Source organism: Pyrus communis, chromosome 3 (assembly GCF_963583255.1).
Source record: "Pyrus communis chromosome 3, drPyrComm1.1, whole genome shotgun sequence".
Lineage (NCBI taxonomy): Eukaryota > Viridiplantae > Streptophyta > Magnoliopsida > Rosales > Rosaceae > Pyrus > Pyrus communis.
Genome location: NC_084805.1, coordinates 26,600,038 through 26,742,238, shown reverse-complemented (window position 1 = coordinate 26,742,238; position 142,201 = coordinate 26,600,038). Strand labels below are relative to the sequence as shown.

At 36.7% G+C, this 142,201-nt stretch overlaps 15 protein-coding genes, 1 long non-coding RNA gene and 2 pseudogenes across 17 annotated transcripts; 11 read left to right on the top strand and 7 right to left on the bottom strand.

Moving 5' to 3' along the window:
• Positions 1-8,454: 8,454 nt before the first annotated feature.
• On the top strand, positions 8,455-11,410 carry LOC137729572 (calmodulin-binding receptor kinase CaMRLK-like). Its single transcript, XM_068468547.1, has 2 exons — positions 8,455-9,962; positions 10,477-11,410. Exons 1-2 carry the CDS (start codon positions 9,416-9,418, stop codon positions 11,133-11,135), a joined length of 1,206 nt encoding a protein of 401 aa, XP_068324648.1. The 5' UTR covers positions 8,455-9,415; the 3' UTR covers positions 11,136-11,410.
• Positions 11,411-14,857: 3,447 nt separating this feature from the next.
• Positions 14,858-18,775, top strand: LOC137729570 (uncharacterized). 2 transcript variants are annotated; one of them, XM_068468545.1, is made up of 7 exons: positions 14,858-15,430; positions 15,781-16,020; positions 16,884-17,085; positions 17,517-17,648; positions 17,871-17,971; positions 18,061-18,179; positions 18,391-18,775. In XM_068468545.1, the coding sequence occupies exons 1-7, from the start codon at positions 15,059-15,061 to the stop codon at positions 18,455-18,457; spliced, it is 1,233 nt and encodes a 410-aa protein (XP_068324646.1). In that variant the 5' UTR covers positions 14,858-15,058; the 3' UTR covers positions 18,458-18,775. The 2 variants fall into 2 exon arrangements, with proteins under 2 accessions (XP_068324646.1, XP_068324647.1); XM_068468546.1 differs by having other exon boundaries at positions 18,305-18,445.
• Positions 18,776-25,837: 7,062 nt separating this feature from the next.
• Positions 25,838-29,897, top strand: LOC137729567 (nucleobase-ascorbate transporter 2-like). The gene is made up of 13 exons (XM_068468542.1): positions 25,838-26,290; positions 26,392-26,489; positions 26,731-26,907; positions 27,284-27,384; positions 27,474-27,549; positions 27,674-27,733; positions 27,905-28,089; positions 28,345-28,441; positions 28,516-28,661; positions 28,731-28,822; positions 28,914-28,991; positions 29,093-29,253; positions 29,404-29,897. The coding sequence occupies exons 1-13, from the start codon at positions 26,200-26,202 to the stop codon at positions 29,614-29,616; spliced, it is 1,575 nt and encodes a 524-aa protein (XP_068324643.1). The 5' UTR covers positions 25,838-26,199; the 3' UTR covers positions 29,617-29,897.
• Positions 29,898-29,953: 56 nt separating this feature from the next.
• LOC137729574 (O-fucosyltransferase 8-like) lies at positions 29,954-33,248 on the bottom strand. Its single transcript, XM_068468550.1, has 10 exons — positions 32,395-33,248; positions 32,211-32,300; positions 32,017-32,116; positions 31,856-31,926; positions 31,662-31,750; positions 31,404-31,524; positions 31,186-31,329; positions 30,771-31,105; positions 30,428-30,668; positions 29,954-30,356 (listed from the first exon to the last, which is right to left on the bottom strand). The coding sequence occupies exons 1-10, from the start codon at positions 32,782-32,784 to the stop codon at positions 30,051-30,053; spliced, it is 1,887 nt and encodes a 628-aa protein (XP_068324651.1). The 5' UTR covers positions 32,785-33,248; the 3' UTR covers positions 29,954-30,050.
• Positions 33,249-36,603: 3,355 nt separating this feature from the next.
• On the bottom strand, positions 36,604-39,738 carry LOC137728526 (probable LRR receptor-like serine/threonine-protein kinase At3g47570; annotated as a pseudogene).
• Positions 39,739-40,420: 682 nt separating this feature from the next.
• LOC137729575 (uncharacterized) lies at positions 40,421-41,022 on the bottom strand. Its single transcript, XR_011068015.1, has 3 exons — positions 40,763-41,022; positions 40,592-40,663; positions 40,421-40,492 (listed from the first exon to the last, which is right to left on the bottom strand). It is a non-coding gene; the product is annotated as an uncharacterized lncRNA (long non-coding RNA).
• A 9,349-nt stretch (positions 41,023-50,371) lies between these two features.
• Positions 50,372-54,046, top strand: LOC137729573 (shaggy-related protein kinase eta-like). The gene is made up of 11 exons (XM_068468548.1): positions 50,372-50,637; positions 51,114-51,203; positions 51,389-51,448; positions 51,535-51,807; positions 51,884-52,015; positions 52,105-52,245; positions 52,352-52,402; positions 52,479-52,574; positions 52,800-52,883; positions 53,171-53,272; positions 53,430-54,046. Exons 1-11 carry the CDS (start codon positions 50,623-50,625, stop codon positions 53,523-53,525), a joined length of 1,140 nt encoding a protein of 379 aa, XP_068324649.1. The 5' UTR covers positions 50,372-50,622; the 3' UTR covers positions 53,526-54,046.
• Positions 54,047-55,109: 1,063 nt separating this feature from the next.
• On the top strand, positions 55,110-59,809 carry LOC137729566 (probable LRR receptor-like serine/threonine-protein kinase At5g45780). Its single transcript, XM_068468541.1, has 11 exons — positions 55,110-55,388; positions 55,502-55,634; positions 56,236-56,307; positions 56,868-57,011; positions 57,140-57,211; positions 57,300-57,359; positions 57,514-57,596; positions 57,676-57,822; positions 57,908-58,246; positions 58,607-58,998; positions 59,228-59,809. Exons 1-11 carry the CDS (start codon positions 55,274-55,276, stop codon positions 59,546-59,548), a joined length of 1,878 nt encoding a protein of 625 aa, XP_068324642.1. The 5' UTR covers positions 55,110-55,273; the 3' UTR covers positions 59,549-59,809.
• A 3,438-nt stretch (positions 59,810-63,247) lies between these two features.
• Positions 63,248-66,017, top strand: LOC137727342 (uncharacterized). The gene is made up of 2 exons (XM_068466208.1): positions 63,248-64,735; positions 65,369-66,017. The coding sequence occupies exons 1-2, from the start codon at positions 64,023-64,025 to the stop codon at positions 65,586-65,588; spliced, it is 933 nt and encodes a 310-aa protein (XP_068322309.1). The 5' UTR covers positions 63,248-64,022; the 3' UTR covers positions 65,589-66,017.
• Positions 66,018-66,867: 850 nt separating this feature from the next.
• Positions 66,868-68,767, top strand: LOC137727343 (large ribosomal subunit protein uL5z-like). Its single transcript, XM_068466209.1, has 5 exons — positions 66,868-67,014; positions 67,123-67,230; positions 67,339-67,381; positions 67,490-67,685; positions 68,377-68,767. The coding sequence occupies exons 1-5, from the start codon at positions 66,907-66,909 to the stop codon at positions 68,573-68,575; spliced, it is 654 nt and encodes a 217-aa protein (XP_068322310.1). The 5' UTR covers positions 66,868-66,906; the 3' UTR covers positions 68,576-68,767.
• A 1,336-nt stretch (positions 68,768-70,103) lies between these two features.
• Positions 70,104-73,224, top strand: LOC137730054 (pentatricopeptide repeat-containing protein DOT4, chloroplastic). Its single transcript, XM_068469120.1, has one exon. It carries the CDS (start codon positions 70,141-70,143, stop codon positions 72,778-72,780), a length of 2,640 nt encoding a protein of 879 aa, XP_068325221.1. The 5' UTR covers positions 70,104-70,140; the 3' UTR covers positions 72,781-73,224.
• Positions 73,225-74,661: 1,437 nt separating this feature from the next.
• Positions 74,662-76,011, bottom strand: LOC137727491 (receptor-like protein 51). The gene has a single exon (XM_068466343.1). It carries the CDS (start codon positions 76,009-76,011, stop codon positions 74,704-74,706), a length of 1,308 nt encoding a protein of 435 aa, XP_068322444.1. The 3' UTR covers positions 74,662-74,703.
• A 1,150-nt stretch (positions 76,012-77,161) lies between these two features.
• Positions 77,162-82,725, bottom strand: LOC137729332 (cellulose synthase A catalytic subunit 8 [UDP-forming]-like). The gene is made up of 13 exons (XM_068468252.1): positions 82,607-82,725; positions 82,010-82,086; positions 81,875-81,929; positions 81,627-81,786; positions 80,735-81,001; positions 80,278-80,623; positions 79,993-80,130; positions 79,613-79,738; positions 79,314-79,526; positions 78,937-79,201; positions 78,644-78,843; positions 78,155-78,508; positions 77,162-77,973 (listed from the first exon to the last, which is right to left on the bottom strand). Exons 2-13 carry the CDS (start codon positions 82,034-82,036, stop codon positions 77,386-77,388), a joined length of 2,739 nt encoding a protein of 912 aa, XP_068324353.1. The 5' UTR covers positions 82,037-82,086; positions 82,607-82,725; the 3' UTR covers positions 77,162-77,385.
• Positions 82,726-88,804: 6,079 nt separating this feature from the next.
• Positions 88,805-89,464, bottom strand: LOC137728525 (uncharacterized). The gene has a single exon (XM_068467289.1). The coding sequence runs from the start codon at positions 89,462-89,464 to the stop codon at positions 88,805-88,807; it is 660 nt and encodes a 219-aa protein (XP_068323390.1).
• Positions 89,465-103,085: 13,621 nt separating this feature from the next.
• LOC137728524 (homeobox protein knotted-1-like 4) lies at positions 103,086-104,738 on the top strand (annotated as a pseudogene).
• A 16,239-nt stretch (positions 104,739-120,977) lies between these two features.
• On the top strand, positions 120,978-122,233 carry LOC137727616 (uncharacterized). The gene is made up of 3 exons (XM_068466444.1): positions 120,978-121,089; positions 121,226-121,372; positions 121,536-122,233. The coding sequence occupies exons 1-3, from the start codon at positions 121,003-121,005 to the stop codon at positions 121,836-121,838; spliced, it is 537 nt and encodes a 178-aa protein (XP_068322545.1). The 5' UTR covers positions 120,978-121,002; the 3' UTR covers positions 121,839-122,233.
• Positions 122,234-130,763: 8,530 nt separating this feature from the next.
• Positions 130,764-132,676, top strand: LOC137730146 (probable WRKY transcription factor 65). The gene is made up of 3 exons (XM_068469213.1): positions 130,764-131,071; positions 131,200-131,334; positions 131,625-132,676. The coding sequence occupies exons 1-3, from the start codon at positions 130,902-130,904 to the stop codon at positions 132,127-132,129; spliced, it is 810 nt and encodes a 269-aa protein (XP_068325314.1). The 5' UTR covers positions 130,764-130,901; the 3' UTR covers positions 132,130-132,676.
• Positions 132,677-137,239: 4,563 nt separating this feature from the next.
• Positions 137,240-140,909, bottom strand: LOC137729479 (ras-related protein RIC2-like). Its single transcript, XM_068468440.1, has 2 exons — positions 140,545-140,909; positions 137,240-137,994 (listed from the first exon to the last, which is right to left on the bottom strand). The coding sequence occupies exons 1-2, from the start codon at positions 140,763-140,765 to the stop codon at positions 137,562-137,564; spliced, it is 654 nt and encodes a 217-aa protein (XP_068324541.1). The 5' UTR covers positions 140,766-140,909; the 3' UTR covers positions 137,240-137,561.
• Positions 140,910-142,201: the final 1,292 nt, after the last annotated feature.

Genomic DNA, 142,201 nt, shown 5'->3' with positions numbered 1-142,201 from the left:
GCACAAACCTGCATGCTTCTGGCTTGGAGAAACCGGATGACTGTTTCTTAAGGCGATAAAACTATCTTAGGAAAATGCTGAGGTCTCCTCTATTAGTTTTTCGTAAAAAAAGAAGAAAGAAACAGAAACAAAACTAACAAAGTATTGGGGAAACTTGATATAAGTACAATATTTTACGCCAATAGTAGGAATAGTTCAATTTATTAAAACAGTCCAATTTGTTATATTTAATTATTTAATTATCAATAGTTATCTGGTCAATGATAAGATTTATTATAAAAATCAAATTTCTTCCCAATTATCTCTTTGCTTATTTCTTTTTATTTATCTTTTTGTTATTAATTTCTCGTTCTTCTTCCTGCTTTAAACCCAATTTATAGGTTTTATTTTTAATTTTTATAATCAACCTATATCACAGGTTAATTATATTTATCTACCTATATGATAGATTTTTTTTTATTTTTATAATCAATCTGTCACAGATTAATATGTCTTGCTTGTAGGTATGTTATGTTTTTTCTACCTTTTAATTAGGTTTCATATCTCACGTATAGGTATTATTTACATTCATATATTTGTTACTTGAGTTAGGGTAGAATGTTTTGCAGATAAATTTATGTTAGTATATTGTTATAAGATATTAAATATACTTTTTTGGAGTTGAAAAATGCATAATATTAGAATATTTTAATTGATTTTTAATATTTTTAGAAAATATAAAATGAGTATAAAAGAAATAAAAACATATAATTAGATAATTGGACTCACTCCTAACAATACTCTACGTTTTTGGACCTAGATCTAAAAGCCCCCAAACTTTATAAGTCCAAACAATCAAAAGTTCATATTTTCAAACCATGTATTGCACAGTTGCACTAGTGTACAAGCCTCAATTGACTTTAAAGGGAGGTAAAAAAAACACAAGAACTTTGTGATTTCATTATTTTTAACTCAACATTTAATTACAAGATTAATTCATAATTTTTGGAAACAATTTGCTATAAATAAACTTGTAAAGGAACAAAATCGACATTAGAGTAACAACACAAACCTGGAAATCCAGTCACGCCAATAAATTATAAAATCGCCAGGCCTTGTACTGGAATAAAATTTAGAAAATTCATATTCATCCATCTCTAAATTTCTGCATGAAATAAAGGAAAAGATTTGTAACTCAATCACATATTAATACAAATTATTTAACTTCTACCAGACCAAAAACGAAGGCAAGATGCAAATATTCAACATTGTATGGTACTGGTTTTCACAGAAAGAGAAGCAAACAAATTTTAAGAGATCAGTCCTAGGATCAGCCACAATTTGGACTTTAGAGCTACGACCCTGTAAATCATAGAAGAAATACTTGGAATCGGAGGACGGCATTTTGTTCAGTATTTGCCCTAATTGAGGGGGAAAACTAAATTATTACTTAATTCGACAAAAACATATTGAAATTATCAATCGAAGTCACATATTGGGTTAGGTCAGTTGTGTGTCTGTCCTTTTTTACTATGTTTAATCTTGAATACCATCCAAGGATACTGTGATGTCCTCTCTATGCTCCCCCTTGTTGAGGCGGGCTCCAGACTCCTGTACGTACTGAACGATCGTCATCGAAGTAGAGAATTCATTGCGGTACTTATTAGGGTTTGATTTATCATTCGTCTTCTCTTGCTTGGCACCTTCTCTCCTCGCCACATTTTGAGGCCTGACGGTGGACTTCAACTCTTTGCCCTGGTGGCCTATGGTTAATTGAGAAGATTGTGGTGGCGGTGGCAGCGATGATGGCTCCTTTTCCGAAGAGAGAAGGTGTTGGGAAAGACGGTTGAGGTGGTTGATGATATATATGGTGGCGTTTCACGATGCTCTGAAGGTGGCCGAGCTCTTCCAAATCCAGCGCCAGCTCCTCTGCCATATTTCCTCTCTTTGATGCCACGAGTCAAGGTGGAAGGTTTATACAGCGGAATCGCGGATGGATTCTGATTAGGGGTTATATGTGTTGTGTGTGTGTGTGTGTATATTTGGGTAAATTTCAATTTACTAACTTCAAGTTTTGTGGTTTTCAACATTTAGTACAAGAAGTTTTTTTCGTCCCCGAGTCATGTCTAAAGTGTTAATTTTGGGACAGACTCATACATCCGTTATTCTGGCTGTTAAGTCTCCCGTTAACTGATGATGTGGCGCCTTTGTGAACAATGACTGGGCACCACATGTCATTAAGAGGTCCACGTGGAAATTAAAAATTCAAAAAAAAAATTCTTACCCAAACTTAAAATATTAAAATAATTAGTTTAAAAAAAAAAAAAAAAACCCATAACCCCTTTCGTCTTCCCTACTCGACACCCCTCCATCCCCTCCACCCCTTACCCACCGACACCTTTCCCATTCCCTAATACCCACCCCTACCACCAAGCGTTTTCTCCTTCCCCAAAAACCCAACCCCTTCCTTTCCTGCAAAACCCTAAAAAGAAGCAACATTTAAGTGTACCTGGAGCTACTACCCTTGAACTGGTGAACATGGGCATCAACCCTTTTGAAGTCTATAGTTGGATGTTCTTTGTGCAAACAAAAAAAGGGAAATCATGCACTCCTTAAAAGTATCTGTATCAAACCATGAGCACCAGACAAATCAATCAAGCCAGTCCAATCCAATCCCAGAGACAAAAAGATAGTGAAAAGAAAGATCTTGGATTCTTACAAAGCTCTGGTGAGATCATTGAGAAGCTTCTCAGAATCTTCAAAGAAAAGAGACACCACTTCAACAACAAAATTTGGGTTGCTCTCATCCTACAGTTGTTGAAGCTGCAAAAACTAACCATCCAGAAACTCATTCTTTCACCCAACCAATAAAAAAAATCCCAAAAAACAAAAACATCAGGAACAAAACAAGCAAAAACAACAAAATCAAAACAACCCCATCTGTGATTTATGCTTAAATTTCATTTTTTTTTTCTATTTCTTTTACCTCCAGGAACAAGGATTTTGTGTAGTCAACCCACTGTCTTTGCATCTGCCCCACCTCCATGTCTTTGCTTTTGTTCCTCTCCACACAGGTAGAGTAAGAGAAAAAGAGCCAGCAGACAAAAGTTTGTGCCTTGAATTGTGGATCTTGAGGAATTATTGCACAAATTACAGACTATAATGTTATAAAATTTTGGGAAAGCCAGAAAAAGGGTTTTGGTGAATTCAATGTGAAAAAACAAAATCCAAAAACTGCTTGCTTTGGGGTATTTGACCCATCTAGATGTGTGCTTGATGGTAAGGGTGTCGATGGGTAAGGGGTAGAGGGGATAAAAGGGTGGAGCCGTGGAAGGGGTGGAGGGGATGGAGGGGTGTCGGGTGGGAAAGAAGAAGGGGGTTCAGGGGTTTTTTTTTTTTCTTTTTTTTTTTTTTTTTTTTTTACAAATACTTTTATTTAATTAATTATTTAAATATTTTAAATTTGGACGAGAATTTTTTTTTGAATTTTTAATTTCCACGTGGATCATTTAATGACACATGACGTCCAATCATTGTCCACATGGGCGTCACGTTATTAGTTAATGGGAGACTTAATAGCTAGACTAACGGATGTATGAGACTGTCCCAAAATTAACATTTTAGGCATGATTCTGGGACGAAAAAAAATTCATGTACTAAATGCTGAAAACCAATAAACTTGTAATAAACTGAGATTTACCTTATATATTTTGTCACGGTCGGTTTGTGTCTGCGATTAGGGTTCAGTCGTAGTGGACGAGGAAATCGTATTTGAGGAAGAAGTATCTTGGATGGGCGGGTCGGGTGGCAAAACTCATAATTCATGAAGAAGGCCCACTTTCCACATAAAATTGTGTTGATGAACAGTCGGGTCTAAGATAAATGCGTCAACCCTCGTACCCGTGCGATTCCTCATCGAATTTCCTTATATTCAAATTCGTTATAGATTTTCCCTATCAGAAAACAGTTTCACTAGAAAAAATGTACTTGTTCAAAATTATTTTTTTGTCGGACAGTTTTCGTAATTAATTGAAGATTGTGCTTAAAAAAATTCAATAGCGATTCATGAAAAAAAAAAATTCTCTAAAACTAATTAGTATTCACTAGTCATCCAAAATATCTCACTCATTTTTTGGTTCGTTTGGAGTTGTTTTTTCAAGATTTATTTGTGTTTTTTATTAAGAATTGGTTTCAATAATATTTTCATAAAAAACGCTTTCAGTTATTATAATACATTTCTAAACAAGTTATTCATCAAATGCATTGAACCATATACTCAAATAAAAATAAAAAATAGAAATAAATGGAAGGTATTTATAATCCACGACAATCAAAATTATAATTGAATCGAATTTTTTCTATATCTATCAAAGATCTGAAGTTTTCATCCCCATCTTAGTTTCCAACAGACAATAAACTAAACTCAATATGGACAGACCGAGAGTGTCGGTTCATGAAAGCTAGTGAGGATGTATAGGTCAAAACTAGTTCAGTTCTTTCCAATGAAAATGAAAAAGATCAAAATTGTAGTGGGCTTATTGTCTTAGACAATAGAATGATCAATGATTTGCAAAGGTGTAGTTCAAATATAACTAAAGCGTTTATCCATGTACTCGAATTCACATATTTGAATCACTCCCTCTCTACTACTAGTGTTCATGCATGTTCATGTAAGTTGTAATGTCAACGTCTTTGTATGAGCTACGGGTCATACCATATTGTCCAACTTGATTAGAATTATGAATAAAGTAAAAATGTGTATATAGTTTGATGTAGGAGTATCGGTTTACCTTAATTATGTTTAAAATATTCTTAGTTATAGGAGAAATTTTTCAGCATGCCTATAACACGGCTGGGTACATCAAATGTCATAATATAATTGATTTAGAAATTTTTTTTCAAATTTTCAACCAATAGTATTATGAGATTTAGTATACATGATCATATTCCTGGCACACTAAAAAATTTCTCCAGATGTTAGTTGGTTTTTGATAATTCCAAATGTTGGGTTAGCTGTCATCCGATGGAAGTTTGGTTTGGAATTTTGTGTGGATTAGGTGATGCCTTATATGCATATAATAAACTTTACCCTCGAAATGATTCAAATGTAATCTATTTTATTCACAAAAAGAAGAAATTCCCAGCAGATCAGTGAACCAAAGATCACGTGCCAATAGAATTAGTCAGTGGATCAAGTTTGCTTTGCTCCCTTCCAAATCCATTGTCACTAATTGGTTTATGTTGTCTACTTATTATGTCTAAAAATTTGTCAGACGTAAAGGAGTGCATTGAGAGTACCAATTTCATATTGGAGAAATAAATGATCTTACATGTGCTTATAAGTAGTTGTGTTATTTTCCATATTACTAATTAATTTATGGTGTAACCCGTACTTTTGTTTGATGCGGAATTTTGCAGACTGGAATAAATATATAAGTTTGATTAATTGCACTCCACCTCTTAATTTCTAATTATTCCAAGGATCCCACCTGCAACCCTACCTTGAAACATATTTTTATTTATTCCTTTGATTAAGTTATTAAATTTTGGGTTTCAAATGGGGACATGTATTAGCTGGTGTGGATTGAAGAGCTAGTGGAATAAGTTCACATTTGCAGTAGTTTGGAATTACTACAGAGGACTCGTTGACGGCGGTCAGAGGTGGATTTGACTAGGGTTTTTGTTCGAGGTCGATGAATGGCATAATTGTGAATTGTGAGTGGATTCATATATGATCATGAAGTAAATGTGAGTTTACTATCCACACAACATTTGCATGCAAAATGTCTTCTGTCTACGAAATGATTCTATATAGGAATAAGATCATCACCAGATCCCCACCTACGGAGTAGATGGAATTAAAAATCCAGGTCATTCGAGAGAGATCAGGGCGTGAGTTTGTGTGTTGAAGAATGAACTAATGAGAACCGCATAATTTAAATTGAATGATCCGAGTTTTTAGGTCCATTTACTCTGAAAACAGAGACCTGGAGATGATCTCATTCCTAGTTTCACACCTCACATCATCAGGGTCAAGGTGGCACTATTAATATAGGTATGTTTTTCTTGGCAAAGCAAGTGGTTTTCAAAACGAATGCAATGTGGTGTTATTTCTTGTGGATTGACAACCTTGTTTGACAAACCATGCATTATATATAGTCAGGAAGGATATTAGGGTAATTCGCATGGCATATATGAGCTTATCATAGCCTTTGATGCTTGTTCGCACGTACCTGTGTGGTCACTTTAACCTTTGAAGCTTCTTGTTGGATGACGATTTTTACTCTCGCTAATTTTCTCCTTTCCCCAATGCTCATTATTTTTGTCATTTGGTTCTCTTTTATTTTTAAATTTATTCAGCGACGACTGTAAAAATCATTTTCCCCACCAATAATCAATGAGCCATTTTCCTAACAAATAATCAACTACCTAGCTAGTATTCGAAGGTCTATAATGGTGGGCATGTTTTGAACTAACTACACGTCGAGTGCTTAATTAAGCGGAGCTAGTGATCACTCGTTCGTTGCTTGTTCCAATCGTAATAAAAAGCTTCAAATTCAATTTTACACCACATACGATATTCCATTACAGCCTTCACTAGCTCTTCGCTTGGTTATACAATACAAATTTGCATGTAATTCTTGTCATGTTTTAGTAAAACATGACAAAACCACAATATATCAGCAGAATAGCCCAGCTTTGACAAGAAGCTATCTAAACCAAAACCTTCAAGAAGCCAAATATTGGGAGATGCGTGACATTTATGTTCCAACTTCCACAGCTTGAGATTTTACCACATTTGTTGAAATTGTATCCTTCTCAACGAAACAATGGACCCTCTCTCCCTCTCACTGTAACTTGTAAACCTGGAATTAGAAAGCTCCCACCAATCCTCTGTTCCCCACCTGAAACTATGTATATATATATATACAAAACCGACACTAAACGACACTAATCTTGGTCTAAGTTATATAGAGTGGTTCGTTCATTCTTGGAATATTAGGTATGATATATTTTTGTGAACATATAGATTCATAACAAGCGTCTAATTACAGTACGAACACCAGAAAGTATTCTTGTTATTACATATTAAATAATATATTTGACACAATAGAAGCCCTTTAGCGTTTGTTATACTCTCAAATTATGTATAAGTATTCGTACTTTATTTTATTTTCTGAGAAATCTGGGTGGCCAAGTCTTTTTCTTTTGACCAAAGGGTCCCCTCCCCTCCCTCCCCCTTCCTTGCTAAGAGCATTCTTAATAGGGGCTAATACATTTCAAGCCTCAATGAGAAATTTCATTCCCAGTGAACCGAAAAATAAGTCTAGATTTATCACTGGGGTTACCAAATTTCTTTATTGGGTAGCATAAAATTAAGCTACATATATCCTCAAAAAAATAGTGGGTCCCACAAAAAAAGTAATAACCCATGTGAGCAAATTTATATCACCCTCACTCCACTTGCAAATGCACTTATACTTTTTTTTTTCTTACATATTTTTCTTGCAATTTGGCTAATTAATGATTTTTTTAAATTCCGTAGGAATTAAAATTTCAAACTGATTTAACGTTCATGGGCATTGGTGGATGAAATTTTCATATAATTTTTTTTCAAAATTGTATGATACTAATTTACCAATTGGTGCTAGGTAAATTGTTATGTTGTACGTGAAAATCAAATTATTTTAGAGTGGGTTTGTATTTTTCAACGGATGAGATTGAGATAAGAGAATTTAATCCAATTAACGGTACATAAGAGATGAAATCTAACTTTGTCACAATTTTAACTTTTTTAGATTGAAAGGTTCATAAAAAAAAGTTTAAGATAGGACGTCTAAAAGTCAACTTATGAAAAGTTTAACACAAAATTTTTTTATAGCATAATCAAATTACTCATAAATAAATATATATAGCCTCAAATATAGTCTGAAAGAAAGAACCTCTTATCGAGAGAGATTCTTTTATAAAGTTACAAAAATTCCTCAAAGCTCTAAAAATAGATTATTCTCGCCACCTTTCTAACCTAATATTTTGCTGGGGGCTGACCACCTGAGGCAAAACCAATCCAACCAAACAAGAAGTGACTGAAATATTAGCATTAAATCATGAAAAAAAAAAGAAAAAAAAAAAAAGAAAGCAAAAGCTTTGATTCGCATGTAAACCTGTGTAACTTTGGAACTAAACCATGCAAATGAAACCAGTGTAATCTAAGATCCTTTCAGTGTGCCCGACATACAGTACGAAATAACAAATGTAATAATATAATTAATTATGATTCATTTTTTCTATATTTAATGTAAAACTGTGTTTCCAGTACATTAAAAAAATTTCTCTACCAAATGAACACTTCCAAACCTACCCTCACCCTACTTCACTTTCTGGTTTTTGGTCAATCACCCCACTCCACTCACTCCTCTTAACATTGACTAGCCCCCCATTTTCCTCCTACACACCATTTCATTTATTCATTATATTCTCTCACTGCCTCTCCATCCCTCTCTCACTCTCTCCATCTCTCATGGAATTTGAAAATTAAAACCCAGTTGCAGGAAAAATGGGAACCCTGTTGAGATTTTCACTTCTTCTGGTGCTGATTGCAGCAGCTGAAGCAGAATCCACCTGCAACAGCACAGACCAAGCCCAGGTCTCCAAGGCTTTCAAGTCAGTCTCCGGTTTCAACCTCCCCTGGCTCCAAAATTCAAACCGACCCAACTGCTCCAACCCACCCATCACTCAAATCAACTTTCCCTCCAGAAACCTAACCGGAATAATCTCATGGAAGTAGCTCAGAAACTTGTCAAATCTTCAATCCCTCGATCTCTCATCCAACAATCTCAAGGGCTCCGTCCCTGGATGGTTTTGGACTCTTCCGAACCTGGTCCGGGTTAATCTCTCTAAGACCCGGCTCGGAGGCAGCTTTGGACTCGAACCCGCGTCAGGAGACAGTTCAACCTCTTCGGTCCAGGAGCTCAATCTCTCATCCAACCGGTTCACCAACTCGGCCCAGCTCTCTGGCTTCCCAAAGCTTACATTTCTCGACCTTTCCCACAACGATTTGGGCACTCTGCAACCATCTGCTTTTTCCAACCTCACTAATTTGCAGCACCTCGACATCTCGAGCTGCAGAATTGCTGGGAATTTAAAACCCATCTCTGTTTTGAGAGGATTGGAGTATTTAGACGTTTCGGACAACAAAATCAACGGTTCTTTCCCTTCGGATTTTCCTCCGCTTACCGGCCTCAAATTCTTGAACATTTCGCTCAATAATTTTACCGGCCGGGTTGCACTGGGAAATTACCTGAAGTTTGGGAAAAGCGCTTTTATCCACGCCGGAAAAAACCTCACTTCTTTCGGCAGTTCCAAAACCAAAGCCCAAAGCTTTCACACTTCCAATGCAAACCCACCTCACAACACCCTCGAAAAACAAAAACCCATGACCCAAAATTCCCCCCACAAAAAACCCAAATCGCAAAAATCCCATAAAATTCTTGTTCTGAGCATATCCTGCGCATCCGCATTTGTAATCCTCTTGTCCATAAGCACTTGCGCAGCTTGCATATGCAGGAAAAAGCACTTTGCCAAAAAGCACAAATGGGCGATTTCCAAACCGGTTCAGTTAGTCCCGTTCAAGATCGAGAAGTCGGGGCCGTTCTCTTTCGAGACCGAGTCGGGGACGTCGTGGGTCGCTGACATCAAGGAGCCGACGTCGGCTCCGGTCGTGATGTTCGAGAAGCCGCTGATGAACTTGACGTTTAAGGACTTGATTGCTGCCACGTCGCACTTCGGTAAGGACTCCCAGCTTGCAGAGGGGAGGTGTGGGCCCGTCTACACCGCCGTGCTGCCCGGCGATCTCCACGTGGCAATCAAGGTGTTGGAGAACGCCAGGGACGTTGAGTACGATGATGCGGTGGAAGTGTTTGAAAATCTTTCGAGATTGAAACATCCCAACCTGCTGCCTCTCTCCGGTTACTGCATTGCAGGTACGGTGCACTTCACTCTCTCTCTCTCTCACCGGCCGGTCGGTCGTTGATAATATCACCTAACTACATAAATGCAACACACGGGTTTTAATTGCAATGTCATAAATGACAACAGTCCGTACGTACGACACTGTTTGGCACCATCGTCACGCAAAATCTAATAGAAAAACCATAAAATACGAGATACATATAGAAGCAGAGCGAGATGCGCGCATACAAAATTTTAGTTCATCCATTGAGGCCGTACATCAAACACTAAATATTTGAAGGTAACATTTGAAAGGTTCTCGGAAGACCTTCGTATGTATATTTTACAGACTCCGGATGTACATCCGCCCTATTGTAACTTAATATTTGAGAGCTAGTTTAGATGGTTTAGGGGCTAGTTCATCTCATTCTTTTTCTTCCTCATTTTCCTAATTCGGTTATTAGATCATAAGTAAGTACACATTTCACTAAATCATATTCAAAACTAACTAAACATGTCATCGAAACGTATTTATTTTCTCGACAGGGAGAGAGAAGTTGATATTGTACGAGTTCATGGCGAACGGGGACTTGCACAGATGGTTGCACGAGCTGCCCACCGGGGAGCCCAACGTGGAGGACTGGACTGGTGACATGTGGGAGCAAAGCTTTGGTTATGGAGCCCACTCGCCCGAAAAGAAAGGATGGCTCACGCGCCACCGCATTGCGGTTGGAATAGCGCGTGGGTTGGCGTACCTCCACCAGGCAGGGTCGAGGCCCGTTGTCCACGGCCACCTTGTAACTTCGAACATATTGTTGGGCGGGGATTTTGAGCCGAGAATAGCCGATTTCGGGTTGAAAAGTATTGGGAGTAGGCGGGAAATTGGCGGCGGAGGTGGTGGCAGCGGGGCGGAGACGGATGTGTATTGTTTTGGGGTGGTGTTGATGGAGCTGTTGACGGGGAGGATGGGGACGGCGGAGACGGTGGTGTGGGTGAGGAGGACGGTGAGGGAGGGGCGTGCGGTGGACGCACTGGACGAGAAATTGAGAGAGAGTGGGGAGTTGGAGAGGGAGATGGTGGAGAGCTTGCGAGTTGGGTACTTGTGTACGGCGGAGTCGCCTGGGAAAAGGCCCAGCATGCAACAAGTTCTGGGTTTGCTCAAAGACATACATCCCAGTACCACTACTACTGAGGGCTTCGGCTGACATCACTTCGTTTCACGCGAGAAATTTTTTAGTGTGGTCAGTACACATGTTGATATATCACGTGTCACTATACCAATGGTGGGATATGTGTGCTAAAAAGTTAATAGCCTAAAAAAAAAAAAAGATTTCCCACCACTTCTATTAAAACACGTGATGTACTACTTGTGTTCATGTCACAACGAAAAATTTCTTCTTTTGCGCCCCATGAAATTGCGTGCAATTGGAAAATTAGAAATGAAATTGAAATGTTTTCTTGTTTATTTTTAGTCTTTGTAGTCGATTGAAGAATTTAATAGACGAAAACAAACAAAGGTGTGAAAAAAGAAAACAAGTGTGCGGATATCATTTTCTTCGTCACTTTGCATTATTCCAATTGTACTTTTTCTACAAACGTTTATAAGAAAAAATGACTTCTGCACATTTTATTTTTCATTCTGCAGATCACTATTTATTTGAAATCGATGATTTATACAATCAAGCCTGCACATAAATATAAAGTGCAGGAGCAAAAAGAGCGTCAGAAATACTTTACTCTTATAAATGACGAAAACAAGGTACAATTTTTGCGTGCTCCAAAATCAAAAGGTGAATAAGGGGGACGAGAAATTTTACAGTGTGTTGGGAACAGACTTGGTACACTAATATTATTACCCTTAGTATAGCGGACCGTGTTTTCAGCATGTTGAAAAATCTCTCCAACGAGACCACGTTTTGTTGTCTTAAATTTAAGAAATGTATAGTATTTCTTTTACAGATTAGTGATCTAAACGCAAAAATCTTTGGAAAAAAATTAAAATAAAAATTACTTCGGAAAATGGGATGATGGTGGGAAGGGATGTTGAAGTTTAGGTGAGCAGAGAATCCCACTTATTGCTTGTCTCTTGTGAAAGGATTCTCATCATCACCACCTTTATCTTTAATATTTTAAGCTTCTTCATATTTTCTTTTTCCCCTTTCTTTTTGTTTCTACTGTGACCCTGCTTTATTCGTTCATCTTTTTGGTGATTTATTATTTTAATTTTTCAAAAGAAATAAAGAGAAATTAAGGGAGATTAATTAGATATACTTTATAGTTGGATGGAGAGATCAGATACCTCTTCCTATGCATGAAAAATGACAATTACGTGTTTGGTATTGTGGGAGAATTTTCTAGTGGGCGGAGGGATGTTTGGCCAATGCCAATTGGCTGTATGTTTAATTTGTGCATGTTTGGTATTATTCAATGATTTTGACATGACGATGTTGTTCTTGTCGTCACTGTTTTTGGCTATTTTTGTCTGCAGAATCAACTGTGTGTGTTCCTTATCCCATTCCCATATGGAAACCCTAGTTGAAATTCTCCATGCTTGAGATATTATCATGCGTTGATGAAAGTAAGTCTCGTGACTGATCAACAGCTAACAACCCTATCATGAGTCGATGAAAGTTAGTCTAGTATCTTATAAACCACTACCAACACGTTCTGCACGAGAGAGAGGAGGGGGTGGGGGAAACTGTGAGTTATTATATGCGTTCTTGGAAGTGAGTCTCGTAACTCATCAATAGCTAACAACCTATCATGTGTTGATGAAAGTTAATCTAGTAACTTATCAACAGTTAACAGCAGGGATTGTCGGTAACATAATTAGTTGAAATTCTAATATGAGTGCATTAGTAGCTTATTAATATGAGAACTTTAACGAAAAGTTTCCGGTACTATTTACTTTAACGAAAAATCATATTTTTATATTAAAAAATTAATTATGATATTATTTACTTTACCCTTTATACTTTCATTATCGTTAAAACTTAAATTTTTAAATTCTTTTTATTAATTTTTTTATTAATATTGCATGTCATCGCTAAAACAAAAATGGAACGCGTTTTCTGAGCCAGAAATAGTGCATAGGATAACAAGACGTCATCGTCCAGCTTTATTCGTTTGAAGTCATGTCCTTAAAACTCCATTACCGGAGTGGATCTCTCGCAGTCACAGCCATGTTGGTAAAAAGTAAAAAGTAAAAAGTACAAAGTAAAAAGCTGAGCTGCTGGTCCAGTACTTATCACTAATGATTTAAAACTCCAGCAGTCTGACTGTCATCCCTAAAGTCGGTTGCAACTTGGAAGACTGGAAAATCCTTGTGGGTGCATGCAACGCGTTGCCATACCTATCTGTAGAAGATAGAACCAAAGACACAAAAGCAAAAGAGAGACAGTATTTTCAAAAGCAAGACAACGATGGAGAGAAATAGAAAGCTCATCAAGAATTCCGTGCCCTTTTGGTGTCTAGTCAATGAGAACTTATATGATATAAGTACATTGTTATATCGGTGTTTTGTGTTAAGAACACAATGACATGTTTTAGATTTTCTTCAAGTATCCTTGTATCATTAATATAAAACGCTACTGTAACATGATACTTTAATAAAAGTTGATCTCTTTGCTCAGACTCATCATATCCTTTATATGTCTATTTCTTTTAAATTTTAATTGATCAAGTGGCACTCAGTTTGATGACCCTCGGTCGACAAAACACTTCCTATATACTTGGTAGAGTCCAAGGAGCCAAAAGCTTGAAAGCCGTTAATTTCGTTGTCGCATATCACATCATCGTTGCCTCAACGATAAGGCCACAACATTCTGACATGCAACCTAGACCAAGTCTACTGCATTTAGACATCACAATCTCGCATGGATTATTTTTCATGAGACAAATTTGAAGGGTGTTTGTGAAGTTTGAGTCCTATTCTTACCTTTGGATGTGAACCCTTCTCCTCCTCATGCTTGCTCCACTCAAATCATACACAATTTGTGAGCCGAAACCTGTTTTCTACTAATGACCACATTGCCTTGTGGTATTTGGTTTATTCTTTGATAAGAGATGGTCCTGAGTTTAAATATTATGGACGACATTTACAGATAAAAAATTATATTTATCACTCCAATTTTAGTATCATATATACATAAGTTTGACTTAACTAATTTGCACAACCACTAGTTTTCTTGACGTCCATGAGTATTAAAATATGATTTACTAGAATTATTAAAATTCTCGACTTGATGGATATATTCCTTACTTTCGCTATACTTTATTTATTCACTGACACTCCACGCATTGTAATAAGAGTTCATCCCATACTGCACACTCTTGGTTAGATTTATTTTCAAACTTTAATTTATTCGTACATTATACAAAAGTACTTGGCTTCGTCACCCTTTGAGTGTCAGTCATCATGCCTAGGTGTCCACATAGATATCAGGATCTAGGTGTGTCGTGTAACATCCCACACCGTTCAGGGATGAGGATCATGTAAGCCTTATATGTATATTCTCATTTCTACCTAGCACGAGGCTTTTTGGGAGCTCATTGGCTTCAGGTTCCATCAGAACTCCGAAGTTAAGTGAGTTCACGCGAGAGCAATCCCAGGATGGGTGGCCCACTGGGAAATTATCATGTGACTTCCCAGAAACAAAACCGTGAGGGTATAGTCGGGACTCAAAATGAACAATATCGTGTTACGATGGACATGTCGTATCTTCTCTCTTTCTCAATCCACGACTTCCTTCGTTGAGATTTGAATTTACATCAGAGTAGAGATCGAGTGTCATTAAACAATTTTTCCCAGCCCTACTTCTCGTCGGCCTTGATAATGAGAAAAGGCCCAATAGTATCCTTGAGGCCCAAGTAAAATTCAATCAACAAAAATCCAACCCGCCCTTTCCAATCTCTCAGGTCTCGACCCGATATTCTCCATTGCAATTTGGGTTTTCGTTTCCTTCCTCCGATCCGCAGCCACCTCCGATCGATCGTCCTCGCACTTCAATAATTCCTCAAGCATCAGAACCCCCAAATCAATTGCTAAACCAATTTCAAATAGTTAGTTAATCAATTAGCGCGAATTCAGAAACCCTAAATCCCCAATTTCTCTCCACCACCAAACCCCATGGCATCGAGGAAGAAGCAATCCGACGCCATAGCTCTCCTGCTGTCCAACTACAACGACGAGGAAGAGGACGAAGATATGGAGGACGTTGAGCAACAAAACGACATAGAAGAAGAACTTGAAGGGGATGAAGAGCGACAAGAACGGAGAGAATACGACGATTACGGTGAGCTGAGAAGAGGCTCGGGAGATGCTGCAATGGCGGATGTGGATGGAACAGTGGCTGGTGAGTCTGGGAACGACGATGGCGCACCGCCGAATGCCGGGGATAATGAGGCGCCTTCGGATGGTTTGAATAGGAGAAGAAGAAGAGGGGCGTTTACGATTGTGGACTATGGACGTGATGAAGTTGCTATGTCTCCTGAGACTGAGGTATTATCTTTCTTTTTTTGGTGGAAGTTTTTGCTTTCTGTGAAACTTGAAGAAACTGAATGAAAAATGATTTGGGTGTTCTTAATTTGATTGATTTTTTGGTGTTAGAGTCGGATTCTTGTTCCAGTTCGATTGAGAGTACACTGTTCAAGATTTTGATTGCAAAGGGTGATACTTTGAGTTTGATTATTGTCATGCTTGATATTTCCTTGCCAAATGTAGAATTTAATCTTTGATATTGGATATTTGAACGATGTTCCGTTTAGGTTCATAAATTAATTACGGGGTGAGGAAACTTTGTTATCTAGCTGACCTTATTAGTATGTTTGTTGGGTGATGCTTAATTGCAGGAGGGTGAAATAGAAGGAAGTCGTCGTGTTCCTGGTGATTTCCATGATAAGACACCTCCAGGAACAGTTCGCACTCCTCAATTATCTGAACCGTCAAACTCTGACACAATGAACGAAACTGTACTTGAATCAGAGGGTAGAGATGCCGCAGAAGCTGTTGCAGAAGAGCAAAAGGATATTGATCCATTAGATAAGTTTCTCCCGCCACCATTAAAAGCGAAGTGTTCGGAGGAGCTGCAAGTAAGTTCCTTTTAGATTCTGATTTTCAAAATTTAGGTTCCTATACGGGTTATATAAAGCATAGAACTGTTCAGCTTGGAAATAGATTCTTGTGATTGATGTTTTCAGTATCAATTGATAAAGCCTGATCTTATATTTCTTAAGTCATATCTGTTTAGCTTAGTGTTAAACTGTTATGAGACCTTTGTATTTGAATATCGGAACTCTTTTGAGGCTTTGCCCATGGCATGCATCTGATATTCGTTGTTTCACTTTGTAAAGATGAGGCGTTCCCCCCACCCCCAATTGAAGCTAAATAGAAACAAACATTTGACATGTAACCTTTTATTTGTGAACCTCTATTTGAAATCTGTCAAGCTTTTTGATCTGTTGCTAAACTGCTGCTATGAATACTATTCGAAACCTATAGCATGACAGATGATTCTCTTTGTTGACACTTTAGCACATGCATCTTTTCTGTTTGAATCTGGAGACATGGAACCCATATGGGTTGATATATAGAAGGGGATTTTGGATGGTCTAAGAAAAGGCTGGGTAAGAGAAACGTCTAGGGATGTAAAATGAGTATATTCTAGAATAGAGTTTCGAATCATCTATTTCTTGATTTGATCAGCATTGTTAATTATAGCTAACAGATAACTTTTTCAGAAGAAACACTCACAATCAAAATTCTTGATGAAATTTGTCAGAATGTGTGAGTGATGAATCATTATGAGTCCTTCAAGGATTTGTAGAAACATAATAACTATGCCTTACAGAATATGGGTCATGGGTTCTTATAGATGCCTATGTGGCTTTTCTTCCCTTGATAAGTCATTTCATGTTGTGTATATATTGAACTTTTGAGTTTCTTCTTACTGCAGAGGAAGATAAATAAGTTTCTTGAATACAAGAGAGCCGGGAAAAGCTTCAATGCAGAAGTGCGTAATAAGAAGGACTATCGGAATCCAAACTTTCTAGTGCATGCAGTGAGGTATCAAGATATTGATCAGATAGGGTCTTGCTTCAGTAAAGATGTATTTGACCCTCATGGATATGACAAAAGTGACTACTGTGATGAAATAGGTTACAATTCTTTCAGTTCTCTCTCTTTCTGTGTGTTTCCTGTCATGATTCAGTGCTCTGTTTAACTTAGAACTTATTACATAATACTAGCTTTTCATGTACACCCTCTGTCAACTTAGTTATTATGGTTAGTGATAAATTTATTTATTTATTTTTTGAAATTTACTCTGATAGACTGTTTTGTATGTGGAGAGTGGTATTCAACAAATTATAGTAAAAAACTTCTGTATTCTATAAATAAACGGATAATCTTCTGCCATTATGATTACCAAAATCATAGACTATAATGAAGAAGATAATATCTTGTTTTTCCATACTGAATTAAGTTTTGCAACTCTGTTAGTCTTATTGTGCTTTCCTTCAGCCAATCGGAGATGTTGTGTGAAATCTGGAATGCGTTCTGCTTATGTTTTGTATGTTTTGGTAAGCAGAGGCTGATATGAGGCGCGAAATGGAAAGGAAAGAGCAAGAAAGGAAGAGGAGTCAAAAGGTTGAATATGTTTCAGGAGGAACACAGCCTGGAATAGTTGGTGCTGCACCTAAAATTAACGTACCTTTTCCAGGTTTGAACAAATTTAATTTTAAACTTAGTGGGATAAGGCTTTGTTGTTGTTGTTGTTGGTAGTAAAGAGTGATTAGGCATTGCTAATTCCAAACAACTTTATTACCTGACCCAAGGCCTTTGCCGATCGCCTTAGTAGTTAATTTAATGGGTGATCCGAGCCTTTTAAGAGCTTTCTCTTTTGTTTTATTCTCGTAAGTTCTCTTATACAGTCATTCTGCAGGTGTTTCAACCATGGCTGCTACTGGGTTGAACTCCTTACCTCCTGCAGCTGATGCCATCCCTCGGGAGGGTAGACAGAATAAGAAGTCAAAATGGGATAAGGTTTCAATCTAAGGATGTGCATGTTATTTCCCTACAAATTGGGAGAGATATCAATTGACCAACTGTTTCGAATTATGTTCTTCATTCAGGTAGATGGTGATCGAAAAAATCCTCTTCCCTCGGGATTGCAGGATTCTATGTCTACTGTGGGGACTCATGCATCACTCCTATCTTCTGCTAGTGCTGGTGCTGGATACATGGCTTTTGCGTAAGTATTGTTAACATCTTTCTGTCTTATTTTGCTGAATTCCTTTACTGTTCTTGGTGTCTACTGTCAACTGAAGCAGACAGACCATGTCATGACAGTTTTTTCTTCCCTCATTTATAAATCAGTTGATTGTGAACTTGAACTTGTGTTCTCATGCTGGCAATCCTTTCCTGACTTCTCACAAGATGACCACGTTGCTCCAATTTGGCAGGCAGCAGAGACGGCGAGAGGTGGAGGAGAAACGATCTAGTGAAAGGAAGTTAGACAGAAGATCTTGAGCCCTTTCTTATCTTCCTAGCAGAGACCAAGTGACGGAGCGAGTGGGCATCATATTCACAGATTTCAAATTTTCAAGTGGATAAAATGCCCCCAGCCGACACCATTTTTTCACCTTTAGATGAACTGCAACGGGTTTGTAATTTATCGCTATCAAATTATACACATGTACATGTTTCAGAATGAAAATTCACTTGATAGCTGTTACAATTCGTCGGAATTGAAGCTCTAGTTTTCCTTCAATGGAATTGGAACCCAACAAGTACTTTAGTTTGGGCCAAGCCTCCCACATTCATGTTAGTTAAATTTTAGTATTTGGATTTCTTCCATGTGGTTGATATTTCTCTAAGAAATATTAGAAAAATCATGAAAGATATGAAATGGAAGGCATATCGGAGAAATTATTAGATTTCGTCTAAATCAGTGTTTGACATTATTTAAAGTTTTATTTTGAATTTTTATCATTTCCATTAAAAACAATTGATATCAATTGATATTTTTACGAATTTGCATGTCAATAATTTTCCGGATACTGATACTTTAAACCAAGATTAAACTAAAAAATTGACATGCAATGTAATAAAATTGTAGTTGTTACCACTGATTAAGGATGTCCCTTGGACCTTGTGTCCTCCTAGCATCCTATAATATTAGCGTACAAAAAGTTATTGTTGTCCAGCTTTCACTCCCTTTGATATGTCCCTACCCCATCCTTTTTGACCCCACTCTTATAACTAGACTATTAACCGAAATAATTTTATAAAATAATAATCAATTCAGGACTGTTTGGTTAACATACACTCTTAATCACTTTTCTAACAAATTAAGTTATTTAGTTCTCAATATTTGTTTATAAGAATTTGGATTTTTGGTTGCATGCAAGGTAAATGATCTTGATTACTTGAGTTGCAAGTCTGTATTCTTATGCATTGTCTCTAAATTCTTATGAAACAGATTTGAAGAGTTCTTTAGTAGAGTTATCAGTTGACAGATCAAGAAGTGAACAAATAAAGGGATTTGGATCCTATCCAGATCCAAATTGTGAGGATTCTAGGGCTTATCACATTTTAGTCATTTATCATGCATAGTACGATAAAAAATCATTTGATTTTTTTTTATTTGAAATTAAACACAAATAGTACCGACGAAAACTAACCACATAATATACAATAAACGACTAGGATGTGAAAATTCTTAGAATCCCCATAAAATAAATCCGGAAAAAATCCTCTTCCCAAATAAAGTAACCGATAATAGGTCATTTTATAAAGATCAAGGAAAGATTGGCTATTAGTAAAGCGATCCATTTGGATTGTCTTTTCTTGGATGCATAAATAACCTTTTTATCTATATATATATAATAAGGTTAATGTCTCCATTACATGTACATTCCATGTTCCAGCCGAAAGGAGTCCCTGATCTGCAAGAGAATGTAAAGTAAAGAAGTCAGGGATGACCATTGACGACCCTACCTCACCTCATCTCTTTCACACTCGATATAAACTCTCCTGTAATAAAAAAAAAACCATCATTGGTAAGTATTTGTTGAATGAGTGATATACTTTTTAAACATGTGACAATCATTTATTCAAAAAAAATATATTAAAATTATGCATTGGTTGCAAAAAAAGTTTCTCACCTTACGCTTAAGCCCATCATTTTGTGGTTTCTAATAATTGACATCATTTAATTTCTTGTAACTGGCATCTTACTCTCATTATTCTACAGTCGTTTTCTTTTCCTTGTATGTAAGTTGTAGTTCCATTCGTTAGTTTCCTCCACCACTAAAAAAGTTGGTCATCGTCAAAAGTAACCTGTACGTGCCTTCGACAAAATCATCCATTCTTCCACTCGTTTTTAATTTGTTCTACATCCCACATAATCATCCATGATTACACGGCCTCAACTCTCCTTGTGCAAAGGATGCTTTTGTTTGCTTTGACCAGGATAACTATTCTTTTTTTTTGAGATAAATTATCATTATGTAGGGTTCCTCTGCATGCTTTTAAACAATTAGCAACATATAACACGTACCAATTATACCACCAAACTACGAATCTAAACTATTCGTGCATAAAAGTGTTCAAAAAAGGACTTTGCATGCAGTGGCGGATGTATTAAGGGACTTAATGCCATCCGAAAGTCTGAATAAGTGGTTGTGTGAGATTTTCGAGGACCATCCAAGTTTGTGCATATGGTGGAGAATAGTTTTGTAGTGGACCGAAGGCTATAGGTTCTGCATTGTTTTTTCTTGTATTAACAACGAAACTATCATGACATGTTTTCAGTGTATGAAACCTTATCGTAGATAGTTTGTCTTTGTAGCTTATAATATTGTTTGTACAAAATTATAAATAAAATGTTGATAGTTTACTGTTTAAATTTTCAATATTATTTTCATAAGAGTTTTATATTGGGATCACTCAATAGTAGAATCTTGAATTCATCAACGCGTTTGTCCTCGTGCATTAAAGTGAAACACGTATGTACGTACTTAACACATTGGAAGCATATGCATGGACGTTAAATCAAACCGATAATGTTACGGTTTGTCCTCGTGCATTAAAGTGAAATACGCATGTACGTACTTAATACATTGGAATCATATGCATGGACGTTATGTAGAAGCATGCATTTTAATTGCAGAGTGAAGAGTATCTATCTTTATAATTAAATGTAACATCTACCATGAAGTGCAGTGCATGCATTAAGACTAATAAGTTAATGGTTTGAACCTTATGGTCCCCAAAAGAAAAAGAAAGTAGATTAAAGTTAGCTTTCTGGTGATATGCAACTTGAATGGATATATATGTCCAGGCGCCCAGCTATGAGGCGAATCGCATGGAGAGGAAGAATATCTTAATGGAAATTCTGTTGTTCTTTTCGGCCACCGCCTGGACTTTATCCTGGGATTTGGTTATTCTCCTGAGCTAATAGAGATGATCTTTCTGATCTATCATCGTAGATCGTTGGTTTTTTATCTAACGGCTATAATTATTATAACTTTAAAGGACCTCATTATTTGTAACCGTTAGATAAAAATATAATGATCCACGATGATGAATCAGAAGGATGCTCTCCATTAGCTCAAGAGAGGATCCAAATCCTTTATCCTGCAGCAATGGTAGTGGGATGGGCTTGGGGTAGATACTAGTTTTCACTTTTTATATATATTTACATGATTTATGTCATAGTCTCTGGATTCATGTTTCCTATACATATACATATATATATATATATAGTGGGATGGGTTTGGGGTAGATTCTAGTTTTTACTTTATATATATGCATATAGTGGGATGGGTTTGGGTAGATTCTAGTTTTTACTTTATATATATGCATATAGTGGGATGGGTTTGGGTAGATTCTAGTTTTCACTTTATATATATATATATATGTATATGTATGTATGTATGGTGGGATGGGTTTGGGGTAGATTCTAGTTTTCACTTTTTATATATATTTATTTACATGATTTATGTCATAGTCTCTGGATTCATGTTTCCTATGTATATATATAAGAGTTAGTACATCCATGACGAATGTAATATAATTATATATCCTTTAGATAATTCCTCGGAAGTGATGATTAAACATAAAGCTTTTGCTCTCCGTTTTGCTTTTGGAACAAATGGTTTTAACACAGAGTAATACATTACGTTGTGTAAATTATAAGATATGTGTGCTAAAAAGTTAATAATTTAAAAAATACAATTTTTTACCATTTATATAAAACATGTTATGTACCATTTATATTTCGGTTATAATGAAAAACTCCTCGTTTTAATGAAAAATCAATTTTTTACCTTTTCCTGGTACTATTTATTACACTTTTATTTGTTATTTTTCATTAAAACTAAAGTTTTTTTTGAACTTTTAGTTAGTTTTTCTTTGTAAAAATTCGCTAGTAACTGCCATACGTTGATTTTATATCCACGATACGATATAATGACGACGAATCATTTCCACAACAAAATTTCAAAATATATTTTTTAATTGTTGCTAGTTTCCCAAGAAAATATGTTCTACAATCTTCACCCTAAACCATAAGGTTTTTATGGGGCGTTTGTTTGCCCTCACTAAAGAGTACTGGACTAAACTGGACTAAGGCTTAGTCCAGTCCCACGTTTGTTCCTAACAAGGACTAGGTTTAATGAGATTAAGTCTGACTCGCTTTGACAAAAACGCTCGCTAGGGGTCTTAGCGAGACCCCCCAAAAAGGAGCGGACTGCTAGTCCCTACTTCGCCCCATCTGTGCTTCGCTTCACCCCTCCCTGCTTCGTCGTCCTTCCCTTCCTAGAAATCCCAATTGAGCTTCGCCGTATTTCCTCTCCCAGAAAAGTTAGAAACGTCTCTCAGAGAGATAAAAAAAAAAGAGAACAACGGAGTCGCCATGGCTTTGCAACGAGAAGAGCATCAAAAATCGGGTACGAGATTTCGGTTCCGTCTATGTCCCACAAATCTAACCCCAATTAAAGTCTGTTCTTATCCAGAAATTTGTAGGAAAAACGAAATCAAAATCTGTGATAAACCCAGAAAATATCAAAATTTGTGATAAACCCAAATATATATTACCTTGGGTTGCAATGCTCTTCTCCAGAAATTTGTAGGAAAAAACGAAATCAAATTTGGAGTTGTAAAACATAAATTATAGTAGAAATTTGATATGTGATTTCGAATTTACAGTGCTCTCTCTGCTTTGAGGAACAAAATGCACAGATCCTCCTTTGAGGAAGAAAATTGGGAGAAATGGGGGAGAAAAAGAGAGAGAGGAGGGAGATGGTCGGCCGGAGAAAAAAAAGAAGAAAATGAAGGAGAGGGGAGTGAGAGAGTGGGAAGAAAGAAGAAAACAATGGGCCGGAGAAAAAAAAAGGAAGAAAATGAGGGAGAGGGGAGTGAGAGAGTGGGAAGGAAGAAGAAAAAAATGGTAGAAGTTTAGGAAGAGATTTCCAAAAAGAAAAAGATAAATTAATAATATAATATATTTTTTATGAATTAAACAAATATAATATTAAAATTTATTAATTATTTTTCTTCTTAATCCGACAATTCACCAAACGCTTCACTAAATTAGTCCAACTTAGTTTAGTGTCAGTCAGTCCAACTTAGTCCCTAAAGCTAGTTCAGTCTGAAATAGTCCGGTGCAACAAATGCATCCTTATATTATTGACCAGAAAAGGGAAAACGGTGTTTGTGCTTGCAGTTATCCATGACGTCCATACCAAAGTGTAAAACTTATGAGAAAACTCAGTGTTTTGTTGTACAGTCCATGCTAATTTTTTAGAGATGCATGCTATTGCTTATGACAATCGTTCACGTATGTAGATAATTGTCATTAATTTATATGTTGTGGGATTCAAGTGAATATTCTTATAACAGTATGAGAAGTGAAGAATGTCACACGTCAGAAATCTTATGAAGAGTTAAACTTCTCTCTTTTTTATCATATCTTTTTTTGGTGACATCTCAAATTTTTTCATGATATATGACTAATTTTGCTCAACTTGACACGTGAGGAGGTGAAACCGTGAAAGTATGTCTTATATTTTCATGTATTTTGTAGGGTCCTTTCCTTTTCCTTCTGAAAGTTCATTAATGGTTGGTAGGGTTTTGGTCTGGGGAGGTGGGGAGAGATTGGTATAAACAATGAAACTTTGCTGTGCGCTACAGCAGGATAAAAGGGAAAACTCGAGCAATTCGTACTGGATATGTCGTACGTGCATCATGCACACACTGTATTATCAACACGAGATCGAGAGAGAGAGATGGCAGATTAATCAAATGGGGCTCCTATTTCCAAGCTGCTTGTCTTTCTTGTTACTTAGCGTGGTGAAATATAGACGTTGGAGATTCGAACGGAGTACTGCTCTTCGCACGTTGAGGTCTAGTCAGATTACTTATTTTTCTTTTAACACAAAAAACTAGCCAACTGCATCTTTTTTTTTTTTTTTTTTTTTCTTTCAATAAAGGATAGCGTTATATAGTAGGTTAAGTTGTTAGTTGTTAAGAAGAGATGAGTTGGTGGAGATTAAATCCATACCAAAGTGTATAAACATAATTATTTTTCGCTACTAAAGTAAAACGTCATTTGCTGCCAACTGCATCTTCACGTACAATCGTTTGTAACCGATTATTTCTAAAAGCACCCCAAAAGGATTAAACAAAACAAAAATGCTTTTAAGGGATTTGTTTACAGTTAACAAGAATATTCATATGAACTTTTATTATTACTTAGATATGTGTAGCACTTATTTCCCCTGTTGTTTGGAATAATAATATATATCAACAACGATTTCTTATTTAATTAGATTCTACAATCTATTGAAAACTTTACTTCTTTAAATATTTCCAGGGCCTTCACTACACGAGACTTAAATATAATTGTTGTTCATGTATGTGTCATCACGTACTTATAACATAAATAATGAGAAATGTAGATACAATAAAATATTTTTTGGTTACATGTTTGGTTAAATATTCTAAGAACGTGCAATCCTATACATATAGAAAATTTTCTACAACTATATGCGTGACAATCCGATGAGTCATGTGTCTTACGCTTACTATTAAGCATCACACATTATACACCATATATCTACACAAAATGAGTGAGGAAAATATATTATAACTTACCTAACAAATAAAATTGACAACGTTGATAAGGAATTAACTAGAGAAACACTAAGAGTACTTGTACATGTACTCATGTACGAATTGACAACTCTTAACAATTGAGTTAAACATTATATATAAACGATTGACCGAACTCAAAAAGTCATACTGTCACTTCTACAATCCATAGGATGCACTCATAAGAAAAATTTATCAGTTTCGCACTTGTAGGTTAATTTATGACACCATTCCCTGAGATTGAGTTCAGAACTCCTAAGCTTTCTACACTTTTTCTCCTTTTAAGGATAAAAATTAGATTTGCAAGGGTAGGATTAAGAAATTTCATTTATTAAAATAATTTAATTCTTTACCTTTTTAGGTCCAATAGGATTTTCTCTGGATTCTTTTGGTGAGAATCCAAAAGATTCGTGGAATCGTGTTCGTCCATTGTATATTAAGTGATTAATTTTTGTTAAGTACTGTTTATATTTATTTTTAAATAAAAATATTTAAAATAATTTTTGACCATATACAATAAAAAGACACGATTTACAAATTCCGGCAGACTCTTTTTTGGTAATTTAGGATTCCGAGCAATTAATAAATTAGGTTGTAAATTGTAGTGGGAACTTGGAACAGTGTGGCAGGCAACTGTAACATCCAGTTTTGGAAGTTCCCTAAAGGGTAATCTCGGAATATGAAAACTTTAACGGAAACTTGTTAAAGACCTACCAAACGCACAGAGGAGAAATATGAACTCAAAAGGCCAAGGCAAACTCACTAGTGGGCGCCAAGTGCACAATTTTTCCTCTTCACTGCTTCCCAAATCTCACACCTCAGCAGTGAACTGAACTCTCTCTCTCCTCTCTCTCTCTCTCTCTCTCTCTAGCCTTTTGCCCTCAGTCCTCCTTTGCCTCCATCATCCACTAGCTCTGTGCTTTTTTCATTGTCATTGACTCTAATCTCTCTCTCTCTCTCTCTCTCTCTAAACTGGTACAAGTGAAATCCATTTCTGCATTCATTGAACAAAACCCAGAGAGGATTTCTCTCTCAAATCAGTGTTCTTTGATTCATTTGGTGAAAACCCCTTTGGGTTTAGAGGCAAATTAAGGGTCTTGAACTGGGCAGAAGCCATGGAAGCTCCAAAACCAGAAGAGATAAGCCATCCAGCAATGGACCAACTCCAAGGCTTAGAGTACTGCATTGACTCAAATCCCTCTTGGGGTAAGTTTATTTTCCATCTTTTCTCAAACCCAAGTCTCGACTTTTTTGTTGGGTTTTAAAATTTTCCCAACTTTGGTTCTCATTTTTTGTCTTGAAAACAGCGGAAGCAATTGCTTTGGGTTTTCAGCACTACATTTTGGCCTTGGGAACTGCTGTGATGATCCCCACATTCCTTGTTCCTTTCATGGGTGGTGATGATGTGAGTTGATTTGTACACCACTTTCATTCAGCTCTTATATCTTTGTGGCCCTTGTTTTAATTGGAGATTAAATTCAACTAGATTTTGTGTATTTTTAAATCTTGCTAATTTCTTAAGAAATAATTAATTGTCAATTTCACATAGCAAAAATGGTCAAGATCGAATTTTTTTCAATGTTCGTGTACTTTATATGGACTGATATGGGTGATGAATGTGCTCCTTATTTGACTTAATTGACCAGGGTGACAAAGTGAGAGTAGTGCAGACTCTCCTTTTTATTCAAGGAATCAACACACTTCTACAAACATTGTTTGGAACCCGATTGCCAACCGTGATTGGAGGGTCTTACGCATTCATGGTCCCGATAATATCCATAATTCATGATTCCCGCTTGATGAAGATTGAGGACAATCATGCGGTAAGTTCAATTTTTATCTCATTTTATGCATTTAATTTGGTTTTTTGCAACTTGAAATGTGTTCTTTTGTTGACACTTGATAGAAACCAAGCTGAGTCTATTCTTTCCCCTGCACGAATGCGGAATAAAATGATTTAGATTTGAATCATCGTGACTGCGAGCGAGCTTCTGCATAGATGATTTACTTATGAATTTCTTATAGTTACTATGTAAATCCTTGCCCAAATTTCATTTAGATGCCAATTACTTAGTTTGAATTCCTTCATGATATTGTAGAAGAAAATTTCTCAAACCACTTTAACAATCTACCTTACTACTAATCTGGTGGTTTATGAAACCTTTGGAAAAAAACTAATGGCATTTCAAGCATCTCTAGAGATTCCTTGACACCATGAGAGCAGTCCAAGGGGCTCTGATAGTAGCTTCAAGCATACAAATTATTCTGGGATATAGTCAAATTTGGGCCATCTGTTCCAGGTACAAATTTTATCACCGAATCAACAAGCAAGTTTCGATTATCTTCTTTATTTCATATTTAATGAGGAAATCTACATTTCTCCGTATAGGTTCTTCAGCCCGCTCGGAATGGTTCCAGTTATTTCCTTGGTGGGTTTTGGTCTGTTTGATAGAGGCTTCCCCCTGGTATAGTAAAAACTATCATTGCCATACTTCTCAATTATTAATTTTCTCGAGTTTTGAAAGATGAAAGCAATTCTCTTCCCGTCTCACTTATTTCAGTTCCCTGACTTCACTCAATGCCTTTCAGGTTGGAAAGTGTGTGGAAATTGGCATTCCTATGCTTATTCTTTTTGTAGCTTTCTCTCAGGTATTACTTATGTTCCTTATGTACTAACATATGATATACTATGTTTAGCGTTTACGGAGAAAGGAAGGGCAGATGTTAGGAAAGTATCTTTGTGTAAAATCTTATAGTATGCTGGTTGAAATTAATACGATCTTCTTATCTGTGTTGTGTTTGTCCTGTTGGTGTAAACAGTACCTAAAGAACTTCCATGCAAGACAGCTACCAGTATTGGAACGATTTGCTCTTCTTATATCAGTCACAGTGATATGGGCATATGCACACCTCTTGACCGCCAGTGGTGCATACAGACACCGCCCAGACATAACCCAAGTCAATTGCCGAACTGATAGGGCCCACCTCATTTCTTCTGCTCCATGGTTGGTACCAAAACTAGCTTTTAATTGGTTGCACAGTCTGCATTAACTTGAAAAGAAATGGTTGAGATATATTCACCCCACCCAAATGTTTCTGTAAAGTGCACTTGAAAAACTAAAAATAACGGCACCAGCGTGGCTCAACTTTTAAAAGCGTCTTTGTTTTACCTTCATTGTTCAAATTTCTTGTGCATTGAAATGTGGCATTGTCATTAAGGCACATTCAATTTGCGAATATTTACAACTCCTTCTAAACAGGATAAAAATACCTTATCCTCTTCAATGGGGTGCCCCAACCTTTGATGCTGGTCATGCTTTTGGAATGATGGCTGCCGTTTTTGTTTCATTGATCGAGGTATAACCCATACGGACTATACCACTCAAGAATAGATGATATAAGTGAACGTAAACTAATGCTTACTTTGACAGTCAACTGGAGCATACAAGGCTGCATCGCGTCTAGCAAGTGCCACAATACCTCCAGCTCATGTTCTCAGCCGTGGAATTGGCTGGCAGGGAATAGGAATCCTACTAAATGGACTCTTTGGGACGTTGTCAGGCTCAACAGTCTCTATGTAAGTATTTACGAGTCTTGCTCTTGAATACTTCGTGGAACTGGACTAATTTTTTCGGAAACAATACAGAGAAAATGTGGGGCTTCTTGGGAGCACTCGTGTTGGAAGCCGTAGGGTCATTCAAATCTCAGCCGGTTTTATGATATTCTTCTCCATGTTAGGTTAGTTCTGGAAAAACATATGATTTTTTTGTTGCCTAATCCCACACTTCCAATCCGTCTTCCATTTTTTAACTCAAATCAAGTCTTGCAGGTAAATTTGGAGCTCTGTTCGCATCAATACCCTTCACCATATTTGCTGCTGCCTATTGTGTATTGTTTGGTCTTGTTGGTAAGGATCCAATTTTACTTTCACATTAATTTATAAATTTTATTGACCAACTCAACTCGACCGTATCTGCATCTAATTGCCAATCTATTATGTGCTCTCAGCTTCGGTGGGGTTATCCTTTTTGCAATTCACCAACATGAACTCGACGAGGAACCTCTTTATTGTTGGTGTAGCTTTCTTCTTGGGTTTGTCTGTTCCCGAGTACTTCAGGGGTTACACTTTGAAGGCTTTCCATGGTCCTGCTCATACCAATGCCGGATGGGTGAGTTACCCTTCTTTAACCTCAAGAGTCTTTCTTATACGATGAAAATTTATGATATACCATGTCAAAAAGAGAAGAACAATTCAAAATCGTTATTCAGTTTTGAGCCATATTTAAGGGTGGCTAACATTCTATTTCTTTGATGTGCAGTTCAATGATTTTCTGAATACCATCTTCTCCTCATCTCCAACTGTGGCATTGATTGTCGCCGTTTTCCTGGATAACACACTTGAGTACAAGGACAGTGCAAGAGACAGAGGAATGCCGTGGTGGGTCAAATTTCGGCAATTCAAAGGGGACAGCCGCAACGAGGAGTTTTACACTCTCCCTTTCAACCTTAACCGATTCTTCCCTCCATCTTAAAGTAGCACAGTGATCAGTCCATGGCCCAAAAAGATGTTTAGAGGAAAAAGATCATTTCCCGATAGGGATTAGAACATACATGTTCTCTTAAATGCAGGGAAATGATGACTGTGCTTCTGCTGCCCTAAGTTTTCGTATTATACTTTGACTCGGATTATACGGGTTTAATCCAATAAGTTTAATTAGTCCAGTTTTGTTCATCCTTTCTCGGTGTACTTTTTGAAAGTCGTTAGTTTAACTTGCAGCTATGAAAATATATGGTTAATGTTTGCAGAAGCATGTTATTTGAAGGAGAACCCTTAGAACTAATGCATGCAGCTGCCACACTAATCGCCGGGAAGAAGATAAAATATAAAATGTTATATATGACGACAAAAAAAATAGAGTTATCACTGACTGATAAACATCGAAAGGGGTTGTCAGATCGAGCGCAGTTAGCGAGATTTGCACATGCACTCCGGGCATCTTGGCTGCCGATAGATGCTTCGACCGGACCTCCTCACATGCACCCTTTGACCTTCGTCAATCATCTTTTTTACTCTGTCTTCAAAGCTGTTCCACCCTATACTATTCTCAGACAAAATTGCTGCTAGCCTCTTCTTGTTTGGCCGCAAAGTAGGAGCACGGCCAGCACCGTAGTAGGTCCGAAATCCAGACACTAGGGAGGATAGTTGGCTCCCAGAGTCGGTCATAGCAAACACATCAGCGGTTGCACAGGCAATGAAGTCTAATGCTGCTAACTGCACCCGAAATCACATTGTTATAATATGAAGGGTTTATTACAATTTACTAGTGAAAGTAACTCATTTACCTTAGAAGAGAAATTTTGAAAAGGTGCAAGTTCGCTCGGCGTGAGGAGAGTTTCCTTGGTGACCAAGTTAGGGTAGAGGCTGGTGAAGGAATTCATCTGGGAGCTTCCACCGTATATTTGAGAACCAGCTAGATAAATGTAGGTTCCATGCTTGAAGCCTAAACCAGCAAGAACTAGTCCTGCTTCTTCTGGTGTCAATGGGCACCTCCCCAACTTTCTCAACTGTCTTGGAGAAACTGCCCTGCAAGTTTGGGCCGCACACAGAAAAAACATTGGTTAAACAAAAAATTGTCCGTCAAACAAATTAGAAAAGTTGATCAAAAAGGCAATAGAAGAGAAATACTTTGAGTTCTTCAAGCGCTTAATGAGCAGCGGAAAATGGATTTCCCTGTAGGCTTGGAGTTCCTTTCTCTCACTTTCTCCACCTCCGAATTCACACAGGGAGTAGGCCACCATGTCAATCTCAAATCTCAAGTGTAGAGCGAGATATTTAGATGGGCCTCTTGCAGAACCATGCACTCTTGAGGGAGCTTTTTGCATGAAATTTCCAAGCAATTGTTTGTCCAACACACTCAAGGCAGCATCATATTTTCTTATCCTTCTAACCAACAGAGAACCGACTTGTTGGATTTCGGGCAAAAATTTCAAAGCATGAAAGTTACATTTGCATCTTAATCTCTGCAACAGATTGGAAAATATGTTATCGTTAGCCAACGATAATGTCTTTTTACATCTATTTACAAGTAGTCAAGTATAACCTGAAGTTCAGAAGGCAACGGATCAAAGCCTAGTCGATTTCCATATCCGAGGAAGTGAACAACTTGATTTCTCAAGAGAAGAGGAAGTACAGTTCTGATATAATCAACTGGTTTTGCCTCCTTCACAAGATCTGCATCAGTAATCTGCAAGGTGAAAAAGGAAATTGGTTACCAGATCGTTTTGGAAATGAATGTAATCATATAGGAGAACGACGTACAAGGCTACCAATTGCTTCAAGGTCTAGTGTTTTCAAATGAGGAGGAAGATCTTTGATAATGTTTACTTCATCCTTCAGTACATCTATAAAATAATTTTCTTGGTAAATATCGCCGAATTGACTGCAGTGACAAGGAACAAACCGAACTCAGTACTCCAAACAAATCAACAAATCTACGCATCAATAACCATTTTAAATTGCACCATCAAATATAAGTTTTTAATCATATTTAAAGATGATCAGATAATTATCTCAAACCTCGGATCGTTCCATACATTGCTGTAAAGAAATCTTGGAAGAACAAGTGTAGCATTAAGAAGAGATGCCACAGCAACAGCATTGCAAATCTGTAATCATCATAAGAAGAATTCGTACCGATAAGTTCGACAGAAGCACTCATCTGATGAATGAACAACCACCTTATTAATTTTATACACGCATAGAAGACTTACAGCAACTCGTTGTTGATTGAGACCGCCATTTGCACTGACTATTATGTAGCCATTACTTTTCTTGTATTTCCCTGAGAGGGAAGATCACAAACTAAATGACTAACAGGAAAAGGGTTTTTATCATAGAAAACGAACTTGCAATAAATAAAATAAAAAATTACCTAGGCTCGTCAAAACTTTCCTGTCTGCACAAGGCTTCCATGCAGCAGCCTGCTTATATGGTTCTTCCCATAAAGTCGACGACTCTGGCTTTAACTCTTTCTAAAGCAAAAGATTTACGTGAGTACAAAGAAAGGTTCAGTAAGAAAATCTAACAAGCTTATCCGTGTCAAACATCGCAAGTTATGAAGAAAACCTCAGCAATAGCACCTTTCCCCAACTTTAGAAGCCGGTCATACATGTGTGCTGGTGATTTTTCTTTCATAACGTAGGGGACCCTGTCCTCCTTTGGAAAAGAATTGAGTATATATTACAGACGTTATGAACAATAATAAGGGAAGACTTAGAAAATTATGGCAAGAATTATGTAAGATCTTTACCTTAAACCCCGGTGGATTACTTACATAAGTTGAACTATTCTGAAGAACCATTGAATCGAAAATAGACACTATAAAAGAATCAAGCAGGAGAAGTAAACCCATCAACGCAAACACAATGACGATTGATCGCACATCTTTTCGAAGCCACAAATGCTTTTTCCCCACGAAGCTCCCTTTACAAGTACTATATTTTACAGAATCACTTCTCACAACATGAAAATGGTCATTTTTCAGACCATGAAGGAACAACATTTTGGAATTCAAATGGTTATCTCCTCCTGGCATTCTCCTCCCAATATTAGAAGGATCATAGTCTTTCGTCCCTGACGATAAGTCATCGTCAACCTGCGGCTCGGGGCGTGGACTTCTTGGAGACCCTTGTTTTCCCATTAGACTCTGATCTTTCAGCAATGCTTCAACATATGAAGTACATAATTTTCTTCACCATCTCTAGTTTCCGAAACGGACAAGAAGTTTTGGCAAATAAAACCAAGAGGGAAAAACACTTGTAGCAACCCACACAGGAAACAACTGTATAAACTTGCATTTGCACCCTCTAAATCTATGATATTTTTGTTCTCCAAAATCGATCCACCAACCAATTAGACCATGTAACGAAAATACAGGTTTGGTGGCACATATTGACATCAAAGGGTGAGAAAAATATATGGTCGGAGCACCATTGAAGGTATGAATTCCAAGTGAAGCTAAGAAGTAGTTGAAAGGGAACACATAAGCAAGAGTGAAATGCAAGCGAAAAATGAGAACTCAGCAACACCATATTTAACAAACCAAACTTGAAGACCAAGAATTTTGTAGTTATACACATATTTTGCGTACATATAAATTATAAATATTATGTAGTATATTGGCAGGGGCCTCTCAACCAACAAAACTCAAAAAACAGTTGGGAATATGATCCTTTACTAGATTGTAATTTGCTGATTTGGGCTTATTTATGATTGGATGAATACTGTATACAGTCCAAAAATCAGTTACTTATACAAAATTAAGCTTCTGATTATGATTAGAGTGGTCCTTTGCACACTTTATTTTTTTTGGGTAATGCTAAGGGGACTAAACTTATAGACAAATTTGTAAATTAAATGATGTATCCAATAAGAATGAACACGTTTATACTAGGTAGAAAAATTTTAAACCAAAATTTGCAAACCAAATGATGTGGTCGTAGATGATTGGGTTATAACTTTAGTGTTGATTAACATGCTTATTTTCTAGGCCTAATTGGATAAATAGTCCTCATGGTCATAAGGTATTCGTACGGTAGCTCTTGTGACAAAAAAAGTTGAATTTAAACCCTTGTGGTCTAAGTCTGTTGGGATTTATACCCAAAATTGAAACTTCCGTCATTCCTTTGTTAGTATTATGCACGTGAGTATCACATGTGAGGATAAGATGGTCATTTTCCCTCAAACTCTCCCTTCTCTCCCAACGCTCACCATCTTTTCTTCTCTGTGTTCACAGAGACGCAGAGCCCTAGAGAACGGCCATCACCAGACCACCACTAGAATCGTGTCACTCTCTCTTCTTTACTCCCTCAACGCTCAACTCCCCAGTTTCTCTAACCCCTCATCGTCTCTGTACAACAACATAGATGGACTAAACCCTAAACCACCTTGCAATTTTCAGATAAATATCCGTCAATTCCTGGTTAGATTGGACGAGACTTGGACCGTGGATCACTTCCCCTTCATCCTGAGGTTCGAATTTGAGCATGGGAGACCTGAATCTGCCTCAATTTCGCGAGAAACCAAAAGCCCAGTTTCGGGCTGACAACCTCAGGCCGTTCTCAGACCATTATCCGGCCACGACTTGGTGTAAAAAGGGTATATTTCTACTCTTTGATTTGTGATCTTCGTTTTGAGATAAATTTCTTGTGTTTTGGTAGAGATTTTAGGGTGAACGGAGCAGAAAATTTTCCGACTGGTCGGTGCCTGTTTTTTGGGGCACGTTGGGAGAGAAGGGAGAGTTTGAAAGAGAGAGAATGGGATGAGGGGCCCAAAAATTATTTGTTTATAATGAAACGGGGATGAAATGACCATCTTATCCTCACATGTGACACTCACGTGCATGATACTAACGGAGGAACGACGGAAGTTTCAATTTTGGGTATAAATCCTAACAGACTTAGATCACAAGGGTTTAAATCCGAATTTTTTTACCACAGGGGCTACCTTCCGAATACCTTATGACCACGGGGACTATTTATCCGATTAGGCCTATTTTCTATTGGTGACACATCATTTGGTTTAAAAATTTAGTCTCCCTAGCATTACCTTTTTTTAACATCCACAATTAAATTTGCATGGTTCTCTGGACAGCTATATTTATAATATTCCTAAACTATCTCTGCTCAAAAATAAAGAAAAATAATTGGCACAACCATCTCAATCGTGAATCCAACTCACCCCCCTGCAAACCCTTTCTTCTTCTTCTTCTTCCCCACCATACCTCATTCTTCTCCAAAAACAACAAATCTTAGTCCCCATCCAATCCAGAGCCCATCACTCTCATCTGTACTGTCAAAGGTGATATGGCGAAAGCTATGGAGACCCGTTGCACAGAGAGATTAGAGAAACAATGGCTTTTCTTCTTTTATTGTAAGCTGCAGCACCACTCAAGGTGGCTAGAAAATGGTTGTTCGCATATCCACTAATTTGAAGGTGGGAGGATGATCAGTCACTGTGACATCCCACATTACTCAGGGGAGTGATCCTTATATGTATATTCTCATCCTTACCTAGCACGAGGCCTTTTGGGAGCTCACTGGCTTCGGGTTCCGTAAGAACTCCGAAGTTAAGCGAGAAGGGGGCTAGAGCACTCCCAGGATGGGTGACCCATCGGGAAGTTCTCGTGTGAGTTCCCAAAAACAAAACCGTGAGGGTGTGGTCGGGGCCCAAAGCGGACAATATCGTGCTACGGTGGTGGAGCGGGCCCGGGAAGTGATTCCCCCCAGGCCGGGATGTGACAATTTGGTATCAAAGCCTAACCCTGGCCGTGGTGTGCCAATGAGGGCGTCGGGCCCCTAAGTGGGGTGGATTGTGACATCCCACATCACCCAGGGGAGTGATCCTTATATGTATATTCTCATCCTTACCTAGCACGAGGCCTTTTGGGAGTTCACTGGCTTCGGGTTCCGTAGGAACTCCGAAGTTAAGCGAGAAGGGGGCTAGAGCACTCCCAGGATAGGTGACCCATCGGGAAGTTCTCGTGTGAGTTCCCAAAAACAAAATCGTGAGGGCGTGGTCGGGGCCCAAAGCGGATAATATCGTGCTACGGTGATGGAGCGGACCCGGGAAGTGACTCCCCCCAGGCCGGGATGTGACAGTCACCATTATTTCGGTGAGGATTTAAAAAAGTGAGAAGAGAGAGCGGATACAGGGTATGGGTGGTTGTGCACCCACTAGAGAGAGAGAGAGAGAGAGAGAGAGTTGGGTGGAGGATGTAGCACCCTAATCCGAAACCTAACCATTTGAATTATCCCTAAAATTTAGTTGGGTGGTTTAGTAACTTTAACAATGGGATACAATGGTCACTAAAATTTAAAAAAAAAAAAAATTGTGTGGCTGTCCAAAGATAAAAAAAATGGGTGAATAATGAACCACTGTTACAAAAAAAATTTAGGAAAAAATAAAGTATAATTAAGAAGTAAATTCTTTTTGCATACTTTTTTTTTTAAAATTTATTATTATTTAGGAAAGAGACGAATGTTCGAAACTATTATACCAATTTAGAGATGGCGACTTTCGAACCTGAAAAGCATGGATCCATCAAAACTATACTAGTAGCCTTAATAAAAAAAAAAAAGATAAAATTTAAGAAAAAGTAAAGTATAATTAAGAAGTAAACTCATTTTGCACACATTTTTTTTAAATTTATTATTATTAAGGGAATAGAAGAATGTTCGAAACTATTATAATAATTTAGAGACAGCGAGTTTCGAACCTGAGACGCATGAGTCCATCAAAACCATACTAGCAGCCTCAATAAAAATAAATAAAAAAAGATAGATCATACATAGACACAACTGCATTTTACTTCAATCTGTTGAAAAGTTTGGCTTCCCTGTCCTCCTACACAACAACATAAGTAACACTCAGTAATTTAATGATGATAGTAATGTAAAACAAGTGAATCTTAATACATAAGAATAGACACCTCCAACAGTATGCAACACTGCAGACTACCTCATGCAACAACCTTCAAAAGCTTTGTCTTGATTTTATTGAGGGTGATAACAACATCTTGCATGTTTATCCTCTCTTGCGGTGACTCCGCAGAACACCCTAAGGCCAATCTCATAAGGGATGACAAACAATCTCTCTTGACCACAAATTTATCATCATCCTCCTCTATACCAAGTAAAGTGGCATCCAGAACTTCTACTATTCCATCTTCTAGTAATGAATTTGCAATCCATTCCTTTAAATTAATTTCCCCAGCAAACATTTCATCTGTTGGCTTCCTTTTCGTGAATGTTTCCATCATTACAATACCAAAACTGTGCACATCCCCTCTTGTCGAAACAATTCCTTCCATTCCGTACTCTGGAAGCAAAATTACAAGTTAAACTTCATCATACACATACATGCAACAAATATAAAATTGAAAGATAAATTATGCAGTTAGCAAGATCACCTGGAGCCATATACCCAATTGTGGCTAGGGTCAACGTCTGAGTCACAGAATCTCCTCCCAAAAGTTTTGCGATTCCAAAATCAGCAATATGTGCAACCATGTCATCATCTAGGAGTATGTTGCTTGGCTTCAAATCACAATGAACAATAGGTAATTGATAGCCATGGTGAAGGTATTCCAATGCCGATGCAACATGTATTATTATATTCAACCTCTCAAGGACATTCAAAGAACATGTTGAAGAGAACAACCACTTCTCTAAGCTCCCGTTAGGCATGTATTCCAGTACCACGGCTTTGAAATCAATTTGGGAGCAACAACTAATGCTTTTGAGAAGATTTCGATGACGTGTATTGCTTAGCATTTCACATTCCTTGTCAAAACTCTTGAAACCCCCTTCTACTTGTAAATTGAAGACCTTTACAGCAACATCTATCCCATCTGAAAGTGCCCCTCTATATACTGTGCTAAAACCCCCTGTACCAAGTAAGTTGTTTGCACTAAATCCATTTGTCGCCCTTAGAAGTTCTAGTTATGAAACTCTTCTGCAGAGAAGTAGAGGTACCAACGCAGTATTTGTTGCAACTATAGCATTCCCCTTTTTCCTCCCTAGTATCAACATCAATATAAAGGCCAATAGGAGTATTATTGCTGATATGATCCCTGGAATTATATATTTCAGGGTGGATATTCTAGCTTTCCTTGAATGTGGTTGAGACGCTGTACTATTTTTGCAGGGTGGAACACGTAGTCGGGATTCACCACAGAGTGCACAATTCGGGACAAATGATTGAGCTGAGAGGTTTCGAAAAGGTCCACCTGTAGGAATTTCACCTTGGAGTGTGTTGAAAGACAAATTCAGATACTTGAGATGAATGAGTGCTTCAAGAGACTTTGGAACTACTCCGGAAAGATTGTTTTTGGATGGATCCAAGAGTTCCAGGCTTAGCAAGTTTCCAAATGAACTGGGGATATGACCTTCTAAATTATTATTTTCCAAGGACAGACTAACCAAATCCTGGAGTCCACTCATACTGCTTGGTATAGCACCATGTAAATGGTTATTTGATAAATTCACTTCTATCACAACTTTCAGTTTTCCAACATCTTCTGAGAGAGGACCAACGAGTAAATTGGATGACAAGTCTAGGATCAATATATATGTAACCTTCCATAAGGTAGATGGTATTGTGGAAGTTAACAAATTGGACTCTAATGATATCTTTCTAAGTTTTGCAGTTAAATTACCTAGGCAGGAAGGTACGGAACCAGAGAGTTGATTACCCCTGATATTCAATTCAACTAGGTTGTTCAGTAGACAAAGTTCATCTGGGATGTATCCTTGCAACTTGTTATCATACAAATAGAGACCCTGGAGATTCCTTAGTCTTCCCACAGAAGTTGGAATTGACCCACTCAATAGATTGGATACAATCCCTAAGGATATCAAGTTACTGAAGTTTCCAATATCATTGGGAATGCTACCCCTCAAATTGCAAACGACTAAATGAAGATATTCAAGCGACGTAGACAAATGAGATAAAGTTGGGAATAAACCCAGAAAATGAGTTTGAAGACACGTCTAGCCTCGTGAGCTTAGAGCCATTGGAGATAAAGTTGGGGATTAGTCCACTGAGATTATTCATTGCAACAGACATGAATTCTAGGTTTGGAACTCCAATGCCTATGTCTGTTGGAAGACTTCCTGAGAGTTGATTATCAACTAGTGAAATTTGTCTCAACATGGACATATTGAAGATTTTGCGTGGAATGGGACCATTAAGATTATTAAAATCGAGTGTTAAAATCTGTAAATTTTAAAGATCACCAGTCTCATCTAGTATCGTACCTGCCATAATTAACGTTACCACCCAAGTTAGTTTAATGGTCTTAGCATTCTTAAATACTTCATATTATTCAATAGTTCCACTGAATTGTTAAAGAGAGAATAAAAATTAAAAGAGGATTGAAAACTTTTTGAGGAAATGGGCTGCAAAGATGGAAGGATACGGCCAGTAAGCTAAGCAAAACATTTCGTTTGTATTATTTAGTTGCTGTGAGAATATCTTTTAATTTTCTAAGATATCAATTTGTTCTTTAGACTATAGCCCATTTGATAATCATTTCATATTTTTTTGTTTTATTTTTATATGTGTCAGAGTCTAAAAAAATATATATACATGTGAGAAATGAGATATAAAGAAGAGTGGATGGTATGAGAGGTGCACAAGACTATTCAAGATTTTCTTTTCATTTATTCTTTTATTATATTTCTACTCTCCCACCAACCTTCATTTGTCATCTCCCTCGTATTTTTCTCTTATCTCAAGCACAAAAAATAAAAAACAAAAAGCGAACGATTATAGAACGGATCCTTATTGAACATGTTGACTTCAATATATAGAAAGTTTTACAATAATCTCCTCAAGTTATGTCAGCAATTTCTATTTTTAACAAAAGATTGGTGAGACTTCAAAATTAAGTATTTATTTTTATCCGTTAATTATAGCATGTTAATATTTTGAACGATTCATTTACCTGTCAACCCACATTTAAATTAAGAAATAATCATGACAGGAACAACATAATATATAAGAAATGTTATTAGCACTCTAAAAATCTCATTTTACACTTCTTACAAGTGTATTTTTTTTTTCTAATTATAAAAAGTTTTGAATGCAAAATAAGATATTTGGAGTGCCAATAGCAATCCTCGAGTCAATAAAAAGAATTTGAGTTCTGATAAAAGTGAGTCAAAAAACAAGGCTCGCTCTCTACTTTTGTCATTGGCAACAACTGTGGCTAAGCCTAAAGCCAAACTAGAAACAAAATAAATTGAAGAGAGTTATGAACCTCTTCTCAAATACAAGAGGTAATATATAAGTAGAGTTGGAATGAGTTGGCAGGTACCTGTCAAGTTGTTGCCTCTTATACTGATCTCTATTAACCGGGTCGAGTCCCCGATACTTTTCGGTATGTTTCCACCGAAGTTGTTATAGTCTAATAAGAACTCAAGAAGCTCCTTGCATTGCCATAATTTGGATGGAAGTGGACCATCAAATTTGTTGCTTATCAAACTCAAGATCTGAATACTTGGAAGATGTTGACATAAATTGTCTGGAATACTACCAGTCATGTTGTTAGCTGTTAGAGCCAAAATTTTCAAAGACGATATATTGAAGACAGACAACGGAAGAGGCCCTTTTAGGGCATTAACCTGCACATACAACTTCTTCACCTGATCTTTACCGCCAATCAAGTTTAGGATTTCTGAAAAATCAACAAAATACGTGTTAAAATCCTCATCTGGCCACTCTGATAGGGATTTTGTTAACGTAGAGGAAGGATAAACCCGAGTTTGTCCTACCTTCGAACATGTTATAGTCAAGGTATACCGTCTTGAGCATAGTTAGGTTCCCGATTTCTCTTGGTATGATACCTGTTAATTAAATCAAATATGTGCATCCCCGTAGTTAGGAACCAATAGAGTAATTAAGATAAATATTCAGTGCAACAAGTTCAGCGGATTGAATCATACCTTTGAAATTGTTTTGTCCAAGTAATATCTCTTTCAGCATTGTTAACTTCTCGATTTCTTTTGGTATGCTACCTATAAAAATTTTGGAATTGTATAAAATTAAAAGACCAGATAGATAACTAAAAGTTAAGTAATGATCACCAGTTTGGTAATTGCTAAGTATGTACGTACCGGATAGCTGGTTGTTTCTTAGATCAAGTACTTGCAGTGCAGATAAGTTGAATATATCATTGGCTATGGAACCTGAAAATTGATTAGCATACAAATCGAAGGTTTGAAGTTCAGATAAGGACCCGAACCATGATGGAATGGTTCCTGCAAAGTTGTTGAATCTGAAGCTAATCAACTTCAACCTGCGAAGATGAGACAATTCCGACGGCAACGTACCACCAAAACTGTTGTTTCTGAATTCCAGCTGAACAAATTACAAAGATTCCGCATGCAGGTGAAAGCAAGAAATAAAAACAGCCCCAAAAAAAAAGGTCAGACAAGACGCCATATATGCACATGAGTAAAGGTTGTTATCCATACCTAAAGCAAAAATTACATAGGAGTCCAAAAACTAAGCCCAATTGTAGAGGCCCGAAAGTGACCACACCAAAAAACCTAATAACCTTAAACAGAGCTTCACCAACCGTGTACGCAGCCGAATCGGTGAAGACGACCAGTGGACAAAAATCCAAGAAAAACCACCGCATGGAGCACAGCTCAAACCCATCATAGTCACAATGTCAGGGAAAAAGTGCCAAATCTGCATATCCAATGAAACCACACCAATATCGATCGCCACGTTTCTGGTCCTCAGCCGATACCAAGCATACAATGGGCAACTAAATGCCCAGATGCAACCAGTAACAAAAAAAGGTTAGGTGGTGTAAACACCATTCTGAAGAGATACCGGACCTTTATAGGGGTGACAACATATAGTTGTCTTTGACCGGAGAGAAGCACAAAAGAAGCTCTTGAGAACCAAACCCCTAACTTTCCCTAAGAACCAAAACCCTATCCTTCCCTATTAACCCAAAACCCTAACATTATTGAGTAATAAATTATGTTTTTTTGGAGGATAGATCACAAGGAAATCGATAATTGTAAAAAGTTGAAAGAGGCTTTCGAAAATTGTGTTGTTTAAAAGAAAAATTGAAAGTATATGATGATAGAGAATTAGGCAAGTCAGACTATTCCAATTGATAATAGTAATAATTAATTGTTACTGCTTGTTCTTATGATTTGAGCATGGTATGAAGAAATTGGAAGAAATAGTTTAAAATAAGTAAACCACAACTTAAGGAATATTATTTTAATTTGTTGGAAGAAATCGTTTAAAAAAGTAAACAACGACTTAAGGAATATTATTTTAATCTGTTGGAAGAAATCGTTTAAAAATCAAACGACTTAAGGAATATTAATTTAAAGGTAATGCTAAGAAGACTATAACACATTGCCGTAAACTTTAAAAACCTAACCTTTGTTTTGTTGAGTGTGACGACAACATCCTGCATGTTAATCCTCGACCTCTGGTGATTATGCAGAACAGTTATAGAGCTAATTTCATAATGGATATAAGCAATCTATCATGAACAAATAAAAAGAGAGTACTGAGGTCATTTTAAAAGCGCTTTGAATCCTTTTAAATACACTTTCAGACGAGCCAATATTCTATGTATTCATAGACTGAGTACAAATTCCTAGAAGCTCGATGCGTGAATAATAAACTTCAATATTGAGGTCATCAATCGGAATGAAGTTAAAACTGTTGAATATATATAGGAAAGTTGAACTTGGAGGAGAAGCCAGCATAAAAAGAAAAGTTCTGAAGTGTAATAGTTTAATTTCCAGGGAAACTTCAAGTAAAATTTTCTTTTTAATGAAAAGTTTTGAGAACACAAGTATTTCTCAAGGCTCCCATTAGGCATGTAGTTCAATACCAATGCTTTGAAATCAATTTGGCTACTTAGCTAATGACCTTGATAAAAATTTGGTGTCGAATATTGCTTAGTATTTCAATTTTCCGACAAAAGTTCTTCAAAGTTAATCCACCCTCGCACTATTAGAGCAAGTCCACCCATATTATCTTGGCAAAGCGGATAAGAAGGCTTGGGCAATTACTGTTCATATTAATTAACAAATTTGTATACCTCTTCTTATCCATTTCCAAGGGAATTTACTATTCACAATTCATTTTTTAAGCAAATAAAGATATGAAAGAAATAAATTGTATAGAGTTTTAGCGTGGAGAGTGAACACGATGATTAGGTATTTATAGGAAAAAAAAAAATTATTTTCAAGATTTTAGCTTTCATTTTTTTAATTTAGATTTTTTATTATAATTTTAATGGTAGTCACGACCATTGGATTGGAGTAGCAAAATGACCAGATCCGACATGAGGCCGGTAACCCTAAGGTTTTGCTCGTGTGACAATGGTGTTGCCCTTAGAGCAACTCTAGCGTTGGAGCCCTCCCCTCAGGCTATTCACTATTCAATCCACCTGATGAACAGTAACTGCCCTTAATGAACAGTGATCGCCTTTTGCATCTCCACCGTTACACTTCAATAGCCCTGGCAATATGCAATAAAATATTAGTATTTTTTTTATTTATAAAATAATACAAAATAATTTTTAATTTTTTTTCCTTTTTTTTTCCTATTCCTAATCCTTTTCATTTTCATTTTTTTTCCTATTCCTTAACCCTTTCATTTGACCGGTTCCTCACCTACCCTCTCTGTCATTTCCAATCTCACCTGTTGATGCCCTATCTAATGGTTGTCATGAAATCATAACAAATAACATCACAAAAAACCAACAGGTGGCAAAATTAAAAAGAAAGAAAAAAGAAAATTTGATCTCTCATCTGCCCTTCAACCTAGAAGAACCTAGAAGCTCAGAGCCAGAAAACGAGAGAAAAGAACCAGAAGCTTTTCTCTCTTTCTCTGGCAAGAAGCAAGCCATAGTTGATGGTTGTCAAGATACGATATCAACTGGTATGTTATTGATCCTCATTTTTTCTCTCTCTCTCTCTTTCTCTCTTTTCCTCTCTACCGACGCAACCTTTCTCTCTCATTTTTGAAACCTCTATCTCTCTACAGCTCCGAGAGCTCTCTCCTTCCTCTTCTTCGAAACCAAAACAAATCAAACTAACAAACTCTGAAATCTCAATCCCCTGGATGATAGGAACTCGAATATATCCTTGCATGCATCATCAGAGCACCATTTGGGTGATCCACCATTGAAGCCGAGAGCTTCAAGCTTCCATTGCTTAAACCCAGATGAGGTTATTGCCCTACTTCAATTGCTTTAGTTATTCTCTGGTTTTTTTTTTTTTTTCTTCTTGTTTGATTTCTTGTTTAATTTAATTTTCTGAAATTGATTATGCATAGTTGATGTTTTTTGTTCGAATTGAGGGTTTCGGATGGGGAGATGTCAAGCTCAGCGGATGCACCGATGCCGCACATCAGCCATACGTCACACATCCCTCAGGCTCTCGGGCGAGCGATTCCTGCCGGGCCTCTCCCTCAGGCATGCTCGGGCTCCCTCACCAGCACACGCTGGACCACCTTCCTCGGGCTATCTGGCCCTGTTTGAGAGCCAGTCCATCGGGCTATTGCCCACGATGGAACTGCTCTTAAGAGCTACTTAGACTTACCTTCTCGAGCTGTTGTCGTTCTTAAATTGGCCCACCACTTGCCTAGCAAGCTTACACCAGTGGAGGCCATTTTCTCATCAAGGGGGAGAGAATGTTTGCCCTTTGCCTGGGCAAAACAAGCCTCAAGAAAATACTGGAATCCCTACACCAAATCAACACTCCTTCCTACAAGTTAACAACCTTAGACACAAAAAGCCCACGTTGGCCCAATCAATGTTTTATCCTCGACAAGCCTTCCAACCCATCATTTTTACATAGAGCCCAAAAAATGCTGTCACCCTTAAGGGGATAAGTGTTTCTCACATTTCTTTGAGTATTACCAAAGCCCAACGTCCAGCCATCTCCCTATCGCAAGACGTGGTGCTGTCTAGACCGTGAGATGAGTCCACCTTACGGGCACTGCAGTGGGTTCCCCAGTAGCAATAGCATTAGCAGCAGCGGAGGCTGCAGAATTCAGACCACGACGACGAACCAGGCTTCGACCACCACATCTATGAACTCGTTTGAATGTGTTTTTGAAATAATTGAAAGTACTTTTAGATAAAATGTTTTTAGGTTTCAAAAACACTTTAAGTACTTTTTACAAGAAGCACCTTAAGTATTTTTTCAGAATTTATTAACATTTTTACTAAGAATTGTTTCTAAAAATATTTTCATCAAAAACACTTTTATTTTAAAATCACATCAAAACAAATTCTATCTTATTTGACCAAAATCCAATTAATGGTCCTCCATTGACCACCGACGCTACAAATTTATAGTAGTAACTTTTGTCCTAGTAATAGTAATAGATACTAAGCCCGGTGATCAGTCAGCCGTCCTTTTTGATGAAACAGGTAACCTCGTGATCAGACAATCACATTATTTGAATTAATTATATTTTTAAAATTAATTTATTATTTAATAAATTAATAATTAAAAAAATAGTTAATTAAATTATAATTGTGATATATGAGAAGTCTTTCTTCTTCATTTCCTTAAGTTTTGCAAATTTTTCAAATGATGTAGCTGTTCATATCAAATATCACCTAAGATGATATAAAAATATAGTATAAATAGCATTACTCGTTTATAGACGTTTTCTAAATGCCTAAAGGATGAAGCCCTAAGGGCAGCCTTTTGGGGTCATTAGACTTTTGCAGCATAACACATTAGAAGCTTGGGAGAGTTTGTTCACACTTTCCTTGTACAATTCTTGTTCTGGTGTGGCTAGTTCAACCCTTGATTCGCCATGCCTGTACACATAACAAAACAAGCATAGATAAATTTCAGTAATTTCTCATCAGTACAATTGAACCATAGAAAAGTTGGAAAATAAAGTTTTACCAATACAATTCACATCAAATCTTAAAAAAATACGTATCAAAATTTTTGAATAAAAGAATGGAAAGAATTTCTAAAACTTAAGCCTGATTATGAGCACGTCTTAATGATGCATAACCATCTATAGCAAATTTTCATTTACAATAAATGAGTCGGAAAAAATTAGAGAAATTTTGTAAAGTAGGAATGAGGTATCCGTTAATATGTAAGAACAAAGAACATGTTTGAGTGCTAAATTACTCCAACTAATTAATCTGACGTGTATATGCAAAGTTTGTAGGCTTTAGGTAATTCTCATGATAATTTCAGTAATTTATGATGAAATCAACATAAAAAATTAATAGCTTTCCAAAAAGAAATTATGCATCGAGCAGTAGAAAATAATTATCACATGTAATAGTGGTCAAAACAAACAGTGCTTTTAATAGAAAGACATTAGACCAAGGGCAGTCTTCAGACAAAATGATTAGGCACACCCTTTTCACACTGTGGCTAATGACTAGGCTACTAGATGAATTTTGGATGATCCTAATGTTAAAGATTTAAGTTTTTTTAGATAGAAATAAAATGCGAAGTGTGCACAAATGGTTTTAGTTTATTCATTGGGGCATTTCGTCGAAGACTTGATGAGTGATATTGAAGAATTTGTCGAGTGTTGTCCACGCAACCTGTCGATATATGCCTAGCATGTATTACATCAAACATTTAGTAGGTACAAAGGAACCCATTCAAAACATTCTAAGGATCCAAAAAACTTTCACATGTATATTTTCTAAATCTCATGTGGTCCTGGTACCACCTACATCTCCTTGTGCATCTGGCTCTAATAATGCATGCTCTAAAATCACGATAGTTATTATATGAGTTTAAACTTTGAGGTTTATGTAATAGATGGATTCAATTGCATGTATTTAATGACAATCAAATAGTGCTAATGCTCACCGCTATTTTAAAGTATAATGACAGTGAGTAAAAATTCACCGACTATATAAGTGGCGGTAGTAAGTTAGGTTTGAATCTCTTTTCCAGCAATCCTCATTAATATGCGATCTGTAAATTTTTATATAAATTCATAGGTGACAACTGCAGTTAGGTGTAACGCATAAGTCATTTCGGCTCCAGATTGTGCTTATATCTGACGTTGATGGTAAGAGTAACCAATCTCTTTCTATATTTTTATTGACAAAATAAAATAAAATAAATCTAATGGTTCCATGAGCAATTAATTAATATGAAGTGATATTTTATATTAACTTTAGAGCTTTTTCTTTCGGCTAATCAAGAAGTAAATATTTGTATGATTGTGTAATGCTTTAGCGGTGTTGAATTGGGATAGAGATATAGTAGGTTGATCGATGGGTCAAAGAATAATAAAATATGGAGGTTTACAAAGTCTTTGAAGACTGCGAAAAAGACAATCTAACCTTCAAAATATTAAGACATGTATTATTGAGGTTTCCACTTTCTGACTCACTCTTCTCGTTTAATTATTCGTTCCTTAATTTTATATTTGGTTGAAGTTTTATATTAGTTAAACTAATTAAACCAGAATGAGGATCTCTCCGGATCCTCCTTGTGATTCTCATATTGTATATGTTCATCGTACATCGTGCGGTCAGAAATTATTTTAAATAATTTTATTTAAAATTAAACATGAACAATACATGACGAAAGTTGATCGCACGATATATGATGAACGGACACGATTTGAGGATTCCCGAGATTCTCACAAAGAGGATCTGGGAAATCCTCATTCATTAAACCATCAACTGCCTAATCCATGTACCAGAGTTGATCAAGGGCATAAATGCAATTCAACTCAACTTCATAAACCCTACTCCTTTGTGGCCATTGGACCACAAGGCTTGCAGTACTAGGAGTGAGCAATCCTGCAATTTTTATTGTCTGATCAAACATAAACTTAGCTACTTTATAATTTCATGGATGAAGCCATGTACATTTAAAGTGTTTGATTATCATGCATACATGGGTGTAGCTAAATTAGCTAAAACAAAATGTGTTTGTTCTTCTAAACCGAAGTTTGGATCTTTCACTCTTTCTGCAATTTTATTAGTTTAAAGTAAAATATCATGTTGGATTCAAGCAGTCATCACATGATTGGATGTTTTGATCGTGGCTGTTGGAAGACTTGGGATCGGTCGGCGGCACGATGAGAATGGTGGCAGGAGGAGCAGAGTGAAACCCATCAACAAATTTGTATAGACTTTGGCCAATGAGAAACGGCTTCATCTGTCGAAGCCATTGAGCTTTCTTCATCGAGTTTGAGGAAGCTTGCAGTGCTAGGGTTAGAGAAGTGGGTGGGGGTGACGGATGAGGAGGAAGAGGAAGAAGAAAGAGAGGAGGAAGAATCGGTGGCCATGAGAAAGACTAGAGACAGGAGGAGACAGGAGGATCGACTAGGGTTTCAGAAAGGCTTGGAGTACACTCCAAGAGTAGACCTATAAAACTTACTAAACTTCACCCAATCTAGAATATTATGGCAAGATATTAGAGGAAGAGATAATACCGTTTCTTTGTTTCGATTAAACAAAAATATCGGTTCTAAAAAACGCTAGATGCTAGTTGGGTTACTGGTTGGGGCCTAACGCCTAGACGCCTAGGCGGATTAAACAGATTTAATTAAATCTATTATATTTCATGTAAATAAATATCTATTGATACTTAAAATATAAATGATTTCATCATAAAATACAAAATGGAATGACATATGTATTATGAGCTATTGGAGCATAATGAAAACATGGAGGACAAGTATATAATATGTGTTCCTTTAAGTATTCAACAAGTCTTTTACAATTTATTGAAAAAATAGAATGCAAAATGAAAGTTATCTATTTTCTGTCTAAATGAGTCGCAACCTAGGCGGGTGTCTGGGTGGGTCTGGGCGGGTTAGGCAGGTGCCTCAGTAAGTTTAGGTGTCATTTCTTAATTTTCAAACGTCTAGGCATTAATCAAGACGGTGACCAACTGCCTAGCACCTAGGCAACGCTAGGCAGAGATTTTGAGAACAGTTATATAGGTAAGGAAACCACGTTCACATATCTCTAATTGCAGGAGAAAACTCAATGTAGTTGTTGTATACATAAGTACATAATATAACCAAATTAATTTTTAATAGAAGATTATAACCAATTGTCTAATCACGTGATGAGAAAGACAACAATAATTACGTACAGTTGAGCTATCTAAGTTTGGCAGCGACGAGTGAACGTATCCTATCATGTCTAGCAATTGTATATGTTAGTGAATATAACCGAAGTATTGAAGTGTTCTCCGACGTCCAACAGAAAAACAAAAAACTCCTCAAAACTAATTGAAAAACTCATCATAACTAATTATTTAGTCACATGACGTGAGATGGGAATAACATTCGGTACGTACAATCGGGGATATCTAAATCTGACTGTGATAAGTGAAAGCCCCATGCCATGTCTTTTCAATTTTCGTTGCTAATGGTGTGTTGGGGAAATTGTAGGCAATTCAATTAATATCTTGATGATGATTCTCTGTGGCTGGGAAAAAAACCTAGGCAAAAGAGAAACAAAAGACAAGACAAAGGGTGATTTTCCGATCCATTAAAATTCTTATACAACGGTATATTTATATTGGACGTGAATATTGAGTGTGTTAGTCGGGTTGGACTTTAACTCGTTTAACAACTCAATATGTTTGGATTGACATTATTTAAGGGGTGTGCACCCCTTTCAATTTTTGATCGTCGGATTGAATGAATTGAAGAAAATTAAATGATATAAATTGATAAAGATGTGTAAGAAGTAAAAAGGGTATATGGATAGTAGTCACACCCCTTATTTAAACTCACCTTCACTTAAGAAATTGGGCAAACTAAGCCATCCAAACTATTCTAAGGCGGGTTGAGTTGGACGATTTCACAGATTGTGATTATTTACTATGTTTCTTATTTGTTAAGTGCATGTAATGTAAGTGACAACTAATTTAAAATATATGTCATATTTAAATTTAATTACTGAAATCAAGTATAAATAGACAAGTGTGCTTAACAACTATTACATTATATGTAATATACATGTATGTCTAAGATTGTTGATATTCAGGTTGGGCGATTTCAATCTGATTAATAATACTTCAAATCCAACTCAACCCACCTAGTGGACAAGCAATTAGATTTTTTCAAATGTAAATCTTTAAAGTTTATAACCAAACTCAATCCAATCAATTTTGAATGGGTTGGTCAGTAAACTAGCTAAAGTGTACACCCTAATTTACGTTAGAGAAATGCTAATGAGACTTTCAAATTGAAACTTTCTATAGATTTTCTGATACCTCACAGTTTACGGTCAATTTCAGTACTAACATCATAAAATATTGTGTAAAAAACTTAAAGTGACAAATAGTTTACAAAGAAACCTATTTTTAAAAGAATATCTGTAACATTTCTCTTTACATTTACATATGAATATATAATAACAACATTACGTGACGTTGTTACAAAAACACTACTATTTCTCACGATATGGATACAAAGACAGATCACTAGTCTAACCGTTGAAAAGAAAACCCGCAAAAAGATGGAATTAAATAATCGAAAAGGAAATTGCATAATTGTAGGGGGAGGAAATTAGAAAAAGTGAAAGAAACACAAAGGTTGCGAGAAATCGGGCAATTGACGACGTCGGCGGACAAGAGAAAGGAAAAGGCGGGGCAAAGTCGTAATTGGAGGCAAGGAATAGACCAGGGGGCCCACTCCATTGGGTAGAGAGAGAAAGAGAGGAGAGAGAGAAGCAAAAACTGAAAAGGAAGAGCTGGAGTCACATGGGAGTTGTTTGTACCGGACACCTCTAATTCTTCTCTCTTCTTCTTCTTCTTCTTCTTCATCCCTCTCTCTCTCTCTCGCTTCCTCTTCCTCTTCTCTCTCATCCACCACCGCCACCACTACTACCGCCACCGCCATGGTCTTCTCCTTCCTCCCCACAAAATTTACAGTCTGATTCTCTCTCTCTCTCCCCTCTTCCTCTTTCTCTCTTTCGCTCTTTCTCTCTCCTCTTCCTTCCCATCTGAGCATGGCTGAGGATAAGGTACTCTCTCAGTCCCTCATTACTTTCCCAAATTTTTTGATGTTTGGTTGCGGAAGGTAGAAACTTTCTCAACTGAGCAGTTCTGTTTCTTTTTCTCTGATCTGGATTTTGGCTTGAGCTTGGGTTCTTCAAATTCAAGGTTTTTATTGGGGTACTTCCAGTTTTAGTTCAGATCACAGTGATGTGAATCAACTGGGTTCGATTAAAGTCGGAAGGTTTTATGTAATTTGGGTTAAATTTGGAAGTTTTCAATCTGCATCGCACTTGCATCACTTGCTACCGATCTGTGAAAAAATAACAAAATATTTGTTTATGTTTTCGGTGATCTTTTAAGGATTTCGTTTCATGAAGCTTTTGGGTTTTTTTTGGTGATCCGCGGTTGTGTTTTGCGTGTTTCTGGTGGCTCTAATGGTGAATTCCATATATTTTGTGGTAAATTTGTTTACTTCAAAGTCGTAACTTTACGTGTTGTGCAGGAAATTTCTGCTCCCGTTGTAGACGGTAGCGATCCGACCGGTCACATCATATCCACAACCATTGGAGGCAAAAATGGAGAACCAAAACAGGTACCATCCTTGGAATTTGCTCTATTACCTGCGTGTCGTTGTTTAAATTTGCTTCTTGATTGATTTGAATGGTTAAAATATGATTGTCAATCCAATTTTTGATATCTAGATGTTTTTATCGCTGATCGGGTTGGTTATCCTCTCTTCGGAAGTTGATTTGTTTGGGTGTTATGCTTTTTTTGCAGACCATTAGTTACATGGCGGAGCGCGTTGTGGGAACCGGTTCATTTGGAATTGTCTTCCAGGTATGTCAAAATATCATCTTTGTAGGTTTTGTGACCTGGTACCAGTTCATTTGTTGTGATTGAAGCTGATAATTCTTTTCGATCAGGCGAAATGCTTGGAAAGTGGCGAGACTGTGGCTATAAAGAAGGTTTTGCAGGACAGAAGATACAAGAATCGGGAACTTCAATTGATGCGTGTGATGGACCATCCAAATGTGGTTTCGTTGAAGCACTGTTTCTTTTCCACTACCAGTAAAAATGAACTCTTTCTCAATCTGGTTATGGAATATGTCCCGGAGACTATGTACCGCGTTTTGAAGCATTACAGCAATGCAAACCAGAGAATGCCACTGATCTATGTCAAGCTTTACATGTACCAGGTAATACATGATGAACCTTCCGGATGTTGGCTTCGTGTTTTATGTTCTGTGGCACTAATTTGGCGATGCATTCCAGATTTTTAGAGGGCTGGCTTACATACACAGCGTTCCTGGAGTTTGCCATAGGGATTTGAAGCCTCCAAATCTTCTGGTTGATCCTCTTACTCACCAAGTTAAGCTTTGTGATTTTGGAAGTGCAAAAGTGCTGGTATGTTACCTTCAGGCTTTAAATATTTTTTTGTATTTCAGTCTCTCGATGTAGGGTTTCATTCACTTATCGTAAATTTTCTTGTGTAGGTGAAAGGAGAAGGAAACATATCATACATATGTTCACGTTTCTATCGGGCTCCTGAACTTATATTTGGTGCCACGGATTATACAACTTCAATCGATATCTGGTCAGCAGGTTGTGTCCTAGCAGAGCTTCTTTTGGGCCAGGTTAGCAGTTCTTTATAACGTTCTAAGATGTTAGTTGATTCTGTTTCCACAATTGATTTAGTTCCTACTAGAGATGTACTCATATATAGTCTACTGCTTTTTGAAGACATTGTTCCCGGGAGAAAATGCAGTTGACCAGCTTGTGGAGATCATCAAGGTGAGTAGTGATAGTCAAGTCTTAAATTATGGAGTTCTTGTAATCATGAGTCAGCATCTTACAATATATCTTGCAGGTTCTTGGCACGCCAACACGTGAAGAAATTCGTTGCATGAATCCAAATTATACTGATTTTCGGTTTCCACAGATAAAAGCTCATCCTTGGCACAAGGTATTTAGATTTGCTTCCTTGCAATTTTGCACTGATCACATTAATGTATAATCTATTGGGTACGCTAGGCATTTTCTGTAGGTGTTTGCAATGTAAGCATATTTTCTCTTTTGTCGAAATAATATTGATAAATAAAAGACACTTGGTAGGATTTATAAAGTTCAGTTCCTCTGTTTCTTTAACGTGGTAGTGGTAGGTCGTATTAACCCGGGCTCCTTAATTTAGGTTTTCCACAAACGGATGCCTCCAGAAGCAATTGATCTGGCTTCAAGACTGCTGCAATACTCACCAAGTCTTCGCTGCACAGCTGTAAGTTCAATGCAATTAATTTAATACTGATGTCATTATTTATTGTTTGAGGATCCAATTTTGTTTGATAGTCGCTTATCAATACTCGTGAGTTAAGATTAGGGTGTGAAGCATTTGTTTTCTCTATCTATTTGTGAGAGAGTGTGATTCTCGGTGCTCATGAGTTAAGTTTTGTTCACTGGTGAAAAATGAGTTTCCTGGCTCAACAATTTTACCTTTGGAATTCTGTTTCAATATATGAGGTTCTCTTTTTCATTATTGTTGCACGTCCCTTTTTGTCTTTGCAGCTAGAAGCATGTGCACATTCTTTCTTTGATGACCTTCGTGAGCCCAATGCTCGTCTTCCAAACGGTCGCCCATTTCCACCTCTCTTTAATTTCAAGCAGGAGGTATGTTGTTTTCTTCTTAATCTGGTTATGGAGCCTTAACATGCCTGTCGGTAGCTAGAAAAAAAAAAAGAAAAAAAGAAAAAAAAAAAGCATGAATTGTATTTCAAGGTCTTTATAATCATTTACCTAAATACAAATACTTAATTCCTCCTTGCAGTTGTCCGGCACCACCCCAGAACTTATCAATAGGTTGATACCTGATCATGTGAAACGCCAGATGGGTCTGAACTTCTCGCATCCGGCTGGCACATAAGTGTGGAGAAGTTAAAATCCAAGTTGCTATCTTCTAGTTGATGTGTGACACAAAGGTTTTACTTTCTTTGTGGGTAAATCACGACAGATTGAAGCCTGACGATTGTCATTTTGTTGCTCTACCAAGAAGAGTAAAAACTACGGCGGGATGGATGGCTTCATGTAATGTGGTCTCTCCTCTATGATTTCCTCCCTTTTCCCGAAATTACTTTTTGTTCATGTACATGTTTGATAGTAAAAGATAGCCGGAGTCGGACTGGTAAGGAAGCTGCTGCTAGACGAGGAAAAGCTAGGAAACCCGAAAACCTGGAAACGTGTATTTATATAGCTAGGAAGAAGGGCTCTCATAATAGAGAATGTTGTTGGTTGCTGCTGGATGGGTTTCCTCTACTTAAATGTTGTTTCGTATCTAGTCCTGCGGTGGTTTGTGGTGGCTCGCTGACTTGAAATTCCGAACAAATATTGTTACTTGGCTACTGTTTGTTCAAACTTTCTAGTGTAATGCATTGTCTCGTTAATGTACTGCTTCGTCTCCTCCCCCACCCCTCGCTTTCGTGGTTTATGCCCCTTGTTATGTTGCATTTCCATCATTTAACGAGTTGTGTATTCACCCTCCATGGTTGGGACACAACATATTGTTACAGGGAGGATCAAGAAAGCGCTAGAGAGACTTGCATGAAAGAAACTTATTATGCGTCGTCAAGAACTTTGTGGATTCGTAACTTTTCTCACGTGGATTCGTAGATTAGGTTTTGATATCGTCATTTTGGCGTCCTTGCTTCATGTATTACTTCCTAAGATTCAAACTCGAGGGATCACATTTTCCATCAGTTCAGCTCGTGGAGTTTGAGTCTTCAACTTCATTTGGTTCCCGTTTACTGTTACAATGACATTCTGTTCTCATATGTTTTTATTTCATTCGAATGGAACCGCGTGGCGGTGAATTTGTGCCACCAAGCCGGATTGAAATATTTTGAGTGAGCATGTCCTTTACGCTCCGGAAAAGTCCAAAGCACCGGCAGCATTGAACTTGGCGCCACTAGCGAGAGCTTTGCACTTGTCCTGTCAAATTTGAGTACGACTACGAGTTTATTACATTTTTCACGCAGTTGTAAATTGTAATTGTACTTGTTACAAATAAATGTAATTATTCTACGCAGCCTACTCTAATATGTTAATTTTCTTAATTAATATTTGAAGTGTATGTTTGTGAAAAATCAATTCATTTGGGTAGTTTTTTATGAGAATTTTGATAGAGGTCGACACCGTCAATTTGTTCAATAAACAAGTATCATCAAATTGTAATTCACGAAATAAACAATTTTGATTACGATATGTACACAATATTCGTTACTTACAACTAAAGTACTCTGGTAGATAAGGGAAAAAAAAACTTTGAGGTAAAGAGTGAATGACAAGGAAGTCAACAAATCCAACCATCAGAATACAATTTGGCAGACAATCTGTGTCACTTTCCTAATCTCGAGTTTCCCCTCCATCCTGGTCTTACGATCGTAAACAAAATTGGATCTTTTTCCTTTTTTAATCATTTCATTCGCAATGGTTTTCGAGGAAAACAGTAAACATAGATTCCAAACCGAGAAGAAACTAAAGAAAAGAAGAGAGAGAAAAGCAGAAGTTGGTGGTGGTGGTGGTGGTGGTGCTCAAGTTCAGTCAACACAATCTTTCACTCCCTGCATTTTGCTGTAGTAAAAAGTTGCTTTTGTCTTCTCTCTTTTCCTGTTAAAAATGGAAAACAACTGTGTCAAAAAGCTGCTTTTTGGCTTCTGCTTCGTCTGCTTCTGTATGCCCTTGCCCACTGCTTCTGACAGCCTTCTCTCTCCCAAAGGTGTCAACTTTGAAGGTACGACCCCTCGAGATTCAAAACCCAAGTTCCATTTTTTCGACTTTTCGACTTTTTCTAATTTTTATGGTGAAATTGTTTGTGTGATGTTCTTGTTTTTGGTGGGGTTTTAGTGGCTGCATTGATGTCGGTGAAGAGAGAGATGAAGGATGAGATGAGTGTGATGGACGGTTGGGATATAAACTCTGTCGATCCTTGCACCTGGAACATGGTCGGTTGCTCCACTGAGGGCTTTGTCATCTCCCTGTGAGTGTCCCTGTTATTCTCCATTGTGTGCTAGTTTCTGTTTGTTTCTCGAGAAAATGCTGTGGGAAAATATTGGTGCAAAGTATTGGATCGTGCATTACATTTGGTTAAAATCAAGGGGACTTTAATAAAAAGCTTGGATCGTGCATTACATTTGGTTAAAATCAAGAGAACTTTATCGAAAAACTACAATCAAGGGGATTTTAATAAAAAGCTTGGATCGTGCATTACATTTGGCTAAAATCAAGAGAACTTTATCGAAAAACTCTCAGTACTGTTCATTTTAACAAAAAATCAATATTTTTACACTAAAAAGTAAATCATAGTATTATTTACTTTACTCTTTATTTTGTCTTTATCGTTAAAATTCAAAGTTTTCAAACATTTTTAATTAGTTTTCCTTAAAATCAATGAAACAGTTCCAAAAAAAATATATATATATATATCAATGAAACAAGAAAAAAATGAATGTTTTCTTTTGTGAGCATCTGTTGAAACCAGTGTTATCTTCTGTCTGTTGGAAGCTATGAATTTTATACAGTTAGTAGCATGCATGTGTGGCTAGACTCGAAATGGGGTTTAATGTTCTTTCTTTTGCCAGGGCAATGGTCAGCACGGATTTATCCGGGATGCTTTCGCCGAGTATTGGGAACTTGAGTCACATTCGAACACTGTAAGCCACAATTTGATCTGTATTCAATATGTAGCAAGCAACTTGTTAATTGTGTCATTCAGTACATAGATGTGGAAAAATGAAAAGTTATGCGGTGTTTCAATTGATCGAACGAAACATCCAAGTATTATTTCAGGCAGGGGAAGTAGATAATTGCTTAGCAAGCGTTTGCGCTTCTGTGAGTTAACATGAGTAGAAGACAATAAATTTATTCAAACATGTTTTCTTGCAATGCAGGGTACTTTCTGATCAAGAACTATTGGAACACTAGGATAATCCTAAGTGTGTTAGGAGGCCTTGTTGTAGGAACTCATTTCTTTGTCTTTGTAACTGTGTACATGCATCGGAATATGATATTCTCCGCACCCTGTTTGTCTCACAAGGATAAAGATTATGATTACTTAATGCGTTCTGCTGTGTAAACATGAAGTATGCGTAATTAGCATGAAAATCGAATAAATGAGAAACATACCAAAGGTCTACCGGTGAATGTAATTGTGCTTGTAGTTATGAAAAGTAGTTACAACTTGTTGATTCATATTTCAGTTCATATATTTCAGGTTGTTACAAAACAATCTGTTATCTGGTCCCATCCCAGCCGAGATAGGGACGCTTTCAAAGCTTCAAACTCTTGACCTCTCGGGTAACCAGTTTTCTGGAGACATTCCGAGTTCTTTGGGGTTTCTGACTCATCTAAGTTACTTGTGAGTAGGGCTTAAAATATATGGTGCACTCGTATTTCTATCGATTCTAGTTTCATTTTTTTTCCGATAATTATCATTTTAGTGATATTTATTTGTGTTTGAAACTTTTCCCATGCCAAGCATTTCAGGAGACTTAATAGAAATAAGTTGAGTGGTCAAATTCCCAAACTTGTTGCCGATCTCACGGGTCTTTCATTCTTGTATGTGTTCCTTTCATTTGTAACCGTGCATTCTGATTTCTGTATTGATTAGAGCGGCTCTAATTTTGTTTTCCGACTAATATTACAGAGATTTATCGTTTAACAATCTTAGTGGTCCTACTCCAAAAATACAGGCAAAAGGCTACAGGTGAGACCATCAGCAGAAATATTGTTTGAGAGGGAAATAAAATTTTAGTTTAAAAAAAAGAGGAATGAGGGTGGGATGGTAATAAAAATTCAATCAGTACGAGCTTTGTTTGAACGCCTTAACTTCAACTGAGAGTTTACTCGTTTTACTGCAGTGTTACAGGGAACAGCTTTCTTTGCAATCCTTCATCACCAGACTCGGCACAAATCTGCGTTGGTGTCTCCAAACCAACAAATGGTAATTCAACCTCTCAAATCCGTTTTTGATTGTACTGTTTCTTGGATATGGTTTCATGTTCACGAAAATTTACCTGCAGAGACAGGTTCACCACAGAAAGTCAGCAGTCACCGCCGATGGGTGCTTTCTGTTGCTCTAGGCATTAGTTGTACATTTGTCATTTCTATAATGCTGCTTGTGTTTTGGGTGCATTGGTACAGATCTCGTCTTCTCTTTACATCTTATGGTACTTCCTGATCTACGCTAACTTATTTTATTGAGCACAATATATGGCAGTATATATAATGATATACTCTGGTTCATATTTGCAGTGCAGCAAGATTATGAATTTGATATTAGTCACTTCAAGAGGTTCTCCTTTCGAGAATTGCAAATTGCTACCAGCAATTTTAGTTCCAAAAACATCCTAGGGCAAGGTGGATATGGAGTCGTATATAAAGGATGTCTTCCAAATAGGACAATGATAGCAGTTAAGAGACTGGGAGATCCAAATTTCACTGGAGAAGTGCAGTTTCAAACTGAAGTTGAAATGATTGGCTTGGCTTTGCATAGAAACCTTCTACGTTTATATGGCTTTTGTATGACTCCAAACGAGAGGTTGCTTATTTATCCTTTTATGCCAAATGGAAGTGTTGCTGACCGTTTGAGAGGTCCGTCTTCATTTCATTTCGTTGCTTATTTCTTCCCTATGATAAAATCATTCTGTTGCTTTCCTATTTTGGGGTTTAATTGCAGAACAATGATGCATTGCTATATGTCTTTACTTTCTTTCCTATCAAATAAGTTAAGCTGGGTGCTAATAAATTTAATTCATTTGTTATCTTCGTGAAGGAAATTGATATTCCTGACAATTTCACATGCCTATATTTTGACTAGCAAGGCATTCTAAAAGTCTTCCTCGGTCAAAGCAGATTAACAATTTGTTCATCTACCATTCGTCTTTTATACTAAGTAGCTTATCTTTTTTATTTCTTTGCTGGTTGTTCTTACGATTTGAGTTTTATCAACAGAGACTGGTCGAGAAAAACCATCATTGGATTGGAACAGAAGATTGTGTATCGGCCTTGGGGCTGCCCGTGGACTCCTGTACTTGCATGAGCAGTGTAATCCAAAAATTATTCATAGGGACGTCAAAGCTGCAAACATTTTACTTGACGCAAGTTATGAAGCCGTAGTTGGGGATTTTGGTCTAGCCAAGCTGTTAGATCGGAGGGAATCACATGTTACTACTGCAGTGCGGGGGACTGTAGGGCACATAGCACCAGAGTATCTCTCAACCGGACAGTCTTCTGAAAAAACTGATGTTTTTGGGTTCGGTATACTGCTTCTGGAACTCATAACAGGGCAGAAAGCATTGGATGCTGGAAATGGTCAAGTTCAGAAGGGAATGATTCTTGATTTGGTAAGTAGTGTTAGTTTCACATGTTTTCTCCTGTTGTTTATCTCATGTAAAATTGTCTGTCTCATTATTCGCGGGAATGTTTTTCAGTTTATAATTCATCCTTGTCTGTCTCATACATCTAAGCTGTGTAAAAGAAGAGTTAATCTTTCACAATTCCTAGTTTGCACTCTTATTTTTGTCTCCGTTTTCGTGCCTTTTCAAACATTTCACAGATTCTTGAATTGTGCAGGTTAGAACCCTACATGAGGAGAAAAGGCTTGAAGTGCTAGTAGACCGAGATCTTAAAGGATGTTTCGATGCAATAGAACTAGAACAATGTGTCGAGTTAGCTCTCCAGTGTACTCAATCAAGCCCCATCCTCCGGCCAAAGATGTCAGACGTCTTGAAGATTTTGGAAGGCCTTGTTGGGCAATCAGGACATACAGAGGGATCACAAGGTGGAACCAACCTCTTTGAGGCCAGGGCTCATGATTTCTCCAGGACTTGTAGTAATGTGCATCAAGAGTCTTCTTTCATCATTGAAGCCATGGAGCTTTCAGGACCTCGTTGACAAGAAGATATGAGTTGTATTGTAGTATTAAAGAGAAATTGTAATGGCAGACGTGGTTTAGGCCAGGTGGCTAGGGCTGTCAGTCTGCCCTTTTGCCGGCTTGCCGGCAAGTTCAAAAGGGAAATGCAACTGTAAATGAATCTTACGTTCTGTTGTTTGGATAGGGTTGCTAATTCACTATATAGAGTTATTTCCTAATCAAACTGACATGTTTACTTACAACTGAGAATAAAAATGATTTCGATTATTTCAATTCTCGACTTTTCTGCTTTTACTAAAACATCGGTATTGGAATCACTTCAATTCCCAATTTTTCATGTGGTTAGTAACAATATGGAATCGGAAAAGAGCGGATTCCACTATAAACTTCATAACCTAATACTTGAAGTTTTAGGAATTGGATCAAGCAGAGAAGACTCATTGATCTCGTTTTTATTTTTTCTTCATGATTCGTGACTTCTCTCGTTCCGTAAGTGATCAAAATAGTGGCACAACAAGTAGTAGACAGATGGAACAAACCCATGATTGAGACCTTTTTTGGATAAGAATCTTGATTCCCTTTTGTAAGTTGCAATCACATCAGATTGGTTGTGGATTGGCAAATCACTATGAACACATGCTAATGCCAAAGTGCCAGCCTTGGTTTCTTTCTCAAGTTCGTAGTCTTTGCTTTTAATTAGGGTTCGCGATGTGTACACACCCTTATTGGGTGGTTGACTGGCCGTGGGACTAGACCTTCTTTATCCATCATTTGGTTTTGAAGAACGATTTATATGGATCTGGTTCATTGGACCAGATCTTTTTACATATAATTTCATATTATTGAATAAGAAAATAACGTGATGATGAACTCGTTCATGTAAATTGTTTTTTTATCTTAGGGTATGCATGCATGTGTCGGATTTACACAGGTCGCATAATTGACCTGCAGAATTTCCATGCCCTAGGTCGACATGTACCTGGTGTACCATAATCTTCCACAGTACATTTCATTTCTTGGATTTGAATTGCACCTTACCATGATATTCTATTCTAAACTAATAATAACTCAGTGGTGTGACATGCATACCATTTTTGTGACAGGTATGTTACAAAACTCTTGGTTATGTTGGTCTATTATGATAGCCGTACAATTGTTGCGAATAATCTACAATCAACAAATTGATAATTGGAGCAAACGTACTCACATGAAACCTCTTGTATTTGATTAATCTTAGAAATGAAACACTATTACTTTTATAAATAAAAATACATTAATCATGTGGGCAAGTTAAACACATAATTAAAAAATGTTATTAATTTAGAATATCGTGATGCATGGAATTCCAAATATAAATAAGTTATTCCCAAATTGTTTGAGTTATAATATTTTTTTTTTTTTGGTACATGCAAAGTTAACTGAGTTATGTTTGCTTTTTTTGCAGGGGCCTTGTATATCTTAATCAGATAATGCCTCTTGAAACAAATAGTATTATTGCTATCAGGACAAAAGAAGATAATTATATTGACGCTTATTGTTGACCCTACATGGTCTGATTATCTTAACCCTAATTAAGCTAATGATAATACTAATTATTGTCAATTAGTTGGGTAACTGTACCATCCAAGAAAAAACAAACCCTACTTAATTTCTTTCCTACAAAACAACTCCCCCTTATATCTCATCAAACTACCTTATGTTCAAGTATTTTAAGCTTAAACCTCCCTGAGTTAAGGATATATATTTCATATTATACCTTTATAAGAGAGTTGCTGTGTGCCATCCAAGTAAAGTCAGCTCCACCCAATTGGTTAATCGACATTCAACATACTATAACTTGAATGCATTTTGTATGTCATTGATTGGTAAGTGTAATCAGAGCCAGCCTGACCCGGAAGGTGCATATTTATTTCTTATTCAAATTAATTAAAGACTAGAAAATATGATTATTTTTTTAGTCTCGTATTGACAAGGTTAGTAAATAAAAACAAACACCTTATGATTTATATAAAGATACTTCAACAGTTTAGATAGAGGGGTAACAAAACTCATCATCTATCTACTTGTAAGCTTGGGTTTTCGGTCCCTTGACTCAAATACAAAATAAATTGATTTTTTCTATCTTTCTAAATTATTGAGTTTGAAGTGTTTTTGTTACAAAATTAGCAACCTAAATATTAAGCTACTAATTACACGTTCTTAACAGGTCCTCATTAACAATCTAATGGGTTGATTTACCACCTCTATATGTCTTGTAATTTCTGTTTGCTTTTGAATCGTGCTTCAATCTTATTTAAAATTCCGTTGTATAAGGAATTTTTCAAAGAAGTTAAATATTAGGTCTGCAATTATAATTCTTAGACCGATCAACAAAATGTTCCTCGTACCACCAAGCTCATACAATGTATATACACTTAAATTTCATGAAAATGCACCATATCTTATTAATTTTATATGCATTATTTTCACCTAATTTTAGGCAGGAGATACCTTTATAGCCAAGTTTGATCCCATGACAAATTTAAGAATTAATCCAACTCTTGTTATACTTTTAAATAGAGAGATAAAGCCCTCTACCACTCAAGTTAGACGCTTTGCAGCATCAACATGTTCTTGCCAATAGGGTTGGTGCACCATTTTTAGTTTTTTTTTTTTTTTTCTGAATCCAACCAGACATCACGAAACATGAGTCTGATTAACTTGTAAACCAAAGAAAGAAATCGGGAAAACTTTACATATATACACTACAAGTTTTCATCAAGAAGTAGAAGTCGGGAGGCACTAAGGCCATCTCCAACGAACCCAACCAAAAGGCCATAGGGCTAAAAATAGCTCGGAATGACACGAAAACCGTCTCCAACCGAGGGCTAGGCCAAAGGGCTTGTGGGTCTCACGGGCCAAAACCCCAAATTAGGCCAGCGGGCTGACCATTTCCAAATAGACAGCCATCCCTCCAGTGCCAGAATGTCAAGCTTGACATTTTGTCAGCCCTCAAGCTCAGCCCGTTTGAATGTCAACGGCTACCTGACATTAGACCCTTCAATTAAAATAACCATATTAATTCAATTAAAATAATAAATTATGTTTGGCCTATGACCCTTTAGCCCCCTCGGGTAGAGATGATTTTTTGTCAAAGAGCTATGTTTGGTCTTGGCCCTTTGGCCCCCTCGGTTGGAGATGGTATAAAATATGGTCTGATATTGTTCATTAAAATATAATTTCTTACAGGACTATAGGGCTAAAGGGAGTCATTGGACCCTTCTTCAATTGAACATGGCCTAAATAAAACGGGAGCCCTTCGACCCTCACTGCAAAACTCTACCTCGAGAGTTATCCGCAATGTTTATTATCAGTATATCCCAAAGAAAACGGAAAATTTTGACCTAGATCCAATAGAAGGCGAGAGGCACAGAGACCTCACTACAGAATTCTACGTCAAGAGTTGTACACGTCTTATTCTCGATTAGTACCACTCTAAGTCTCTAACAACTCGGAGTCATACGCGGCTCATTGACGGTATATCCTGAAGGACAAATGACATGGCAAGGGGTACTTGGCTTTTGCCAATAGTTGAATCTATCCAAACCTTGAAAGTAAATCCGCAAACAGTTGAATCTATCCGAAGACTTCCTTCCCACCTTGTAAACTTCTCCTCTGGTTCCTCAAGTCGCGGCAAAAACACTCCAACACACACGCAAAACGCCACTCGCACAAAAGTTTACCCATTCAAAACGCAACCCCGAACAATCTCTGCCCAATCGAATTCCTGTCCAAATAAAATTACATTAAATTCCCCCAGCTAGCAAATCAAAAGAAATCTTTTTAATCAATTTCTTTGCACCTTCACCTTCCAAAAAAAAAAAAAAAGAAATAAATATCTGCACTCCTCATCCAATCCAAATTCAAGTTTCCTTGTCTTCTTGTTATTATTTATTCATTCCCTTGACCTTTCTATATTCTTTTATCCAGTTTTTATCTTTTGTTTGCATTCTTCACCAACTTCCTACTCTTTCCTCCGTGCACGTTATATAAATTTATCAAAAACCCAATTTCTAGTATTTCAAAGCACATACTTGGTGTAGTTGAAATCGTATAAAATTAAAATCCCAGATCTGAAATTTCCCATGTTTTAGTTTCTGAGGATTCAAAGTTCTATTTTTTGCAGCTCCTTTTCTGGGATTGATCAGGCCTGTACGGATGAAGGTTTGGTTTTTAGTTCTTGGGATTTTTCTATTTTTTTAATAGTTTATTCGTCGATTATTTGATGATTGGATATTATACACACACACGCATGGAGTGGTTTTTGATCACATTGCTTATGGTTTAGAGAGATAAGAATGTTATGTGCATGTTGGTTGTGTAATTGGATTTGTGTGTGAACTATTGGAGTTGGTGTTTTTCTGTGAAGTTTTAGAATTGGGTGTGTATTTTATTGCTGGGTGTGTGAGAAAGTTGGTGTCTTTTGGAGGTTAGAGAGAGAGTTTTTGTTTAGAAATGGATGCCGGGGCATGTGATTTGCAGGATAGGAGGGAGGTTTTGGGTGGAGTTGATCAAAAGGGGAGCGAAAAGTCGAAAAGTTCTGTTGTTTGGTCGGTTGTCGAGACTGTTATTGTGATTGAATCCGAAGAGGATGTTCGTGTCACCGGAAAAAATGAAGATTTGGACGCATTGGGGAGTGAGTTGGGGTCTGACAAAGCAGAGGTAGAAGGGCTTGAGAAGCCGAATGATAAGGAGGCGTGCGGCCAGCGTGGTAGTGATGAGGTACCTAGTCAAGTTGAGCAAGGAGCTAATAAGAATTCGAACAGTTCGGTTGATGGGAATGTATCTGAAACCGTGGTTGTCATTAATTCAAGTGAGTCTACGAGTGCAGTTGGAGATAACAGAAGATTGGTTCCGACGGTTGAGGAATTAGGGTCGAGTAAGGTATTAATGGAAGAGTCAAAGAAGAAGGTGCCTCAAGCAGAAAAGGATTCATATGTGATTGATATGAAGTGTGGGAGTGGTAAAGGGTTTGGTAATAAATGGGACGGGGAAAGGGTCTGTAGGATTTGCCATCTAAATTCTGATATCTCACCGCCGAGAAAAATGGGAACTGCTAATAGTTCTATCACAGCAGATTTAATTCAACTCGGTTGTGGGTGTAAAGATGAGCTTGGCGTTGCTCATGGTCATTGTGCCGAAGCATGGTTTAGGGTAAAAGGAAACAGGTAACTCTTTCTTCATATCTTTGTAACAATACATACGATATGCTTTAAGCTTTGTGCGTTTTGAACTTTATTTTGTATTCGGCTATACTATCTGTAGTTTCTATGTTTTTCTTGTCTTGTATATCGTGTTTGATGTTTCTGAGCTCATAATGTTGGGTAACTAGATCGTAATTCTTATTTATACCTGTTGAAATCTAGACCTAAGACAAAGGTTCCCAATAGACTTCTTTCTTCAACTTGTTACTAAATTGTTCAACTTCGATGCTTACTGGAAATTCGATGGTCTTTTCCTTTTCGGAATGTGGAAACCAACTGAGTTACTGAACCTCCAAGAATTGTTAAGGGAAAACTTATCAGATTTAGTTTTGTAAAATAGATTGCACAGGTGATAAGGTCTTTGTTCCATTTTATTAACTGTAGTCTAGTTTTTCATTCATAATTTGGTTCTTTTTCTGTTTCGAATCCTGGATCAATGTCATAGTGAACACGGTATAAAATAGCAACAGCACAACTGGCGAGGTAGCAGAAGAGAAAGAGAGATTCTTCATTTCCAATAACTAAGCAATGCTATGGCTGCTTTTAAACTTTTTTGTTAGAGTTTATGCCGACTCCTTTCTCATTTTATTCATACAGGACATGTGAAATATGTGGAGAGACCGCGCAAAACATTACTGGTCATGGGAATAACAGATTTATGGAGGAGTGGCATGAAGCAACGCTTGCTGATATTGGTAATAACTCATCGGAGAGGAATGTATCCTGTTGGCGGGGCCAAGCATTTTGCAACTTCATAATAGCATGTTTGGTGATAGCTTTTGTACTTCCATGGTTTTTTCGTGTGAATCTGTTCTAGGCTCCAGCAAACGGATGTGAATAAAATCTCAAGTTTCTTCTGTTGCATTATGTTTCAAGGCTGCATGTGCAGCGTGCATCACGTGGAGTATTGCGACATGTTGCCTTAAATTGGATTTTTCCGGTCTTCCATTCACTTGCAAAGCACTCTGTCAAATTCTGCGTAAGCCCTGAAGACTAGAGGTTTCAGACTAAGGAGCAGAGTGCAGTTATTTTGCTGCTTTCTTTCAGTGTGACCGGTGAAATTCTCAGATTCTTTTCGTGGGTTCTGGCATAGATTTTCACCTTTGTAGCTCAAAAAAAAAAAAGAAAAAAAGGAAAACGAAAAGCTAGGACATGAAATTAGAAAGGGAAAAGGTTTTAATTCTTTCTTTGTTGTAGACTCCATTTTTAAGTGAGAAATTGAATAGACATTTCCATGAATTCTGCACTTTCATCTGTTCAAATGTGGGTTACGGAGACTTATGATGCATGATGCAGCATGACTTTTGTGTATATCCTTGGAAGAACAAGCATACCGGAACATAGAGCGACCATTTTTTTTCTGTTTTCCGGTATGTTTGCCTCCACGCCAAGAAATCATTAGCACTAAAATCATGAACTCTAGTGCGTATGTCAGTTTTAAGTAAACCTGCAAACATGAACGGGCGAGAGGGAGAGACGGGAAGGAAGCCGCCATGGATGAGACGTGGGAAGAAACAGCCAGACTAATGTATGTGAGCATTAAGATCAAAGAAATAGATGGATCATTTTCGTTAACTCCGTTAAATATTTCGTCCGGACTGCAGTGGATCATAATGAGCTTGAATCCATAGATTTCCACTTAAGCCCTCAAGATTTTCACTTAACATCTTAACTTTACTCTCTCTACAATAACCCACCACTCCTCCCCTGTCATTCTTTCCTTATTTGCCCTTTAATTTGGATGGAATACCTAATGGAATTGACGAAAATGACTATTGTTCCACATTGTAACAAGTTCATGGGCCAATGATCACGTATTTTTTAGTTTATGAACCAAAGCTCTCGTTGTGTTAAAGTTCAATGACTATTTCTCTAAATTCCTCTTCAATAAATATAAACGTTGGTCAAGTGGTATTGTTATTTATTTATGAGTAAGAGGTTTTAAATTTGAATATTACGAAGGACGAGTTCGATACTAATTTACATCGTTGTATATGTGTGTGTATATACAAACGTTAACTTCCGTTGCTGTGCCAGAAAACCCACGAGCCCAGCCAAAGTGTTGGGTTAGATATTCACTTCCGGCCCGAAATACTCTCGGATTGAAGACAAATGAGGGTTCCGACCCAGCCCAAATGAGAAATATAAACCCTAGCTTCCTCACTTCCCCTCCTATTTGTATTCCATCTTCTCAACTTCCGCTGCTTCTCCGCCTTCTCTGCAACACAACTCATCCCACAATGGTCTCTCTCTCCTCCCTCCCTCCCTCTCTCTCTCTCTAACTCTCTTGTTCTCTCTCATGGTTGTTTGGATTTCTGATAAATTTGTTGCTTTGGTGTTTTGAATTTCAGGCGTCGGAGAGCAAGATGGCGAATCCCATGAGGGAAATCAAGGTTCAGAAGCTCGTCCTCAACATCTCCGTCGGAGAAAGCGGCGATCGTCTCACCAGAGCCGCCAAGGTTCCTCCTTTCTACTTACTTCTCAGCCCCCCTCCCCCCAAAACCCAAAAAAGTCATCCAAAATCGTAGATACTGATATTTCATTTCCGATTTTGCCCTTTTCTCTAGGTCTTGGAGCAGCTCAGTGGGCAGACCCCTGTCTTCTCCAAAGGTGATTGGATTAGATTATATATATATATATATATATATATATATATATTTTTTTTTTTTTGGGTACTATTTATTCATGTATTTATTTGTGAGTTGTGATTCTGTGCAGCTCGATACACTGTGAGGTCTTTCGGGATCAGGCGTAACGAGAAGATTGCCTGCTACGTGACTGTCCGTGGTGAAAAGGCAATGCAGCTTTTGGAGAGTGGACTGAAGGTCAAGGAATACGAGCTGTTGCGCAGGAACTTCAGTGACACCGGATGCTTTGGTTTCGGTATTCAGGAACACATTGATCTCGGAATCAAGTTAGTGCTTCTCTATGTTTTATTTTGACATTTACCCTCATGGAATTTTTCCTTTGTTGAATAATTGTGTTTAATGATTTTGCGAAAATGACATGTATGTTGATTGGTTTTGTGATTGCGGTTTAGATTATATCTCATATGAGATTGCGGTTTAGATTATATCTTATATGAGATTGCGAAGGTTATGTAACGTTTATATCGGAGTTGGATATGATCATTAACCTATTTGTAAAATGAGTTCTAACTTTTAACTACTATCGGATTAGAATTAGGCCGCCACTATTCAGTTTACATTTCCGAATAGCATGGGCCCGAAAAATGTTTGCAGATTAGCATAAAAATAGAGTTAGATCCCTGTGTGAACTTCGATTGCATTGTTACGTCACTAATAAGCTACTGTTAGGTATAATTTGGATTATGTTCGGATTCTGAAAATTTCAGTTTTGCGTGAGAACGATATGCATACCTTGCCCTCCCTGTGATTATCTCGGATTCCCTTAGAACATCCTTATGTCGTATTTATCTTCTTTCAATCATGTGTATATCTTTCTAAGGTGTTAAATTTCTAGAAATCGAATATGCTTACTTTGTATTACAAGCAATATATTTAGGATTCATTTTTACCATCTGTTTATCTTCTGATATTTTTTTACGTACCCCATCCCTTACCAGTTTGTTCTTCTTTCATCAGGTATGACCCTTCCACTGGTATCTATGGTATGGACTTCTATGTTGTCCTAGAGCGCCCAGGGTACCGTGTGGGACGTCGCCGCAGATGCAAGTCGCGCGTTGGTATTCAGCACAGGGTTACCAAGGAGGACTCGATGAAGTGGTTCCAGGTCAAATATGAAGGAGTCATCCTCAACAAGTCCCAAAATATTACCGGCTAGACAGATCAACCACAATCTCTCATATTTTGTTTTAGGTTTAGCAAGTTGTTGCTACTGTTTACCGATTTCCAAGTAAGAGCTAGTATTTTCTTTAAGACGATGTGCGAGTATTTTTGATCTTAAGAGCTATCCGACGCTCTCATGTTTCAACTCTTTTTGCTTATATGGGGGCATGTTTTATGTCTTGTTTCATTGCTTACTTTACAACCGCTTTGGCAAAACTTGTGATTGCTGTTTTCGGGTTAGAAAACAACCCCGATGGTTTGCTATTGCCGGATTTATCACTGCAATGCTTGTTCGTTTGGCTATCTACGACTGAGTTTTGATTAACCTTTAATTCCTCTTGACTTCGCGAGTTCTTTCAGCTCGGGGAGTTTTATTTCATCCTCTCTTACCAAATCTAATTCCTCGGTTCCGGACCTTCTGGTTGCTGAAGGTGTTGCTCCGTTATCCAGCTCAAGAAACTTCGACCTTGGGATTGATTGAGGTGGAATTGGGGATCGTTTCACAAAATTTTGACGGCGGTTCTCCTAGTAAAAACCTTCCGCCCTTCTTTGTCAGCAGCTTTGCCTGCAGTAATTATAATTGGATCAAGAAATAGTATGTGAAAGATGAGAAATCTAATCATCATAATCATCGATATTCTATAGTGCTCTAATCTATGGGGACGGAACTCCGAACATGGATGCAAGGAGGTTGGCACACTGCCATCAACCGACCTAACCACGAAAAATGACCACGTCTAGTTGCAAAAGTTGCGCACGAAGGAATCGAACGAGATGTTCATCTCATCTACATTACCTTTTGGATTCCTTAAACCGTGAAGAGCCTGAAGAATCGAATCAAAATGCGGCCTATCTTCACGGTAATCGGAGCTAATCTTCTCATCCTCCACAGCCTCTTCCTTTGAGATCGAAGTTTGTATCCGTCTGAATAGAGAAATGATCTCTTCCTGGCCGCCCCATGCATTCGATTTTCTGGATCCCCGTTTCTTACTTCCATTCTTGTTGCTCCTCCTTTCTGATCGTCTCCGAGGAGGTTGGTGCCTTCCATTCCCTTGAGACGCAATGCTGCAGGAGACAGCCTAGTGAAGCTCCTTTCGCGGCTCAAAAGGTGAACGCACATCTGCAATCTCAAGCCAAATTTAACAAGCTGCATCAAAAAATGATCCCTCAGTCTATTGCCACTAAACAACAAATTCATTTTCCGATATCAAATATCCAAACTTCTATTTGTTTCACGTTAGTCAACGGGGTTGGCATATACGCTCATTTGCACTCAAGTTTGAATTTATTTCTCTGTAGATGAGAGTAGTTTAAATTGTCGCACTTAAATTTGAATCCCTCTCCGAAAAGACTAACTATCCCAGACAATAAAATACTCAAACCGGGCCACCATTTATTTTATTTTATTTATTTAAATTGTCCACAACCTCTTGAGGCGTTTGTAAACCACGCGCCATTATTTATTTTATTTATTTAAAAATTTATCTTCCAGGTTCCGACTAGTTGAAATTTTCGCGCGGCTTTGTTCGGTGTTCACACTTCACAGAGAAACAGAGAGCTATGTTGATGGTGGCCACAACCGCACCGCCAAACTTGTTGTCGATGTCTCCTCTTCCTCGCCACCAAAACAAATCAAAATCTTTCAGACCCTCAAATGGTTACATCTTCCTCAAACCCTCTTCAAAAACCCCTATGTTATCTCCAAATTCGGGCCTTTCTCGTGCCCGATTTCGCGTCTCCGACTCTCTCGCCGCACGCTCCATCACCAGAGTTGCAGACAAGAACGCCAAGATTAACAAGTACTGTGAAATGGATAATCTGAAATCCGCCATGGAAATGGTGTCCGGGGCTCAAAAATTCGAGCTTGACTTGGAGGCTTACTGCTCCGTTGTGGAGCTATGTGCTGGAATGATGTCGCTTCAAGACGGAAAAAGGGTTCACTCAGTTATCTGTGACAATGGTGTGGAAGCTGATGGGCAACTGGGTGCAAAACTTGTGTTTATGTATGTAAAATGTGGGGATTTAAGAGAAGCGAGGCGGGTTTTCGATAAGTTATCGAATGGGAAGGTGTTTGTTTGGAATCTTATGATTAATGAGTATGCGAAGGTTCGTAATTTCAGGGAAGGTGTGTACTTGTTTGGGAAGATGCAGGAGCTTGGCATCCAAGCAAACTCGTATACGTTTTCATGTGTTTTGAAGTGTTTTTCGGCACTTGGATGTGTGCGGGAAGGCGAATGGATTCATGGATATCTGTATAAATTGGGTTTCGGTTCTGATAACACGGTTGGAAATTCGCTGATGGCTTTCTATTTTAAGAATCGAAGAATTGAGAGTGCACGTAAGGTGTTCGATGAATTGTACGATCGGGATGTTATATCATGGAATTCGATGATAAGTGCGTATGTGTCTAACGGTCTTGCAGAGAAGGGGGTTGAGATTTTCAGACAGATGGTTTCTTTAGGGATAGATGTGGATTTGGCTACAATTATCAATGTTCTAATGGCTTGTGTAGCCGGTGGGAATCTTTCGCTGGGCAGGGCGCTTCATGCATATGCAATAAAAGCTTCTTTTGACGAGGATGTCATGTTCTGTAATAATGTTCTAGATATGTATTCGAAATGCGGGGATCTGAGTAGTGCAATCCAGGTTTTTAAGAAGATGGGTGAGAGAAGTGTTGTGTCATGGACTTCAATGATAGCAGGGCACATTCGAGAAGGGCTTTCAGATGAGGCAATCAGATTGTTCTCTGAAATGGAAAGGGACGGTGTTAATCCAGATGCTTATACAATCACGAGCATACTTCATGCATGTGCTAGTAGTGGCTCATTGAAGAAAGGCAGGGATATACACAACTACATTAAGGAACATGGTATGGACTCGAGTTTATATGTCTGTAATACTCTCATGGATATGTATGCAAAATGCGGAAGCATGGAAGATGCTCACTCAGTTTTTTCTCGTATGCCTGCGAAGGACATTGTCTCGTGGAATACCATGATAGGAGGTTACTCAAAAAATTGTCTTCCAAATGAAGCTCTTAAACTCTTTTCTGAGATGATGCAAAAATCAAAACCTGACAGCATGACAATTGCCAGTATCCTTCCGGCTTGTGCCAGCCTAGCAGCTCTAAATAGAGGTCAAGAGGTCCATGGTCATATATTGAGAAATGGATACTTTTCTGAACGGCATGTTGCCAATGCACTTGTCGACATGTATGTCAAGTGCGGGGTACTAGTTCTTGCACGATTACTTTTTGACATGATTCCCGTAAAAGATCTGATCTCTTGGACTGTGATCGTTGCTGGATATGGCATGCATGGATTTGGAAGGGAAGCTATTGCTGCCTTTAATGAGATGAGAAAAGCAGGAACAGAACCCGACAGCGTTTCCTTCATTTCAATACTCTATGCTTGCAGTCATTCGGGATTATGCGATGAAGCATGGAGATTCTTCAATACTATGAGAAATGATTACGGCATTGTTCCCAAGTTAGAGCACTATGCTTGTATGGTGGATCTCCTTTCCCGCACGGGGAATCTAACCAAGGCGTATAAGTTTATCAAGACGATGCCGATTGAGCCAGATGCAACAATCTGGGGTTCCTTGCTCTGTGGTTGTAGGATCCACCATGACGTGAAACTAGCGGAGAAAGTCGCCGAACATGTTTTTGAACTAGAGCCCGAAAACACAGGGTATTATGTACTTCTGGCGAACATATATGCAGAGGCAGAAAAGTGGGAAGAAGTGAAAAAGTTGAGGGAGAGGATCACTCGGCGAGGCTTGAAAAAGAATCCAGGCTGTAGTTGGATAGAGATCAAAGGCAAAGTTAAAATCTTTGTCGCTGGAGACAGTTCACAGCCACAAGCTGCAAAGATAGAGTCCTTATTGAAGAGATTACGATTGAAGATGAAGGAAGAAGGCCAGTCTCCGAAAATGCAGTATGCTTTGATTAATGCAGATGAGGCGGAGAAAGAGGTGGCCCTCTGTGGGCACAGTGAGAAGTTAGCCATAGCATTTGGGATACTGAACTTGCAACCAGGGAAAACCATACGGGTGACGAAGAACCTACGAGTATGCGGTGACTGTCATGAGATGGCCAAGTTCATCTCCAGGACATCTAGGAGGGAGATTGTTTTAAGAGACTCAAACCGCTTTCACCATATGAAGGAGGGGAATTGTTCTTGCAGGGGTTTCTGGTAATCTGAAGTTGGAGTTGAAGTGTAAATCACCTCCCCTTCACTCGGTTGATTGTCCTGTGCAGGATTTGGTTTAGTTTGAAGGCACGCTATGCTTGTTCGCCAGTTTTGACGTGACTGAGATTGGAAGGGTGAATCAAGCGTGGATATCAGCTATTTTACGGCAGTTAATCGGCCGTCGAGATGCAGGGTTTTTTGTAATTTGAAACGTCGTCTTGTAAATTCACAGATAGATCATAGAGCAAAGGAAAAAGTTGGTAAGCTCTTTCGAAATTAGTAAATTTCCCTTTCGGAAAAGGAAAGGTTTGTGTTTTTATTACAAGATTGTTTAAATTTTGCTTAATTTATCATTTGTAATTAGTGGGATTTGCCACGCACCGGGGCTATTTTTCCAATTTCGAGTTCGGGGCGTGATAGTAATTTAGTTCTGAGATTGTATGAACTTAAAATAGTCCTAACAGGGTAATTAGGGTTTGTTTTTGAAGTCATTCTACATAAGTAGTACTGTTCTTCCGAGTGAATAAAAAGGAAATCCACCGTTTTAATATCATGATATTAGTTTGGTGTTGCTGTGCTTTTTAAAAAAAAAATATTTTTGATGTGTTGTGAGAATAAAGTTATTGACAGTTTGGTGTGTGTGTGTGTATATATATATATATTTTTTTTTTTATAAAAGGGCTTTTAACCAAAAAAAAAAAAAAAAAAAAGAGTTTTAATGAAACACTCATGATACTGTTTACTTTTAATGAAAAACCACATTTTTACTTTTTCCTGGTACTATTCACTATACTTTTATTTATTATTTTTCATTAAAATTAAAGTTTTTTTTTTGAACTTTTCGTTAGTTTTCCTAGAAAAATATAATGTTTAATTGTTTGGTAAACTGTTATATAAATTGTTGTGAATATATTAAATAACTAAAAATGATATAGTATTTATTGTGATATAATAATTGTTAAAGAGAATAATGCAAAGGCAATGATTGTAATTTTGTAAACTATGTGGGAGTATACTTATCATTTAAAAATTTCATTAAATAGGCAATGATTACTATGCTTTAAAAAAAAAAATAAAAAGAAAACATTTTTTTGAAAACATGTTGTCCCAAGCCAACCCTCATTCATTCTAATTTGGAATTTGTATTTGATTTTTGGGGGAGTGGTATACTATTATGGCCAACTTTTATTTTTATTTTTTTTATTTTTTAAGGGGGACAACCACAGTTATCCACTCCTTTCGGGCTCATAGGAGGTTATTTGAGAATTATACCATACCCGTGATCACAATCAAGCAGATTCACAACTTACAAAATATTGAACCCAAGACTTTCCTTTTTTTGCTTTAAGAAGTTGTTGTCCATACTTTTTCAGTGAACCACTTTTCGTGGTCATTATTTTGGCCAACTACCCGAACCCACATTGCACTGCCACCATTATTTGAATTCCAAAAGAGGCATATAAGGACCCAATTTTACCAAAACAAAAGTACATTCAATCAAATCAAATCCAAATTTATCATTAATGAATGTGCTACGAATATATACAACCAAAAGAAGAAATGAAACTTAGAGAAAGCGGAATTAATGAAAGGGTAATGTTAAGGAAACTAAATTTGCAAATTAAATGATGTGTCACCAATAAGAATAAATATGTTTAACGTGTAAGTAATAAACTAATTATCAACTTTCATATTTTTTTAGTTTTCAAAACTTTGTGTATAAATTTAATAAAAAGTGAGAATAAGTAAATGCTTGTGGCTGAAGGAAGGAAGATTACATACAAAATATAGTAGCCGACCGTTGGATTGACTAAATCAAATGAAAATCCAGAGAGAAACAGAGGAGCCTCGCAGAAGGAGAAACAATGTATGCGGAAGATATGTCCCTAAAATTAAATCAACAAAGTGCAGTTTCAAGCTTGATCAACTCTCAACGACAGCATTTCGAGAGAAGAACCAAGAAAATAACGAGGAAGACAAGAGAAGAAAGCGCAATGGCCACACCAAGAACAACCTTATTTGGCCCATGTTGTCGATCCTTCTTCTGATCATCCTCATCACTGTCGTCATAGTCCGAATTAGTGCTGCCATCCGCCGACGAATCATCGCCTTTCGCCGTAGGCGGCGACAAGGGCAGTCCATGTTTGTCGCAGGGAGAAATCCCCAGCTTTAGTTTCGACGACAGAACAGAGTTGTTGTAGCAGAGGTTGCTGTTCCCGCTAATCTTGAACACTTGTAGTCTGCTAATGAACGACGCATTGAACGGCACGACCCCGTGAAACTCGTTGTTTGCGAGATTTAAGTGCTTCAAGCCCTTCATGTCGGAGAGGAATTTCGGGATTGTTCCGTTGAGCTGATTCGAGCTCAGATCGAGATGAACTAAGTCCGGGATTGCTGAAATCGACTCCGGGATGGCGCCGGATAAAGAATTTGAGGACAAAGACACGTTCTTTAGCGAAATCAGGTTCCCGAACGAAGTGGGTATTTCGCCATTGATGGAATTGGAGGAAAGGTTTAAGGTTTCGAGGTTTTCGAGGAGTGTGAGGGAACTGGGTATCTTCCCCCGAAGTTTATTGCCGGAAAAATCGATGTGGGTAAGGTTTAAATTCATGTGTTTCGGAATGCTGCCGGTTAAATTGGCGTGGGAGATGGTGACTGACCTGAGCTTCTTCAAGTTTCCGAGGATGACGAAGGGTCCGGAGGCATTGACTTGGACGTTGGAGACGGTGAGATCGGTGAGGTTTTGGAGGCGGGCGAGCCAGACGCCGGTGAGGCGGCGGAGGGAGTTGATGCAGGTGAAGGAGTGGAGGGAAGCGACAAGGTCGGCGGGGAAGCGGATTGGAGCAATGGGGCAGTTGAGGAACTGGAGGGACTGGAGTGTGGAGAGGGATTTGAGGGCGGTGAAGGAGAGGGCGACGTCGTCGGAGCAGTTGACGAGGCGGAGGGAAAGGAGGTGGCGGAAGGGCTTGGAGGAGTCGCAGCCGGTGGTGTTTTGGGGGAGGATGGAGGGGTTTGTGCAGGGGTCTTTGGAGGTGGGAATGTTGAGGGATTGGAGGGCTCTGAGTTGCTTAGGGTCGAGTGTGCTTGAAGATGGTGCGGATGGTGAGGTGGTGTAGTTTGGTGGGGTGGGGGAGGAGGTGGGAGATGGGGTTGGGGGGAGTGGTGCTGTGGCTGAGAGGGCGGTGGTGGAGAGGAGGAGGTGGAGAAGTAGAGTGAGAAGCAACGGTGGTGGTTCCATTTTAGAGAGAGAGAGATCTTGTGTGATGGGGAAGAGTGGGAGTGTGTATTTGTGTGAGGAATTAAGTGTGTGTACTAATGGAAGAACTTGGGTTTTATAAAAAGAAAAAAAATTGAAAGAGGTTGGAAGCGAGAGATTTTTCAGTGTATTTGAAACTTAAATTGATATGCCATATGCCTTTTTACTTGCATATAATATATGTTTATGTTTCGAGTATGATGAAAAATCCCTTCTCGAGAACATTGAAATGAGAACTTAAACCAGCAGCCACTAACACCCTTGTAGGCAAAGAAAATAATAATAATCTACCAACTTTCTTCACTTTTATTCTTTTTGCAACAATAATTATGAAAAATAAGAGTGGTTGCTTGGATGAAAAGTATAACCCGGTTGAGTATGTAAATCTAATATATAAAGGGGATATTATATTCATACATCCCAAATTACTTCTTCCACATTCTTTTAATTTTTTAATATTTATTTACCAAGTACCAGTGGTGTGTAGAAAATATTAAAAAATTAAAAAGATGTGGGAGAAGTAACTTAGGATGTGTGAATATAATCTCTCTATATAAAGCTGGCAGGCTTTTGAACAATGATTTTTGGTGTCACAAGTTTCACAAAAAATAATTGGTTAGAAATACCCTTCAAACAAAAAATTTTAAAAACAACTCAAAATCATACATCAAATGTGCTCATGTTAAAATTTAAATACAAGAACATGTTAATGCAGTAATTAATCAAATAGTAACCAGTAAGTAAATGGCTTATTAATCTGACAATATCCTTTTAAAAATTTAGTTTTCCATTAAAAGGCAGAGGCCAAATAGCTCGTATGGCTGCCGCAGCACGTTTATGGGATCGAGTAACTCCTACTCAGTCCACACCATTGTGAGTTTGTGGAGCAACTGTACCCTAGGTTCATAATAACTTTGGAGGAAAACTTCGATAGAGCTGCTTAATTAAGATAGATCTTGCACTAAGTGTAACTATATGTCTAAAATATGTAACGTCCTCTAATTTTGTAAAAGTTGCTCTGCAGATGACGTGGTCAAAGTGCCAAACAAAAATTTTCCTCCACATCGTCAAGGAGTTTAGAAAAGAAATACTTACAAATGCAATGGACAAAGTACCTTGCATATGTGTCAATTCATTACAATTACAACGTCTTTTTACACTGATATTGTAGGGCAGCAAAGCTTAAATCTTTACACACTGATTGTCAAAATCCAAAAGAAAAGGAAACAAAAATCATTACAAATCTTTCTAAACTACAAAGAGAGGAGAACTCGTTTGTGATTCCCAGAAATCAAGTTTTTCCTCGCATTCAAACTATAACGAATGCAACATCGTGGAAAACTTTGTCGTGATTTCTCAGCAGTCTATGGAAATGCAGCTTTGAGCAAGCGTTGAGCTGTCCACTTTGCTCACAAATGGATTTATCTTCACCCAAACAAGGGAGAAGACAGAGGCCAAGAGCACTGACCACAAAACAACGATGGTTGGAGTCCGGTTTTGGCGTCCCATGAGACCTTTGAGGAAGGGATATAGATGAAGAATCACCCAGAAGGCAAAGAAAACCTTCCCGAAAAGTGGTCCCCAAGCTTCGTATCCCTTGTTAAGGGCGTCCGAAAATCCTGCAACAACACCAACCATGTTGATGATGAGGAGTGTAGTTGGGGGAATCAAAAGTGTGGTCCATTTGATCAGATAGAGCTCTCCGAATTCTGTGTCTTCAGCTGATTTGGTTGTGACGGTGAAGTTGGTGTCAATTCCGGCCAACATCTTTAAGAAACCTTGGAAGACGGCAAAGAGATGGGCTGAAACACCTCCGATCACCCAGAACTGCTCGTTACGCCATAAGTCCTCAATGCGGACTCCACTCCACCTCAACTCAAGCACACTTGTAGCAATGATGGAGATGAAGAGGCCAAGAAACAGGGCACTTGCCAGGTTTGTAAGCTGAATCAAAGATCAAAGGAATTATTCTTAACTCGATAAATGCAGTGACCGAGTTTCTTTGGTATCAAGAAACACATTCAACGATTCAACAGTTTAAAACTACTGATGTGTTAGCCTTTCCACAAGCGCGGGAGGCGTTTTATTACGTCAGTCTAAGACAATGAATGCAGAAAAAACTTACTGTTGGGATGATGAATTTTCCTGTGAGAAGGCATATTGCAGGGAGTGTGCAGTAAGCGACGAGAGGGAGGGATGTGAAGGGGTAAACAATAGTGTTGATATATGCCATTCTCTGAAGCAATTTGAGGCGGCCTCCTGCAAACCCGTACCAGAGAGGACAATGTCTACTGAGGAAAATTTCCACCGAACCCAGTGCCCACCGAAGAACTTGGTGCAGTCGATCAGAAAGGTTAATGGGAGCTGACCCTTTGAATGCAGGCCTCAAGGGCATGCAGTAAATTGACCTCCATCCGCGGCAATGCATCTTGAAACCGGTTAAGATATCCTCAGTGATTGATCCATATATCCAACCAATCTGTGGAAACAAAAGAATATAAATCATTTAAATAGAAGAACACTGCTTACTGAGTAGCAGCCAAAATTCATGAATAAGCTTCTAAAACTTCACATTCCGATCAAGTAGTTCTACAAAAAGTTGAATAGTACCCACCTCTTTTCCCCACGCAGTCTTCTCTTCATAACCACAGCTAATGACGTGAATCGCCTCCTTGATCAATGTTGAAGGGTTGGAAGATTCGGCCACTCCTCCATTCTCCATTAGCGTAGATTCGATGAATACAGATGATAAGCCAAAAGTTTTCTCAAAGCTCGTCTGAGAGATCAGCATTGACCTCTCAAGCTCATCATAATCTGCATAAGAAAGCACAATATCTTTTATATACTGAAAGCCCAACTGCAGGCCATTTGTCTAAATCCAGTTTCAATGAAGGTCTAGTGACATACTGTCAATATCACGAAGGTTAAAAATAGCAGCATCAAGCTCCTCCTGTTTTGCATCTCGATAAGCCTCTGACACATCTTTAGAGGGCTTCTTAGAGGGACAGCAACAAGAGCAGCAGCCACACCATGAGCAGGAGGATGAGGAAGCAGCCTTGGATAAGGTGGGCATAGTAGGAGGACCGTAGCCGTAAAGTGCTTGCCTGTTGAAACAACATCCTGTCCCCACATATACTGGACCTTGAATGCCATCCAGTCCTTTCATGTTAACCTGAAATTAGAGAGTTGTATATTTTCAAAACTTGAATAGTTATTTACAATTGTGCAGGAAATGTAAGGTTACTGTCAAAATGTCGGGATATGTATGATAGCTTTGAACTCACATCAAAGAAAACTGTGTTGCGATTTGCATATCGATCACTGCGATCAATACCATCAAACCTCTGAGGAAACTGCACATAGCATACTTCTCGACCGACTTGAGGGTCCATCAAGAAACACATTGCCTCACGAATTGCCTGGCTGTTGTTAACGTAGTGGTCACAGTCAAGGTTGAGGATGTATGGGGCATTTGTGAGAACCGCAGACACTCTTACCTGTATCAAGCCAATCAAGCAAGTTAAAAATGAAATTTTAGAGCACACGGATGGGGTATTATCACTCTTATAGCATGTATATATACCAAAGCATTTTCAGCACCAGCTTTCTTGTGATGTGGGTAGCCGGGTCTCTTCTCTCTCGAGACATAAACCAATCGAGGAAGTTCATTTCCCTCGATGTCATAGGCACCGCTATGTCCAAGGAACACCTGAGAAGGGTAAAAGGAGGCGTTACATTTCAAAACGCTTTTCAAAATATAAGGTATCACTACTGTCACTTTAAAATCATGGTTTTCCCAGATGAACAGAGTTTTTAATCATATATTCCAGTTATTTTATAGCTCAATTGATCTGTACTTGACTTGGACAGATTTTGTTTAGATCATAAAAGAATATAGGGCTCGTTAGAGAAGTATAACATTTTCAAAAATTGAACTAAATAAACCATAGGGGATCTGTCTACCTGGATCATCCCAGGATGGTCACGCGAGTTATTTCCTGGCCATGGAGTTCCATCTTGCATAGTCCATCCTTCTTCTGGTGTTTTTTGAGCCTTTGCTACTAAAGCATTCATTCGCACTTTGAACTCTTCGTAATCTCTCTGTAAAAAGTTATGTAGTTATAATTAACAAAAGCTTTTTGATATTTAGACAAACAACTAGTACGATTGCTTCCAATTGATTTCGATATCATATTATCATGAGTATTCAGTTGCAATTAGAAGAAGCTTCGGCCATTAGGTACTTACTTTCATCGCTCTGCGCTCCTTCACAAAAGATGGTTGCACTTTATCCTTCAAGTAGTCAATCTTTTGTGAGAAGTAAAACTCAGGTGCACGTGGTTCAATTGAAAATTTCTTGCAGAAAGGAACCCACTTTGTTGCAAATTCAGATGTTTCGGCAAGGGATTCAAATGTAAGCATGGCAGCACCATCATCAGACACATAGCAGGAAACTTTGTCCACAGGGTAGTCTACAGCAAGGATAGAAAGCACAGTATTGGCAGTAATCAAGGGTGGTTCTTTCAACGGATCAACTGTACTCACGAAGAAATCCACAGCAGCAAGCTCAGAGGGTTCACCCTCTCTTTCAAACCTGGCATGGAAGTTTATACAACCATTCAATGTACATCCAATGGGAAAACATCAGTTAACCTACCTTGGTAACCAGGTTAAAGCATAAGAAAAATCAGTTGAAGATATATACCTGGCAGATAACTGGTCAGTAAATGTAGTCCGATTAACTGGAGACCACTTAGGAAACTGATCCAACACCCAAGAAAAAGCGAACCAGATCTCACATATGATCGAAGTGAACCATAGACCGTAAGCACTATCAACAGGATTTGTTACTCGATAATGGAAGAAAAGGGCGAGAATGATCAATCGCATAATTATAACAGTTCGGTATGGTGTGATTCTGTTAGATGGAAGTGGTACGACAGCTGAAAGTGGTTCCGCAGCCTCTGATGAACTGCAAAGAATGCCATAATCAACACACTAGTTCAAAATAAATAAAGCATCAAATGTTACATATTGGATATGATCCGAAGTCGGAACACATCCAAGTTCATACATGCATATTTGTTCTTTTGCTTTCTTTTGAAATTAGACTCCGAAACTTCGCAAAATATTAACATGTTTTTAACCATTTCATTAACTGTGTTTATGAAGAATCGTTAGGATACTGATACGAAAGATAGGAAACTGAATACCATGAGTAAAACCTACTTATATTTCGATATGTAAAGATCGCAATACCTATGTGAGACATTTTTATCTCAACCTAACCCATAGAGATGCATAGTAGTGCGAATGCTTTTTTCTTCTCTTTTGTATCTAATATTTCTAATCGCAGGATTACTATCCATATGAAATAACAGCATACGAGTAAAACTCATCTTGTTTAAGCCAAAAACAACAGATTTTCCTTTCATGAACACCTGAACCTTTGCATGACATAGACAACAGCGTTATGGAAAAAGAATCAAAAACACGAAGCCTAAATAAAAAAACTAGCACCGTATAGTTTTGAAACTGCTTTATCATTTTTGTTTTGTAGTGTCCTATATATAAACCCAAGATTTGAATGTACTTACTATTCCTCTGTCATCTGCTTCTCAGGTGGAATTTGAGCCTCTTTTTCCCCCTTAGGTGTATCCTTTTTCTTCTTGATCTTTTTATCCTTCTTATCCTTCTTATCCTTCCAACTTTCCACTCTATTCTTCCAAATCGGATTGCCAGATTCATCGTTTAATTCTTCAAGGATGACAAACAGAAAAGAATGTAAATTAGTGCAAATGAGACAAGGGGGCTAAAATCATTCACGAAAAGAATTATGACTCACCACTATCCAACGTAGACACACTGCTGATATGCCTAGCATGAATTCCTGTATCCTGCTGAAACAGGTATAAAGTATAAACATTAGCAAGCTGTCAGAGTACTTAAAAATTACAGCGTTGTAGATACACGTTCGTACCTGTGAATTATTCAGGTGAGCTTCCATTGTGGATCGAGTGCCTGACACCTTTGTTTCATACTCCGCCAATGGGTTATCTGAAGAAATTAAGAGTAACTATATAGCTTACGAATCATGAGAATGAAAATCACGAGTTTGATTATGTAACAACCCGTATAAAACATAGATATCACAATTATCAATCAAGACCAAAAAATGAGCCCATTTTTCAATCTTCTTCCGAAAACTCAAAAGGATGCAATTTTAAAACGATTTTTCACCTCTATGCACATTTGGGTTTCAATTCAAAAATCCAAATAGCACATAGAGGAACCAAACTTTGCAGTTGCAGACACACAAGATTAACTTCCCTAAATCAGCCAAAGAGAGAAAAAGTTTGATCTTAATCCACCATCAAGAGTGTGGGAACTTGATCACTATCCTAGAAGGTTGTTCCAATGTGATCAACCAAACTATTTCTACAACTTGAAGGTACATAACTTCATGTACAAATATCACAAAACGGTGCCAATCTAATCGAATAATAAACGTAGAGACATATATCAAAGCATCTTAAAATACATACATAGATCAGAGAAATACAAGAACTAGACATACCGTCATAGGGAATACCACACTGCAAGCAAACTTTACGCCCGGCCTTGACATCATCATCGAAACAAGCCTTGCAAATGGGGAAATTACACTCGTGGCACGCCACAAAAACCTCCCCATTGGCACCAAGCCCCACCTGGTCGCCGCAGACATTGCACACAGGAGCCACGGACTGCATCATTTTGGACAAATTCGAACCTTTCCTCAATTACCAGAGAAACCCAAAATTCCAAATGATCCTTGGAAAAAGGGGTCACACTCCAATTGCCAATCTGAGACCTGTTGCTGGTTTTAATGGCGAGAAGGAAGAGGTGGATGGAGTGTGGTGGTTGGAAGGGTGTGTAAGTTGGGGTGTTGGTGTCATTGTTTTTGCAGAGAGAGGTGGGAAGCTTAAGCTATGTATTGTTTTTCTTTTGTTTTTGCCCGAAGGAATGAGATTTGAAATTTTTGCGGGAAGTCTAAGGAAGGTTTCGGTTGGGCAAGTTACATCCTTGAACCAACCGACCTCTGTCGACTTGTTGATATTTTCCCACCAAAAACCTCGGATGGACTGAGTTGGGTGTCTTTTACCTTACTTTGCAAAATAAAGGCCCTACAAGCATGCCTTATAAAATGGCTTTGGTAATTAACACTAGCAAATGCCCACACACACACACTGTGTGAACAATTCATTTTGTTTTGTTTTTTTATTAGGTAGTGTGATTAGTTTTTTTAATTTTTAAGAAAATCAATTATGAAAATTGGGATAACGCTGAGCAGTTTTTTTATTTATTTTTTATTTTATTTTTAATTCTTAAATAGAGCATGCTATACTAACTTGGTTGTGATGTTTTGCGATAAAAAGCAGCAAAACTTATGTTTACGTAATTACTAAATTGTTTATATATTTTTATTTTTGTTCAGTTTTAATAAGGGGTGATAAAGTAGTAATTAGAGTTTTAGTTGGCAAACAAGTTCTATTAATACGTAGTTTAGATAAGATTAATTAGCGTTTTTACTTTTCCTAATCTTTAAGGATTTAGCAGTTAAATTCGTACTTGTAGTAATCATAAGCGTCCAAATTTGTGTTATTTCAAACATTCGAACCACATTATTATGCAAGACTTAACCCACTCCCGCACCTAGTCAGCGTTAATATTATCATTTGTTCCAAAAAAAAAAAAAACATTTGAATTTTGTCACACAGCTAGGAACATTACTCCACTTTGGATGAGATAAAAAAACAAAAAGGTGGTGTTACACACATTTTTTTTAATCTTTTACACTCTTTATTGAGTGCGTAGATAACATCATCCAAACAAAATTGAGAAATGTTAAGGAGACTCTCTATAAACTTTTCGTCATCTCACAGTTTAACATCAATTCTCGTATCAACATTATAAAACATTGTGTCAAAAATATAAGAGGACATATAATGCAAAGAGAGTTCCACTTTCGCAAGTCTCCCTATCATTTCTCAACAAAATTACTATAAATCGGATATAAACATACAACTTCCAATTCGGTGACAATTTCACAGTTAATTCATTGCATGGTCTTGAACTTGCAGGTTTATTGGGTAAAGGTCCTTAAGTACATCCTCCTCTTTTCTAATTGTGAGACGTGTAAGAATTAGCCAAGTACTTTGAAAAGTAGAGATTCTGTCATGTCATTATTGTATTTACCCATGTGAAAAATTGGTATAAAAATTGAATGCGTTCAATGTCTTCAATTTCACCAACTCATTTTGATGCCTGTAAAATCCTCTCCACATTCTTATATTAAGCATTTTACGTTACTATGATAATGAACTCATTTTCAAGATTGCATCTTTCAAGGCACAATATGCAAAACAGTGAACAAGTTTTCAGATATATATCCAGGAATGAGTTTGCCAGTCATTGATTGTGCAGCTTTAATCCATGCAACAGAACAGACCTTTACCACCTTCGTTGTATCACAAACAACTAGGTTTTCCGTATCAGCCGGAGTGGTGCAGAGCCAGTTGACCTGCCAAGGCAATCTTCCTCTATCTCCAGATAACGAAAATGCCCTGAATAACATGTACTAGTCAATACGTGAATGAAGTTTCCTTGAACTGCATTTAAGTCTATTACTTACACGCATGAGACGGCAGCTGTGTGACCGCTGCATGAGTAATCCAAATGCAACCTTTTCCTTCCGTTTTGATCTAGATCAGTATCTTTCGATCTTGATTGAGATCCTTTCTAAGGTTTTTTAGAACCTTTTGACCTCAGGGGTGCAAGTTCAGCTTCTATATTAATCACATCAACTGCACCATCACCCCTACGCAAACCTTGTCTGATTTGTCTAACATATCAATGTCAGGAACTGCTATTGAGTGGACAAAAGCAGGATTAAAACACTGTTCCTTGGCCTCACCATTATTTGTGTCCATTAAGCCTGCAGTGAAAAATAGCAAGCAAGAGTTGTACAAGAAATCAATCCAACCGCTGAATCGATTTTTTTTCTTCTGTTCTTAAACTTCTTATAAAAATAAAATTACCAGAATAATCATCCTATTGGGAGGGAAATAAAGTTCATCAACGTGTTGAGAGGGCTAGTGACAAGGCACGAGTATGAAATAAGCATGAAAAAAGAATCATGTTTTGAACAAATCTTCTGCAGTCGAATATATTCAATTGCAACAACATTTTATGCATGTGAACCCTTTCATTTTGTAAGCACACGTGAACTGAATAGGTACCTGCATAAAATTGACAAGACCTATTGAACAGAAATTTCCCTGGGTATTGGCTACTTTGAATTTTTAGTATGATGTTTCCCAGAAGTGCTTCTCTGCTTCTAAGTCCTATATAAGCCAAAACTTAGGCAGGCATTGAACTTGTGGCCAATAGGAATCTAACTCCCAATGTTGCTACCTTGCTAAAAAAGCATCGTTTCACAAGAAATGGACGACTCATTTGATGCATATGTGGAGGCTGATTACAACAGTTGGGATAAAATAAGACCTAGTTGAATAGAAAATTTGCACACATGTTAAACTGTGATTGACTATGACTATTTCCAAGGAAGAAGCCAACTATGTTCCTCGGTAAGGAGAAATTTTTAGTTGTGATGGGAACACAGATAGTACATTATGTGCTTTTATGTAAATGGTAGAAAATTTTAATTTTTAAGTTGTTAACCTTTTAAGGACACGTGATGTACCACCTCGTGTGATGGTCACGTTGAAAAATCTCTTCTTGGTAAGCAGGCATCCATAGTGTAACGTCGCTAATAAAACTTTTTCACATGTTATCAATTCATTATCAGTCATATCTTATTCAATATTGACAACGTTCGTTCTTTAGTGTCCTCGCACAGGATTTCTTCTATTGAGTATTTTCATCTTCTTCCGTGCGGACCTAGACACAAAAGAGTTTCCCTACCCCGCCCTCTCTGATTTTTCCATGTTCACCCAGCCCCACTTTTTGCCTCCGCTCACTTGTCCCATGGTCTCACACAAGAACCTCTCAACAAACTAACACAAAACTAATGTCTATTTTAATCAAAGAATGACAGAAACAACAGTAAAATTCTTAATGCAATTGGAATCAAATTAGTACAACCTTAATCACATATCAGAATCAACACATTGTCAAAGGAAAGCCCAAATCAAACAGTTTAATCAGTCACATACGGGATAAATGTTAAAATGTGCTATTAGACCGTCCTAAAAGGCTAAAAACAAAATGGTTATCGATCAACATCGTAAGCGATGACAGTGCAAGCAACAGCGTAAGCCCATGACTTGAGATACTCTTTCATAGCCATTTTATCACTGTTTGAAGGCATCCCATAATTTGCACTCAGATACTTTCCAAACCTCTGATTGTTAAACCCACAATTCCCATCCACCGTCCGGTTAGATGACCAAAAATTTCCATAACTAACCTCCTCCGCACGATCATCGAAACCCAACATTTCAAGCTCTCCAAGAATCTTCCTCTTATTTGTCTGCAGGCCCTTCTTCCTCCTCCTCCTCCTCCTCCTCTTTGCCTTCACCGTTGACCTTTGACTCTGAGAATCATAATATTCCACCACCAACTGCACGGAACCTGGCTCCACAGTGTCTGGTTCGTCACCTTTGGGGCCCATTGGGATAGACATTTCAGCCACTGGCGGCGGCTCTGTTTGCTGATTTTGAACAATTGGCGACATGGGTTTGGACGAGAAGACGTTGCCGAAGAACCAGAGCGAGTCAAATCTCTCCGCGACTCGCGAAGAGTCCATGAGGAATGACACTGAGTCAAAGCCCGAGCACAGAGACTGCAAAGGTTTGTGTTTGGGCGACACTTGCACTTTCTAGTTGGACGTTGGACTGACCTCAAATACTCATTGTACGTTTTTTGACTGACCAAACTGACTTTCCCCACCTGAGGCAACCTGCGTGGAACCTGTGAGCGTATTTTGGTCATTTGGGGTGTAAACAGTGGGCGGCGACTTTACGTTGTCCGACGGTTTAAAATTACGTGGGAAACGATATGATTCCATTAATAATTGTTAGTTTGGAAGATTTATTTTTTTTCGGGAAATGGTAAAAGTGTATTGGAATTTTAATCTAAGATTTTGTTTATTAGAACGTTGAGAAATTTTTTATCAATTTTTTGCTATTTTACAATTTTACGTAAATTTTCGTATCAACATTATAAGATATTATTAAAAAAAATAAAGTGACAGAGAGTTTATTAAAACTTTCACTTTTGAGATATTCTTCTTAGCATTTGACTTTGTTTATTGTTTTTAACCTTTGAGTTTTCACAACGTAGACTAACCATTCCCTACTTTCAAGAAAAACTTATCTATAAATTAATAATCTTGAGATTAAGTAAAATTTATTAATGTAGCAAACATTAAGTGATTAAGTAATTTATTATTAATTAATAAGTTATTAATTTATCAAGGTATAAATATATGTTTCGGAAGTTGGAAGTCTTTATAAACACATAGAATCATAGATAGACCTTCCTTCTTTGTTACAGACTTAGCCCTTGGAATTGAGTCTTCCTTTAAATTTGGTTTGTTTTACACTTATTTTATTCGAATTAGATAGTTAATAAAATAAGAACACAGGTCAAGTAGATGCTGTATTTAATTAATTAATTCGTATAGGGCGTGGGGCTGCTGAGAAAGATAAAGTGAATCCTTTTTTTTTGTCTGTTGGAAAAGATTTTTTTATTTAGAAATATTGATTATATTTGGCATTTTTTGTATGTGTGATTATATTAAGATGTGAATAAACCTACATGACTGGGTCTCAGGGTCAAGTAGTCACACCCTAAATGCATCATATATTCAATAATATTTTACCTAATTTCCACAAGCTCATTGTTTCACCGTTTACACCATACTTTTTTTTGTGTGTTTTTTTTGTTGGATTTTATCTGTATGAGCATCTTTAAGGGATTTCATGCGCATTCTGCAGGGCCGGTCCATTGATTTCGAAAATCCTGTGCAGCCAAACAAGGCTACGCACTTCTTCCTTGCACCTGCACAGCCTCTCACTCCACTTGCAATTTGTGGCAGTTGGATACCCTTAGTTCATTACGGCCCTGTGCAGTCGCAACAAGGATCGTCGCCGGATCGTTTCCATGCAAAATCTCGAATCAAATAATCTCAATCGTGCAGATGAGATCACTCTTCCTTTCTAACCTTCTCACTGTAAACCCTATATCGTGGGGTTTAGGGTTTTGTTGTTTTGACACGACTCTAACTCATTGATTCATTTGCCTTCGTTGACATTTTCCTCCTGTGACATTGTCATACTGAATCCATCCAATAACTCAGCCCACGTGAATTAGCTGTTAATAAAATATAAATTTTTTATTGCAAATTATTGGCAGTCATTTTTTAATTTTGAACCGTGATTGACCGTGATTTTCATATTAAACTAAATGAACAATGTTAACAATGATGCAGAGGAAGTTAAGCACAAACCAGAAACCAATTTCTGCCGAGATTCAATCTTGCAATCCTGCAGCAACAGAGCTCATAGCTCAACAAGAATACAGAGGAAGTTAAGCACAAATATTCATAATCTGATCATGAAAATGTTTCTACTTTTTATTCACATTTACAAGTTGTAGAACAATATTGATTGACCTGGTAAATCTACTGTATATAAAAAATGTCAAAAAAACTGAAGCAGAATCCAAACCAGAAAAAAAAGTACGAAAAATCTTAGAACCAGAATGTTGGTCATCTAACTGCAGAAGCAACAGTATGAGCCCACCATTTGAGATTGTCTTTCATGTCAATTTCATTTTCCAACACAGGAAACCTCCAATTCATCAATGGCTTCTCTCTCTTCCTCTTCTCCCTAACCTCCCAAGCTTCAGAAAGGTACGGCCTTGAAATTGCAGACTCATCAATCCTCTCCTCTCTGCTATCATCCTTCTTTCCCAATCTTTGCAGCCCAGGAATGATTGAAACCAAGTTTGAATCTTTATCTTCCTCTGAGAAAACAAAACCAAGATCCATAAACCCTTTTAGCTCTTCAAACTGAAGGTCCGTCAAGCTCTTGCTCTCACTCTTCTTCTTTCTTCTCCTCCTCCTTTCAACTTTCTTCTGTGGTTCTTCTTCTGAATATATCTGTTTCGGGTTTCCGATTTCCCTGGCTTCTTTTCCGGAAAGAATTGTGGAGAGCTTCGTTCTGTGGAGGACAGAGTCCGGCGAGAGAGTGCTCAAGTTGAAGCTCGTATTGGAGCTCAACTCGTCGCTCATGGACCTGGTGTGCCTGGTTGGAATCCGTAAAAACTCTGGCTTTGATGGGTTTTCTTCAAAATTTGATGGGTTCAATGAAACCGGTTGTTTCTTGAAGATCGGGAACTCGAACCAGAAAGAATCGTATAGCTCCATTACTTCGTCTGCTTCCATCAATGTCGAGGCGGCTGAAGAAAACAAGAACAATTTTTGTATTTGTTAATTTTGTAAGTGTTTTGCCCTGGAGGGCCTTATAAATACGTAGACTTTACTTTTAATTTACGTAATTGCCCTCAGTCTTTCCCCGATATTACTGAAGTAATTCAACATGTCATTACACGTTTTCCATCTGAGTCTTTCTTTAATAATTAGTTTTGATTGATTTTACTTTTCATTTGCCAAGTGTCTAGTGTACATTCAAAAGCCATATGAACGATTTCAGAAAAGAAAAAAAAAATTAAAAATAAAAGCCCTGTGAACGTGCTGGTTTGCGACTTTAAGAAAAGAATAAGTAAACTTTAACGAAAAGTTTCCGGTATTGTTTATTTTAACGAAAAATCATATTTTTACTTTAAAAAGTCAATTTTAGTACCATTCACTTACAACATTTTTTTGTCATTTCGTTAAAGTTCAAAGTTTTTAAACCATTTTCATTAGTCTTCCTAAAGAGTAATTCTTTAATTTTTTAGAATGAATTTGTAAACTATGTAATGTATTACTAAATAAGTGTGTCTTTCTTGGGCGCAACCAACTGTTGAGGGGTCTATCGGTGCAAGTCAGCTAAACACTATTTTCAATCAAGTTCAAGCGATAATATCGCTTTCTCTTGAGTCCAAGTGCGGAGCTAGAAAATTTACGGCCGGTGGGCTAGCTAAGAAGTATAAAAAAAAGTTAGTTTTTAAAAAAATGACTATACGTTAATCTTATAAGCAAAGCTTGCCCAATTATTCTATGTTCATCAACCTTTAATATGGCAAATATATACATAAATAAACAGAAATAGGTTAACAAACTGTAAAAAAAAATTAAATAGATAAAAGTCATGCATAAAATAATTCAAAAATTGAAACATGCAACAAGTTGCTTTTGAAAAGAATTAAAAGCACTATTAGAGTGAGTAATTATTGTCATGATTAATCATAAATGGATAGTATATGAAGTGTAAAATAGATTTTGTTAGAAAATAAATAGTATTGATTAATGAAGTAAATAAAAAAATAAAAAAAATACATGGGCTAATAGTGAGATGAATATAAAAATAAATGAAATATAGGAAATAATTGGTCTACCTAGGTTATAGCCCAGGATAGGCTTGTACTTAGGCCCCACCCCTGCTTGAGTCCCTTTTGAATGAAAAGGAACACCAAATGAGATCAAAGAAACTAGTGGACTGATCCCTTAACAAACATCTCGTATAATTTACAAAATTTAATCTAAATAATTGATATCTCTAATACTACTTTTTAAGAAAAGCCAAATCAAAGCATAAATGCATATGGTTAAACTTTTATGTTGTGAACATTGTGGAAGTCACTAGATGAGACACTAGATTATGGCAAAGTTGTTGCTGACGTGATACGTAATTATTTGTCTGCACTATAAACCACAAAACCATGTCAACCTAGTTTTATAGCTTTGCGTAAATAAATTTTCAAATAGATCTTACAAAAGAAAACATTTAAAGTTGCAATTGGTAATAGAAAAAAAAAAACTTATATCATTAATCTTGTTCATAACAACTTAACAAGTGAAAAAAAAAATATATATATATATACCTCTTCAAGCAGTGCCATTCAATTCTTAATGGAATTAATCCTTTGTTTATTTCATCAGAGTCTCTATAGCGTGAGGCGTGGGCTACCGGTTTTTAGACTTCAAAAATGTCTAGTTTTGTCTGGTAATTATGTATAGAATTGACAAACAACTTTCATGAGTCATGAGTGAGTAAATTGAGTAGTGAAAGGCTATAATCTATTAAGAGTCATGTATGGCAATAATAACATTGAAGTTTTTAATTTAATAATATAAATTACTAGTCGTGGTTTAATACTATAAAGGGGTGTGATAACCACACACCCCTTTTTACTTCTCTCACACACTTTTAATTTTCAACCGTCAAATCAGATGAATTGAAAAAGATTAAATAATAGAAATTAACAAGGGGTGTGGAAGAAGTAAAATGGGTGCGTGGATGGTTGGGGTGCAACTTGGGCAAGTTAGACGAGTTAGAAGGTCAACGCAACCCTAACCAAATTTTTGGATTTTAATCAGGTTCGGGTTTAATTGGGTTGCCCAACTTTTTAAAGTTTTAATTGGGTTCATGCAAAGTTTGAATTAAAATAAAAGAAATACCAAAGCTAGTACCAAAAGAAAAAAAGAAAGAAAAGAGGAACACTTCATTGTCCAAATATAATATCCAACTCAAGTCTTGTCTTTCGAAGCTCCTGCAAAAAAAACAAAGCTAGTACCCAACTCAAGTCTTGTCCTTTGAAGCTCCTGCAGAAAAATCAAAGTGTGGCTACCAGAAAAACAATTACTTTCTGCAACTCCATGCACTTTTCTATCATAATCCATCAAAAGTCACTAATGAATCCTCCACGAAGGTGCAAAGGTCATTGAGAAGCATGTTGCACAGCTCAACCCAATCGGGTTTGGTTAATCGGGTTGGGTTGGACAAAAGATCAACCCAACGCAACCCAATCAATGAATGGGTTGAAATCGGGTTGGGTTTGGGTGGGTTATAACTAAAAAAAAAAAAAAAAAAAAAAACCTACTTGTTCGGATTTAAAGTCCGGTTGAACATGAGCGGGTTCGGGTTAACCCGACCCAAGTTGCACCCCTAGTGGATAACACACCCCTACTATAAATTACTAGCCGTGGATGACACACCCCTAATTAAAGTTTTTTTTTTTTTTTTTTTTTTTTTTTTTTTTTTTTGCAAATGGCCCTTTACTACAATGGTGAAAAAGTGTTGAGTTTTTGCATAACGGCAAGATTCAAATTCCGTCGGTAACTAATCTATTATCTAATCTAACAAAATCTATTGTATGACAAAAAAAAAAGTGATCAATTTTTTAGTATTTAAAATACTTTTATTGTTTTGTATTTTCTTAAAACAAATTTAGGTCACTTAATATTACAATCTAGTAATATTCTTTTTTACTTGTAAGTGCAAGATTTTAGGTTTGATTCTCGTCAGAGATGAATTTGAACCATATTATTACTAGTTCATCATAAGATTAAACTTATCTCACCCCTTAATGTAAATAGTATTGTTTCTTAAAAAAAAAAACAAAAAACAAACAAATAAGGTTCAGACTTTTCATTAGTCGGGTGGGCTAGGACAATAAACATTTATATAATGGCCCATTTAATTAGTATATTTAATGTAAAAGAACTCAAATCCTCCGTATGCTATGGAACCAAATCCCCTCCTAAGTTTAGTTTACTTAACCTCTCGAGTAAGGGATCCGGACCGTTGAAATTTGGATTCTAAGCTCATTAGGGTATCCGGTTCCCTATGCTATAACCCACCATTGCTATGTACTTGGCTTGCCAGCGAACTGTTGTGAAATTATATCTTTGAATGAGTCTTAACGAAACACTTTAGGTATTGTTTACTTTTAACGTTAAACTCTAAAAAGTCATTCCTGGTACTATTCACTTATAACACTTTTTTGTTTGTTTTTTTTATTTGTTAAAACTCAAAATTTTCATATTATTTTCATTAGTTTTCTTTTTAAAAATAAGTCATAAAAATGTTGAGATATATATCTGTTGGTGGCACGTCTAATCATGTTAGATGACTGGGGTGCGCACGTAACAATTATGACTCTATGATATAACTATAGCAAATCATAGTTGCTTCTGAATTACTCAAATCCAACGGCTTTCACAAATAGGTTTCATGCAATTGCTTGGGGCAACATTTTGACACGCACTTGCAACTTAACAATTTGGTACAAGATTGCCTGCACCGATCAAGTTGTCTGTCTATATAGGGACTGTTTGTGGGAGCTTGAAGGAAAATATGGTTCTGTTGGGCCAAAGAAAAAGGAAGCACATGGTCACGAGATTGACCACTTTTGGCACCATCTTTTTGGGGGATCCACGCTACTTATGATCCTGCTGATCATGTGCCTGAAGCTTGATCTTCTCAGTACAATAATGTGATATGTGTTATTCATAAGTCATGTTCTAATTATTTTTTAATTACGACAAAGTTTTGGTACATTTCCTCATTGTAAAGTCCACAATATTATAAATAAAAAAAGTTTGAAGAGTTATAATTTTTAAGTGCAATGCTATTGAGGTCTTATATGTGAAAGTCCAATATATTTGTCCTATCGATTGATTGGATTCTAGCGAGTAAATTTCAATCATGGAAAATAACTTATTAATTATTAAAAGCATACTTTAATCCACTTCATAGGTACATTGTACACCTCATTTGTAATTAAAGTATATTAGCCGTAGAAATGTCTTGATTGAAAATGTTCATTTTCTCATTCAAAATGTATATGTAATAATTTAATCAAATTAAAAGTCGTTTAGTTATCTATGTGTATCTAACGAACTCAAATGCTTATAACTACTACTTGAAAATGAACCATTATTGGATACATAGTATTATTTATCATATGTTTAATAAAAGTATGTATAGTATGTCCATGTTAGAGACAGACAAATCCTTACTTTGAGACTCGCGTATGCATTTTTTGTTCCGAACAAGAATTGAGGACAACAACCGCCATCTCCTTATTGTGAAGACTTGATACAATTACTTCTTAAGTTGTACACACTCAAGGGGCGAATGTTATGAATAGTATTTCATAACTAGTGTGACTCTGTAAACTAAGAGTAGTATTCCGAATAGGATTAAAGATCAAATATTAATAGGTTTTGTATTACTTGTTAGGCACCATGATTAGCATAAATAAATTCATTAGGCATGAAGACTAATACACATTATTCGTTTATGTCCTTCTCTCTTTCTCTCTTTTCTAGCCAGCCTTCTCTTTATTTTCTCTCAATAATTGGCTTCACAACAATGTGAGTTTTTTTGTTTAAATACAATGATATATTTATATGGATAATACTTGCGTTCCCTCCTTGGGCTGACGTCATTTCTCCACTTGCAAACAACGTATCTTCATCGTAAAAATTTCATAATCATAATCGTTGAATTTCTTAACCTTCATGTGAAGATTATCCTTACCAAAAATCATTCGAATCAAATATCGTTTAGTCATCTGAATGTATCAAATAAATGAACGGTTTATCATTAATATGTTACTTGGTATCTCCTTTTGTTGATTTATTTGATACATATGGATGACTAAATAATCTTCGATTCAAATGTCTTTTGTAGGGATGATATTTAAATGAAAATTAAAAAGTTAAACAGTTTGAATTATAAAATTTATACGGTGAAAATATGTTATTTTTAAGTGGGGGCATGAGCTCATCTCACAAGAGAAAATGCAAGTATTATTCTATTTACTTTAAGGGTAGGGAATAAATAAATCTCACTTATAAATAATAAAAAAAATCACTTTATCTATCGTAATACTAAATGACGAATTTACAGTTAGTTGGGCCATCTTTTATTATGGTAAATTAATTTTAAAGATAAAACTCATAATAAAAAAAAAAAAAATTATGCTGTCATAGCATATTGACCCATGTATGTAACCCAACAATTAAATATATTTCGTATCATTTAATATGATTATTTACGTGTTTGACATGAATCTCATTACACATTAGCAGACCAATTAGTTGGAGAGTGTAAACTGAATTTCGAAGGAGGATTCTCTCCGGATATTCAAATCGTGTCCGTTCATTATATATTGTGCGGTCAGAAATTATTTTCAATACTTTTATTTAACATTAAATATGAATAGTATCTGACAAAAATTGACCGTACGATATACGATAAACAAACACGATTTAAGAATTTTTGAAATCCTCACAAATAGAATCCTCAAAATCCTCATCTGAAACCTTTACTAATAGTATTTAAATCACCATGAGGAGTACATGAGCAGATTTTAAAAGAATATTTCTCATCCTGTGATGATGGTCTACCGTGGCCACACTAAACTGAGGTGTTGTTGGAGTGGTTTAGGGTGACATATTGTTAGTAATTGTGTCGGCCTTTAACCCTGAATCACTCACTTGTTTGTAATTTTTTGGTTTTTCAGATTCGTTTGTCCTCTGTTCCTGTTGTCTTTTTGGCTCTGCCCCGGTGTATTTCCAGATTACCAGGAAAAAAAAAATACACCCAGCTGACTGGGTCACGTTTTGACTAGATAATCCAAGTTTACACGTGCATCTTCCTCTCAACCAATTGGTGGTTCCCAAATGGGCAGTACTGATCCAGAGTTCACACTACACGTACTCCTAACCATAGGCTCTCCCTCCTCCCTCTTCTTTCTTCTTGTCTTTTTCTTGTTTCTTGGAAATATTAGGTCTAACTAACTTTTTCCAAGGAACTGTATATTGAAGGCAGGCACAGACCCAGCCTTGGTTGGGTTGCGCTGCAGCCCACCCGAGGAGATGTTAACAGTACGTTCAGCCATCTTTGCTATACATGATACATCTACTGCCCACCCGATATCGATCTGACATACCAGCTCATCTCCTACTCTTCCATCATTGTTTTATATAAATAACTTTACATACGCCCGAATACACACACACATCTAATATATATATGATGTTGTAGTTGAAGATGAAGAAATAAATAAGACAAGGTTTCACAGGCTGTATAAATTGAAAAAATTCATAAAAACATATGAGACTTTGTCAAAAGTTTAGAAGAGGAAAAATTAACTAAAGGTTCAACTCACCCTATTTTTTAATCTTGGATTCGTGCCTGATTGAAGGTCACACTCACACTGAACTGTTTGTATAGATGTGTACATATTTATTTCCTTTGACTGATCGATGCTTAATTATTGATAACATATAAGTTTTCTTCTAAAATACTGAAGAACGTGGCAACATCAAAGCTGGTCAAACCCCTGTTGTGATCATCATGCACCTAGATGAGTTATACAATAGCTTGGGAGTAAATTTTAGTAATGAAAAGCTTCCGGTACTGTTTATTTTAACGAAAAATCATATTTTTATACTAAAAAGTCAATCTTGATACTATTTACTTTACCTTTTATTTTGTTCTTATCGTTAAAATTCAAAGTTTTCAAGCTATTTTCATTAGTTTTCATTAAATTTGACTGAAAATATGACTTTAGCCTTTGGAACTCAATTTTCTCCACATAAAATTGACTAGACTTTTTTGCTCAAATAAAACACATTGACTAGACTTCACATAAGCAAATTCATTAATTATGTTTGACTTTACCCATTTAAAATTTTTCGGATGCCTAAAACACCCTTATTGAATGTTTAATGTACACAATTAATTCTATGCAAATTATAAGGGAGAATTAATGATTTTACAAAAATAATATTTTGCATATAAATGTAGGGATTTGTTGGTTAGTTTGGCTCTCGAATTCCAATTTACCATTACAACGTGTCCATATTATATATAGGTAAATTATTGTACTTTAAAATATATAAAAAAATTTGTTGAATTTGTTGTTTAAGTAAAAATATATAAATTAAAGGAGATAAAAATTGCAGGTAAATTAATTTTAGGACAAAGAAAAAGAAAAGAACCAACTATAGGTAAATTATTTACATATACAGTCTAGATATTTGATTCACATAAAACATGTAGGTAAATCACGTGTGCATAATTTACCTACTATTATTGAAATTTACCTACTTGCATAATTTAGGAAAAATGCCAACAAAACATGAGAATATTATCTGCATATATCATAGGTAAATTGCCAAAAAAAATATGAGAATATTTTGTTTATATACTGGAGGTAAATTACAGACTATAGGGCGATATTATTTATGTCACATCCTGGCCCGGGCGAGACCACTTCCTGGGGCCCGACTCCATCGTAACACGATATTGTCCGCTTTGGGCCCCAACCACGCCCTCACGGTTTTGTTTTTGGGAACTCACACGAGAACTTCCCGATGGGTCACCCATCCTGGGAATGCTCTCGTGCGCTACTCGCTTAACTTCGGAGTTCCCATAGAACCCGAAGCCAGTGAGCTCCCAAAAGGCCTCATGCTAGGTAGAGATGAGAATATACATATAAGGCTCACTCCCCTAGGCGATGTATGATGTCACAATCCACCTCTTTAGGGGCTCGACGTCCTCGTCGGCACACCACAACCAGGGTTAGGCTCTGATACCAAATTGTCACATCCTAGCCCGGGCGGGACCACTTCCCGGGCCCGACTCCACCGTAGCACGATATTGTACGATATTGTCCGCTTTAGGCCCCGACCACGCCCTCACGGTTTTGTTTCTGGGAACTCACACGAGAACTTCCCAATGGGTCATCAATCATGGGAGTGCTCTCGCGCGCTACTCGCTTAACTTCGGAGTTCCCATGGAACCCGAAGCCAGTGAGCTCCCAAAAGGCCTCGTGCTAGGTAGAGATGAGAATATACATATAAGGCTCACTCTCCTAGGCGATGTGGGATGTCACAATTTATATAGGTAAATTACAGACTATAGGGCGATATTATTTATATAGGTAAATTAGGGACGTTTAACTATTATATATAAGGAGAATAATTACACCGAATAATAATGTAGTCATTATTTAAAGTAATGCACTAGATTGTTGTAGAAATTAAAAATAAATAAATAGAAAAAACATCAGGATGATTAATTAGATTTTAAGGCCCTTGATTGAAGCTAATTTTCAAGTGTGGGTTGTGGCAAAAATTGTAAATAATTTGTATTAGTAGGTTACTTATATTCTTATGTGGCAGTTTATTTGACTTTTGGGTTTTTGTTGGATGTTTAATTATATGTGGGTTTATGTTTAGAAATCATGATTTTTCAGGACCAATATCTAATGAACCCTAAATTTTATGCCACATGTACATTATTATAGTGACATCATGAAGGCAGAATTTCTAGGCTACGTAACCTATTAAAAACCTTATAGTATTGTTTCTCATGTCTTCGACTAAAATATACATTGGGCATAAATGAAACCTTTGTAAAAAAATAAAATAAAAAACTCGACGGCACAAATAAATTTCATTAATAAATAACAAATATGTACCTAGTTAGACGGACATAATTGAGCATCTTCAAAATGCATACAAAAACATACAACAAAAGCAAGAAACAAACATGCAATGCAAATATGTACAACATACTAAGTAAAATCTTAATAAAATGAGAATTCTTCAAAATACTCAACAATTGACAAAAAAAGTTCAACAAACATAAACAACACAGCATAATCCTAATCACATAACCTAAATTAAGTGAAGCACCTAACTTGGGCTGAGTTGTACTAAATCATTAAAACTACAACTAATATTTTTATTTTCAAAATCTCACTTGGGTTGCAGCCCAAGGCTACCCTCAAAGGCTTTCGTCCCTATGTTATGTGCAAGTTTTTCTTTGTATAATGACATTTTGCACAAAACGATACATTAAATGTGAACTCGTGTGAGTGTCATTCAAGCCTTCTCACAAAGTTAGGTGATCAATCAAAACCCATGTGGTGCAACCAAACGCTTTTATTGATTTTTCTTTCAGGCTAGTTGATCAATTAAATTAAACACATGTGGTGCAATAAGAATATGAGCTAAGCCCTATATTTATACCAAGAACAAAAAGAAAGTCTTGTTTTATATTAATCTCTTCAATGTTTATGAGCTATATATATATATATCTATATACATACATATGCCAATCCACCAGTGACGCATGCATATACATAAGGTATTGGCCTAGCGGGAGTACTATATCCATACCTGTTGCTGTTGGGACGTCTTGTAGGAGTTGGAGACGACTCATGATCACATATGCATACATGACTGGGTTGGATATGAATTTACTTTGCACAGCTGATGAATTGCAGGACAAATCTCCTTTGGCAGTGAGCACAGACGACGTACGATTAATACAATCATACAAATATATATATATATATATATATATATATATACACACATATATCACTAAAGTATACATGCATATAGTAGTTCACTACCAAAGGAGTAATTGTCCAGTAATGCATCCATATGCATATTTGACTACTGAATAGCTTGATCTTCTCTCTTTCTCTAACTCACTATTTTTTTCCCTTTTTGTTTTGCCTCTTCCATCTCCTATGTGGGTTATCTCACCCTAAATATTTAGGGGGAAGACATGATTTGCCGATGAACAGATTAAGGATTCAATATGATTATATAAACAGTCAATGGACTAGGAGAAGGAGAGTCTGAAACCGGCCATGCATAATAGCATATTCTGAGCATATCCAATTTACTAGATAGTTAGATAAGTTTGTTGAATAGTGCAGTGAAGAGAATACGTGGTCCTGTAGCTTTTATTCCATCGCCACCACAACCTTATAGTTTGCCTTTAGTTCCCAGTATACTAGCTAATATGCACACACGTTCGAATAATAAGAAAAGATACATATGTGTGTGTGTGTGTGTGTGTGGGTATATGTATGTGTGTGTGTGTGTGTGTGTGTGTGTGTGGGTATATGTATGTGTGTGTGTGTATATATGGATATATGTATGTAGTTTCAGTAATTTAATTAGACTCCTAACTCTTTCCTATTTGCATTGTTTGACTTGAATATCGCCAATTTACAAGCCAGTTAGATAAGTTTGCTGAATAGTGCAGTGAAGAGAATATGTGATCCTGTAGCTTTTATTCCATCGCCACCACAACCTTATAGTTTGCCTTTAATTCCCAGTATGATAGCTAATATGCACACACGTTTAATAATAAGAAAATATCACTACTAGAAAATGTGCTAGAGTACCGTTTTGAGGACACCGTTCTTCATCAGTGGCTTTGTAAACACCACTCATTAGTGTCAAACTCTCGGTTTACTACCCTCAAATTTCGTGGTTTTTAACATTTGGAATATGAAGTTTTTTTCATACCAGAGTCATATATAAAGTGTTAATTTTGGAACAGTCTCATACATCCGTTAGTCTGGCTGTTAAGTCTCCCGTTAATTGATGATATGGTGCCTATGTGGACAATGATTGGGCGCCACTTGTCATTAATGGTCCATGTGGAAATTAAAAATTCAAAAAAATAATTATTTAAAGAAAAGTAAAAATAAATAAAAAATAATAAAATAATAAAAACCAAATCCCCTTCGTCTTCCCCAGAATCCCCACCCGTGCCCACCTCCCACCTCCCATCACCCGCAACCACTTCCCTCCATACTGTACCTCCATCCCACCAGAGCCCACCCTCTTCTCCCATCCTAAAAATCTCGTCGTGGCTCTCCTCCTCCCACTCCACCACCCCTTGTGGTCCCCTCATCTCCAGATCCCCCCTCAGCTCCTTCATCGCTGCCTTCGACCTCCTGAACTTCCACATCAGAACCCCACCCTCTTCCTGATCTGCCTGATCTGAGCCACAACCGTTTGCTGCAGCCTCATCGTCGATACCATGAACGACTCCTCCTCCGGCCAGCAGAACACCAGCTCATACAGTAGGATCATTAGCAGTAGCAAGCTCACGTTCCTCATTGAGTACAGGACTCCCCTGAACCCATTAAACCCATTGAGTTTTGATTCAATAGAGACCTTTTCGTCGAATTTGAGTGATAGCAGCTGGATTCTCTTCTCCATCAGCCCCCTGTTTTGTTAAGTGGGGAGAGGGAAGTGGTTGCGGGTGATGGAGGATGGGGGAAGGGGTGGGTGATGAGAGGTGAGAAGGTGGGCACGGGTGGGGATTCTGGGGAAAACGAAGAGGATTTGGGTTTTTTTTTTTCTTTTTTTCTTTCTTTTAAATAATTATTTTTTTTTAATTTTTAATTTTCATGTGGACCCCTTAATGACACGTGCGCGCCTAATCATTGTCTACATGTATGCCACGTCATTAGTTAGCGAAATATTTAACAGCTAGACTAACGGATGTACGAAACTGTTCCAAAATTAACACTTTAGATATGACTCTGAGACGAAAAAAATTTCATGTAACAAATATTGAAAACCACGAAATTGAAGGAGTAAACCGAAATTTATCCTGACACCAAAGTTTTTTTACATGTTTTTTCAACTTTGGTAAAAGTTTTTTTAATTTCTCTTTCAGTCTTCTCCTGTTTTTTTCCGCACTCTCTCTATCTCAATCGATCCGTCTCTCCCTCTCTTTGCATCTCACGCTCAGATCCCAACTGTCTGTCGTTCGAGAAAGAAGTTGAAGAAATGCAAGAGAAGCTTCAGGCAACGAGTCTTTAGAAGGAGAAACCGATAAGCTCCTGAAGAAGAAGGAAGAGATCTCGAATATCAAGAAGAAAGAGCTCCAAACAAAGGGCCAAGAGCAAGACAAGCTTCAGATGGAGTTGAAGAAGCTGCAGGAGCTCAAACTCGTCGAGTCGGGGAAGTCTGAGATCGGATCTGAGATTCTGAGGAAGCACCGTCGTCTTAACTGTTCCTCAGATCAGTGCTCTAAGGAGGTAGTTGTTTTATATTTTTCCTAATTCGCAATGAAATTTTCCCTTTTTTTTTTTTTTTTTTTTTTTTTTGTGTGTGTTTAATTTCTCAGATTTATCGTAATTTTTTGGGATTCCACAGTATTTTATTATGACTTTGGAGCAAATTGTGTAAAATTTGTAGTTTAGGGATTTTTGGAGGCAGAAGGGTTTAGATGGTTTAGGGGTTTGTTTTTAACCTTTGATGCCTTGTGATCGATCAACTGGAATTTCAAAATTGGATAGTCTGTATTTTTGTTAGCTAGCTGTAGGGTTGTATGATAAGCTTGGAGGTATTTGAGCTGATCTCAGTTAAATTTATGCTTAATTGTGTCCTCTAATTTTTTTAAGTGTTGAAAACCTGAGAGAGACCGAGTTCGTACCTCTGGGTTATTTATACTTTTGTCTTTAATTGTGGTAGGAACTGGGCATGGTGTGGGAGCTGCATTAAAGGTTTTAGCTTTTGATTTGGAAATATGACTCCGTTGCAGAAGGACATGATTGTTAGATGAACCTGGCTATTAGGAAGACCATACCTTTGGTAGCTTCCTGCTGTGCTTAACTTCTTTTGAAAAAATATTGAAAGAAAATCCATATGATTAGTTTGTAGTTAGGGAAACTTCTCTTGAAGCTAGAGAACTTACTCGTATATATGTGTATCTAAGACTCCGTAGATATGTCTGTGACCTTTGATTCGCTTCTCGCTTTAGTTGTCTAGAATATGGGACGTCTAAAAATATATTGAGATCTTGAGACTTGTAACTAATGACAGATATTATAAAAGGTGCGATTTTTTCCTATTTAATACAAGCACTCTATGCAGACACATTTGACCGTTGGATTTCATCAGTTTCTTAGTTTAAGCCATTGGATCAAATCGAACAGTTAATTAAATAGGTGTAGGCACTGAGTACCTATAAGTACTAATTGCACAAGGTGAAGATACTACATGTGGTTCAAATCCCATATATGAAGAAGGAGATAGAGAAAAATTAAGTGTCATCGTCAAGTGATTATTTGTCAGGTAAACTGTAAACATTTTGTCAAGAATCCAACTAAATAAAGAATATAATGTTCTCTTCTAAATGGAAGAAAATAACTGTGTATTCTTTGACTGCGTTCACCATTTCCATATATGTAATCTGTATGATAGACTGTCATCCAAACTGTCTCTGTTGGTCATTTTCACTTGTTTGGAAAGTTTATGTATGAGTTTGACTAATATTCCTGGCTAGGCTGTATATTATCTTCCTTATGACATTCCTCTCTTCTGATCCTGTGGCATGCTTGATCAGCTAGTACTAGTGGTGGCAATTTTGTTGGACTAGGTAGATCTCCAGAAGAGGCTAATGCAATCAATGACATAGATCCTCAAGCTGAAGATAGAGAGAACTCAAAGTTCAGCTTTTGCACAAATACAGTGGATATTTGGGCACTCTGAAGGAGGAGTTTATGAAGAAGAAAAAGAATGGAAAATTGCCAAAGGAAGCACGGCACCGGTTGCTTGACTGGTGGTGCAGACATTACAAGTGGCCCAATCCATCGGTATATTTTTCATACTCATCTATATCCTTGTTCATTTAGATCCTTACATTATAGATGTACTGCAAATCCGGAACATTAATCGTGTGGATTTTTGTTGTAGTAGTTCCTATCCAGTCTAACAACATAATCAAACGTAGACATACATCATGTTCATTGTTGCCTTAGTTCATACTGATTCTAACAACATAAGCAAACATTATACCATGAATATTTGGTTTCTTGTTGTGGTAGCGCGATATATTATAAAGGGACCTTGTTTATTAAATGCAGGAGGCTCAGAAGCTAGCACTGGCAGAATAAACTGGTTTGGAACTTAAACAGATAAATAATTGGTTCATCAACCAAACAAAACGCCATTGGAAACCTTCAGAAGACATGCAATTTGTTTTGATGGACCCAACTCTTCATCAACACCATCACTATCCCCACTTCTGTATGGACAATGCAATCTGCAATCCCTTCTCCATAGATATACTCTCCTTTGATCATCACATTTGCATGCTAATTATTACTATCGATCATATAAGATAAAGGGCTTCTGTATGCATATGTATTATGTACGCATTTTGAAGACTTCGGTGTTAATTTACATATCTAACTAGTTAACTTTGTAATTCGCCAACTAAATTATGTTGCAGAACCAACTTCTACTTTAGTCCTGCCTCTAGCTTCTCACAATTTCAAAAAGAGAAATGATTTACACACTTGTCTTAACCTGTTTTTTCTTTCAACGCGTCTCTTAACCTGTTTTTTCATGTGGAATGTTGTAGAGACTCGTACTCGCAAGTATATGCCTTTTATGCAGGTTGTAGGAAACAATAAAACTGTAAAGGCATACTTTTGTGTATATTTTAGTCATTTGATCCATGTGCTTATGTGTTTGCAGGTAGAGATAGCAATTACTGAGGCTCAAGCATTATGAGGAGCATGTCACTCTTAAAAAACATGTTTGGAGGTGTTCAAGAAACTGTGAAGTCTTTTAAGCGGCAATTTCCTTCAAATTTGGTGCCTGTTAAATTACATAATATTTCAAAGGTGTAACTATTCATTGTGCCACCGTTATCTAATTGGTGGTGATTGTAACAATAGAGACTTCTATATAGGCCATGGCCTTCTATTTAGTAGCTGTTTGGTGACAAGTGAGGTTTGCCACCAATGACGGTGCCCGTTCTTTATTATAGATACCAATGAAAATGGTGTTCTTTGGCCAAAATTCTAGTAGTGGATACATATGTGTGTGTTGTATGCGTATGTGTGTATATATGGATATATGTATGTAGTTTCAGTAATTTAATTAGACTCCTAACTCTTTCCTATTTGCATTGTTTGATTTGAATATCGCCACAAGTGAGGATTAATTTGGAGAATTGTTCGTCGACAACAGAAAGTTTGACCCGTTGAAACTGAGTATTCATACACGCTGTCCTAATATGCTTGATTACTTGTTTCGCAAACGAATTAAAAGAAGGAAAAAAAGGTCGAACAAGAAAACTCGAAAGGACTCTGATAGAGGAATATTCCGTAATGAAGGATGTAATATGTACAGATATTCGTATATAGATTTTTGCAGTTTAACGTGCATATGAACTGAAGGAGAGACTGATAACCAAACCTCAAAGCGCAATGACGGCCAGAAATATTGAGATGGACGGGAGCGGATATTGGTTTGGACCACGATCACATGATGGAGAAAGGCAACCTGTTGCTGCTCCAGGAGGAATATTTATTGACCCGTACGTAGCATATCCGACTGTTTACTTCAGCATATCCGATAGATTTTCATTTCTACCTATTTCTGATTTTGTTGTTTTCTTTCTATCATTAGAGAAATTTTTCATTATAATGGAAACACGGATGGTACATCGCGTGTTTTTATGTAAGTGGTGAAAATTTTTATTTTTTAAATTATTAACTTTTTAACACACAAATCCTACCATTTGTATAATGACACGTGATATACTACCTCATGTACCGGTCACACTGAAAAATCTCTCCTATTATTGACATATTGTCCGAGAATATATAGAGAAAGGTCAATCGTTACAACAGGTGTCAAGTTTAAAGGCATAATATATTTGCTAAGTTAATACATTTGATCGATACAAAACACCTATATATCCTAAATCCTATACATAACTTTATTGTTAACATATACATAAATGATAAACCCTAAACCTATTTTACGTACGTGGTATAATTTAGGCAGAAGCAAGAGGATTGGACAATATTAGACAATATTAGTTAATCAAGACATATGACTGCAAACATAATGTGTATAGATATTTGAATTAAAAATATATAATGTTTGTGTACATATGTACGGGAAGAAATTACACAACAGCTTGGTTAAGGGAAGGGGGAGGGGGAGGGGACCATGATAGCATTATATAGCAAGAAAAAAGACTCAGTAGAGAATGATGCCTCGCATATGCTGATCGATCTCCGTAGAATATCCATGTCTAATGTGCGAATCACACGATTCATGCCCTAATAAAAACCATGGCAAGCAATTCAACTTCCTGCAGCAACTCACCTTAACAAGTACATATGCATGCATATGCATGGTGCACAATTAATTAACGGACTCTGCTGAGGGTAGGGATGAATAACAGTGCAAATCTCCTTTGGCAGAAATGATTCTGGTGCATTTACTCTTGAGTACTACCACTGGATATGCTTTCTGCCAAAGGAGAATTGCCCTGCAATTCAATAACTCTACCAATGAATATCCATATATATGTGTGTGTGTGTGTGTGTGTCCGCACCACTTGGTATTCATGCACTTCCATCTATCGGTTTCAAATACAGTAAGCTTGCTAGCGCATGTTTTTTTTAATCTTTAACTGTTGCTAACTGATTGCTGTTAATTAATATTTTATTGCCTTGGTATGAAGATGATGATTGTTTTGGCAACAAAAATTCTAGTAAATGAATAATGCTCTGAGAAAAATATACATATTCGTGCCATTGAAGCTCAGAAGGCTAGCTGCAATTAGGAAGGCTGATCTTGTAGTTAACTTGAAAAGGTAGAGATTAGATTGTGTGAAAGACAGATATGCCTTAATTACGTTTTTCAACTTCAACTTGAGAAACTCGTCTGCATTACCATGTCACAACAATGCCGATGAAAGCATGATACAGATTGATAACTGCAAATTTGCAGTTTGATTTGTACTAAATTTTGTGCAGAGCTCAAGAACCCTAACTAGTCTTGTTTCTTGGAAAGCTAGTGCTTTCAGATGATCTTGATACAAACGTTTGAAAAGTGATTACCAGATGATTCAAAGCAACAACCACAACGGATGAAAGAGAAGTACCACTACACTAGCATTGACATAGTTAAGTCTTTGATAGTTTGTATACGTTGTGGTGCTCTGAAAGCCTAAGGTTTAAAGAAAGAAGGAATTTTTTGGTTTCAATATTTATAGATGAAACTTTACCCAAGAAATTGTGAACAGTTTTGAACTTTTCAGAGGATTAATTTCCTTCTCCACTTTCTGTTATTTTCCCTATGTATAGTTTTGCCACAGTTGTATGAAAACTAGCTAATCCACTTTGGTTTCTAAGTGGGCTACTAATCCACATTGGTTTCTGTGATAGAATACAAACCTAACTAGAATTTCTTCTTCCACAAAACTTGTAATTTACATACTCTTTAAACAATCCTATTCCTTCTAGCCTAAGTGCCTGTGATGTATATATTTTAAAGGGGTTCACCTCAATCACTACAAGAAAAGCACCCACTAGTTACATGATTTGCAATTGTCTCTATTTGTGTTTATGAGGACAACATATGATTGTGGCCAAAATCTATAGAACAATATCGCCACAATTTGGTGATCAGATTGTTCTATTGGTGATCTAAGTGTTCTATTGGTGTTATTATTGATGTTTGACAATAAGGTATATCACCCAAATTTTCTATAAGCATGGTCACTACTCTCATTGATGAATAAAGCATCAAAATCCAATATATTCATCCTATTTTTTTTATTATTGAAATCTGACTAAAATTTTGTGTGCCTAATTTTCCCCAAAAGTGCAATGGCGTGACTCAAGTCTTTAAAGTTTAAAATAAATTAACGATAAAGTTACCTACATGTATATATTGCAAGAGGTTTTTAGTTCAATTTTGTGCGCATGCATGGATTTTTTTATCCTTAATCGTAAACGGCTGAATTTACTCTCAATTTTCAATGGCATGTCACAAGCTATAGTATATTTTTTATATGTCCATACTTATCTTCATTGCTAATAGCTATCTTTAGTATTTTTATGATCTTGTGAAACATCTAATAACTATCTTATTTACTCTAAAAGTTTATTACTCCATACACATATAGACTAATTGACTTTGCCATTTTTGTAATAGAAAATTGAATGACTCCACTGATCAAAACATCTATATCCGAGCTAATTATTAACAACAGAATTTTTTTGTGAAACAAAGCGGCAGGAGAATTGCTGGATAAATATCCTTTGGCAGGAATGCATGAAGCCAACACATGCATCTCATAATTGCTGCCTGCCAATGGAGAACTGCCCTGTAATGCAACTGCAGCCAGCTGATCTTCATTCAGTTCTGCAGAATGATGCCATGGAGTCCAGTACAATTTATACTGTCCAAGATGAGCATATACAATAAAACAAAGCTTTCTTCTCTTGACTCTTGACCCTTGAGTGACTTGGAACGCTTTTCATCACTTGATTTCATAAGTACTAATTCCTCTTAATTTACATTGAAAAGGATTCTGTTTCACAAATTATATATATTACAGGTTATTGATCCAAATTTTTTCTTTTGTTACAAATGACAGTTTCGATCCTTGGATTTCTAACCTGGCTAGTACCCATCACCTTACCCAGAATTTAGATTACTAGGGTTTCTGACACTTGTATTCCGTCATGCCATAAAACCATAAGCTATATATCACATCAATTTAGTCAACAATTTATTACAAGGGTTTTAATTTTGTATCAATGCATATAATTATCATGTCCCTACCTCAGCCTGAAAGGTCACATATAGCTTTCACACAATAGAATCAAATTAACAATGCTTGATAGGGTTATCGAGAAAATGGGGAAAAGATGAAAAAAGAGAAAGAGAACAGATTTTTTGTGGATGCTTCGTTATGCAAGATCCATATTCCATAGGCATCTTCTCCAAAATCTTTATCTTTTAGGTACGTGTAAAGTTGCAATCTCAGTTCTCATGGCTGCCATCAACAGCCAGCAGATGGACCCGAAAGTCATATTTGTGTGCAGAAACTCGAGCAAGGACGCACATATTAGCATAATGGATATTGACCACTCGGGCATGAATGATGTATGTATTAAGGATTTTCTATGGTGGTCAAAGTATAGGATACTCCGGGCTTTTTAACCGTTAGATTTTTGGTCAAAAATACAAAAATCAATAGTTAAGTAGCTAATAATTAAGTTTAGAAATATCCTATGTTCTGGAGTACTGTAGAATTTACGGTATGTATTAAGATATCACACTTCCATTTGTGTAACATGCATGTTCGTACACGTATGAATTTCCATACAAGAAATAGTACGTGTGCCAGATTGATGGTCCATACTCTCTTAGTGCCGAGAAGAAGACAAAACAGAGGAAACCCTAGATGAACAAGTTGAAAATTTACATCCTTACGGACAAACTCAACTTAAGCTAACATTAGAAGACAAAGAAGAGGAAACCCTAGAAGAACAAGTTGAAAAGTTTGCATCCGTACAGACAAACTCAACTTAAATAAGCTTAGAAAACTAAAGCTAAAGCTTAAAACAGTTTAAAGGATCTGCATGTCAACAGTAGTAGGCATTGTAGCATGGTGCTGATTTTTTGTTCATCAGTTGCTTCGAATTGAACTCCAAACGAGTTCAAATATTAAATGTCTTAAGAATGATGCCACAAATTCTCTTCTGTCAAATATAAATTTTATTACAACAAATTTGTATGAATATCATATTAGTTGAAGAACATCGATGAACAAAAGTCCCTTGAGATTTAGCACTTAATTGGTCAACAGGCCGCAGTGCAAATGATATATTCTCTCCAAATTTTCTTGCGTCTCCATGTGTTTGAATATTCATTAAGCTTCTGTAAATAAATTCAGAGTAGTATCCCATTAGTAGAACTTGTCAATGTATATTGATTTGCTACTCTGTAAGGACCTATTACTTAAAAAATGCATGTATTTCACGGCCAAACCAAACAATCCTAATTGTTTCAGAGTGTGAATCCAATATCGAGGAGTTAAGGGATCTTGCATTTGTTTATAAAAAGTTGCTACTCGCTATATTGACAATTGATTTTATAGTAAAACCTCAACTTTCTTCACTGATGTTCAAATTCAGATTCACCTTGAAGAGCCAATCTGCAATGATCCAGTAGCCTGTGGCAAACTACCTGTAATCATATGTACAAGTAGCCACTAGCACACATAATGAATGTGTATAGATTGGAAATTAAGAAGAGATTAACTTTACAGCATAAATATGAAATATCTACAAAAACCAAGTAGAACGAATTCAAAGTCAAGTAACGGCGTTAATAATCGTATCTTGTTTCTGTTCATGTATAAGTACATTAGGAGTACGGTATGTTCATGAAAAATAGAAACTGCAGTAGAATTGCTGAGCAGATCTCCTTTGGCAGACAGCGTTTCTCAATTCTTATGTAGAAGATATAGGCAGTTTGCCAAGAGGAGGCTGCTCGGTAATTCACCTGCAGTGCTTTAAAATGCTGTGGATTTTTATGACCAATAACCATGGAATTTATAGATACAAGGAAATTAATTTATGCTATTGATTTTTAATAGCCAAAAACCTTGGTATATTTATACTCAAGCGCTTCAGGTATATGTATGCTCAAAGAACAATAATTCGAGTGGCACGAACTTTATTCCCTTATCTGCAATGCATATACAATTATTTCATCATGATCTCCAGCACTTGAACGAAAATTTGAGATCAAGTTGCAGACTGTGCAGAGACTAATGAGGTAGCGTTTCATTTTCAAATGTTATCACTATACTTCTACTTATATGAGGAATGCATGCTCACTATACTTCTACTTATGAGGATTACATGTTTTTTGTATCATATTTACTGATCAACTAATTACGCACACTACACGTACACAAATTCCTTGTGTATGTGAATAAATCAATCTCTTTTATAGAATGAGAGAGAGAGAAAGACGCATTTCTTCGTCTGCTGTATAGTATTGTAAGACAGTGGTCCAACATATGTGGATGTCCATCGTTGGAGAGCCCAACACATCCGAATATATATGTGGTCATTCTACAAACATCAGAGCAAATATTTTGCTTTTACCTAAAGAAAAAAAACAAATAGTACAACATATAGAAGAAGATAATGTTCATACAGTACAGAGAATGTGAAGAGAAAAAAAAAACGACTATCCATTTTCTCTCTTTCTTAAGGTTTCTCTTGTTTGAGAATCGATCATATGACAAAATACTATACAATTAATATATAAGAATTTTTATCCTTAATATATTGGTGATATTAGTGGTGGACCATGCTGGATAGGTTTGAGTTAATTACTAGGCTTGAACATGCTTCTTGAAGTTGGGATTTAGTAGAGGAATGATCCTCAGCACCTGACAATTCTTCTAGTTATGGATATGCTTAGCTATTCCGAACATGTAAACCGTGTCGAATTGAAGTAGCAAATGCTACTGCTTTTTCGACACAAGCACGTACCAACCTTTAGGGTTTGACAGACCGTTGCTTAGGGTTTACAACTACAATGAGATCGAAGAGAAAATCAGACTCCAAAATTGAGAGACATAAGGCAACATTTTAGATTAAGGCTTTTCTTTATGTCTGTCTCACTACAAAGGACCTAGGAGTTGAATTCATCTGCACGGTACTGCAGACAATTTTTACGGTAAACAGGATCCAAGTGTGCAACTGTATGGTATTATTCGTGTCAAATGTGGACTACTCAATACTCACACATGACAGATGCAATAGATTTAGGATAATATCATTCATTGATGAATTGAAGGAGATGAGTTTATATATAACATTTCTTCTAAAAGAAGTCATATTGAGAATGTAATGCAGCTCTATACATTGGTTGTTAAATTGTAATCTTGTTTTGGCCCAAAGATAATTGATCCAGCCCATACACAAAGAAAGATCCATGCACATGCTAGAGAATTCTAGCAAAGTTCAAGTTGGTGGAAGAGTCTAAAAGAATGATGAGGATTCCACCAACATACAAGATTAGTGTAGATAATTCTAGCTTAGGAAGGTAGTGGAATTATCTAGATATCTCTAGCATGATGCTTCCATGCTTCTCCAAGGTTCCATCCATGCCTATAAAAGGAGAAGGCATCCACACCATTTGTAACAACCAAGAGAGCAATTAGTGAGAAGTGAGAGTGTTAAGTGAGAAGTGAGAAGAAGCAACAAAGCTTCTAAGAGTGTTTGAGTGTTTCCTCTTGTACTAAGTTTGTGAGTGAATAAAAATCTTGTGTAATACTTTGAGTATTCTTTCTTTCTCTTGCCTATCAAATTCCACTGCATTACATTCTCATTTGTGAGATAAACATCTCCAAAGTAGTGAAGCATTTTTAAACCCCAACATTGGTATCAATGAAATGGTCCTTCAATACTGATTATCTTTAAACCCTATATTAAAATTTATTGCAACAATTAATTATATATAACTTTCGAATTCACATGACTTCAATCATCGTATACAAAGGGTTTAGATTCAGAAAATTTTCAAGTGTGACGGAGCTTCAGGCTTCAGACAGCTCCTAAATTCACAGACAGCTGCTTGCACTTTCTGCCGATTCCCTTATTGAGGCTGTAGTACTCCAGAAACACGGATCATCACTGAGAAGTTAAACGAGAAAGGAAAAAAAAAAGAGAAAGAAAATCATCATGCTCAATCAGTTTTCGAATCACTGTTAATACCAAAGTGAGAAAACAACTGGTACCTGACCTGAGGCATGCATGCAGAGTTTAATTCTCCGAGACATTAGTAATTGCTAAATAATCAAAAATTCAGGTTTTAGGTTTAATTTGCACTAACTCTAATATATACATATACCGACATCAATTATCATGGTATAGTACATTGTAAAAAATTAACACACTGCTGTTGGGAAATGATGAATGAATGAATTTCAACTGCATGCCAATCCTAACAGAAAAGTGAAATATAGCTGGATCAGGGTTTGAACAATTGTGATTGTCTCACATCTCCTTATTCTCCAATAGAGCATGCAAAAGAGTGCAGAAGAATTGCCGAGCAAATCTCCTTTGGCATAAAGCACACTACAAAAGTAATGCAAGGCTGGCCAGCTTGCTCAGCCAGAATTAAGCATTTGTAATTGTAAGTGGCTACATGCCAGAGGAGACTTTGCCCTGTAATTTATGCATCTGCACAACCGAAGGTTTAAGTTGCAGAGTGATGAAGTGGAGACGGTTATTTATGGCAACCGAGAGAGAGCATATGCCAGGGATCCTAAAAAACTATTCTTTCATTTTGTTTGTTGAAAAGTATAAGCTTCAATGACTTTAATTATCCAGAAATGGCTCCGACTTTTACATGGTAGGAAAACTTTAGCTGCACAGAATACTACTCTCTCTTTTTTTGTTACTTGCTGTAAAGACTTCATGAAGCTGATTATTCTGAATTGAATCGTGATGTTAAGTGGATTAAGTAATAAGTTGCTGCACTAGAAGAGAAAAATTGACTCTGATGAATCAACTTCACAGTACTAATATTCAGTGTCATATACACATGAGAGATTAATAGTCTAATGCTTTTTATAGAGGGTTCTTATACTTAATGATACATCCCCTAATAATTTAGTCACCGTCGTATCAACAGGTCATTTTACAAGCTTGCTAGGACGTGGAACATCAAAAGGTCAGAGTTGAAAATCGTGAAAAAGAAAATTTGTGAGAAGGAAGATTCAGAGCATGTTCTCAATATATCTTTTTCTTCTACTTGTAGTCTTGTAATGTCACCTTCATTGCTTGCAGGACCAGCCAAATGGACCTAACAAAATCTGATCGTTGAGCAAAAACTGGAGGGTGCATTCACTCATGTGGTGCATATATGCATTCGAACATACGGATTCATTTCCAGGTCCAAAATCGTAGAGTGTTTTTAGGAGTGAGTCCAATTATCAAATTATATGTTTTTATTTCTTTTATACTCATTTTATATTTTCTAAAAATATTAAAAATCAATTAAAATCTTCTAATATTATGCATTTTCCAACTCCAAAAGAATATATTTAATATCTTATAACAAAAAAAAAAACTAATATACTAACATAAATTTATCTGCAAAACATTCTACCCTAACTCAAGTAACAAATATATGAATGTATATAATACCTATACGTGAGATATGAAACCTAATTAAAAGGTAGAAAAAACATAACATACCTACAAGCAAGACACATTAATCTGTGATAGGTTGATTATAAAAAAAAATCTGTCATATAAGTAGATAAAATAATTAACCTGTGATATAGGTTAATTATAAAAATTAAAAATAAAATCTATAAATGGGGTTTAAAGCAGGAGGAAGAACGAGAAATAACAAAAAGATAAATAAAAAGAAATAAGCAAAGAGATAATTGGGAAGAAATTTGATTTTTATAATAAATCTTATCATTGAACAGATAACTATTGATAATTAAATAATTAAATATAACAAATTGGACTTATTTTAATAAACTGGACTATTCCTACTATTAGCTCAAAAAATTGGACTTATATCAAGTTTTCCCAATTTTCTTTTTTCATTGTATATATTTCTAGAGGACTATGTTGGCATGATCAGTTACCCTATTTCAGGGGATTTTATTTATTTCTTATTATATATAGCAGTCCCACTGTACTTAGCTAGGTTTTGTGTCACATTCCGGCCCGGGGCGGATCACTTTCCGGGCCCGACTCCACTACCGTAGCACGATATTGTCCGCTTTGGGCTTACCATTCCCTCACGTTTTGTTTTTGGAAACTCACGAGCAACTTCCCAGTGGGTCACCCATCATGGGATTGCTCTAGCCCCCTTCTCGCTTAACTTCGGAGTTCCTACGGAACCCGAAGCCAGTGAGCTCCCAAAAGGCCTCGTGCTAGGTAAGGATGAGAATATACATTTAAGGATCACTCCCTTGGGCGATGTGGGATGTTACAATCCTCCCCCCTTAGGGGCCCGACGTCCTCGTCGGCACACATGCGACCAAGGTTAGGCTCTGATACCAATTTGTCACATCCGGCCCGGGACGGATCACTTCCCGGGCCCGACTCCACTACCGTAGCACGATATTGTCCGATTTGGGCTTACCATTCCCTCACGGTTTTGTTTTTGGGAACTCACGAGCAACTTCCCAGTGGGTCACCCATCATGGGATTGCTCTAGCCCCCTTCTCGCTTAACTTCGGAGTTCCTACGGAACCCGAAGCCAGTGAGCTCCCAAAAGACCTCGTGCTAGGTAAGGATGAGAATATACATTTAAGGATCACTCCCATGGGCGATGTGGAATGTTACATTTTGCCTATTGTATTTTAATTGCTTGTAAATTCCTATATATCTCTAACTTAGAGGGATAATAATTACATTAATTCCCCTCAAGGATGAGCTCTCCCCACTTGCAAATAACGTATTATCACCATAGAAATTTCATAATAAGAACTATTCAATGTCTTAATCTTGATTCGAAGATCATTCATACAAAAATTTATTCTAATAAGAGATCGTTTAGTCATTTAAATATTGTTAGTTAGTTGATACATTTGATTTGAATGACTAAAGGATTTCCGATTCGAATGATTTTTTGTAGGAATAATTCTCAAATGAAGATTAAGACATTGAACTTAACTAAAACAAAAATTAAGACATTGAATGGTTTAGACATTGAAATTTTTACAGTAAATATATGTTTGCAAATGGGGCAATGAGACCATCCCCAAAATGGGGAATGCAAGTATTATTCAATTTGGAGAGGAATAATTAATATATCAAAAATTCCTTAACCTTAGCCTTTAGAATGTAGCAAAGCATACAACTGCACCTTCCTGAAGAACTAAACTCAAACATACAGACTAAATTTTAAAGGGTATAATAATGAAACTTCTGATAGGCTTGTACGGTTCTACCCAAAGAAAATTAAAAAAAACGATGAATATGTTCATCTGCTGGAACACATAAGCTTGGGTATTGGATCTAAGTTAGTGCAAAATTTCTGCACAAATCTTCTGCTGGAACACATAAGCTTGAGTGACTTATGAGGCTGCAGCATATGCCCTAGAACTGAAGTATATCCTTAAACCATCACTACGAGGCGAAAATTAGAGGCTGTCCTTATGTAACGTTTACACCAAATGCTGAATATGAATTGGACCTCCAATAAGTTAAGTTCATGTCAGAATTATGATAGAAGATGCTGAAGCATATATGATATATGTGTGTTCTCATATATATTCTTTTTTCTTTTTCCACTCTCACGTCCCCTTGTATGCGGAAGTTCGAGACTGCCATTTACATCTGTTCTTTCTGCATGCCATTATCTCAACGTACATGCCCTTTTTGTCAAATAGTAGAAGGAAAATTTTATTTGAACCTATATAACTTCATTTTACACTAAATTTATTTTGTACACTTATCTTATTTTTAATTAAACTATCAATATCTCTTTAAACATTAATTTACTACCTAAACTACCATGACAAACCTAATTCAATATGTAAATTTATTTTTACATCAATTTAAAAAATAAACTCAAAATTAAAGCATATGTTCTCTTGTCTAACGTTCTCTCCCTCCAACAAGGCCAACATTTTTCCTTTCAATTTCTCATGATTTAATAGAAATTGAAATCGAAATTAATAAGGATGGGTGAGAATTAATTTATCGATTAGGGTTAGCAGGAGGATGGCATAAAACCATCCTACCATATTGGAAAAACTTGATCTTTTGAGGCTAAGTTCCATAAAGGAGTGGGCGATTGCCATGTTAGAAAAGCTTGATAACACCTTTATTGCCTATTTTCTGATGATTTTATGAGCAAGTTAGGGTGCGAGAAATTCAAGGCTATGGAATGAGAAGATTGATTAGGTCAACTTGGTCGTCTCTTGAACTCTGGAACTAAAAAGAAACAAACAAAAAAATTTGCATAACGATTCATACCTTAGTTGGAGAATCCAAAACATCAAAATCACCATCAATCCATAAGAAAGAACTTGTTGAGCGTCTTAAGGTACCGAATAGAACATTAGAGAAAGATTGCTTGATGGTTAGGATTTGATTACTGGGAGTGTATCTATTGATAAATTAGTTTTATTACTAATTTTATTGTGCATTTGATGGTAATTATACAATAAGGTAATAAAGACAATTCTCATTTAAAATTTAAGTTGCGTGTAGAGTAAAATTATATGGATTCAAATAAAATTGGTTAAAATATTCATCAAATTTCTAATTCTAATTCTAATTTAAAAAAAAAAAATCCAATTTCAAATATGGGCCTTCCCTCCGTACTTTGTATATGTTGGCCCTCGAGGCATGGACCTTACATATGTAGGCCCATGATATTGAGGCATGGACTTTAAGGGTCTGTTTGATGGGTTGGTTGGGATAAATTATGACCAATTAAAATGGACTTGAGTTAAATCATTTATTTGTTGTGTCAAAATGTGAGAGGATGTGATTAGACATAATAGGTTATAGATCCGCAATAAAGTGGGTTATGTAACTTATCCTTATATATGTGTTACAAGTTATGTCTTACATGTCCATCTCATTCAGTCCACCAAACGAGTCATAAAGGACTTGTGATACATTAAGTTGGATTGTATCCAATCTCAAGTTAACATCTCAACAAAAGACCAAATATGAATAAATCAACTAAATTGAGGCTCTGCCCAATTGCAACACATTAGGGCATGCATTAGAGTCAAACTGAATATCACTCTCCTCAAGTTTGCTCTGTTTAATTATTTTCGAGCTCAAACTAAGTTTTATTTGCTTCTTATACGAGCCGAGTTCAATCAAGTTTAAAATTTTCAAGCTTGATACAGAGCTTATGTTGTTTCGAACTATTTACTATAATATGTTGGTCCAATCTTGTAACAGAAATTTGCAATTTGGCCGCACATTTTCAAACATAAACAATATAACACAAAATTTTCAAACATAATAATTTAAGATAGTTAGAAAAACGTCTTTTTCTGTTTTGATGATTGGATCCCAGTGAGAAGTTAGGGCAACACAGTTAAGGTTTCTTTTGAAACAAAAGAAAATAAGGGGATTTAATAATAAAAGGTCAGATTGAATATAGTCAATCTAAGCTCAGGAAAAACGTAAATAGGATTCTTTAAAAGAAAAATTTCCAAAAACTCCTTAGTAAAAACGTAACCTATTCTTATATTCACTGTTGAAACAACCAAGAGACCATGCTATGTCAGCAAAAATAATGCTTCTTCAACCTTGACAAAATGGGATAAGTGAGACACAAAACAATAGTGCGGTGAAGCACAATAACGTGTAAGGGGTAAAGTGAGATTTATGTAGAGTTATATGAGACATTGCTAATAATAAGCATATTAATAAAACATGTCATATAGTATGGATGAACTCTTTTTGTGTACTTGCTATATTAATCTATGGTATGAATAATTAGATACACATGTTGTTGGTGGAGTCAGAAATCGACCTTTAATCATATGTGTGGAATTTTAGTCAATGGAAAAGGAGTTCTGGTTAATTATTCTCTAGTACATGCAAACTCCTGTCAAATTAATAAGCTATCTTTATTCCGGGGACAATCAATATTTGATTCACATCCATACAATTAAATAATGAATATTATCCTTCGTTTTTAAGAAATAAACACCAAATAAGATCATGTTTGAGACATGATTATTGATAAACAAACCTTAGTATCATATAAATCACCTAGTCTTGGCTACTTTTCAAAAATTGGATTGCGCTTTTGGCCATATGTGACTGCGGATTCCATGGACGAAGAGATAATGTGCAAAAAAGTTTCACAAGCAAGCCTAGAAATCGAAAAATGCATGAGATCAGATAAGCCATGCATTGAGCCTCCGTCCCCGTACAGCTTGAGAACTTGAGAGAGATATGTCAAACACAAATGGACAAAGAGAAATGGGAAGAACAAAAATAAGGAGACAGATAAGGTCCTCTTAGTGATCCGTCTTCTAAAAAGCAGGGGTAACACTAGCTCTGTGACTCTCTGGTAGCTCATACAAGAAACAAAATACAGATAGCAGCCAATAGCAACGTATACGTTGGGAGAGTGGATTTAGTGTAATATTTTTATGCAACTGCATGCTAAAATCCAAATTGTGTTTTTACCTTTTTGTTTAGTGCTTATGTGTTGTTGTACACCTCTACAACATGAAGAATAATGAGAGAGAGAATTAAGAAGATGGACATGTCTTTTCACGGTACAGGCAAAGGACAGGGCTAGCTCTATGCTTGGAATTTACTAGCATGCAAGAATGAGCTAACCGTCCACTGTTTGCAACTAGCTAACATCTTTCTAGATATTGATTCATTACATGCAATATCGTTACTATATTATACTAATTCGTTAATTTGAATTTGTAACCTTGTTATATTTTTTGTTATTCTTCTGATAATTTTGGGGCTAGTGGTTGTGTAATTGAAATGATATCAGAGCTTTCTTTGTAAGTAATCCTAAGTTTAATTATTTCTGTTTCTTAATTATATATCAGTTTGCACTAAACTTAAATGTTGCAGGATGCATAAGTAATTTTGATATATATTGTTTGCCATTTTATGATAGCTTAAGATTTTAATGTTAGTGATTGCCTATACATTAATAACACTTAAGTAATAATCCAATCGTCAATAATCACATCATTTAGTTTACAAAGTTCTTCCTAGCATTACCTATATTTGAATACTTACAATCAAATGCAAACCAAACCAACATGTACTGATAAATTTGAGCATTCTAGCATTTGAGGTTTCAAATTTCAAATATTTGAGTTTACAACGTACTTAGCTCGTATGTACTCTAAAATGCAGCTATCCCACATGTTTAGATTGAGTAGCTAGCTAGTTACATTAATTTGTAAAGGGAATTCGGTGACCCCTATTAGAGGGAAAGAACGATAAAGAATAAAACAAATGCGTAGTATCAGAGCATGTGAGTTACGGCCAGTAGTAAAGCAATAAAGCCAACCAGCTGCATCTGCCAGCACTAATATTATACGCTTTAAGGGTATGGCCATAGAGTGTGGTATATACATTAGGGCAAGGGGAGACAAATCGACACCAAACGAGAGGCCCGTGAATTCGTAGTACTGTTAATGCATGTCTTATGCCTCTTCCTCCAGATTATTGGCTGGCATAGTGTCTGTGATGTACTCACATGTGTCTTTGTTCTGACAGATCAAACCCCGTCTCTGCCAACTCATTTTCCATAAACCTAGCTATCCCAATGCAAATTTCCCAACTGGAAATGTAGTGAATGGGACAACTACATAATCCCGTTCCTTCTTGTGTTTTTGGCTTAAAATAGCTATTTAGCTAGAACTTAGCTAGCTTAGTTAGTCCCCACCTGCTTTCTATGGTCCTCTTAACTCTTTCAATCTTAATAATAGTGCAGAAGTTGTCTTAATCTTCATGTCTTGGCATGTACCAATTACTAGATCCCAACCCTATCCCATTTAGACAGTACTGATTTTCAATATTTGAGATGCTAAATTACAAATACCTAAAGTAAAGAAATAAGTTGGATCCATTTTTCTTGAACATAAATTGAAAAACGAATTACTGGAGTCCCTTATAGGTAGTTGATCGTTTATCAATATAAACAAGAAATTCTTATACTCAACAGCGCAAATATCCCAGCAACCCATTAATATTGTGTTAAGAAATCAAGTCAGAAAAAATGTCTAACATGACTGTTTAACACAGTATTAATGGGTGACCAACTCCCAAGTGTCGGTGACATTCATGTAAGACTATAATGAATTCACTCTATTGATTTTGTATATTTACGATACTTAGTAATATTATATTTATTTTATATCAATAATAAAAGGAAAAAAAGTAGCTTTTACCTTTTACATTGGATTTGAACTTAATTTGGTATCTTATATAACTATATACTATTTGATTTGTAGATTTATGCTTGGTTAAGTTGGTTAGAGCAGTATTGTGCTTCCTCCTGTACACCAAGTTCATATCTCCATTGCCGCAACTTAGATAAACTTAGTGTAGAATAATTTATTGTCGGTCAAAAAAACAAATGGTATGCCGTTTGATTCATTTTAAAAACTTCTGATGGACACACAGATTTGCAGTACTTTTGCCTACTCAGATAAAAACAAGAGGATAATAGTTTGGAAATTCAAAATTCCAAGACACACCCACTAATCAATTAAAGTGCTCTCCTTGCTCTTGGCAGCTATAAAAGCCATCCCATGCATGCTACAAAATTAACTCATCAAATATGAATACTGGCTAGTAAAAGACACGGAGAGAAACAGGCAAAACAAAGAAACAAAGCTGATGAGAGCTATAGTCTCCGGGATGCGGAAGAGAGCAGCATTGCGCCGAAAGCTTCAAATTCTAAGGAGCCTTACCAAGACAAAATCCGTAATACAAAAGTTTTCACATCCTCTGTTTTTTTAATCTCTTACGGCTAGCTATTAGGGTTTACTTTCTTATGCTTGTACTAGCTAGCTAACCTATTAAACATTGTGTGCTTTTGTTGGATGTTTTATGTTTAAAGGTCAAGAGGAGCTCCATTATCATGGATGCTCTATTCCACATTTATATGCTGAAACTCAAGCTTGAAGCAGTCCAAAGAGAGTACTTGCATCTCATGGCTATCAAAACAGGTTGCATACGCCTAATCAAACATCTTCAAGTCCCCAAGGTCTCTCTCTCTCTCTCTCTCTCTCTCTCTCTCTCTCTCTCTCTCTCTCTCTCTCTCTCTCTCTCTCACACATACACACACACGCACACAGTACACACACACACACACACACACACACACACACACACATTTGGTGGATATTTATATGTGCATGGATGAGCAGGAAGTGAAGGTCGAGAAGATTAAGGAAGGGTTTCTTGTGAGAGTGAAGTGCGAGAAAGCGAAGGACACTCTGGTTTCAATTCTGGAGGCATTTGAAGAAATGGGTCTTAATGTTGTGCAGGGTAGAGTTTCATGCAACAATTATTTTTCCATGGAAGCCATTGCAGCTGTAGCTGATGGCGAAAGCAAAGACCAGATGGATGTGAGAGTCGTGACACAAGCAATACTAAGGGCCACCGAGATCAATCAAAATGGAAAAGAGACGCGTGAATGCATTGTAGTTCCCCAGGTTAATAACTCTTAATTAGTAGTGTTGAATCTTCTTATCAATGTAGTAGTGAAGATATTAATTGATGCGTATGTAATATTAATGTATTTGGTGTCACTTCCCCTTTCAACATCTGAAAAAAGGATTGAAATTAATGTCGAATCTCGAAAGGAGACCAAACATTGAAACTTCGTTGCGTTGTCCAATTTTAGTCACTTAATTGATTTCAAATCACTTTTATGCGTGTGTGATGAACATATGCCACCAGTGACACACTTTAAATTTCTTGTATTCCAAGTTCTTTACTCACAAGCAGTTTTGATGCAAGAGAACTAGCTTCCACATCTATAGTAAATGGATCAAAAGATTCAAAACCATTGTTAATTAGGCAGTGGGATTTATTCTATGAGTTTAGGCAAAAGGAGGCTTATAAGCTCATGGGCCTTTCCTCGAAAAGAAGGCTTAATTGCAGTTGGTATTTTTTGGTTCTAAAATGGCAACTTCATTAATAGAAAGAAACTGTCGCACCGCTGGCTGAAACTACAAATGCACAAATGCTAGACTACCGTAACAGCCAAACCCAAATACAAAACCCTAAATTGCAAAACTCCCAAGTAGCAATCCACTTTCAAAGCTCCAAAAACTCAAACACAAAACCCTAATCATAGAGCTGGCAAATGATTGGGTTCAGTTGGTTTAGGTTAGAACCAAATTTAAATCATTTCTTTTTTCTTTTCTTTTTTCCGCGCTGGAACTAGTTTAGAACCAAATTTTCCAAAAATCAGAGCAATTTTTTATTTTATTTTATACTTTTATGGTAATTGTGAATTAGGGTTTCAATTCTGGTTCGTTTAGTGCATTCGGGTCCACGAGAAGGACAATGTTGGCTCTACAATCGAGCTATAATTCGAAAAAGATGTTGCCTTTGAAATTAATGGGTGATTGTGGGTTTCTTGGGTTGACTCAAAATCATCCGTTATCTAATGGGTTGCTAATGAGTTCACTCATTATTAACTCAAACCATTAAGTCTTCACCCGTCAAGGGCGGTCGTGAGATTTTTTAGGCCCGGGATGACGCCTAAAAAATGTGTCCTAACTTCATATAAGAAAATTGTTTGTTTTCACACGTAACACTTCAATAAAATTATACTTAGAAAACCATTTCAAACTCAATAATTTAGAAACACAGAAAAACTAATTTAATTTTATTAAGAGAATGGAACAAAAAAAACCTGGGATTACAAGTAGATGGATGATGAGTAAAAATTGAAAAGAATAAATATGCACATAGAATTTCGAACTCTGGACCTTTCGTTAATTTTTAGAAACACATAAAAACTAATTTTATTTTATTAAGAGAAGGGAACAAAAAAACTTGGGATTACAAGTAGATAGATGATGAGTAAAAATTGAAAAGAACAAACATGCACATAGCATTTCGAACTCTGGACCTTTCATTAATTTTAAAAAACAAAAACCATTGCTTTTGATTAAACCACTTGACCATTTAGCCAAATTTTATAAATTTAAACTCTTATGAAAAGAATTTGTAAAAGATAGAAATTAAAAAACACACGTAGTGTTTCGAACCCAAGGCCTCCTTGTTAATTTTAAATAAAATAAACCACCGCTTACAGACAAACATTTTAATTATTTAGCCAAATTTTATAAATATATACTCTTATGAAAAGAAATTTATAAAAATTGGAAAGTAAATAAACACAAATGAAGTTTTGAACCCAAGGTCTCCTCATTAATTTCAAATAACAAAACCCACTAGTTCTACTTAAATTTCTTTGTCATTTAGCCAAATTTAAAAAATCTATACTCTTATAAAAACATATATAAATATACCACTCCAATAATTTTTGTGCCCCAATTTTTTTGAGCCCTGGACAGTTACCCAGCTCGCATTGGGCCTGGGCCGGCCCTGTCACCCATTAGTTGAAGATTTATGAATGAATTGAATCGTGTTAACAGATTGAGTTCATCTTGCCAGCTCTACCTAATCAACACTCAAAACACCTTGAAGAGAACACACATGAAACAAGAGCCATAAAAATCAGATGGTGTGTGTGTGGATATAGTATCAGTACTAGTTTTGGCGAAGCTACTGAACTGGCTAGGTTAGGGTATTTTGGCCCAGAGCTTGTCCACAAACCCTAAATTTTCCTTTAATGGGGATTGTAGGCGGAGATGGAGGTGGTTGTAACTAGTGTGGGCCGGGGTTTATGGTCCAGAGGTTATCTTTGATTTATGTAGTGTGTAGAGATGCTTTATCAGTTCGGCTGGGTCCTTAGCTGATATATAGGTTGGTACTTGGTGGTGACATCTCTAACCAACAACCAAGAATTATATGGTACGAACTAGTAGGCAACTTGCAATGAGTCTCAACACATACACTCCATTATATGTTAGGAGATTGCATTGTTCAATTTATATATGATTTGTTTTCATTAGATTATTATTATTATTATTATTATTCATAACAATGTATCTAACGCTTAATTAAGTTATTTAGTACGTCTTTCATAATATACACTTTGAACATATAAGTTAAGACATGCATATGTGATAAATAAACGAGCATATATAAGCCACTAAGGTTAGTCTATTGATGAGGGTAACTAAATAGGGTGATTGATAAAAATAGACTACAAATCCAGTGTTAAAATTCATTTTTTGTAACTAAAAAAGAAAAGAGCGTAAAGATCAAACTCAACTTCTGAATTGACGTTATACATGAAAAGGAATTATCATGTCTTCCTCTTTGATATAAAATTAGATCCTATACAATCCGATCCAACTTTACACTGCCAACGGTTGCATATTATCACACATGTGCAATGTGCATGGCCGTACAAATCAAATCCAACAATAGAAGCTTCTATGCAAATACAACTATCCAACTATTGTAAATGTCGACGTTACGGACTTTAACTTGCACCCTATCGATAATTACAGAGAAGGCCTGCAGCAGGCTGCAGCTTCAGTCTTGACCATTAATTATTAGTTTAATTATATACGATCAGGGTGATGTGACCCGCTTGATGAAGAAATGCTAGATTTCTTCTTTTAATATGCAGATTTAATTAGCTAAATCCTTGAGATTAGACGGGGTCCACTTCCATAGTTTCTTGTTAAAAGCGTTCACCCAAACGGTTAAATACGATTATTTCTCAAATTTCATCAACATACGTACAGTAACTAAAACTATTCCGAGATATATATGGAGAACGAGGATCCTCTTCATATTCTTTTTATGAGAATCTTTGAGATTCTTCAATTGTATTCATTCATCGTATATCGTGCAGTAAAAAATTATTATAATTTTTTTATTTTAAATTGAATATAAACAGTACCTAACAAAAACTGGTTGTACGATATACGATAAACAGACTCCTCATTCAGTGGCGGAACCCATATGGGATCATTGGTTGTCTTTGACCCCAACAACTTCAAAAACCCCATATATATTTGTTTGTATATTGTATTTGATCACTATAAACAGCTAAGAAAACTAAATTACAACATTCTCCTCCTACCTTTTTTTTTTTTTCCTACTATCATATTTGTCTTCCTTTTCTCTCTTCTTGTAAAAATTACTTTAGTTGAAATGCGTTAGCAGTCTTCAACATTACTGCACAATATCCTGCATGCACCGTTGACAAACCTCTACAAATGTCGACGTATATCGGATTAAACCTTCGGCATACGTTGACAGGAATTAGAAGGTGCATACTAGATGCTTGACGAAATGGCTCAATAAAGCTTTTTCTATTGATATTATGACCCCATTATTTGAAAATCCTGACTACGGTATTGTCCTCATTCATATATGGGATAATGGGACTGATTTGTAGGGTACCATTTTTTCTTTACACAATTTTTTATAGTGTTCTTTTACACAATTTTTTATAGTGTTCTTTTACACAATTTTAACGATTCAAACCATTTATTTGTTAATTTTTTTCTCAAATATTATATCTACCAAAGATTATTAAAATCTAAAACCATATGACCTCTGAATTAAGAGTTTCAGGTTTCTTTGTAGGATCATGTTCGTCCATTTTGTTCTCTACAAATGAATATCTTAATTGTTTTGGATTTGTCTAATCTTTTGCAAGGATAATCAATTAATTATGGTCTAAAAGATATGATTAAAATTGTTAAAATACATTACAAGTAAACTCCACAAAAACATGTGTAAAAAAAAAAAAAAATTAGTGTCACGAATCTGTCCTTATATGTGTGTGTGTGTGTGTGTGTGTGTAGTTTGAGAGTTATATTCTAACTATGGTTGGTCCGGAAGAGGAAATGCATCACTCTCCCTCCCACAAAATCAAGTCAGAAATAAATCTAAAGTCTACCAAAGTTAGTGTCCCTTCCATTTTAGATATCGAATTGTTGCATTTAACATGTTGCGGGGACACATTCTTTAGCTTCTAGCAACCTTCAACAATAAACATCATCTCAAACTTATACCACTATGTCGTATTTATGATTGGTTAGACTTTATGGATAAAAAAAATCTCAGATGTGATTTTCGAAAATATCATTTTTTTTTTAACAAACGATAATGTCTACACTAAAGGAGTAGGGGAGAGGACTAAACCTTACAATGAGTTTGTCATTCATAGACAACCATTTCTCACAACTAAATCATGTTGCATAGAAGTTTTTTTTTTTTTTTTTGTCAATTGCTAGGATATTAGAAAGCCACTCTGGCATGTATAACTCCGGCCGTCGATAACAACCTCTATTACTAATAATCAACGAAGCCACTGAGTGCTGCTCCATTGCTAGGTAAGTAACACCACAGTGCTAAGTTGATTGGCTAAGTTATGAATATGTCAACAAGAGTTCCTTCTAGTTTCACGTTTAGGTGTGATTCCGCTAAGATGCCAAATTGGCTTGGGACAAAGTTTAAGAAGGTGAATCCATCTCGTGCACACACCCAAACATACAAATAAAATAATTGGACATGGTTACAGTTTATCTTTTCGGAGGTCGGGAAGATTTATGTATATATACATTTCAGCTTTTCATTACTCCTATTGTGTAATTAACCAGTGCCAAAAATCAAACCTAAAACATACCGTGTGGAATACGAACCTAAAATTCTTCCCCTCCATTAAGCCACCCCCACAATGATCGAGTGATATCTCTTCTGACCCTCTCAGTATTACACGGATCAGGATAACATGTGGGTTACATTCCGCTGGTTATATATTGCCTATTTTAATCGCTGGAAGATCACAAAGCTTTAATGCGACATATACTCACCCAATATATGGCGCTCTCTTATCATATCGCAGTCATAAATATGAACATAAATTAATAGTCATAATACTGCTTCTTATTCAACATTCATGTCGTGCGTAAAACGCATATGTTTGGCTCTAGGAAAATATTTCAAATCGAAGATTCATTTCTAATTTAAAATATGATTGAGGAAAGCCAATAGGAACCTTCCCATCCCTTGAAAAATATACATAGGTGTGAGCTGTGACATATGTTTGAGAAAGTGGCCATGATGGATGCAGCGGGTGAAGGAATACGAAATTAATTAAATTATTACAATTAATATGTTGTATTATAAAATTAAATGAAAATATAAAAATAATTACAATAAAAATTAGGGTTAGTTTCCGACTTTAGAATTGGGAACTGTCGTGGCAAAGTCACCATCTGATTTTTTTATTTTTTAAAAAACCCATAGGGTTAGTAGATCTTAGAGTTGTACAATGTACAAATGAATAATATAAGTCGTATCCATACGCATATACATTGCTTCACCCATAGAAGACTTGTATATATTTAGGGATTTTTGATAAATTTGATGTAACATATAGGCCAATTGGGCACTGCAACTGACTTGGTCAAATTCTGAGGCTCAACTTTAGACTCACGCCAAAAATTTTAATTTTGGGACCACGCCAAATGCCTCAAATTATCCAAATGTTATTTGAGATTTTTTCAAAAGTGCGACTCTTCATTGATTATTTATCACCTCATATTTTTAGTACAATATTTTATAGTATTGAAACAAAAATTAACATAAAATTATAAAATAACAGGAAGTTCCTAAAAAGTCCTAGTTTTAAAAGAATTCCTTAGCATTCCTCATGAAGTTGGCCTTGTCTTCAGTGTAACATCCCACATCGCTCAGGGGAGTGATCCTTAAATGTATATTCACATCTCTACCTAGCGCGAGGCCTTTTGGGAGCTCACTGGCTTCGGGTTTCGTAGGAACTCCGAAGTTAAGCGAGGAGGGGGCTAGAGCAATCCCATGATGGGTGACCCACTGGGAAGTTGCTCGTGAGTTCCCAAAAACAAAACCGTGAGGGAATGGTAAGCCCAAAGCGGACAATATTGTGCTACGGTGGTGGAGCGAGCCTGGGAAGTGGTCCCACCCGGGCCGGGATGTGACAAATTGGTATCAGAGCCAATCCCTGGCCGGAAGTGTGCCGACGAGGACGTCGGGCCCCTAAGGGGGGTGGATTGTAACATCCCACATCGCCCAGGGGAGTGATCCTTAAATGTATATTCACATCTCTACCTAGCGCGAGGCCTTTTGGGAGCTCACTGGCTTCGGGTTCCGTAGGAACTCCGAAGTTAAGCGAGAAGGGGGCTAGAGCAATCCCATGATGGGTGACCCACTGGGAAGTTGCTCGTGAGTTCCCAAAAACAAAACCGTGAGGGAATGGTAAGCCCAAAGCGGACAATATCGTGCTACGGTGGTGGAGCGGGCATGGAAAGTGGTCCCACCCGGGCCGGGATGTGACATTCAGTCATGGCCCCTAAAAATGTACTCATTTTTAACTTTTCTGAAATTTATTAAAAAAATATGATATCTTCAACCTTTTGGGATTATCTATGGCAATGAAACCACCAACAAAAAATTGCTATAATTCGTTATGAATAGTTTTAGTATGTTCGTAACATTCTGTCATGTTTAATGTTTGTTTTGTTTTTCTCTTTAATGTTTAAAATTACTACAATTTGTAAGACTGAAAATCAAACTCAGATGTAAGGGAACAAGCACATTACCTGACAGACTAGCCTGACCCTATAAAGAAAAGAAGTTTAATATACGTCATTGAGGTATTTGTTAACCTAGCTAGAATACGTGTAATTTGACTTTTCTTATATTAATTAATGGAAATTGATTTGAATTAGATAGGGCTAAGAGCTAAGAACCCTCGATACACAAAAAGGACAAACAAATTTGGTGAGATCATCATGGTTAATATAATATGAGTCGATAAAATAACATTATCATGTCATTTAGATAATCATATTTTGAATGTTACTTGCCTCTATTCTATTCGTATCATCGGTTGGGGAGGAAAGGGAAAGGAAGTGTGAACTAAACAAAACCTGGTTTCCATTGAATTTAACGGGAAGAACATACTTAATATCTTTGTTTATTTATCATAATCACAAAGGGAATATTTTTGTTCACCACACTATTTTAGCGCGGCTACTTGACTTCTAAGGTAAGGTACAAACTAGTGCTGGTAAGTGAACAAACCTATGAATTCTTGCGGCATGTATTCTCGAGGTCTTTGGTACCATACATGGATTTTGAAAGGTAAAATGTAATCAAATGAATCAATGTCACCCATGCCAATGATAAAGTACAACATATGAGCTCAGGCCCTTGACTTCTAAGGTAAGGTACAAACTAGTGCTGGTAAGTGAACGAACCTATGAATTCTTACGGTAGGTATTCTCGAGGTCTTTGGTGCCATACATGGATTTTGAAAGGTAAAATGTAATCAAATGAATCAATGTCACCCATGCCAATGATAGAGTACAACATATGAGCTCAAGCCCTTTTGTGAACTTCCTCGCCCTAGCCTCCACACATGTGCCGATGTTCGTTGCTCCTCTATTTTCTTTTTGGCATATTTTACTAATTCCTCATTTTAATTAGGCAGCGCAAAGGAGGTTTCAGGGCTTGTTAAGGAAGTTAGTGTGGCCTAAAGAAGGGGAGAAAACGAAAAGCGTTTTTTGTTCCCCTGAATTTAAATTTTGAGATCTGTATGGTAAATATACACAAATCTTAAAATTTAAACTCATCCAACGATAATAAATATGATGATGAATATTACCACCACATAAAGATGGCGAGCAGAAATGCACCCAATCACAAAGGAGTAGGTGTTGGCAAACTCACAAAATAATAAACAAACATATATAACAATGTGCCTAAATACCAGGCATTAACTGAGCTCCAAACTTTAGCATGAGCACTCCAGATCATTAAAAGCCGTCCTGTGAATACCTAGTTGCGGCTAGTCCAATTGTAATACCATAGTATGTTGTGTTTTTTCTGACTAACCGTTAAACGTATCTACGTAATATCTTATGGATTGTAAAAAAAATTAGATCAAAAGACGTATGCAACATTTAAAAAGGAAACAAACAGAAATTCCTTTAAATTGGTAAAACTCATTCAACCGTCCCAAAAGATTTGGTTGGAAATTGGAAAAAAAGAGAAAGGTCACTTTCGTGTTGCATTGTGATTAGTTTGGGCAAGAAAAAGAAAGGAGAAAATGGAGATGGATAATAATTCATAAATCCAATTATTGGGGTGTTTAAATTAAAAAAAAAAAAAAAAAACATTTGGTTGCACATCCTGAATTCAACATAAACATTTAAGGGAGTATTTTTGCTCATCATCATTTAGTGTGGTGTATACTTACTACTCTATTTATCACCATTAGATGAATTTGAATTTCGAGATTCGTGTAGTGGATATGAACAAATCTCAAAATTCAAATTCATCTAACGATGATAAATAAGATGATGAGCATACACCACAATAAATGGTGGTAAGTAAAAATGCACTCAACATTTAATTATAATCCAAACGCACATTTGTCAATGTGACGGCCAATTTTTAAAGACCCCACCTTTACTCTTACATCTCCCTCCATTTGTTTCTTCTTCTAAACCCCCCTCATCAAACCACAAACTTCCATCTCCCTCTCTCTCTAACCTCTCTCTCCTCCGTCTCTGCTCTGAGCAGCCGCTTTGTGTTTCTCTGCAAGCATCATCATCAAATTCAGAGCTCCAAAAGTTCCAAAAATGGACCCCACATTCTTCAGCAGCAACAGCAAACAGATTATGAGCGATCAGGAGGAGAATGACAACACCACCTCCTCCACGCCGGAAAACAGCTCAGACTCTCCTCCGCCGTCTACCAATTTCAGCGACTACTCCAAGATCACCACTTCCACCTCTTCCCCCAAAAAAAGGTTGGTAATTTACTCTTGTTCTCAATTCACAAGATAAACCAGATTTCAATTCAATTCCATGCACCAAACCAATGTTAGTAATGGGATTTTTAAGTTCACGTTAATTTACATGAATTCAATTGTTACAGTGCTCGGCGAGCTATACAGAAACGAGTGGTGTCGGTACCCATAAAAAATGAGAACAGCAACACTCCGCCGCCTTCAGATTCTTGGGCTTGGAGAAAGTACGGCCAGAAACCCATCAAAGGCTCCCCTTATCCCAGGTAATTCTACTAATAATCAATCAACTTCGTAATTATATATTTAAGTTAAGTAAGTTTGGCGAGAGATTGTGTTTGCCCTCTTACATCTAAGTGTGAATTTCACTTTCTTTACCAATAATCATTTCCTAACCGCATGTGTCCGGCTCCTATACAAAATTAGAATAACTTGTAACGTATATCAGAGTAGTTTAGAATATCGTCGAATTTGGCAGCTTTTTACATAGCTGGTGATCCGTGACTAATTATGTGTCTTTTTTGTTGGGATTTGGTTAATTTACCAAATTGGGTAGAGGGTATTACAGGTGCAGTAGCTCAAAGGGATGCCCGGCGAGGAAACAAGTGGAAAGAAGCCGCGTGGACCCCACCATGCTGGTCATCACCTACTCCGCCGAACACAACCACCCTTGGCCCGCCTCTCGCAACCACCACAACAACCGCAGCATTTCAAATCCCGCCGCTGGAACCAAACCCGGCCTCACCCCGGAGGCCCAGCAACCCGACCACCAAGACCAAGAGCAAGACCCGAGGTTCGCGGATCTAAACCACGAGTCGCTTCTCGTAAACGACGATTACGTCTGGTTCGCTGACATGGAGACGACGTCATCGACGGTGCTCGAGAGCCCTATCTTCGCCGAGAGCGGCGGCTCCGTCGGGTCCGACTCCGGGGACATGGCGGAAATGGTGTTCCCGATGGGAGAAGAGGACGAGTCTCTATTCGCCGATCTCGGCGAGCTGCCGGAGTACTCCCTCGTGTTTCGACACCGCGGCGTGGGACCACAAGCTCAGATCTGTTGACACGTGTCCTTCCTTCCATATAAAACCCTCCAATTTTTATTGTTTTTTTTTTGCACACAACCTCTCTCCCCGTAAATACAAGAGTTCTGTGTCAAGTAAGAAATTTTTTATTGTACTAAGAAAACGGTCTACAAATTAAGTGTTATAATATAGTTGATTGAAATTTTTTTTAAATATTCAATCATTAATATTATAATATTTAATATATCAGATCGTATTCTGATACTTTAAAAAATCTCTACGTTCAAATGAGTATTGTGCGCCCTAAGATACTGAATTTATTTAACATTTTTATGATTTTAATTTTTCTTTTTTAGTAATAAAAAGTTTATTATATTTCCTTGCCTTAATTTTAGCTTAGAGAATGAATAAACACAGTTTTTAATCTGGATCTGTCATGATGTTGGTATAATTAGCATATTTTGGCCGTCCGTTTCCAACTTTTGCATAGAATAGAATATTCTTAAGTGGGGCTCACCAGTCAATTATTGCTAATTTTATCTCTATCAATGGCCCAATGAATAGTATTTTTTGGTGTCACATACTTCACCAAATATACTCCTCAAACAAAAAAATTTTAAAAGCAATTCAAAATAATGCATCAAATGTGTTAAGGGTATTTTTGTTATTTTAATAGTGTTTTTTTTAATAATTAATTTCTTATGTACAAATTTTTTTTTTTTAATAATTAGTACAGCACAATAGGCTAGTAATAATGTGATTCAATCAGTTTTTCATTAAATCTTATTTTCTCTATTTTTAAACATGTTCAAAATATCTTAAGAGATGTGTAATGCCGGTTATAAAAAAGGTATTTCGCACGGAAATAATAATGTGATTAAATTAGTTGTCAAATGATTGTTTTTTTTTTTTTTTTTGAACAAACAATATTATCTACACTAAGGGGAGTGGGCTTAGCCTCACAATGGGTTATCAATAATGTGATTCAATCAGTTGTTTGTTAAATATTATTTTCTCTATTATTAATATAAATTCAATAGAGACCGATTTTATTATATGGATTCAGTTCCTTTAATTGGTTTATGAGGGGTTTCTTCTAGCATAATCCAAGATTATTCATTTACTTCAAATATTTGATTTCCTTTTGTCAATTTACGTATATAAATATATTTAAAACGTGTAAGTAGCGCGTAGCACGCCGTGATTCAAAAAATGTTTTCTGCACGCGTGTGAGCGCGTGCATGAAAGCTAGTATTTATAAATCATACGTTTGTGACATAATTTCTTAAAATATAGAAAACTTAGACTAACTGATTCAGAACAAAAAAGAAATTATATCTTCATAATTTTTCATGAGAGACTCGTTTGGTGTCAAGGATTCAATTAGTAGAAGTGAAGAAATTAATAAGGTGTTAATGTCATTGTGTGGGGATTGAAGCTAACTAGTTTTTTCACCAGTAATCTATCTTCTACCTTCCGCTTGAATATAATTTCTTTACTTATTCTTGAGTTAAGTCATCTAAATATTTACCCAATCTTTAAGGGTGATTCCAAATTGGTTCTAACATTTTAAAACATTCCAATTAACCACCTAAAGTTTTAAAAAATGGACATCTATTGGGTTCACTAACGTTCAGTGATGACGTTAACAAATATTAAGCGGGTTTTAACTTTCAAGTCATCTATGGAGATTTGAATCTCCAAATTGACATGTAACTAAGCAAATTTATGGTTTAACTTGACTAAAATGGGTCAATTTGGAGGATTAGAACTTCAAAGACGTCGATTAGTGAACACTAACTTTAGTATTTTTCCACTTCATTGTTTAGTTCTAGTAGCATCATCATTAATGTTGGTAAAGTCTCCCTTAACCTACCAAATGTCTAATTTTCAAAACGCTAAATAGTGATTTGTAGTGTTTTAAAAGATCAAGACTAATTTAGAATTACCTCAAAAAGTTGGGTAATTTTTTTGTAATTAACCCTTTATTCTTTCTATGTAGCTTGACCAAATCAATCTTGGCTCAATTCAAAAGTCGGACAGTTAGCCAGCCCTTGGAGTTGGCTAGTTACATTATAAGAAAAATTAATAAAAATAGCTTGAAAATTTTGAGTTTTAATGATAAGGACAAAATAAAGGGTAAAGTGAATAGTATTAGGATTGACTTTTTAGTGTAGAAATGTAGTTTTTCGTTAAAGTGAATAGTACCGCGGGTTTTTCGTTAAAACTCTCTTAATTATATTATTAGAGAACTACTAGGATAGTTGGCAGTTCTATTCTTTTTAAACTAAACTATGACAAATAAAATAATCCAGCAACCATTGATTATCACATGGCCATTTGCTTCCTCTTTATGCTCTTTGATTTCCATCGATCTTATCCTGTACAATATATCTTCTCACCTTTTGCTTCCCGGAAGCAATCACACTGCATTTTCTTAAACATTATAGAAATATATTAACATGATACTAGGATAATTTTTTGTCTTAAGAATCATCATCTGTATATTATATATACAGTAATGTGTTTATCTTTCTCGATAAGTAATTAGTGGGATGAAAGAGATAACACGTAGCATTAATAATTGGCTAAATATTGATTTCCTCCCATATATATGATCAATTTAAAAACACAAAATGATTCGATCAAACCAATCTCAGCATCTGTTAGATGGGCGACCAACGAGTTGGGCTGGGAAGAACACAACTCGAGTCATAGAAGTGAGGAACACAACACGTCGAATGAAAATGTATTTCTCGGCACATCATTTGCAAAGTTAAAGAAACCCAAAGCCCTTGACTTTTAGGTGATGATGCCGATGGTAAAGCTGGATCTTGACTTCGTTATCAATTATTTGGTAGCTTATTAAAAAGAAACACAACTAAAATATCTTGCATGTCACACTCTAAATCCAGATAATTTAAACTTCACCAGCTTACCTCAGTTTATTATAAACCCTAAATGCAGGGTGTTAATATATATAATAGTTGTTGATGAAGACTGGAGAAGGGGACCAGTATAGTTCAAACCCTAACCATTTTTTTTTTTTGGGACGAATAACCCTAATTATTTTAACCCTACTTAGTCTCGTCGAATTTAAAAAATTAATATGATTGTTTAAAAAAACACTCATCTTTGCAATTGGCTTTTGTTTTTGCTTTTTGATTTACAACACCTGCACGGCATTTAGTACGTCATATAAATTATTGCAGAGTCATTGCCCATGTCATGAAATGAAACCATCCTTGGGATAAGTTGGATCGGATCTACTTCTTCCTTATCCGTTAAGGCATTGCAGAGAGAGAGAGAGAGAGAGAGAGAGAGAGAGAGAGAGAGAGATGCATAAATTAAGGCAAATGACAGCTTAGCCATGAAGATTCACCATTTTATTAAAACCCTAATAACCTGCAAAGCCTGCAAGTTTTGTCTCTGTATATAACATGCTTAATACCTTCCGCTGGTATTGCTGGAAAGTTTAAATATGGCACGCTTGTAGCAGCGGTAAAGTTAGAAATATATTTTTATGGTACAGTCTAAAATATTATGATGATAAACTGTGTCGATCACATATGAATCACGAGTTTCATTCTTTTAGACTTACAAGGTTTAAGAAAATCTTGGCCACCACCGTTTTATTTTAATCCATTAGTAAGGAAAGTACACAAGAAAATTAAATGAACACTTACCGTTGAATTAAAATTGAATGATAAGTGACCATAACTTCCTTGTTGTCAGGGGCAGAGCCATGAAGAGACCATAATGGTCCCGAGCTTACCTGACTTTTTTTCACATAGAAAAAACTAGAGTTATCCCTCTGATTTCCAATAATTGTGAATAAGTGATGACAAAGAAGGTTTTGATTATTCCCATATTCATAAAATTCAACATCATCGTCATCAAGCAAACAAACATCAAAATCGGACCAAAAATCTAGAGTAGCAAATTAAGTACCAGCTGAGACGATGACCAGATGATGGCTTAGAGATAGATTCATGAGCGTGTTTGCAGCATTGTTGCATTGCTTTTTTACATTTGTGAGAGGCCTCTCCAAACCCGAAAGTCTAGAAGGATAACTCTATATGAATCACATTCATTTTGATTTGCATGTGTGATCAAATTTAGCAGTACCACAATAGATACAAGTTGCTTAAGAGACAACTGCACATGCAAGTCATCGCCAGAAAAACTTATCTATATCGAAGATTTCAAATCACGCATTACATGTGTTTTAACTATCCCACGTAATAATGTGTGATTAGCTTGAGATACTCGGTATTGTAACATCTTCTCGCGCTTTCACTGTGGGGTCCACACAGATCTAACGGCTTGCAGTTTCCTTAGCTCTCCTCAATGAATAATAGAACATGTTGTGCAACTTGTGCTGTTGTCGTAGGCTAAATTGTGGATAGCAGCCTAGGTTACTGGAACTCCGGCGTTGCCTGTGGACAAGGAAAGGGTTTGAAATTGTTTAATTCATATTGGCAATGATATCCTTTCTCCAATGATTACGGACAGATCAGATAATTGAAAAAGGACGTCCAAACTAAACTTTTTAAATTTGGCAAGAAGGATATTCCAAAACGACATGCCTTATTGTTTGCATGCATGATGCACCACCTTCACCAACTGTTTTGTTTTCTAGGAATCGACCTGCACGACAGCCTGTCTCGAGAGGGAACTACAGCAGTCAGTGGGGAATTTAGATTCGAAAATTGGGTTTCAGTGTATAAAGATTTAATTTTTCAGTAGAAACAGAGCGTGAATTACGCAAAAAAAAAAAAACTAATTTGTTTACTCATTGAGGCATTTTGTCTAACACCATGGATTTGTTGTCGTCACCCGAACTATATTGCGTATATTTCATCAGATGTCGGCAAATGCCGAAGCAATCTGTTGAGTGCTATCGAGAGAATTTACTCTCAGCACAACGTTCTAAATGCTGGCGAAATATGTCTTAACATATATTACAAAAACACTTGGTGGGCATAAAAAAACCCAAACCAAACATTTGAACGGTCCTCAAAAGACCTTAACATGTGTATTTTTGAACTCCCGGTGGTTCTGGACCACTTTAGTCCCAATGTACATCCGTCACTGTGCACAACAACCATGAAACATATGCGAATATACGACAGATTAGAGAGAGAAGTTGAATAAACAATTTCAATTAATTCGTCTCAAGAATAACCTCGGAATACCGAAAAAATTCGGGTGAAAATAAACCCCCCATTCAACACCTATGAAAAGTAAGAACATGTAATATCTTGTTACTAAACAAGCTCCTCTTGATCAGCTAAACATATCTGTCTTAGGGTAATTAATGATAATGACAATGGAAGTAAACACCGAACCCCGCCTGCCTAATCTCCTGATGCGGGCAGAATTTCCAAGAATTTTTTTTACACAACCCCAGTATCGGGAAAAACAGATGTGGCAACACAAACCAGCTACATCCGGTGCAGATTCGGACTCTAGGTTGAGCAACACCCACCTTTCTTCACAGCTGAAACATCTTTACTGACATCGATTTTCTCCCCTTGAGGAACAGCCGAAGGAGCTCCTTCATTGCCAGACTCCATGGCCTTCCTGCTCACGACGCGAAAGATCTGGGTGAGGACTTCAGAAAATGCGTTGTCCACGTTGGTTGCTTCGAGTGCAGAAGTTTCCATGAAGTAGAGAGACTCCCTCTCGGCAAAGGATTTTCCATCCTCAGTTGAGACTGCCACAAGATGACGAAGATCTGATTTGTTACCGACAAGCATGACGACAATGTTGGGATCAGTGTGGTCTCTTAACTCCTTTAACCACCTTTCCACACTTTCAAATGTTGAATTCCGAGTGACATCATACACAAGCAGTGCACCCACAGCCCCTCGATAGTAAGCACTTGTTATTGCCCGGTACCTACAAATACAAAAGGTAAACACATGCCTGATTGTGAAAGGAATCTAAAAAATAGAACTTTTAACATCAAGTCCCAAACTATAGCAATTTAACAATACTAAATAATGATTACAACGATAACAATATAATACTAACACAATTAGTAGTGATTATAACAATAACAATATGAAACCCCAACACAATTAGGACATCAAACTACCAATAGCCTATTCAAAATCCCATATACAGCATTGCTAGAAAGAAACAAAGTATAAATAAACTATCAAAAGAAAGCATATTGAAGTTCCACATTACAGTACATGTAGGTGGTCCAGAACAAGTGTCGACATCATCACAAAAATGAAATGCTCTCAAATTATACATCGAGTATTTAATAAGATCATACAACCATACATAACCCATCTTTATAGAGCCAAAAATTCACCATTTTTCTATACACAATGGTACCTTCAGTTTCAGTACACAGACAACAAATGTTGTTATTGACCCGCGGGGGGGTGGTTGAGGTGGTTGAGGTGGGTGGCTTGGGGTATCTTAGTGTCAGATATGGACCTGAAGTCGTATGGTGGCTTTGCAATATGTTTGAGAAGAAAATTTGTGCATGTCAAATAACATAGTGAGGAGAGTTGTTATCACAAATCCTCAATGGTTTAAAAAGTTTAATTGTAGTTGGACATGGAGGGTAGGTTGGACTATTTGGTCTACCCTTACTCCTGTGTCAACATCGAACATGGGATTCAAAGAAAATAGTTCAATCAATCCTTTTATTTGGTGTTAATCAAAAACCTCAGTGTTGCTAAGAGGATGGCTTCATTTTTACTGTATTTTACAAGCGAAGGGTTAGTCCAGGACAACTATATTGACATAACATGAAGCACTAAACATATACTTTAGAAGTTTTGTTTTGGTGTACACCGCACCCCACTCATTCTAGAAAACATAATGGGATTTGAATTCCAGGCTAATCGACATGTCTCCCAACTCATACAACTTCGCCAAAACAATAAAGGGAAGTAGATAATCCTCATCAGCTGTTTCTTTGGTGCTCAAACTATTATCCATTATTAAATATGCACAAATTTGAATCTGAACCGTTAATAGAAGAGAAAGCATGCCAGTGGCACAATAAACAGTTATGCAGAATACCCTGTTCAAAGTGAAAAGGCATGTGAATCAAGTTGAAACACAGATGACGATGGTGAATTTGGATTCCCAAAGGTAGTACTTGTTTAAATGGTAATAAATTAGAAAGGCTTTACTTCTCCAAATGCAAAAAGTTGTTGTCGTGCTCATAGAAAGTCATTAGAATATAAAGACACATTTTGAATCATAGGTAAATCACATGCATTTCATGCTCAACTATACAGAAAAAAATATCGCACACTTGCATTTCATGAGCACTTCCCACCAGTAAATCATTCAAGAAAGCATAATATTAAAACTTAACTTTATTGAATTACCTAAATGTCACATTTAACTCACCAATTTCTATTGAAACCATGTCAAAGTTCAAACTCTGCACTTTGAAAAAAGCAGTTCAATTTCTCAATCTCAGTATGTACATGGATCAGCAATAAGAAATACAATTTCCTTGATAATTCTACAGTAGCGCAGATAAAACGATCATGTCCTACTAAGGTTAAACAATTTGCCCTTATTCTAACGAAAGACAGTAGCTTCATCCATAAACTATAAGAATACTCAAGGGGGGGCACCATATTGAATTTAAGGCCCAGATGAAAACTTGAAAGCGGATTTAATGAACGATCTCCACCAATATCTACCAACACAGTACCTGGAATCTCCAGATTGACTTTGAAACTGATAAGGTTGGTTTGACTAGTACCACATATTTTCAAGCCTAAACAGGCCATTAACAAAGCTTCACTAAGTAATGGTATCTAACAACTAGAATTTCATCACTGTACAATCAGCAGCATCCCACTGAGATTAAGTACCTTTTTTTTCTAATAGTAATGCCAATCAACTACTTAAGCATTCTATCTGATGGATTATTGACGTTACACATAGCAACAAGCAACCACGAATTTCCAATTACCCTTTTCACACCAACCAGAAAGCATAAACTACAGAGATCTATAAACACAGCTTGCACATTCATTTCATTTCTAACTCATAAGTCATATATAAAAGTTAATATGAATTGCTGAAGAAAGGCAGAATATGCACAACAACAATAAAATGTTAATGCAGAAATTTCATTTGCACAATGCACAATGAGTCAATGCTTGCTCTGTTATAACTTAGATTGCTACGAAAACAAAAAGAAACTCAGAAAATTCTGAGCATATATTCTTTGACTTGACTCAAGCATTTTCAGATCTACCACAACAAACCCAATTAAACCACCAAATCCAGACACCAACCAAATTGCACAAAAGCTTAAATTTTTCATCACCAAAACCCCAAGAAACCCAGACCCATTTCATATCTTATAATCACCAACCGAAAGCTTCAATCCCACACAGAAACTCCAGAAAATAAGAAAAACCCAGATCACAGAAAAGAGAAGCAAGAAAGCCAACCAACCTTTCTTGGCCAGCAGTGTCCCAAATCTGGGCCTTGATGACTTTGCCGTCGACATCCAAGCTGCGGGTGGCGAACTCGACTCCGATGGTGGACTTAGACTCGAGGCTGAACTCGTTCCTGGTGAACCTCGACAGCAAGTTGGACTTGCCGACGCCGGAGTCGCCGATCAGCACCACCTTGAAAAGGTAGTCGTAGTCGTCCTCAGCTCTGTACCCAGCCATTACTACTGAGACCCCGAAGAAAAGAGTTTGAAGTTTCTTTCGCTTCTACGAAGAAGGTGGCGATCTTGTTCTTCAGATCTCTCCCGTTGATTTGCTTTCGCTCTCTGAGATCTTCGTTTTTTTGTTTGTTTCGGTGTATCTTGCTTCCTTTGTTTTCTTCGATCTTTCGGCTTTTCAGAGGCGTGTCAGACCGGTGCAAGACTGCTGTCTGCAAAGAGAATGTGGAACTTGAAATGACGTTTATGTCCTTGCTCGATCAATTCGGGTTACGGTTGAGAAGTCTAGCTTGAGGGTGCTTTTTATATTTTGGGATGTTAGATATTTTTTATTTTATTTTTAATAAACGATTTTTTCTACACTAACGTATTGATGATATAGTTTAAATTCATCTTTAACGATAATTGAACATCATTTTGTATCTTCTAATTTCTTCTGATCTTTGGAACTAATTGGGCTTTCAAAAGCTGATTAGGAATAAGGTTATGAAAAGGTGGGGTCATGAAATCTTAATGAATGATAATAATCTAGTGCAGCAAGAATGCAGGATGGAATGTAGCAGATTGGCGTGGAGTGAGATATTATGAATGTATTTATTTTATTTAAAATGGATCCCCTACTGGGCAAGTTTTTTTTTTTTTTTTTTTAAAAAAAAAAATTCTAAACGTTTTTCTTTGTGTTGGTTAAGATTCTAATTGGTCAACGTTATTATCCAATAAATGAAATTAATCTATTTTATGAGTATTTATCAAATATAAGTTAAAAATTAACTTTTAATTTCAAAAATATTATTTTTTATAAAAACGTTCAAATATATATAAAATTTCACTTGAATAGACACAAATACCCTCAACTTTAACAATTAAATAAATTAAAGGTTTTTTAGCTATTGTCGCCTCAAGCTTCAGTCCAACTTCACCTTCGCTTCTAAACTCCACCACCACAACCCTATCCCTTTGGACCCCCTCATCACCAACATTGAGCGTTGTCGCGGTTACTGCAAGTGGAAGCAGCAGAATTTCAATCATGCATTCAACGCCTTTTTTCTTACTAATATCATTTTTTAGTTTTAAATATAAAAATAGTTTTTAAAGTTAATCCACATGTCGTTATATGATTGTATTTGTGAGACCCATGTGGTGCCACTTCATCACACTAACAGAGCAATTGACAGATTTTCACGAAAAAACTAAAATGATCACGATGGACAAATTCAAAGAAAGACTAAAATGATTCACGATAGAAAAATTCAAGAACACTACTATTGATTATCATTAATTATTAAAGACCAGATTAAGGAGTTATGTCAATGTTACGAATCATTTTGGCTAAAAAGCCCTTAATTTATTTTCTTGTTAAATTGGAGGATATTTGTGTCTATTTAGGTGGAATTTTGGATATATTTGAAAGATTTTATAAAAAGTGACATTTTTAAAATT

Coding starts and splice junctions, on each gene's coding strand:
- LOC137729572 (XM_068468547.1), top strand. CDS start 9,416: ATGACCCAAAATTCCCCCCACAAAAAACCCAAATCGCAAAAATCCCAT. Junction 9,963..10,476: donor CTCCGGTTACTGCATTGCAG/GTACGGTGCACT, acceptor TTTTCTCGACAG/GGAGAGAGAAGTTGATATTG.
- LOC137729570 (XM_068468545.1), top strand. CDS start 15,059: ATGGCATCGAGGAAGAAGCAATCCGACGCCATAGCTCTCCTGCTGTCC. Junction 16,021..16,883: donor AGTGTTCGGAGGAGCTGCAA/GTAAGTTCCTTT, acceptor TTCTTACTGCAG/AGGAAGATAAATAAGTTTCT. Junction 17,086..17,516: donor TGACTACTGTGATGAAATAG/GTTACAATTCTT, acceptor TTTGGTAAGCAG/AGGCTGATATGAGGCGCGAA.
- LOC137729567 (XM_068468542.1), top strand. CDS start 26,200: ATGGAAGCTCCAAAACCAGAAGAGATAAGCCATCCAGCAATGGACCAA. Junction 26,490..26,730: donor CTTTCATGGGTGGTGATGAT/GTGAGTTGATTT, acceptor TTAATTGACCAG/GGTGACAAAGTGAGAGTAGT. Junction 27,734..27,904: donor TTTTTGTAGCTTTCTCTCAG/GTATTACTTATG, acceptor TGGTGTAAACAG/TACCTAAAGAACTTCCATGC.
- LOC137729574 (XM_068468550.1), bottom strand. CDS start 32,784: ATGGGAAAACAAGGGTCTCCAAGAAGTCCACGCCCCGAGCCGCAGGTT. Junction 32,117..32,210: donor GGAAAGGTGCTATTGCTGAG/GTTTTCTTCATA, acceptor CTTTTGCTTTAG/AAAGAGTTAAAGCCAGAGTC. Junction 30,669..30,770: donor AAGCGCTTGAAGAACTCAAA/GTATTTCTCTTC, acceptor CCAAACTTGCAG/GGCAGTTTCTCCAAGACAGT.
- LOC137729573 (XM_068468548.1), top strand. Junction 52,884..53,170: donor CAAGTCTTCGCTGCACAGCT/GTAAGTTCAATG, acceptor TTGTCTTTGCAG/CTAGAAGCATGTGCACATTC. Junction 53,273..53,429: donor TCTTTAATTTCAAGCAGGAG/GTATGTTGTTTT, acceptor TCCTCCTTGCAG/TTGTCCGGCACCACCCCAGA.
- LOC137729566 (XM_068468541.1), top strand. CDS start 55,274: ATGGAAAACAACTGTGTCAAAAAGCTGCTTTTTGGCTTCTGCTTCGTC. Junction 55,389..55,501: donor CAAAGGTGTCAACTTTGAAG/GTACGACCCCTC, acceptor GTGGGGTTTTAG/TGGCTGCATTGATGTCGGTG. Junction 57,597..57,675: donor TGTCTCCAAACCAACAAATG/GTAATTCAACCT, acceptor ATTTACCTGCAG/AGACAGGTTCACCACAGAAA.
- LOC137727342 (XM_068466208.1), top strand. CDS start 64,023: ATGGATGCCGGGGCATGTGATTTGCAGGATAGGAGGGAGGTTTTGGGT. Junction 64,736..65,368: donor TTTAGGGTAAAAGGAAACAG/GTAACTCTTTCT, acceptor TTATTCATACAG/GACATGTGAAATATGTGGAG.
- LOC137727343 (XM_068466209.1), top strand. CDS start 66,907: ATGAGAAATATAAACCCTAGCTTCCTCACTTCCCCTCCTATTTGTATT. Junction 67,231..67,338: donor GTCTCACCAGAGCCGCCAAG/GTTCCTCCTTTC, acceptor CCTTTTCTCTAG/GTCTTGGAGCAGCTCAGTGG. Junction 67,382..67,489: donor GACCCCTGTCTTCTCCAAAG/GTGATTGGATTA, acceptor GATTCTGTGCAG/CTCGATACACTGTGAGGTCT.
- LOC137730054 (XM_068469120.1), top strand. CDS start 70,141: ATGTTGATGGTGGCCACAACCGCACCGCCAAACTTGTTGTCGATGTCT.
- LOC137727491 (XM_068466343.1), bottom strand. CDS start 76,011: ATGGAACCACCACCGTTGCTTCTCACTCTACTTCTCCACCTCCTCCTC.
- LOC137729332 (XM_068468252.1), bottom strand. CDS start 82,036: ATGGAAGCTCACCTGAATAATTCACAG. Junction 79,739..79,992: donor ACCATCCTGGGATGATCCAG/GTAGACAGATCC, acceptor TACCCTTCTCAG/GTGTTCCTTGGACATAGCGG. Junction 77,974..78,154: donor GAAAATTCATCATCCCAACA/GTAAGTTTTTTC, acceptor TCTTTGATTCAG/CTTACAAACCTGGCAAGTGC.
- LOC137728525 (XM_068467289.1), bottom strand. CDS start 89,464: ATGGAGCTATACGATTCTTTCTGGTTCGAGTTCCCGATCTTCAAGAAA.
- LOC137727616 (XM_068466444.1), top strand. CDS start 121,003: ATGAGAGCTATAGTCTCCGGGATGCGGAAGAGAGCAGCATTGCGCCGA. Junction 121,090..121,225: donor GCCTTACCAAGACAAAATCC/GTAATACAAAAG, acceptor TTATGTTTAAAG/GTCAAGAGGAGCTCCATTAT. Junction 121,373..121,535: donor AACATCTTCAAGTCCCCAAG/GTCTCTCTCTCT, acceptor ATGGATGAGCAG/GAAGTGAAGGTCGAGAAGAT.
- LOC137730146 (XM_068469213.1), top strand. CDS start 130,902: ATGGACCCCACATTCTTCAGCAGCAACAGCAAACAGATTATGAGCGAT. Junction 131,072..131,199: donor ACCTCTTCCCCCAAAAAAAG/GTTGGTAATTTA, acceptor CAATTGTTACAG/TGCTCGGCGAGCTATACAGA. Junction 131,335..131,624: donor AAAGGCTCCCCTTATCCCAG/GTAATTCTACTA, acceptor CAAATTGGGTAG/AGGGTATTACAGGTGCAGTA.
- LOC137729479 (XM_068468440.1), bottom strand. CDS start 140,765: ATGGCTGGGTACAGAGCTGAGGACGACTACGACTACCTTTTCAAGGTG. Junction 137,995..140,544: donor GACACTGCTGGCCAAGAAAG/GTTGGTTGGCTT, acceptor TTGTATTTGTAG/GTACCGGGCAATAACAAGTG.